This window comes from Podarcis melisellensis, assembly GCF_964234715.1.
Source record: "Podarcis melisellensis genome assembly, chromosome: 5".
In the NCBI taxonomy this organism is placed as follows: Eukaryota; Metazoa; Chordata; class Lepidosauria; order Squamata; family Lacertidae; genus Podarcis; species Podarcis melisellensis.
This window is the reverse complement of record NC_138537.1, coordinates 22,340,449-22,484,627: the sequence shown is the minus strand read 5'-3', so window position 1 is coordinate 22,484,627 and position 144,179 is coordinate 22,340,449. Positions and strand designations below refer to the sequence as shown.

Sequence of the window (144,179 nt, the reverse complement as noted above, 5' to 3'; positions counted from 1 at the left end):
TGCTTATTCAGGGTTCGTGTTTGCTTTTGGAAATAAGGCATGGCAGAGACTGTGGTGTCTTTAGGATATTTGGTTTATTTATGCATATACACAAACTGAGTCTGTGATTGAGGGGTCCACAGCATCAGCACCCAAAAGGGTCTTGCTTCTCCCCTCACCACAGCCTTGGATTCAAACCATAGCTGTCAAGTGTCCCTTATTTGAAGGGACAGTCCCTTATTCCAGCACCATGTCCCGCTGCTGTCCCTTATTGATGGATGTCCCTTAAATGTCCCTTAAATTTCAAAGGAAGCAGCTCCTCTCCCTCCCTCCCTGCCAGCCAGGGAGGAGGAAGGCTCCAACTGTGTTGCTTGGCTGTGTTGCTCACCCAATAAGAAGTCTAAGAACGACTGGGGGGTGGAGCTTGCATGCTTTATGTGTGGCTAGTTAATGCAAGCTGAGGGGTTTTTTGAATGCTTGACGCCATTTTGTTGCACGTGCTGCTGCAAACTTTGCAGTGCAAAGCCAGGCCGGGGAGCCATCTTAAGTTAAGGCTGCATAGGCCTTGTGGTGCAGGTGATTCAGATTCTATTCAGTTGAACCTCTGGTTACAAAGTTGGTAGGACAGTGTTCTCGAAGCTACCAGCATGAGTTTGACCAGACTGCAGGAGGACAGGAAGACTGGAGTGCCTGGAACAGGTGAGGCTGCAGGTCCCTTATTTTGGCTGCTGGTCCCTTATTTTCAAGGCTGCTGGTCCCTTATTTTCAAATCTGTAAGTTGACAGCTATGATTCAAACAGAAATCAAACACTGCTCCCTCCCTTTGTGTTTTCTCCCAGCTTGCTGCTTTACATCTGACCCAAATCATGGAAAACTCTAAACTCTGGACTCGTCCTTCTAACTAACTGCGAGATGGGAGAGGGGTCCCACCCACGGCCGGATTTAGGTTTGATGAGGCCCTAAGCTACTGAAGGTAATGGGGCCCTTTATATGTCCAGCTGTCCTTGTCAGCAACAAAGTGTTGCTGTTTTTGTGTTGAATATATGATATATGATAATTTATGGATCTAATAGGTCCATAAAGGTAAAGGTAACCCTGACCATTAAGTCCAGTCACGTAAGGGCTCTGTGGTTGTGCGTTCATCTCACTCTATAGGCCAAGGGCACTGGCATACAGCTTCCGGGTCATGTGGCCAGCATGACTAAGCTGCTTCTGGCGAACCAGAGCAGCGCACGGAAACGCCATTTACCTTCCCACCAGAGTGGTACCTATTTATCTACTTGCACTTTTTGACATGCTTCTGAACTGCTAGGTTGACAGGAGCAGGGACCGAGCAACGGGAGCTCACCCTGTTGTGGGGATTCGAACCGCCAACCTTCTGATCAGCAAGCCCTAGGCTCTGTGGATTAGACCACAGCGCCACCCGCCCGTACTCAACACAAAACACTGTATGTTTTATTTTATTTGTTTTTTATCTTATATTCTGGAAATGTACATCCAGGTTTTCCCCCCCTTATTTTTTTTTATGGGGGGGCCAAAAAGAGTGGACCTCTAAACTATAGCTTGTTTAGCTTATGCCTGAATCTGGCCCCACCCATTTGCCGTTTCTGCATCTTACACAGAGTCCCTTTCCTTTGTTTCCCTTAATGGCCCATCACCCAGGCTATCACCTCAACCCAGGAAGATAGCCTGTCTTATATTTTAGCACCTGCTGGATCCAGGAGTTAGAAGGGTCTCACACACAGCCTCCCCCCTCCCAAACTCATAACAATGTGTTGTTTCTGCACATCCATGTTTAGTGCAGTCTAGTGTGTGTTACTGCTTTTTATTTCGGTTCCAAATGCGTGCTTCTGAAAGAAAGAAACAGACACAGCACCACAAGGAGCCAGCTTTTTGCAACCAGATCATTAATATTAGTATATGCCAAGCCTTGCTTTGAATGTGTGGTCAGCTCATAAATATTACAGGAAGCCCTGAGATGTGCTGCTTTCTCAGTAAATAGGAATCATAGGAAATAGAAGTGTGTGTGTGTGTGTGTGTGTGTGTGTGTTATATGAGGTCCATAGAACAAAAATGTGTAATTCACCTTCTGGCTGCACTTGAAATGGGGGAAGAGGGAGCCCATAAAAGTGCCTGAACAAACGAGCCAAACTGATGTGATTCCATCATCATCTGTTTTGTTTTGTTATGTTTCCCCCTCTTTTCTCCCCAGATATTGATTGATGTTAGGATTCTAAACCTTTCTCGGGAGGTTATGGCACAAGCAATGAGCTAGAAGCCATGCACTCACTAGGCAGCCTTAGGTATGATGTTCTATGTTGAAAGCATGTTGGCTGTCATTACAGGGCTATTGTGAAATTTGAGATCATGCACAGTATTAAGACATGGGGTTGGCCGAAGAGCAGACCTGCAAACCTTTCTTCTGCCCGCTAAATATGTTTCATATCATGCTCACTCCATCCACTCACAGGTACCGTATTTTTCGCTCTATAAGACACACTTTTCCGCTCCTAAAAAGTAAGGGGAAATGTGTGTGCATCTTAAGGAGTGAATGCAGGCTGCGCAGCTATCACTGAAGCCAGGAGAGCAAGAGGGATTGGTGCGCTCTCCTGGCTTCAGGGATAGCCGCGCGAAGCCTCTTCAGGGCAACGGGAGGAATGCACGGCTATCCCAGAAGCCAGAACAGCAAGAGGGATCGCTGCTTTCGCTGCGCAGCGATCCCTCTTGCTGTTCTGACTTTGCTTAGCTGGAGAGGCGCTGAGCAGCTTTCCCTCTCTGCACAATGCCCCTCCAGCGAAGCGGCAGGAGAAACAGAGCCCCTTCCATTTCTCCTCCCCCTTTGCTGGAGAGGCGCTGTGCAGAGAGGGAGAAAATTTTTTTTCTTGTTCTCCTCTAAAACTAGGTGCGTCTTATAGAGCAAAAAAAATATGGTGCTTCTCCATCCCAAGGTGGGCACCGTTGAGGAGGGTCATGGAGAAAAGAAGCAGCAGTTAGATAACAGGTTAGAGATCCTATTCTCTTATGCTTTTCTGAGTTATCCTCGCCAAAGCTGTTCTTTCTTTCTTTCTTTCTTTCTTTCTTTCTTTCTTTCTTTCTTTCTGTTTTGGAATTCTGTGGCCTGTGTAGTGAGGCCATGGGACCCACCCTAAACATGAGGAACGGTGGGTTATAAAACAGGAAAGGGGGATAAATAAACAAAAATCTTGGGTTAATTTCTTGTGTGGAACGTGACTTAGTTTCCGTAAAGAGGGGGCAATGGTCATATTTCCAACGAAAGGAAATATTGTTAGTAGATCGCCATACTGTGGTATTGTCCTCAGGTCTTCAGATTAGAATCCTATGATAATTACACCTTTCGGAGGAAAGTAGTTACACTGCTGCTCATTAAATCTTGTGTGTGCAGCACATCATGCACCAATGCAAACCACAACATAATCAGAAAGAAGAAAATAAGGGGGAAATACAATTGCCTTCCTCCTTAAACCACTTAATTATGCAGCTGGAATTTTCCATACCGATGAGTCTAGCTCCAAATAAAATATCAACAGACAACCCTAGAATTATACCAAGTCCCAGCCCTATTCCCAGCCCTATTCCCAGCCCTACCAGTGGATGGTGGGGATAAAATCTGAAGCCTTCTACATGCAAAGCAGTTGTTCCACCATTGAGCTATAGACCTTGCCTTAAAGGGAAGAATGGAAGGTTAAAGTTGGCTTTGGAAATGCTGTTGGTTAGAGCACATTAAAAAAGCACAGATGTCAGCCTCTAATAAAGTTAGAAATACAGTATGTGTCACATGTATATATACAAAAAATTCAAACCTTTTGTCTATAGATGCAAAGGGACTAGGCAGGTACGCAGTATGTAGTTCCTACAAGAGTTCCTGAATGGGCAAGTAGTTATCTGGTAGGGGATGGATTCATTCATTCATTTAATCCAAGGTTAACGAAATAACTGAAACGTGACTTGAGGAGAAGAGCTGAAGCAGCAAAGGGGGGTGGGGTGTCGCTCTCACAAACTGAAAAGGAATTTTAAGTGCTTATTGCACTTTGGAGCAAAGGCCAGAAAAAGACATTTCCAACAGCAATACAGACAAAATACTCGGATGAGGAATCCAGCTGCAATGTTCAAAGGATAAGCTGTGATGTAAAATGATAAGGCAGTAGAATTCCTGGACAAGACTGTGAAAGGAAAAAGTCAGAGTATTTGCTACCAGTTAGCTCATTCCAATAATGACGCAAAGCATTTTTCTGCCACAAATGTTTATTATTTCCACATTTGAAGGTCCATCTCAAGTACAATTATGATATATAACAATGATCTATAATTTGGAAAAATTTTGCAACATGGAATCTAGAGCAGGGGGTAATATGACTGTTTTCCCCTTCAGCAGTGAACATTCGTGTGTGCCTATCTTATATTTTTGCTTAGGAAGAAACACCTTTCTGTTGCTGACTCCAGTCAAGCTCATACATCAAACATAACATCAGACCCAACTGTTATACCCAAATGGGTTTGTGTGGAGCCATGTGTGTGAACTGGAATTTAAGTGAATGATATATACAGCTGCCCACCTGTTCAGAGTGATGGTGGCTGGCGGGGGGTGTGAACTCATACCTTCAGAACATGAGGAGCTGTCTCAAAAACAAGAAGGCAAAGCAGGGGCCTTGAAATTGCCCATCAACAACTAGTTGCTCAACAGCAGACTGAACAGGAACACACTTCAGCTGATCAGAGTCTTCTCTGCTATGGTAAAATGTTTTGTATTTGTATTTCTACATTTGCATCAATACATATAAAATAGCTTATGGAAATCACCATGTTCTTACTGGGAGAAACATTTCCTCATTTTTGGCAAGGCTTAGGCAGCTAATAATAATAATAATAATAATAATAATAATAATTTATTATTTATACCTCGCCCATCTGGCTGAGTTTCCCCAGCCACTCTGGGCGGCTTCCAACAAAACATTAAAATACAATAGTCTATTAAATATTTAAAACTTCCCTAAACCGGGCTGCCTTCAGATGTCTTTTAAAGATAAGATAACTGCTTATTTTCTTCACATCTGAGGGGAGGGCGTTCCACAGGGCTGGCACCACTACCGAGAAGGCCCTCTGTCTGGTTCCCTGTAACCTCACTTCTCACAATGAGGGAACTGCCAGAAGGCCCTCGGTGCTGGATCTCAGTGTCTGTCCCTGCATAAGACTCTTCATTGAATAATTATCAGATTATTATTATTTATCATGCAACAGAAATGACTTATGTTTTCAGCATGCTCTGCAGACCCTGTCAGTTTAAGGCAGGATGCAAATATGGTATGGAAAAGTACCATCTGAGCACTGCTGGTGTTGTAATGGTGACAATGGTTTGAAGAAACCAAGATCGTTCCTCATCATCCCTTTGCAGGTTAATATTTCAACTGTGTAGGCATTGGTTTCCTGGTGCAGTTCAACAGAATTAATTTCCAGTTTTTCATCCATCAAAGTCTTGGTCCACAAGCGCTGGACCAGCAGCGGCAACAGAATCAAAGAGAGCAATGAGGTATTTACAAAAATGCTCAGAACGCGAGCCAAACACTTATCATGTGTTCTTGCCAGGTACATGTTCTTTTTTATGTTGATAGATAAAGTGTGAAGACAGCTTGGCCTGCAAGGAGAAAGCTGGTTACCTTATAAGTCAAAGTAAGATATAGTCCTCAGTCAAAACGTCCACATTATGGCCAAATACTTTGTCAGCCAAATACAAGCTTCACAGTCTGTACCAAACCACACAATTTTGAGAGACTTTTTGGAAAAGGCTGCAGGCACGCTGATTGCCATACAACCAAGCCGATTCAAAACAGACTTGTGTATGTAATGGAGATCAAAGCAAAATTTGCTTCCCAGAAACATTTAATTTTTTTCATTTATTTTTAAATCCTATTGCCTCTTCCCCTTCCCTTAAGGCTTGCTATTCTCCCTTTGCATTTCTTTCACAAAGTAGTATAGATTTTGTTGTCACCCTCATTCTGCAACCTCAACAGGTAAAGGTAAAGGACCCCTGGATGGTTACGTCCAGTCAAAGGCGTCTATGGGGTGCGGCACTCATCTCGCTTTTCAAGCCAAAGGGAGCCGGCGTTCGTCCACAACCTCAATAGTACAGATACACACACATACACTTTCTATTTTATTTTTAAAAAAGATATTTATTAAAGTTTCAAAGGTTATACAAAAAAAAGTAATAAAAACAAAACACAAACACAAAAAATAACAAATATAAAAAATACAAAACTAAAAACTATTTAAAAACAAGTAAAGTTTCATTCCCTTATTTTCTTATAACTTACTTCCCCGACCTCCTCCTACCTCCCCTTTTTGTATTCCAATTTCTAATTATTAATTCAGCAAATCCTCTCCCTTAGTTTTCATTTAATTTTCAACCTTTCTTTTCTTTTTACTTAATCATTACAGCTGAAAACCACTTAATTTCTAAACCAAAATCTTTCTAACATTCATTGATTTTAAAATTTCCCAAGATGGTCCTTGAATTTCTTCCAATCTTCTTCCGCCGTCTCTCTTTCCTGGTCTCGGATTCTGCCAGTCATTTCTGCCAGTCCCATATAGTCTATCACCTTCATCTGCCAACACATACACTTTCTATTCCAGCATACTAAAAGCCTTGCTGAGTTATTTGCTGAAATCACTGGGTGTGGGAATTTAAAATGGCAGTGGGAACAAAGGAAAAGGAAGGGACAAATTGAGGGTGTTGTGTCAGGGAACTGACATCTAAAGCGCCGGAGGCGCAAAGGCTCACTGAGGGTGAGAGAGCAGTAGCAGCGGAAGAGGGAACCAGTAGAGGGCGAGCAAGAACTCCAAGGGAAAGTGAGTCGGAGGGATGGCTCAGAGACGCTTCAAGCGAAACCAGTGGGGAGGTCTCAGGACCTCCTATAGGGACACCCACACCTCGACGGAAACTGTCACGCCGAGAGGCCAGACGACGTGTTTCCGTTAAGGAGCTTTTATGTTGGAAACGTTTCCGAAAGCAGCCACTTTCGGATCCTACTAGTGATTGACGCAGCCATGCTGGAGGGGCTCCGTCACAGGCAGAGGTTTGAAAGCCTGATCAAACTCTGAGGGACTTGCATTTTACGCACAAGCAGCTCATCGTCCCATCACAGCAATCCGAAAGTCTCCGAAAGCCAGCTTGTGCAGGGAGAAGCATCATGAGCAATCCAGCCGGAACCGGGGAAGCAGGAGCAGCTGGAGGAGGTCCAAGCCTGGAAGAAAGGTACAGGGCGTTGGAGATCCAGTTGGCGCTGCAAACGGCGAGGCTTGAGGAGAGGAGGGCTCAGGATGCAGAAAAGGGAAAGGAGAAAACCACCCCGCTCGCCAGAAAGGTGCCAGGATTGGTGCAGAAATTCGGGGGGGATCCCAGGAACTATCATGCCTTTAGAACAGAGATGCAATACGCTCTAAACTTGCAGTTTGATGACTTCCCCGATGAGGAATCGCGAGTGGCGTATGTGATTGGCCATCTCGAATCCGGGGCGAAAGATTGGGTTAGACCCCTGATGGCAGCGAATAATGAGATCTTAAAGGACACGAGGAAGTTTTTTCGTGCCATGGACCTGATGTTTTCCAGCGATATTGAGCAGGGGGTGGTGCGAAGGCAGTTAATGGCTTGCCAGCAAGGAAGCAGATCTGTCCGTGAGTACTGGACTGAATTTACCATGTTGATTCACAAATTGGGGTGGGACCTATCGGCGGAGCCCATCCAAATGCTTTTCGAAGAGGGGCTTTCTTCAACCGTCAAAGATGAGCTTTCCCGGGGCCCCAGGGCGGAGTCTATGGACCAGTTAACCAAATCTGCGCTGGCCATAGGAGCGCGCCAGGAGGCGAGGGCTATGGAAAAGCGGGAAGGGAAAGGAGACCGTTGGAGGGAGTTCCGCATTCCAGACATTCCAGAGCCACCTTTCCCGCCGGCAGAGCCGATGGAAGTTGGAACAGCGCGGGCGCGCGCAGTTTCAAATCCCAGTGAAGGGCGGAAAAAGGAGGGAAAGAGCGCCAAGAGATGTTATCTCTGCCAACAGCCAGGGCACTTTGCCAGAGTTTGCCCACAAAGAAAGGAATGGCAAGGGATGGCAGGAGCTGTTGGGGGAAAGGAAGAGGAAGGCAAGGAGCAAGTAAAAGCCAACGCCTGGCTGCCACCGTTGGGGCACAGCAGCCAGGCCAAAGAGCAATGAAAGTGCCCATGCCAGAACCCCCCAGACCCGCTTTAGTGATAGAGGTGTTACTAGAACTGCCAAACGGACACCCACTAAAGGTCAAGGCGCTTTTGGATTCAGGCAGCTCCTGTAATTTCATGAGTAAGGAGTTTGCAGCTGAGCACCAGATACAGACTATCCCTTTAAGTAACCCCTTGCAGGTGACTACGATTGACGGCAGAGAGCTGTTGGGGGGAGAAGTTAGCCAACAGACTGTCCCGATGATAATGAGAGTGGCAAGGCACACCGAACAGATAGCGTTTAATGTGGCCATCCTGGGAGGAGCGCCCATCATTTTGGGGATGAGCTGGCTGGTGCTACACGATCCGCTAGTGGGCTGGCATCAGAGGGTGGTCTCCTTTGGGTCAGCGCATTGCCTAGAACACTGCAAGGAGGGGAAGGTTTCGGGAGGAGACAGAGTCACCCTAGCGGGGATGGAAGTGATGGACAAAGGGAAGGTGCCCCCGCAATACGCAGATCTGAGCAACGTATTCAGCGAAAGGGAAGCAGACAAACTGCCACCGCATAGACCCTTTGACTGTCAAATCAACCTACTCCCAGGGGCCCAACTCCCAGTAGGCAAGCTGTACGCCATGTCAGACAGGGAGATGCAGGAGCTGAGGGAGTTCATTGACAAAAACTTGAAGCGAGGTTTCATCAGAGAGTCCCGAGCGGTGGGGGGCAGCCCAGTGTTTTTTGTGGACAAAAAGAACACAGACAAACCGAGACTGGTGTGTGACTTCAGGGCCCTCAATGCAGTGTCGGAGCCCCTGGCTTTCCCTATGCCCCGAATTGATGACACTTTGACCAGAGTAAGGAAGGGAAAGATTTTTACAAAACTGGACCTGCGGGGGGCGTACAATCTGATACGCATAAGGAAGGGAGATGAATGGAAGACCACCATGTTTACCCCGTTGGGAGCCTTTGAATACCTCGTTATGCCCTTCGGTCTACAAGGGGGCTCCGCGTGTTTTCAAGCTTTTATAAACCACGTTCTGGGACCTTTGCTCTACAAGAATTGTGTGGCCTTTTTAGACGACGTGTTGGTGTATTCGGAAAATGAGGAACAGCATGTGAGGGACGTTCGAGAAGTGTTGGGCAGGCTGCAAGCCAACCAGCTGTGGGTGAAACTGGAGAAGTGCCAGTTTCATACCAAGGAGGTGGAATTCCTGGGGTACCGCTTGTCAGACAAGGGATTGGCCATGGATCCAGGCAAGGTCCAAGCGGTACTGGAATGGAAGACACCGAAGACCAAGAAGGACGTGCAAAGATTCTTGGGATTTGGGAACTTTTATCGGAAGTTCATCAAGAACTTTGCCCACTTGACGGCGCCCATCACCGACTGTCTCAGCAGCAAGAAGAAATTTGTTTGGACGGCAGAGGCGGATCGAGCCTTTGAAGAACTGAAAAGGGCTTTCGCCTCGGAAGAACAACTTCTGCATGTGGATTTACGAAAACCCATGAGAGTGGAAACAGATGCATCCGACCGGGCGGTAGGGGCGGTCCTTCTTCAACCGGGGAGGAGTGCGTCGGAGTGGAGACCGTGTGCCTTCTTCTCGCGGAAGCTGAATATGTCCGAGAGGAATTACACGGTGTATGACAGGGAACTACTTGCCATTCACGAAGCATTCCGGAGGTGGAGACATTTATTAATTGGGGCACAACACAAGGTGCAAGTGTGCACCGACCACAAAAATTTAGAGTATTGGAGAACAGCTCGAGTGCTCAACCAACGACAAGTGAGATGGGCACAGGAATTCTCCAAATTTAACTTTGAGATTTGTTATGTGCCAGGCCCAGAAAACGTCAGGGCGGACGCGCTCTCACGCAAACCAGAATATTGGGAAGGGGAGGGGGTGATCGAAGAGAGACATGTCATCCCGGAGGACCGCTGGGTGTGTGGGGCGGCGATGGTGGGGCAACGAGAACTGGTGGAGGAAACGGAAAATGATGAATATGCCCAGGATAAGCTCAGAGGTCTCAGGCGGGAGGGCGAGAGCCCCGGAGGTTTTGAGGAAAGAAATGGGGCATTGTATTACAAAGGGGCACTGTATATACCCGAAGGTGAATTGAGGGGGAGAGTACTCAAGCAGTTGCATGATAGCCCCACGGCGGGACATTTTGGGCAACACAAGACCATGTGGTTGGTTACCAGGGAATTTTGGTGGCCTAAGGTGAGGGAAGATGTAAGGGAGTATGTAAGAGGGTGTGACCAATGTCAGCGAGCCAAAGGGGAAAGAAGGGCGCCGGCAGGGTTATTAGAACCTTTACCCACACCAGAACGGCCTTGGGAAGCGATATCAATAGATTTTATGACGGATCTGCCAAGGTCCAAGGGGAAAACAGCCATCATGGTAGTAGTAGACCTGTTAACTAAGATGTGCCACTTTGTAGCATGCTCACATGCAGTCACAGCGGAAGAAACGGCGAAGTTGTTTGTGGAACATATCTTTAGGTTGCACGGGGCTCCCTCGAGGGTGATCTCAGATCGAGGCAAACAATTTACTTCCAGGTTCTGGAGGAAGCTCATGAGCTTGTTACACGTGGAAGTCAATTTTTCAACTGCCCGGCACCCTGAAACCAACGGGCAGGCGGAAAGGGCAAATGGCATTCTTCAACAATATCTTAGGTGTTATGTCAATGACAGAGAGAACGATTGGGTCGAAAAGTTGGCGTTGGCAGAATTTGCCTACAATAATGCGGAGAATGTGTCCACAGGGATGAGTCCCTTTTTGGCTAATTACGGGTGTCACCCCAGGGCATTTCCAGGGGAAGGAGGGGAGAGATGGAGCGTCCCAGCGGCTGAACATTTTGTAGAAGAGATGGAAGCCATCCATCAGCAGCTCCAGCTCAACTTAGAAAGGGCTAAGGCACAATATAAGAAGCAGGCAGACAAGAACAGAAGGGAAGGTGAAACCATAAGGGTGGGGGATCAAGTGTGGTTGTCAACCCAAGGGTTGCCGTTCAAAGGGGGTTGTAAGAAACTGAGGCCCAGAAGATTGGGACCCTTTGAGGTGATTCAGCAGGTCAACCCGGTAGCTTTCAAACTCCGATTACCCAATCACATGAAATTGCACCCAGTGTTCCACAGGTCGTTACTGTCACCATACAGGGGAGGAGGTGAAGGGGAGCACGTCAGGGGACCAGCCTTGGAAGAGAGGGAACGCCGCAACCATGTAGCGGAAATCCTCGATTCCAGGTGGAAGGGAAATCAGGTGGAGTATTTAGTGGCGTGGGAAGGGGAACCGGAGTCAGAAAACACCTGGGTAAGTGCGCAGGAAGTCAATGACGAGGTTTTAACAGAAACGTTCCATCAAAGGTTCCCGAGGAAACCTCAGCCGATAGCAAGGTTTAGGAGGGAGTATTTCGGCACCACCGATGAGGAAGAGGAAATGGAAGGGTTCGCGGAGTCGGAGTTGGAAGAGGGAGTGGACTCTGATGACGAAGAGTACCTAGAGAGTAGGAACAGCAACAAGTGGAAGGAAGTGTTCGCGACGTCGGAAGATGAGGGAGGTTCTTTCAAGGGTTTTACCTCCTCACCGCCAGTAGGAGAGGAGACGGGAGGGGGTGAAGGGGGCCCTGGAGGGGAGGTGGATGTCAGGGAACTGACATCTAAAGCGCCGGAGGCGCAAAGGCTCACTGAGGGTGAGAGAGCAGTAGCAGCGGAAGAGGGAACCAGTAGAGGGCGAGCAAGAACTCCAAGGGAAAGTGAGTCGGAGGGATGGCTCAGAGACGCTTCAAGCGAAACCAGTGGGGAGGTCTCAGGACCTCCTATAGGGACACCCACACCTCGACGGAAACTGTCACGCCGAGAGGCCAGACGACGTGTTTCCGTTAAGGAGCTTTTATGTTGGAAACGTTTCCGAAAGCAGCCACTTTCGGATCCTACTAGTGATTGACGCAGCCATGCTGGAGGGGCTCCGTCACAGGCAGAGGTTTGAAAGCCTGATCAAACTCTGAGGGACTTGCATTTTACGCACAAGCAGCTCATCGTCCCATCACATGTTGTAATGAGGAAACAGTGACTTAGATCCTAAGGCAGCAATCCTATAATCACTTACCAGTCGAGTTTGCTTCTGAGTAGACATGCATAGGATTGTGCTGTGCATTTTTGCTTTCTGAATGGAAGTTCTCTCTGTTCCCAGAAGGCCAGTTCTGTTGCTGAAGAACGACAACCTCCAGCAACTTTCCCAAGTGCAATGATACTAAGGCATTCCCAAAAGATAAAAATGCTTTTGAAATAAAGTGATTCCTTCTCTGAGTCAGTCTGGATCATACTCCTATAAGATTAGTTTTAAATAAAAAGTTATTGTGCAAATCATTAGAAAGCTTTGCCACCGGTGTTGTGCAAAACTACTCAGTAATAATATAAATGACCAAAATTTGGCAAGAGCAAAACTCTTCAAAAGAATAAACTCCATCCAGTCCTCATATTGTGCTTGTTTAACCTTTGAGGAAATGAGGAAATGCAATGTGTGTCTTAAAGCATTTTCTAACTCATCCCAGTGAGAGATTTTGCCAGCTGAGTTTGACTTACGTCTACTCAATAAAACTAGGCATGGTTTTAAGGTCAGAGAGCATCAGAATCGTCAGCAACTTTTAAAGAACTATTATAATTAAGACTAGCCTCGGGCCTTAAATTTATTGCCTGGACATGTTTCAGTTGTTTGCTTTTCAATGGTTTATTTTGACATGTTCTTCTTCCTTCAAATTCCTGCGTCACCTACGGAACTTTCCTCAGAGAAACATCCTTGTAAATCTTAAGAATCGTTCTTCATGAAAAGCTGGTCTTTGAGTGTCTTACGTAACCCCACAAATGAAGGGTCCTTTTTTGCTGTTGTTAGAACAAAATGCTTCTTGCTCTATAACACTGATGCTGTGCTGGTGCTGTGAGCAGGCTCCAAACATCCCTATGGTGCATACCATTGGACAGCAACATACCCTCCAACATTTCTCCAATGAAAATAGGGAATACAATGAAATATACTCGGAGTGGAGAGTGGATTTCATGCTCTTTATTCAGCTCATAGTGGTGAGGAGGAATGGAAGTTCCCCCAGAATGTCTACTTTATATATATTATTTACACAATGGGCCCCACATGATTGGCTAATTCCAGGATTCTCCTGTAGGCCAATCAGGTTGCGGATTCACTTCCACCTGGAGCTGGATTGGGTGGTTCCTGTGGACTAATCAGACTGCTGCATTCTGGATCCTATTGTTCTAGGACCAATCAGACTGCTGCATTCTGAATCCTATTGTACTAGGACCAATCAGACTGCTGCATTCTGAATCCTATTGTTCTAGGACCAACCAGACTGCTGCATTCTGAATCCTATTGTACTAGAACCCATCAGACTGCTGCATTCTGAATCTTATTGTTCTAGGACCAATCAGACTGCTGCATTTTGGATCCTATTCAACTCAGTACATAACATACAACAACAACAACTTTATTATTTATACCACACCCACCCATCTGACTGGGTTGCCTCAATCAGATGGGCCCCTTTCAACATACAGTGGTGCCTCGCAAGACGAAATTAATTCGTTCTGCAAGTCTTTTTGTCTTGCGAGTTTTTCGTCTTGCGAAGCACGGTTTCCCATAGGAATGCATTAAAAATCAATTAATGCGTTCCTATGGAAACCGCCTTCAGACCAGGTCCGGGGACAGTCTGTCCCCCGACCTCTTCTGAAGGCTGGCGGGGGGCAAAAGTCTTTGCTCCCCCCTGCCTGCCTTCCCGGGAGAGCGGAAAACGCAACGCTGCCTTCCCGCTCTCCCGGAAAGGCAGGGAGGGGGGACAAAGACTTTTGCCCCCCGCCCGCCTTTTCTGAAGGCTGGCAGGGGGTAAAAGTCTTTGCTCCCCCCGCCTGCCTTAAAAAGCCGTCCGGGGGCTTTTAAATCGCCCCGGACAGTCCCGGGGCGATTTAAAAGCCCCCGTTAGGCAGGCAGGGGGGACAAAGATTTTTGTCCCCTGCCCGCCTTCAGAAGAGGTCCAGGACCTCTTCCGAAGGCGGGCGGGGGGCAAAAGTCTTTGCTCCCCCCTTCCTGCCTTCAAAAGCCGTCCGGGGGCTTTTAAATCGCCCTGGACAGTCCCGGGGCGATTTAAAAGCCCCCGGTTAGGCAGGCAGGGGGGACAAAGACTTTTGCCCCCCGCCCGCCTTCGGAAGAGGTCCTGGACCTCTTCTGAAGGCTGGCGGGGGCAAAAGTCTTTGCTCCCCCCCGCCTGCCTTCAAAAGCCGTCCGGGATAGCGGGAAGCGCTTCCCTGCTATCCCGGACCGCTTTTAAAATGCTGGTGGTGGGGAGCAAAGCCTTTCGCCCCCGCCGGCCTTCCTGGACCTCTTCTGAAGTCCGGGGGGGAGGCTTTGCTCCCCACCGCCAGCATTTAAAAGAGGTCCCCGGAGATTTCCCTATGGGCTTTTGTCTTGCGAAGCAAGCCCATAGGGAAAATTGTCTAGCGAAGCGTCGCAAAAACCGAAAAACCCTTTCGTCTTGCGAGTTTTTCGTCTTGCGAGGCATTCGTCTTGCGGGGCACCACTGTATATAGAAACATAATCAAACATTAATCATTTCTTTAAAAAACTTCTCTACACAGGGCTACCTTCAGATGTCTTCTAAAGGTTGTACAGTTTCTTATTTTCTTGCCTCAGGGGTTGCTAAACTCTACACCCTCCAACATTTCTCCAATGAAAATAGAGGAAAGCAAAAGCTGGACATTCTGGGATCAAATCAGAAACTGGTATGGCTCCTGCAAATCTGGAACTGTCCCAGGAAAATAGGGACACTTGGAGGGTCTGCAGCAAGCATGGTATGATGGTGAATCTCACACCAAGGAATATCTGAGCAGGGCTCCTAGATGCTGAGCAATTAGTTCCTTGAAGACCTTTTTGTGCGTGTAACAAGGGACTAATAAGTTCAAATGTTACTACTATTACTACTACTGGCAGCGATACGGCATTCACATTTCCCTTTCCTCAATTTGCAGCAGCTAGTGAAAACATAGATAGCTCAGGAACATTCCTACCTCTTCCCATAGCATATAACCTGAGTCACAATACCAGGCGTATACCTCCCGTCACCATGACATATCATAGAAGTTTAATCAACAAGGCACATCTTATCAAGCAGCCTCTTGAGAACTTCACACACTATCAGTAAGTTGCTGCTGCTGTGGTGTGGTTTTCATGTTTGTTCAGTTTTTCCATCTCCATTAAACTTATCGGGAAAAGGATGAGCATTGAAGAGATTTTACAACCTCAATCAGCTGTCCTCAGGAAGATGGCACAATATAGGAGCACATATGTTTTTATCTGTATGTCTCTGCCTCACAAAAACATCACACTCCAGGTTCTCATTTGGGAAACGAAAGACTCAGAAGTAACTATGTGGTGTCTTGTTTGCATTTTAATGAGAAACTACCTATTTTGCATGTTCTTTTCTTTTCTTTCAAAGAGTAAAATGAAACACAACTATTCTTTGAAATCCTCACTTCTCTAAATGTTGTGATGAAGTTCTCTAGCCAGAAAAATGCATACAAAAATGGATATATTGGGGCGAACTGTGCATTAAAATACATGCATTATTGAGAATAATATATATTATATTAGTGGAAAGTGCTTCCAGAAATGTGTCCGTTATTCAAAACTGCATATAAAAGTGTGTACATTAGGAGAAATTCGCACTGATGAATTTTCATGAAGATTTTTTTGAAAAAGTAAAGAAAATTGCTTTGAAAACATGGATAAGTGAATTTAACACTGGAAAAATGAGGAACCCAAACTGACAGGCTATGCCACCCCTAGAAGTCTCATCATTTCAACTTTCACAGAAAATGCTTTTTCATATCAGTTTCATACGTTAAATATTCAAGCGCAATATTAAGAACAAAGATACCCCATCTGAATTTAAAATTTAGCCCATTTCAATAGTTGCCTGCTTTCTTAAGTACACTTTAAATCTGACGGCCAATCCTTTTTCTACATCTGTGTTATCAGTTTCTGTGGTTTGGTGTTTTGCAAAAGAAAGAAAGAAAGAAAGGGGGTGAAGAAAGGGGCTTTATTGTACTTCTGCTCCAGCTTTCAGGCATCTACGCTTAAACAGTCACGGAGCCATTACAAGAATCTACTGAAAAGCACAATGGAACAGTGTTGAAGTGAAACCAAATGCTCAAGGGAGCATTTTTCTGCATTATGTTTCCTACTGAAAGGAGAAGCATCTGTACATAAAAAGAAAGAAAGAGAGAGATAGAGAAATGCAACAGGAGATTTGAAAACAATGTGTCAGGCTTGGGGTGTGCCAAATTGACTAAGCCTCAGAACCATGGACCAGTGGTAGTTCCAAAACAACTCCATACAATTAAAACACCATATCTAAGAGCTCTCACTTCATAATAAAGATGATGGACTTGCAACACAGTGCTGCAGTGTGGAATGCTCCTGTTCACTGATCCAGCCAGCCATGCCCTCATCCACAGGACTCCATTGTATCCTCTCTCCCATCACTTTTTCCATTTTCTTCTCCCAAGAGTCCTTCAACATTTAATGGCCACTGAGGACCCTCACTGAGCTGTTTTTGTGGTATCCCATTAGGCGCAGGGGTGTCCGAACTTTTTTCACAGAGGGCCAGATTTGATGAAGTGGAGGGCCATGAGGGCCAACCAAGGGGCCGACCAATGTTGTTGACTTTTTTTGGCTTGAAGTTGTTGAGCTTTGTTTACGATTTTACCCCAGGAAATAAACTGCCACAGGGCCCCCAAAATGGACTATGGACATGCTTGCTTAGGGTTTTGATTTCTTAGACTTCTGCCAGTCTTGGGGTTCCCCTCTTGACTACATAAGCAATGGCCCTCCCTCCTGAGCATCAGACATAGAGAGGATGAATATTGCACTGAAAATGGTCATGAGACTGAAGATTGTCATGAGACACAAGCTTAACAACCCACGTTTCGCTGTGCTCAGTGGAAATATCTAGTTAAAACACCATGTTTCACATCTTTTGCTGCCCCCTCCCAAAGTAAAAACAAACATGAAGGTGGAGCTCTTGATGGAATTCTTTTTGTCAAATGGAGAGTTATGTCAAAAACACACATACCTAAGGAGGTATTGTAATACAATATTCCGTATATCTTCCTTCCTTGACCCGTCAAACAAATAAGTTCCGGACTGACCTGTAATTGGAACTTGATACATAAAATAGTGTATTGAATGTGCACGACAGCTTTTATTCTGATCTTAATCTTCAATAAAGATATTGCATGACAAAGTCTCTGGCCTTATTTAGATTCTTAGCAGGCTGTTCTTTTTAAAGTGCCTGAGGCCATCACCTCACCTTACCTCATGTGTGGGCCTACCCTGATATGCGCATGTGTCAGCTTCCAGTTTTTTTAGAATGCAAGTTTGTGCATAATCGAAACTCACACAAACTCAACTCTATAATCCAGTTAGCAGAAATGAGAGGAATGGGAGACTGCAGGAAGAGAAATGGTGGCTTGGAATGTACATTGTTTCTGTTCATCGCAAAAGAATAGCATGCATGATAATGTAAAAGCGGATGGAAGGCCCCTTTTTCACATGTGGTGGCCTTGTAATAAGGTTATCGTTTACTGGGAAATGATATATAATGAATTGAAAAAGATGTTTAAGATAACATTTGTAAAACGAAAACAAAAACCCAGAAGCTTTTCTCTTGGGAATTATAGGATTAGAACTACCCAAACAGTATAGAAATTTATTTATGTATGCAACTACAGAATGCAAGAATGTTATTTGCCCAAAAGTAGAAGGATGAATAGGTCCCGACGAAAGAAGATTGGATACAGAAACTAATGGAGTATGCAGAAATGGCGAAACTTACCGGAAGAATAAGAAATCAAGACAACAAACTTTTTAGAAAGGAATGGAAGTGGTTTACTGAGTATTTACAAACAAACTGCAAACAGATCAAGACATTGGCAGGATTATTGTAAAAACCTGCAGTTTTAAATATATATATGAGAATAGATGATTGAAAGAATAAGTTAAGGCAATTTGGGGTATGCAAGAAAGGATGAAAATAAATATAAGGAACCACAGAAAGAGGGGGAAGGGAGTTGAAATTGAAAATATTAAAACTTGGTGAAATAATTGTTGCAATGTATATAAATGAAAATTATAATTTAATTTTATTTTAAAGATACTGTAAAAGCAGATGAGAAGGTTTTCTGTCAGGTTTTGGTAACTACTGGCAGGTGGGCTGCTTCACACCAGGAAAACATGGGCAAGCTGATAAGCCATTCACAAGAGGAAACTCTCAAGGTTCACCCATTACAGTCAGAGAACCATGCAGTTTCCAAGACCTAATAATAATAATAAAAGGCACATGTTCTGCTTTTGAGGTATATTCATACAACAGCTTTTTAAAAACATTTTCAGTCAGTGTATGTGTGTCTATGTGTGTGTTACCTCATGCTACGGGTAGATAACCAATTCATGTGGTCTGATCTTCACTTGGATGCTCTCGGCTACAAAGCAAAACCTTATTCTGAATAACAAGTTTTGTAATAATATCATTTGCCACACTTCATTGGCAGTGATTAAAAACTTAACTCTGCAGATTTCAGCAGGGCCCAGTTGAAATGAAAGGCACAGGATCACAATAATCTTGGCCTTATCTTTAAGATTCATGAGTCTCCCGAACCCTTTTGCTGAGCCTCCTGTGGCTTAATCATCCTTTTGGCTTAGCATAATGACGGTCTTTGGGGGAGGCTGAATGCAAGTGATAATAGTTTAGTACTCAGCCTATGCCTTTTAAGTTAATTACTTGTTTACCTTGGCTGATGCAGATGTTAAATTCATGGTGGGAGTGGGGGAAAAACAATGATCTCTTACTGACATAAACCAAGGCTTTGTGGGTGAAGCAGAAATGACTAATTCAGACCACATGAGGCGAAAGGTCACGTTAGAGCAGATTCGCTGGGTTTGATAGACTTTGCTTCTTACAGAATGTCTTATTTGTCTACAGGTTTTTTTTAAAAAATAAGTAAATACCAAATCTTAACTTGCCCTCTTTATAACACATTTATTGGAGTCTATTTCCAAAATGGATGGTTGGTTGTGTTGTACAATTTGGATTTGCTAAATGGCACATGATAAGGTGCCTTATGCTGAGTCAAGCTTAGAATTGCTATGCCAACCATTGCCAACCTGGTATGCTCCAGATGTTTCAGATTACCACTCCCATCAGCCCCAGCCAAAACTGGGATAGGAGCTGTAGTTAAAAATAACATCTAGACAATGCCAGGGCCTTTAGTCTGCACTGAAAAGAAAGGTTCTTTCCCAGCCACAACTGGAGATATCAAGGATTCACAACTACGACTTTTTTGCATACAAAACATGCGCTCTTCCACTGGTCTACAGGCTCGTCTATGAACGGCATGGGTACTAATGGCAAGTGAGAGTTATAAGGCCAGAGTCAGCTCTACCAATAGACAGAATAAGGTGGCAATGCTGGTGGTCAGGTAGAAAGTTGGGATGATGGACAACAGAACTGTATGTTTTGGGTGGTCTCTCCTGCTGTCCTCAGGTGAAGTGTGCTGAATTTGACTTACGGCTACTCAATAAAACTAGGCATGGTTTTAAGGTCAGAGAGCATCAGAATAGTCTTTTAAACTTTTAAAGAACAAATTACTATTAAGACTAGCTCCAGGCTTTAAATTTATTGCCTGGACATGTTTCAGTTGTTTGTTTTTCAATGGCTTATTTTGACATGTTCTTCTTCCTTTAAATTCCTGCGTCATCTACAGAACGTTCCTCAGAGAAATATCCTTGTAAATCTTAAGAATCGTTTTTCATGAAAAGCTGGTCTTTGTGTGTCTTACGTAACCCCACAAACGAAGGGTCCTTTTTTGTGTGTGCTGTTGTTAGAACAAAATGCTTCTTGCTAAATTTAGCAAAAAGTGACGGCATAATGCAAAATTAACGACAGTTGTTCGTTCCACGTTTTCCGGAAACAGGGACAGGCAGGCCATTTGCCACTGGGCTTGAGAATTGTGCCCAGGACTTCAAAGACAGAGAAATGGCCAATCACCTAGAAGCGCACAGCATCTGGCTGGCAGTCTGCATTTGGTGTGGAATGCAGAGACTGAGTTTGCTGGCTTCACATCCTCTGAGCCAAGGTGCTGATATACAAGAGTATAGGATAAGAGCTCTGTAACACTGGTGCTGTGCTGGTGTTGTGAGCAGGCTCCAAACATCCCTATGGTGCATACCATTGGACAGCAACATACCCTCCAACATTTCTCCAATGAAAATAGGGATGTACAACAACAACAACAACAACAACAACAATTTTATTATTTATGCCCCACTCACCCATCTCACTCTGGGCACCTTTCAACATATATAAAAGCACAATAAAACATTAATTTCCTGCTATCCTCAGGTGAAGTGAAGAACACTCTTCAGCAGCGTTGATGCAAGATTCAGCTGCCAGCCCAGTTAGCTTCTCTACATGAAATAAGGGTGTGTTTGTCTTCTTGTCTTTTGCCTCTGGCTCAGATACCTTGGGTCAGCTGTGATTAAGTACCCTTATGCATTACAGCCCTTTCTCCTAGGAGCAATGTAAGAACATACATGCGTAGCCAACAGTTGCAGAAAGAAGGCCAGACAGGCCAAAGCTCAGAATGAGTGAAGGTTTGCATAGATGATAGATACCTGGTTTCTCATTAGGGCAAGATGGGTTGAGCATATTGTACCCATCCTGGCCCAACTAATAAGCTGAAAGGTGTACAGAAGAGGGCAACCAGGATTATCAAGGGTCTAGAAACCATGCCTTATGAGGAACAGTTGAGGGAGTTGGGTAAAGAGGAAACTGAGTAGAGATATGTTAGGCATCTTCAACTATCTAAAGGGCTGTCACATGGAGGATGGAGCAAGCTTGTTTTCTCCAGCTCCAGAGGGTAGGACCTGAATCAATGGCTGCAAGTTACAAGAAAGGAGACTCTGACTAAACATCGGGAAGAACTTTCTGATGGTAAGAGATATTCAGCAGTGATGGTATTCAGCAGTGATGGTAAGAGATATTCAGCAGTGAAACAGACTCTCTCGGGAGGCTGTGGACTCTCCTTCACTGGAGGTTTTTAAGCAGAAGTTGGACGGCCATCTGTCATGGAAGCTTTAGTTGAGATTCCCGGTTTGGACCAGATGACCCCCAGAGTCCCTTCCAATTCTGACATTCCTGTTGCCATACCAGCACCATAATGAACCCCATGCCCCATCCCCTGTCAATAAGCAGCAGTGGCACTTGGCATTGGGAAGCCCGGTGTGGGATGCCAGCCAGCCTGCACATCACACTAAACACTGCGAGACAAATTCATGGAGGGTAAGTCTATCAACAGCTTTGTTCTATCTCTATTATCATAGGCAATACGACTATGAATTATACTCTCTGCGAATCACAAGTGGGGAGAATGCTGTTACACTCAGGTCCTGCTTGTGGGCTACTCATGAGAATCTGGCTGGCCACTGTAAGAACAGGATGCTGGACTAGATGGGCCTTTGGCAATTATGTTTTTTGCCTGTGCAGTTTCTCTGAGATTCAGCTCCACAGTTCACATTATTTCTTCCTTAAAAACCAATGCCCAATTCTCATTCAGCCTAATGTAGTGATATATGTTATCTAAAGCCTTCGTATGCTCATCAAGAAACCCTTAAAGAGCGATATTGGCAGACTGAAAAGAGAATACATCTCAGTGCCATGAGAAAATATTAGTAAAGTGAGATTTTTGGTATGTGGTTCTAGTTTGCTGAAAACAGAGAAATACAACCGATTTCTCAAGACCAACTCTGACACTTTTTCCATTGCTTCAAAACAGCCAGAGCGGCGGCGGCAGAGTTAATATGATTGTGGAAGCAGCCCTGGGAAAGGGAGCAGTTTCACATGGTTTTCTCACAGTAAATTATCCCTCCAATCCAAAAACTGACTTCCCCCCTAATTGCAGCTTTGGAGAGAGGAATATTCTGATATGGAGAAAGACACGGGGAAAGTAGTTAAAAACTCCTCTAGCGCAGTATCCCTTATCAAAGTATGCCTAGTTTTAAGTAAAGAAAATGACATGCACCTTTGTAGTTAAATATGAGGAGGGTAACTTCAAATTCTAACATTAATTTAACTTGGCAGTTATGCCTACTCTCAATGCTTTTTCATGATGGTACTTGCAAGTGCCACCACCTCTGCTGTTGCTGCCTATGGCAGTCTTTTATCAAGATGTACTGTCCCCCCCTTTTTTTTCTTCAACCAAAGAAGCACTACCTACCACATTTGGAAAAGCAGATTGCTAAGGTCCCCATAGCAAAATTCTTCTCTTCCAGCAGCACCTGTAACGTACAAGTTTCCAACAATGTCTGTTTTGGACCATAGACATATTTCTTCTCTTCACCGGATCACCCCATATATTCTATGTAATCATTTCCCTACATTTAGAGAGAGTTCTTACTCTAAAAAACAAATTTGCAGAATTGCATTAGAACTGTATAACAGATTTCACTTGCCAGCTCTGTGATTCACAAAAGCAAGAATAATATTTCAAAAATCTACAAAGAAAGCCATTCATTCATAACCCAAAGTGGTATATTCTGATGTTTTATTTATAGCAGCCTCTGAGAATGAATTTATTTTCACTTCAGCAAATCCATTTTTTAAAGGCCATTGTTGCAGATGACAATATATGGGTGATGCCTTGTGCAGTGTAGGGCTGCAATCTGGAGGAATTAGAAGCCTTTCTCATGCGAGGCAATTCTAGACTCATTGATCATATCTTTGAAAAGATGTTGAGCATCAATGAAAGTCACTCCCCGGAAGAGCAGCTTTCTTTCTTTTCATTTTTTTAAAGGGGCATTGGAAGAAATACCCCCTGATAAATAGAATCTCTCTCAATGCAGTTGGAACAAATTCATCTGAGCAGCTTTCATTTTCAAGGCCAGCCCTGTCTTTAGGTAGACTGGCATGGCCACTTCAGACAGCTGTTTTGGGGTGTCAGGAAATGACCTTAAATTATTAGTCATTTGATTCATTGATGTTGTGATTCTTAATGCCAGAGAAAGGGAGAAGCACTTGGAAGGCTGAGTTTCTGCCTGAGGTGCATTTGGATAGTTGAGAACCCTTTTAAATATTTCTTTTACTTTCTCTCTTAAGTTCTGTCTATTGTAAACATATCTTACAAAATTGTCATCCTTTCTATGGAAATTTAAACATTTGGTAGGGGAAATCTCACTTCATTTTATCATTTAATTAATATGTTTTCAGTCCATTTTTCCTTCAGGAAAGCCAGGCAGGTGTGTCAGCTTGACCCCATTACACTGATTGGCTGGTGTTGTGGGTGCCATGCAGCATACATGGCCCTGGAACTGAAATTTGTGGGTGTCTGGCCCCTTCATGGAGAATTCTGTAGGCGCTCGGGCACCCAGGGACCCAGGGAGTTGGCACCTAAAAAGTCAGGATAGAATACCTGCCATCTCACCTACCTCCCCTTGCTCCCAGCAACATTCCTGGGTCATTCCATATCAAGTGATCCAACTTTTTTTTACCTCATAAACTCATAACTTTAACCTCATAACCCAGCTCTCATAACTCAAAAACAGGATGAGATGAAAAATTTAAATTTTTAGATTTAAACGTAGTTTTGATCACTCAACAAGTGTACAAAATATGAAGAAATTTGGATGCCACGAGGTAAAAAAGTTGGATCACTTGATATGGAATGACCCTCCTGCAAGGTGTTGGCTTTGAGATAGTGACCCACCCAATGTAAGGTGCCTGTTTCTTATGCTATTCACCCTATAACAAGACACAAGGCAGAGGGAGCCAACATTTTAGATTACAGTTTAGGTATGTAAGACCCGTCTATTTCAATGAGAGAGAACCCAATTTCAGTGGTCTAAGAATAAAAAACATCCTGTGTGTGTCTACAGATGTGGGGGGGAGGAGAAATTCAGTTTGCTCCACATTTTAATGCAACCCTATCCAATTCACACTTCCCTAGGTTATATGCAAGCCAAATCACAAGTTTCCTTACAGATTTTTCATCAGATTTCTCTAGTCAAAGAATGTGGGTAAAATGCATTTATGCTAGAGGAAAGTGTGCATAAAAGCACAAATATCAATGGCAATATCATACAAAAATGCATTTTGTTAGGAAAAAATACTTGCAAAAAGTTCTGTGTTGGGCAAAAATTCATATTAAAAGAAAGGAATGCTAAAATGCTGGTGACTTTTCTTGATGGCTTTTTAAAACAACAACAACACGCAAACCAGTGTGGAAAACGGAGCTTCAGATTATAAAACCGAGATACTGGGAGAAACTAAAATTGAGAGATTTGTCCATCCCTAATGTAAGTTTGGGATGCGGGTGGCGCTGTGGGTTAAACCACAGAGCCTAGGAGTAGCCGATCAGAAGGTCGGTGGTTCAAATCCCCGCAACGGGGTGAGCTCCCATTGCTTGGTCCCTGCTCCTGGCAACCTAGCAGTTTGAAAGCATATCAAAGTGCAAGTAGATGAATAGGCGGGAAGGTAAACGGCATTTCCGTGCACTGCTCTGGTTCGCCAGAAGCGGCTTAGTCATGCTGGCCACATGACCCGGAAGCTGTACGCCAGCTCCCTCGGCCAATAAAGCGAGATGAGCACCGCAACCCCAGAGTCGGTCACGACTGGACCTAATGGTCAGGGGTCCCTTTACTGTAAGTTCAGCTGCATTAACTGGACTCACATATAGGGGCATGGGATTGCAACTTTCTACCGGCTTAGTCTGCCTAGGATTGTGTGGTTATTTTCCCATTGCCCCAAAGTTGCAAATGCAGCATGTGTGTGTTATGTTTTCTCTCCCTGCAAGAGTTGAGGGAGCTGTGAAATTTCAACATGGCATGCCACACTGATTTGGGGACAAAATGAAATAGGATGCTTTAAGAAAGCCAGGCTTTCCTTCCTTCACTTCCTCCAGACTTGCCTGCTGCTCTTATTCCTCCCCTTTCTCCACAATGGGATGTCAGATTGTTTTGGCTGGGAGTTGAAGTTGAACAGTTGGTACCACCTGTTGCAGATTCTTTGGTCCCTGTTATCTCAGCAGCAGCCAGCAGCCCTTGGCCTTTCAAAAGCCAATTCACTGAGGAAAGATGGAAGGGGGAGTGTGCACTTGATGTTCAAACGGAATTTAGAAACTCTTCCGATTCATAGTTGGAAACTACGTAGGAGATTTCTCAGCGAGATGCAATCATTTGCTACTGGTGTTAGAAATATAATATCGGTCCAATTTTGCTTTCTGTTATGGCTAAGATTACAATAATGAAATTCGGCAGGCGGGCAGGCGGGTGGGAGGAAAACAGCCTCCTTGGATTAGCCAAGTCTGTGTTATAATGAAAATGTTGGAAATCTCTAAGTATGGGGAAAACTGTCAACACTCACAGAGGGTGGGAGAATTTGAAAATAAGTAGAAACTATGTGAGTTCTGCAACTTATATAGATTAAAGAAGTGAGATATATATATATATATAATTTTAACTTTGGTTTAAGTAATATTCCCTGTAGATCTGCTTTTTAAACTATCATTAAAAACAAAGATGAAATAAAAAAACAAAAAAAAATCTAGGTAACTAAATTGTATGTCTGGGCAGGCCTGAGAAACAAAAAAAGTTTTCAGGTGGTTTCTAAAAGAAGATAGCCTGCCGAATGTCAATCAACAGGGAGTTTTAAAGGTGCTGATGCAGTAAAAGATAAACCGGGCATTATGTGGCACTTATAAAAATGTGAGTTCTGCAGATCAAAGTGATCAAATAGGCATGTATTGGGCAATAAAATGCCTTATGCCAGTGGTTTTCAGTCAGTGTGCCCTGGCACCCTGGGGTGCCTTGAATGATGGTCAGCGGTGCTGTGGACAACACTGGTCTCTCTCCCTTTTTCCTTCCCTCCCTCCTCTGATGCCCTCTCAAGTCTCTGCCTCCCAAAGGCTTGCATAGCTGTTTGTTGCCGCAGCCTTGCCTACAAGCTCCCCAGGCAAATGGTGCCTTTGGGGCTGGCCATGGGGTGCTGGTTGCCAGGAGTTGAGGTGAGCAAGTAAGCAAGCGGGTGAGGGAGCCCAGCCAGCCAGTCCACCAGCTCTTGCTGTTGGGAATGGACAGACAAGTCCCAGGCCCCTGTGGGACAGTGTGAGCAGGCACCTCTCTTTGGGGTGGGGTGGGGGCAGTTCGGAGACCAGGGTTGGCAGCAGTGGTTGCCCAGAGGACTCTCAAGGAGAGGGGAGAAGAGAGGAGGCTGAGGGAACACTTCACAAGGGAGGGTGTTCGTAAAAGGGGTGAGAGGCTGCCAGCTCTGCAGGCAAGTGGTGACATAACTGGGCTCCTGAGTCCCACAGAGGTTCTGCACAAAGAATGTAGTTAGTCATGGGAGCCGTGGACTCAGAAAGGTTGAAAACCTCTGCCATAAGTAAACGGCTCCCATTAAGATCTTTATATATTTTCAACAGAAAGCATTTTGCTTATTCATTTAATATTGATCCTGTTTTTCGGTCTGCAGCTAAGTCTGCCAGAGCCCAGTTAATACTCTCAGCCTGAACATGCAAGGGCAAAAATGTGTAGGGGGCATGGCGTGCACATCTGCCCCACCCTAAATATATCCATGGGTGCTAAGTTTACTTATTCCGCCCTTGAACTTCCCATGTTGAGAGGGAGGGTCTGAAGGAGGCATCTATTAGGGTGTGGCTGAACCTGACTGGAAGCTCTGCTCAGCACTCCTGATAACACAGGACTCCCAGTTCAGGGGAACATACTTAGAAGTTTTAGAGCACTTTTGGAAGGAAGATACATCTTTAGCTGCTCCACACCTGACATCGGGCGTATGGAACCTTTCTGGTTTCTCAGGCCAGATACTTCTCAGAATCCACCTCTCAGGCCAAATTTGACAGATGGGTGAGGCTGCTCACCTGTCAATCATTTTGCAACATTATGGCATCACATGATTGACAGGTGGGCTAGGTGCCCATTTGTCAAAATAATTTTTGCTTAAAAAGAAAATAGGAGGAGGAGGCTTCCAAAAGCCTTTTTGAATCTCCTCGACTTTCAGAACAGAGGGTTTTGCAAGCCTCCCCTAATTTTCCTTTTATTATTATTGTTATAAGTCACTTTGGATGGGTGTTTGCCCAGAAAAGTGACCTGACTTTATTTAGACCATATACCAGTCAATTAAATCACATTGGTCTATTCCTCTCCTTCTGTTCTGAATTCTGCATTTAGGACACTTTCTGCACTCTTCTATTATATTCAAGATAATTTCTAAGTAATAATAATAAAAAAATCATTTCATGTTTTCTACACTGCTAAGGTCCATCCATCTCTTTCAGCTTCTTAATCTTTCTGATTTTGACTTTCTGATTGACAGTCCCCATTATTGACTGCATTCTTTGATTTTATCTCAGTTGGATTATTATAAATCCTTAGTCAACTTGCCCTTATCTCATCTTAGGTCACCCATTCAGTCTTTCATTCTTCGCCTTGTCTTACTTGTTTGCCTGCACATTTCATTATGTCACTCCTTGTTTGTTGTCTTATCATTGGGAAACTCATCCCTTCTGCATTCCATTCAATATTGTGTTTGTTCTAAAAGGCATGCCTCTCTGTGCGAGGCACGAGAGCAGGGGTGCGACATGGTCACTCCTATGTAGGGATGGCTCCACCTGACCATTTGGGTTGCTCTCAGTTTCTCTCATATATATATATATATATATATGCAGGTTTTGGTGTCCTCGGGTGTCTTCCCGTGTAAAAGTTGGGGTGTCTATGCGACGTTTCGACGAGGTCTCACTCGTCATCTTCAGGCTGGTGCTTTCGGCTTCTTGTTACTGGAACAGAGCAGGATCTCAGTGTTTTAGTTCCTATAAATACTGTTGAGGGGGTGTGGTGTATAGCCTCCAATGTTCTGGGCAGAGAGGAAGTTCCCAGGCTAGTGTGCCTTTTCTTCTTTTGTTCCTTAATTACTTGAGGGATATACGTGCATTTATTCGTCTGTTTGTTTGTCCAGCCACGTACATTGGACAAACAAACAGACGAATAAATGCACGTATCGCAGAACACAAGAATGCCGTCAAAAAAGAAAAAACTTCCTCTCTTTTCCAACACATGAAAGAAACAGGACACGAAATTAATTTTGCAGATTCCAAATTGCTCTTTAACATGGAACATCACCACAAGAGAATAATCATGGAAGCCATCGAGATAGAGAAACACCCTCACAACATGAACAAGCGTGACGACACATCCCGCTTGCCAGACATCTGGAAATTAGCCCTCCCCACAAAAACTGACACCAGATCCAGAGGCACACAGAACGCCATCACCAATCAACCACACCAGACCCAAACCCAGACCCTCTCCACAGATAAATTACAGACACCATCCAGTAGCCAAACCATGGTGGCACCTCCGGATGCTGCACCCCCCTGCAATCCCTACACAGATCTGGCTGACACAGGCCACAAAACCACAGCTCGCCCCTATACACGAAGCCAAGCCAGAGCACAACTAAGTGCAGTACAGCCATCTTCTCAGAAAAACTCTTCACAAAGTTCAAGAGGTCAAGACACAAAGACTTTAGCAACTAATCCACACCTAATGACCCACCTAAGTGGTACTCAGGATATCACTCAAGAAATCACTCAAGATATCCCTCAAGTAATTAAGGAACAAAAGAAGAAAAGGCACACTAGCCTGGGAACTTCCTCTCTGCCCAGAACATTGGAGGCTATACACCACACCCCCTCAACAGTATTTATAGGAACTAAAACACTGAGATCCTGCTCTGTTCCAGTAACAAGAAGCCGAAAGCACCAGCCTGAAGATGACGAGTGAGACCTCGTCGAAACGTCGCATAGACACCCCAACTTTTACACGGGAAGACACCCGAGGACACCAAAACCTGCATTCCTGTACCCGTGAAAATCTACGAAAGCATATATATATATATATATATATATATATATATATATATATATATATATATATATAATTTTTTACCAACCACCAAAACACAAACAGTGAAACCCCCCAAGCAGCTGATACATTGGGTATACAATATTCAATAATATACATATTCAATAATATTCAATAATAACATATTCAAATTAACCATATATACACTTCTATACAGTGGTACCTCGGGTTAAGTACTTAATTCGTTCTGGAGGTCCGTTCTTAACCTGAAACTGTTCTTAACCTGAAGCACCACTTTAGCTAATGGGGCCTCCTGCTGCCGCCGTGCCGCCAGAGCACAATTTCTTTTCTCATCCTGAAGCAAAGTTCTTAACCTGAAGCACTATTTCTGGGTTAGCGGAGTATGTAACCTGAAGTGAATGTAACCTGAAGCATATGTAACCTGAGGTACCACTGTATACCTTAACACTCCTCCTTCCACAAGGTTTATTTAAGTTTTAACATTTTCATTGCCCCAAATTGTTCAAACCTACTCAACCTGACCATTTGGGTTGCTCTCGGTTTCTCATTCTTCCAAACTTTAAAATGAGTTCTCCATATTTTCATAGCAGTTTGCAATATTGTGTGTGTGTGTGTATATATATATATATATTATAATATAATATATATGTATATATGTATATATATGTATGTATATATAAACCCACAAGAAATTCAACTGCACTGGCTCTGCTTTAAATAGCACCTTGCCCCCAATTGTTTCAAACAACACTAGATGGGAAAGGAATGGCATATCATGGAAATCAACAGTCTGTTAGCAGAGAAACAGTGGGGAACATGTTACAGGTCTGGTCACTGTTCCAGTCAAACTGCTTCATCACCCTACCCACAAATCTAACCAGACAGGTATTGATCTCCTTGAACTCTTTCTGACATTTATTATGAAATTTGCAAGCTGCCAAAGGAACCTAGGGTGGCATTTGTATATTTTACTTCAGCTTTGCTTTTAAGTCTTGATTTGTTTGCTTCCACGCAAGTACTTGAAAGGTGACAGGAAAAGAATGTGTTTGCATGTACAGTGGTGTTATGGGGGGAGGGGAGCAGCAACCAAAAAATGGAAAACGAGTGAGGTCCCAACTGAAGAAGAATGGCAACTTAAACTCATGGAATATGCGCAGTTTACAGACTTAACATATAGAATAAGAGAACAAGAGCAACATACATTTAAAGAAGTTTGCAAAATGTTTATTGAATATATGGGGGGAATTGTGTACACTTGAAAATGTTGGCAGCATTAAGATAAATTCAACGGTGTAAATATGTTTTGACGGATGTAATAATGGAATACTGAATGGTTTCGTTTACGTAAAGGATTTATGGTATGCAAAATTAAGCACAGAAAGAGAAGAAGGGAAGTCATTGATACTTTAAGGTTGTTTAAATGAATGTTCCAAAATGCAAAACAGAAATTTAATTTAAAATTATACAAAGAAATGGGTGTTGGGGGAAAGGTGTTGTGGGAGGCAAGCTCTAGGTCTGTGGCGGTGACCCTACAGGTGTGTGTGGCACCTTCAGGACTGCTGCCAGCAAGCTAAAATTCCCTGGACCTCACCACTACCTCCGCCCTTGCCCTATCCCCATTCTGGCAAATACAGTGTGACCACCATTGTGAGTGGACCATTGCCCCATGCCTCCCTCATGTGCCACTATTGTGTGTCTCTAAGTATGTTTGTGTAAGGTAGCAGAGATTCAGCAGGCACCCTTTCTTCTTACTTACAGGCATCTCTTGAAGACCCTGGCCTTTGTAGCTGTATGGTTATCATACCCCACCCATCTGGCTGGGTTTCCCCAGCCACTCTGGGTTGCTTCCAGCAAAATATTAAAATATTAAAATACAATAGTCTATTAAACATTAAAAGCTTCCCTAAACAGGGCTGCCTTGCTGCCTTCAGGTGTCTTCTAAATGTCAGATAATTGTTTATTTCTTTGACATCTGATGGGAGGGCGTTCCACAGGGCGGGTGCCACTACCAAAAAGGCCCTCTGCCTGGTTCCCTGTAGCTTTGCTTCTCACTGCGAGGGAACTGCCAGAAAGCCCTCGGCACTGGACCTCAGTGTCCGGGCAGAAGAATGGGGATGGACACGCTCCTTCAGGTATTCTGGACCGAGGCCATTTAGGACTTAAAGGGTCAGCACCAACACTTTGAATTGTGCTCGGAAACATTCTGGGAGCGTTTTTATTAGCCAGTCACATTAATGATTATCTATATTGTTTTAAATGGTGTTTGATGTTTTAATGCCGTACACATGATGAGATATTTTATGATGCAGTGGTATAGAAATACTTGAATGAATAAACAAACAACAAACTCTGCCTCCTCTCCTTTCTTTTTAATACCACCCCTTTTCTTGATTATCTTTTTTACATTGCTGTTTTTGAGAAACTGCTGTAGATTAAAAGTATCTAGAAGCTTTCCATTAAAATAAAAAGAAAAACCTGAGGCTCAAACCTGAGCAACTAGAAAACATAAAGCATCTTAGCATCAGTATATATGTATGTCTTCATTTAATGTCCTGCTCCCTTCCAGCATCTGACAAATTTGATTTCCTACCAATCCTCTCTTTTAACTCTTACGTTGGAAGCAATGAAAGCTCCTTACAGTTTTGTGCCCTTACAGCAGAAATTGAGGGAAAGTGGAGAGGTTTTGAAAAGAATTCCTTCAAAGGTAAAACCAGATTCACTTTATTTATTTATTTTAACAAGAGAAAAATATTGGGTTAAATTGCCTGACTTTTCTGTATGATGTGCAGTAGTACCTCAGGTTACATTCGCTTCAGGTTACATATGCTTCAGGTTACAGACTCCGCTAACCCAGAAATAGTGCTTCAGGAACTCTGCTTCAGGATGAGAACAAAAATCAGGCTCCGGCAGTGTGGTGGCAGCAGGAGGCCCCATTAGCTAAAGTGGTGCTTCAGGTTAAGAACAATTTCAGGTTAAGAACAGACCTCTGGAACGAATTAAGTACTTAACCTGAGGTACAACTGTACAAAGGAGGCAGCAATGCTGCTGAATGCCAGTCACTAGAAACCGCAAGAAGGGTTTCCCAAAGGCATCTGTTGTTGGAAGTACAACAGGGATTATTAAGAGTTAATTCTGTTATTGGTCCAGCAGACACCAGACTGATTCTAGCTGGCAGTTCTAGTCAGTTGAGAGTTAGCTGTCAGCAGGGGGGCCAACTTGAATAAAACATTGGTTGTTGTTTTCTGTGTTGCCGCATCCCCTCCTAGAAATCAATTGTTAAAATTAAAAACTCCAAATGTGCAGGCTTTCTTGCCCAAACCTCCTATTGCAACAAAGTCCCCCTGGATGTTGATTTGAGCTCCTTAGATGTGAACTATGCTTATTCACTGCACTGGCACTTTGCATGGGTTCCCAGGCATCCTCTGTATGAATACTGCATGCCTTCTAGATTCGACTGGGTTCTGGCACAGCTTCAGTTCCTTCCTCTTTTATCCTGGCTATTCTTTTGTCGAAAGGTTTGTTTCTTCTCTGTTCAGCTAATAATCAGTGTGAGCTGTGCTTATGGAGGATATGAGGTCAGCGAGAGACACACCTCACTTAAGTGCAATGTATAAGCTTTAGCTATTTAACGGAAAAGAATAGTTAAGCCTTTAATGGAAAACAGGTCCATTTTGTTGCCTGTTGTTTTAAGAAAAACAAGCTATAGAAAGGCTGTTTCGTCTTAATTAATATGCACCACTCCCCCCCCCCAAAAAAACCGTATTTGAAGCATGATTTATTACTTGGAAGGACATCAACCAGCAATTTCTAATCACAAAGAAAGACAAGACTTAAGCATGAGTTGTAATGAAATCCTGATGTTCCTTGCATGTACAGGTGCACCAGTTATTGTTATTGTTGTTGACCTTCATTGGCATAAGAAGTGCACCAGTGCTTAGGTGGAATTTCCTTCCATGATGGGGGCTAAAGCTCCACAGCTGCATTCTCAGCATGGAGACCTCCTAACACTAACAAGACTGTGCAAACGTCATTATTAGCAAAGCAAGTATGGCGCTTCGAATCTGGGGCATGGTGTTCCAATGTTCCTTTTCAAAATGGCAGACGCTCAGCATTTCAGCAGACAGATCCCAGCACCTCGCGTTAATTGCGTAATTTTAATATGTCACACCGGAGCAATCAGGCACAATACTAAGCACAATCTCTGGTTGTGGAGCAGGACATAAGGTGGTAATATAGAAGCCAAGTCAACCACAGCACAATAACAAGGGAACAAATGCGTTCTTACCATGCCAAACATAATAAAATAACCGTATCGGGACCATCTGTAACTCTACATTGTCACAAAGCACACAAGCGCTGGCAACCAGAGAGATTTGGGGAGACAGACAGTCCTGGAATAGGACTATAAAAGATAGCATCATGAGGATAAATAAATTAAAAGATGCTCTTTAATGTAAGGAAATAAATTGCGATTAAGGTGGCGCCCCAGTAAAATACATGAGGAGAATTCAAATGGAAGAGCAGACTCCAGCTATTTTTAGTGTGGCTTCTGCATATTACAGTGTGATGCTGCGAGTATAAATAATGTTGTGGTAGCCCCAGGCTAGCGCTGAAGTACAGAAGACACCAAAAAAATCCCACCTAACAAAACAGAAAGAAAAAAAGATGCTGGAAATCTCTGCCAAATGTAAACCACATATTATGCAAGTGATAGACTCGCTCGGCAGCCAGACCAAGCAAACATTTCCTAACCTATCTTCTTTAAGCAGCAGAAAGAGAGAGAGAAAATAACAATTCTTTGTAAAGTGCTGGTTCACTGTTTGCAACCCTTCAGAGCTAGTTGAGAAAGCTTGCCCCGGGTCCTGCAAGTTCACCCGAACCACAAACTCCAACTGCCACTTGCTGACTCACACCCTAAACCACAGGCTTGGAAAACTGATAGGGACATGAGTAGAGATTGCAGTGAGAGCCAGAGAACTATCTGTCACTCTGACAAAGGGCTGCTGATTTTACCCCTAGAGAACATGCCCTGATGAGAAGCATCCAGCAAAAGTCAGCAGCAACCCTGCTGAAGAACTGGTTGGACCTGAGTGTCAAACGATCCACTGAAAGAAAGGAGGTTCTAGGCAACCCCACCTCCTGTATAAGGATCTGCAGAACACACTTTCAAGGCATAAGCTGGGATCAGCTTACTGCTTTCAGTCAAACTGTTCTCCGGGGTGCTTGTCCTGAAGACGCAGGGTGTACATCTGCCCACATCCTAGGACTTCACTTCTAGCCCAGAAGCACCAGAGCTAGCCCAGCTGTAACAAGACCCTAATGAGAAGCAGGTAAGTAAGTGAGTGGGCACCATGTCTTTCACTGAGAGTATTTGGGTGAAAATCTCTTCCTTAAGGGGGTCTGGGTGGTCCTTGTTTGTTACAGTTGGTCAACAGCAGAAGTTCACAGACAGAAAAGAAGCTCTTCAGCTGTGACATACTGTATATATCTCAGCTTATTTCAGTTTAAAGCTAGAAATGTAGCATGTGGATGTAACCAATATGAGCTGTATCCAGCTTTCTCGTTCCATCAGTGCAAGGATTTCCATTTGCACAATGGAACTTTTCCACCTCCTCCATCCGTGGCCCTCCAGAAACTGTTCTGGAGGTTCTGCCAATAGGAAAGAGTAAAGGATGTGTGCAAGGAGATGGAGGGGGGGGGAGAGTACCATTGCACAAACAGAAATCCTTGTACTGAAAGATGTTACTTGGATACCACCCTAAGTTTATAATACACATATTGTACGTTTGGATTAAGTGTTGTTTCAGGACTGTTCCATTATTATTATTTTACACATTTCACAATGGCTAAATAGGCTAAATAGGCTCCCAAGCAATGGGGATTGTTATGATCTCAAGCTAGGTGGTCACAGGGTTTGAGTATGTTTCTCTCAATTATGCCCCAAGAGTCATGAGCAGCTATTCCGGAGACTCAGAAACTACAGAACAAATTGGTGCTGTCATGGTGGCCAAAAATGACATCATAAATGTTGTGTAGAACAAAGTTGATGTATTTTTCTCCCCAGATCTGTGCAGCTCCACTGAGCACAGAAGCACATTCGTTTTTTAAAAAATCACAAAATATCTCTCATGCATGCAATTCAGAGATGTTTTTAAACCACATTTTATAATCACAATGTAAAAATAACAGGTGGTGCTTAAAGTTCTCCTTACCCAACAGGTAGCTAATACTGTCACTCTTGACAATTCAAATAACCTTGATAGAAAATGTCAGGAATCAGCCCTGCTTCTCTGACATATGAATGTCACAAGTCATTTATTAGCACAGGGGTAGCCAACATGGTGCCACCCTGATGTTACAGGACTACAGTTCCCATCATCCTTAGCAACTGGCCATGCTTTCTGGGGCTGATGGGATATGGAATCCATCAACATCTGGAAGGCACTACATTGCATTAGTACCTTCCACAATAGTGCCTGCACAACCAGAATTATAAATGTGACAGCAAACAGGAAAGCAGTTCTGTTTTTCACCATAGCAATCTGCTTTGGGGGATAGCATCTATATAAACTTTGTTATGAAAGCATCCTCTTTTTAGGAGCATAGTAAGCAGCAGAATTAAGATGACAGCAGCAATTATTGCTGAGTAACAAAAATCATCAATGAACTTCAAGAGCCATTCTAAAGAAAGAAAGAAGCCCATTTACCTAGTAACTAAAAGCATGCAAAGGTGGAGGACTGCTTTGGAACAGAGTGGCACAGCACTGGTGGCACTGTGTTGAGAAAGTATGGTACTGCACAGCCACCCCGTGTTCGTCAGACAATGCGGGGCACATAAAGGAAACCCTCCGAGAATGATTCCAATGCATCAGTAAGTTCATATGGGAGAAAACAACATGTAATGTGCTCTAGCATTTAAGTTGCCCAGATTCTCTGATGTGACAAACTGTATTCTGATATAACTCAGCAGCTCCTTTTAGAGTGCCTGCAATCTGGAAACTCTTTGGGGAGCTCTCAACAGTTAGACAACTTGCCTTTCTTCTCCAATAAACATTCTGAGGCTAAATCTTATTTAATGCAGTGGTACCTTGGTTTTAGAACAGCTTAGTTTATGAACAACTTGGAAATAGAACGCTGCAAACCCAGAAGTAGATGTTCCGGTTTGTGAACTTTGCCTTGGAAGCTGAACATGTTCCTCTTCCTGTTGAGTGTGTTCTGTTTGTAAATTGAGTCCCCAGCTGCTAATCAGAGACTTCCTGTTGAGTCTGTCAGCTGTTGAGTCCCGAGCACCCACACAACACAGAGGGGATATTTGGAGCTTTTGTTTTTGCTATTTTTTGGGGTTTTGTTTGTGTGGCTTTTTCGGTTTTTTGACTGTGACTTGTTCTTCTTTTAATGGGACTGACTTGTGACTGTGAGTTGTGACTTCGTTTTTGTGACTGTGGCTTGTGACTGTGTGGAACCCAGTTCAGCTACTGATTGATAGATTGTGTGACTGTAGAAATGGATACCCCCCCATCTAAATAATGACTATCATCACTGCACATAAACATTATTATTTTTTTAAAAATATCATCTACAATACTGTCTTCTTTATTTTATAGTACAGTACATTGATTATTGCTTTCATTTTATGGATCAATGGTCTTCTTAGTTAGTAAAATTCATGTTAAATTGCTGTTTTAGAGGTTGTTTTTAAAAGCCTGGAACAGATTAATTCATTTTGCATTACTTTCTATGGGAAAGCATGCCTTGGTTTTAGAACGCTTTGGTTTTGGAACAGACTTCTGAAACGGAATGGATTAAGTTTGGGAACCAAGGTACCACTATAATACCTGAACTAGTCAGATGTCTTGGTCCCTGAACCCAGTCCCATAAACTACCCTGAGGGAGATACAAGTGAGGTGGAATTAGGTTGCCTCACTCAAGAGGAAACATTTAGTACCCCCCCCCCCCACTGGCTCTCTCAAACTGAGAATGCAGCTCTCCTGCCTTCCTCAGACTTGGGGGACAAATTCCTTCCAAATTGTGAAAGAAAACACCTGGAAAAAAGGTCAACACAGATAGCTCCTCAAGAAGGTGGGTCCAACAGCAATATAAGCCTTGCCAGGCCTCTGTAAGGCCTGAGATGGCCTGAATGCTTTGCTGAGACAACATATTCTAAGGCTTAGCAAAGGGAATCACTGGGAGCTACCCAGGGTGCTGACCTGCCTTTGACATAACTGCCTTCAGCTTTTGCCCAGACTAGAATTGACCTGTTTCTTCCTTCCACTTCCTTTGTGACAGCAGAATGGAATATAAGAACTGGCTAGCTCTTTTTAAAAGTGCAGAATCGTGGGTATGGATGTGGCCTCTGAGCAAAATTCTGATTCGCCGCACCACTGATTTCAGAAGTGGAGCATATCTCACCTGCTGGACAAACTATACGAAATGCCAGCTTTTATTTATTTCAGATATCCATAAAAATGAGATTTCCACAGACTTGGTCGCTTAGGAACTAGCCAGCCAGGTAACTATTCTCCTTTCACACTCAATTTGTACCTTCCTCGCCCTCCCCACGAATAAATAAATAAATCCAGTTTCTTTCACCCCTCCGGCCTGGTTCTTTTATAGTACATTCCTTCCTCATCTTCGTTCCCAGTTGACTTTTCATGATAATAATGTAAATGAGTGTTTTATCTCTCAAATTTCCTTCAGCACCTCCTCTGGCCCTTCCCCCTCACATGAGGGGTGCCTCACCCCTCTGGGTTTGTCTAGCTCATGGATACATTTATTCAGCATGCAATGAGTTGCTGGCGCTGGCATTAGTCTAACCAAATGGCGACAGCATGGTTTAGGGGGCTGGGCAGGCAAGTGATGAAGCCCAGGGCAAGTCATGCCACTAAAGTGGCCCAAGACCTACTAGGTGTGGGTGGGGATCCTGGCTCACAGTTTGAGAAACCCTACCCTAAGGACTATTAGGAATTATGGAACTGCTCCCCCCACCCGTTCCACAATTAAAACTAAATACTGCCATATTCATTATCTCTGTACATTACCTCTATTCTTAGTTTTGCTTACAATTGGGCTCTGCAAATAAATGTGACCAAATTACAGCTGTCCTTTGCATGACATGACCTGCTAATCGAAGTCATCCCTTTACGGCTTTGTCAAAGTGGGCTATTGTCAACAGAAACTCATTTCGCCCATGGTGTGTTTGTGAGGCTCTAAGGTGCCACAAGGGCTCTCAGCTGTTTTTACTGCGATTATGTTACCCATGATTATACACTGTGGTTGGAATAAGGCTCTTGATGTCATTCTCATTTTGCCCCTCTGATGTAATGAAGAGCAAGAGTATTCATAATTTGCCATTATTTAAAGTGGATGATAACTGTAAAAAAAAACAAAACAAAAAACCAGCACACCAAAGCAACCCTCAGACACTATGTGCATTGCTGTTCTTAAGTTCACCTTAAGTTCACAAGCATTCAGTGATGGAAAATGATGTCATAAAAAGCAAACTTGCAGCTCCAAAACAGAGGATGAAGACAGATGCTGTGCCAGAGCTATGTTCATGTATGAACACACAATGTTTAAAATAAGAGCAAGCAAGAACAACCAGAAAGGTTTTTTAGAACTCTGGTCTTCATTACGTTCTGGAATGACATATAAAGGGCAATATTCAACCATATAATGTCTTTGCTCTGCTATAATATTGCAGTGTGTGTGCGCGCGCTTGTATAAGGTTTTTAAAAAACAAAAGTGGGGATAGAAGTATGCACAGAAGTCCTGCTCTAAGCATCCCTGGTGTAAAAGTAAAAAAAGGTAAAGGATCCCTGGACGGTTAAGTCCAGTCAAAGGTGACTAGAGGTTTGCTGCGCTCATCTCACTTTCAGGCCAAGGGAGCCGGCGTTTGTCCACAGACAGCTTTCCAGGTTATGTGACCAGCATGACTATACCGCTTCTGGCGCAACAGAACACCATGACAGAAATCAGAGCACATGGAAACACCCTTTACCTTCCTGCCACAGTGGGACCTATTTATCTCCTTGCACTGGTGTGCTTTTGAACTGCTAGGTTGGCAGGAGCTGGGACAGAGCAACGGGAGCTCAGCCTGTTGCCTGGATTCAAACCACTGACCTTCTGAATGGCAAGCCCAAGAAGCTCAGTGGTTTAGACCACAGCACCACCTGTGTCCACTATTCTATGCATAGGTCCCAACCTTCCTGTGTTGAGCAGAAAGGTGTCCTTGGTTGCATGGAAAGACCTTCTTGCATTCAAGTGAATGCAAATAAAATCTGCCTACAGACTCTCCCCATGGGCAGGAAAACCCCAAAGGGGCTCACCTACAGAAGAAAGAAACCACCTGAGATCATTTTCCCCAGGGCCACTTTAAACCCTGGGTGGTGATGGTGAGGTATCCCCTGAAGCATGAGTAGGCAAACTAAGGCCCGAGGGCCGGATCCTGCCCAATCGCCTTCTAACTCTGGCCCGCGGATAGTCCGGGAATCAGCGTGTTTTTTTACATGAGTAGGATGTGTGCTTTTATTTAAAATGCATCTCTGGGTTATTTGTGGGGCATAGGAATTCGTTCGTTTCCCCCCCCCCAAAAAAAAATATAGTCCGGCCCCCCACAAGATCTGAGGGACAGTGGACCGACCCCCTGCTGAAAAAGTTTGCTGACCTCTGCACCTGAAGCAATAGTTTTATAGATAATATAGTTTCTTCTTAGACTTGCTTGTCTCCCCTGTTTTTCTCTATGGTTTTCAGATTTCATAATTCCAAGTGTTCTTTATGTACTGCTTTCACATGGACCAACCCCTGATGGAATGACTACTTCTGTGAGTTGGTATCTTTATCATCAGTCCCTTGGGAATATCTACTGTTCTTTCTACCCATTCCCTCTGTAGGAAGTACCTGGAACCTGGATGGATTATGACAAACTGAAAAATCCTGCAATATATGTCTCCAAGCATCCGCAATAAATCATACCTTTTTGGGGTGGGGTGGGGGTGTTAATTTTAATCAGTCAGCATGTAAATATTAAATTACTTCTTCCGTAAGTGTTTTATTTCCCCCTTTTTAAAGAAGAAAAAATGGCTTGCTTTTCCCTTTTACCCAAGAATATTAGAAAGTCTCTAATATTGCCACAATTGTGTGTGTGGTTATTTGTTATTGTTGAGTGAAAGGGGGTGAGGTTGAAATATACCATTATTCTGCTTATCAATGGATATTGTTAATACTTGGTGGATGGTTCATACTTCTTCCTTCACATCACAGGGTTAAACTGCACATGTGTATTAAGAACCTATTTTAAAAGCATTTAGTTACAATAATTTAAAAGCATTTGTGCACACATGCCTACTATGAACATGATGGGTTTTTTAAAAAAAGAAAAAGAAAAAAAATTCTGAAGGCAGAATCAATTCCTACCCTCCCCTTACTCCATGCATGGATAATTCCAATTATACACTATACAGATTTTCAATGACCTTCTTTCCCCCATTACATTCTTGTGTACAGGCAGTACTATTTATTATATGACAGGTGTGGAGTTTTTAAATCATTCCCCCCCCAAAATCTCTACTAATTTCAAAAGACTCTCTCTCTCTCTCTCTCTCTCCCACACACACACACACACACACACACACACACACAGAACCAATATACATAAATTTGGAAATCAGTGCAAACAACACAATTATCTGAAAGAGTTAATTTGTAACACTGTGGGGACAGAATCAGTCATCTACGTCTGCAAACCAAGAGTCAGGAAAGAGTGCTGGGTGCCTTTAAAGTTTTTTTTGTTTTTGTTTTTAAAGAAAAACAGAATATCTGTAACTTCTTTACTTTGGGGAGAAATTGGATGGCATTTTCATGCCTGGGAACCTCTCCTGAAGGGATTCATCCTGCCAAATTTCAGAAGGAAGGCTGCAGTGATTTCCCCACAAACTAGGGTAGCCCTGTGTCCGGATTTTTCCAGACATTATTAGGATTTCAAAGGGGGAATTGACATCTGGTAGAATGTCCAAAAGTGGTGGTTTGTGCTGGATCTCAGGCAAGTCAATTGAAAACAAGTTTGGGGTTTGTTTGTGTGTGTTTTTTTCAAAAAGCTCAACAACGTTTGGGATGTCTTGTTTTTAATTTTTGAAACATCGCAAACGCTGCTTCTACAATTTCAGCGTAAGTAAAAAGGTTTCACTTAATCTCCCCTTGTTTTTCCCCAGTCAATTAGCCTGGAAATAGCTGACATCGGGGAGATGCTCCTAGGTAAGAAATTTACCAGAGAAATTAGTCTGGTTGTTTTCCTGCTAGGCAACTTTAAAGTAGATGTGGTTGGGGAGAGAAGGAAAAGAAGATTCACTGTCCGTTCCCAAAAACACCGGGATTGGAGAGTCTGAGTAAATCATTCCTTCTGATTACAAGTTTGACTAATCAGCTTTCCTCCTCCCTCTCTCCACCTGGGTTTTGCTCTACCTCACCCCCACAACCCCTCTTGCTGGCTTAGGGATGTTAGTTGTGCTTTTAGCAGAGTTGTCTCTAGTTGCTTTTAGCAGAGTTGTCTCAGAGTTGTCTTTTAGCAGAGTTGTCTGTAGTGTTTGTTACGGATGTTCAGGTTGCCAAGGCACCATGAAGTGCTTCAGGAAACCTGTTTCAGTTGTGAGTGACAGATTCCCAGTTCACTTTAAACAAGCCCTGAATCCTTCCCAAGGACCTTGCTTCAGAATCACCCGAACAGAAACAAAAGCCACATAGCCACTGGTTGGAAACAGTCATATACAGAGCAGCAGTTATGGCAGAGATGAAGAGGACAAATTCATCTGCTCATAGGTGCTTTGGCTTTTAAGGAAACCTTTCTTCTTTTACTACTCTATTTCTCATGGCACACTAGCAGTTGAAAACGGTTGCCTTGGGTATATAGCGGAGAAACAATGCGCCTAAATAAGTGAACTAACGGGAACCTGGCATTTAAAGCACAACCCAGGGACTGAAATCCATGGATAAAAGTACTGAGCAGTGGAATTCAGGTCCAATTATTTCAATATGTCTTAGGCAATCTTTCATACATTGACTTGGGAGTAAGCTCCATCAACCTCACTTGGTCTTACTTCCAGGTAAAGGTAAAGGTAAAGGTAAAGGGACCCCTGACCATTAGGTCCAGTCGTGACCGACTCTGGGGTTGCGGCGCTCATCTTGCTTTATTGGCCGAGGGAGCCAGCGTACAGCTTCCGGGTCATGTGGCCAGCATGACTAAGCCGCTTCTGGTGAACCAGAGCTGCGCACAGAAACACCGTTTACCTTCCCGCCGGAGTGGTACCTATTTATCTACTTGCATTTTGAGGTGCTTTCAAACTGCTAGGTTGGCAGGAGCAGGGACCGAGCAATGGGAGCTCACCCCATTGCAGGGATTCGAACCGCTGACCTTCTGATCGGCAAGTCCTAGGCTCTGTGGTTTAAGACACAGCACCACCTGTGTCCCTACTTCCAGGTAAACATGCTTGCAATTGCACTGCTGGGCATGTCACATTTCTGAATCGAATTCATTCAGCACCCTCTTCTGCACGTCAACTCAAAAGGGACTCGCATCTATGTTCCAAGGGGTTTACAGCCACAATTCCATCCTTGAAGCCCATTCCTTACTCTGCGATGGATTTTCAATGTGACTTTTTACAAATCAAGAACTATAAAGGGCATTCCTTTAAAGTTATTGGATTGATAATGATTCGGGACCCTCCCCCACCCAAAGAAAATCAATAGTATTAGGGACAAATTAGATGTGCTGCTAAGTACTTTGTTAGCAATGGTGTCTAGGACTTTTTATTTAATAATAGGTGGCAGGAAGGACAATTTTAATTGAGGCTGCAATATGTGGGGAGGGGAAGCGTAACTCTTTATCCCAAGCTGTGATCCTTAGAAAAATTGCCTCCTGTGTTGCTGTTACAGATAATTCCTCTATTTTCGTGATACGTATGTAGGCACCTCAGGACAGGAGGAAGTGATGTTTGGAGAGTAAAAATAATTTCCTGGCAGGGTGCCTGTTTTAAAGTCGGTCTTGGTGAAGACTTTATTATTATTTATTAAATTTCTTTATTGCCCTTCATCTGAGGATCAGAGGGCAGTTTACAATATAAAGCCTCCCTTGGCATAGGAAAGAAGAGGAGGCAGCCCCTGTTGATATTCTACATATGAGGCCACTGTTAAATAATATTTTTTATTATTTTAATGTAAACTGTTTAGGGATCTTTATTACTTTAACCATTAAATGAAAAATAAAAATAAAATGAGAGGTCACCACCTCTCTCCCCCTCCCTCTCTCTCTCTTTTCTAGTCATATTCTCAGATAGATTTCCATTTCCCTCTTAAATCTATGCTGGATTTCAAAACTAAGTTTTTATAAATGGGAAACTTTTTGGCCTATGTACAGACCAAAATGGTTTTCTGGCCATTAAACTTTTTCCCCTCACTGTGTATAAATGAGAAAGCTGAGAGTGATAATGGGGGTAGGGCCTGGGGTTGGTTTTTGAAGCTGCATTAAAAAGGACATTAAGATGGGCCTTTTAAGTAGATGGGTTGCTGTAATAAGTGAAGTGGCAGTGCTTGAAAGAACCATGGTGGAATGTGTGTGTGTGTGTGTGTGTGTTTAAATTGAGATGTCTTGATTAATTTGGGGGCCATTTCTCCCTCTCCTTTTGGAAGGCAGGGTATCGTGATTGTTGTCGGCATTTATAGCTTTATTAGCAGAGAATGAGATATCAGCTCTCATCTTCTTAATGGAGACATTTCGACACACTGTGGGATGTTTTTATTCCTTGCTGTTCGGTATATGAAAACGTTTTGTCACTTTTCGCACCATCCTTTTTCAGGAAGTGCCATATCAGGCTTCTTGACTTAATTGCTGTCTATCCATCTTCATTTCACTGATGTCCATTCTGGGTCATTTGCTCATCATATCAGGGATGAATCCAGAGCACCCCCACCCCATTTGCATTTCTGAAAAAGCAAATAATGGAATTTGCTACGCTATATACTTGCACTAGTGATGGACTCGTATGGTTCCTTTGTCTTTTTCATTGGGATAAGGGACACTACCATGGCTTGCGTGGCAATGCTGACCTCTGACTCTGGCCCTGAGCCTCACACAGATGGGGTCCTTGATTGTGTCACTGTGGATAAAAGGATAATTGCCCCCATGATTGAGGGAGTCAGCACTATGCAACCTGCTGATGTGTCACACATGTGCACGAGTGGCATGAGCACATTGTGTGGCATGCACACACATTGAGGGGGATATTGAAGGGGGCCTGGTCCCCTCCTTGAAAATTTGGGGGAGGCTTCTTGGCCCCCACTAGATGGTGCCCCTGATAGTCCTTGCCATGCCCATCGCCCTTCAGCATCTTGGAAGGACCTGAGAAAAGTCTATCTGGATGATTATTTATTTATTTATTTATTTATTTATTTATTTATTTATTTATACCCCGCCAATCTAGCTGGGTTTCTCCAGCCACTCTGGGAGGCTTCCAACAGAATATTAAAATACGATAATCTATTAAACATTAAAAGCTTCCCTAAACAGGGCTGCCTTCAGATGTCTTCTAAAAGTCTAGTAGTTGTTTTTCTCTTTGACATCTGGTGGGAGGGCGTTCCACAGGGCAGGTGCCACTACCAAGAAGGCCCTCTGCCTGGTTCCCTGTAACTTGGTTTCTCGCAGTGAGGGAACTGTTAGAAGGCCCTTGGCGCTGGACCTCAGTGCCCGGGTAGAACGATGGGGGTGGAGACGCTCCTTCAGGTATACAGGATCGAGACCTCTTAGGGCTTTAAAGGTCAACACCAACAGCCCAATAGTCCAGAATCCTGTTCTCATTGTGGTCAAACAGATGTCCATGCAAGCAGGGCATGGGCGCAGCAATGCCATTTGTAACTCACAGTAATTGGTGTTCAGAGGCATGCTGCCTCCAAGAGTAAAAACAGAACACAGCCATCATGCCTAGTAGTCATTGATAGGCTTACAGTCCATGGAATTTCCCAATTCTCTTTTAAAGCCATCAGTAACTACATCTTGTGGAAATGAATTCTGTAACCATCCATTGCATGAAGAAGGAATTTCTTTTGCCTGTCCTGAATCTTCCAATGTTCAGCTTCGTTGGATGGCCCTGGGTTCTAGTGTTCTGAAAGAGGGAGAAAAATGTCTCCCTGTCCATTTCTTCCATTCCATGTAGCTAGTTTAAGGTCTGGGTGTGTATCTACACCTGCCTGATAATGTTGTGAGTGGGCATATACCGTCACTGCCATCATCACTTCCTCCATCATTCACCTAGACCATGTACAAAGAGGGAAAGGCATGAATAACCTAAGCAAGGGAAGGAATTTCAAATGCATATCAAGTAACCAAGCCCACTCTTGTGGATGGCCAGTTCTAGAATAAATATCGATTGAAAGCAGCATGTTGAGGGAAAGCAATAATAATAATAATAATAATAATAATAATAATAATAATAATAATAATAAAATTATTTATATCCCACCCTCCCTGGCCAAAGCCAGGCTCAGAGCGGCTAACATCATACAAATAAGACAATGCATAAAAACAAGTGATCAATAAATTAAGATACATCCCACAATTAATTCAAACAAATTAAAATTAAAATGGGACAAGTGGCAATCTTCAAGTTAAAATTGAAGGCAGTTACCAACTGTTTCCACTGATATTATAAGCACCTGTGAGCGGGCTCGGAACCTCCTTCATGTTTGTTCTTATACAAGGAGAAAATGAGTCAGACTGAACCCTGACCAAAGGCCTGGCGGAACAGCTCCATCTTGCAGGCCTTGCGGAAAGATGTCAAGTCCCGGAGGGTCCTAGAATCTTGTGAGAGAGTGTTCCACCAGTCCGGGGCCATGGCCAAAAAGGCCCTGGCTCTGGTCGAGGCCAGTCTGATCTCCCTGGGGCCCAGAATCTTTAGGATGTTGTTATTTGCAGACCTTAAGGTCCTCCATGGGGCATACCCATAGGTACGAGGGTCCTAGGCCATATAGGGCTTTAAAGGTTAAAACTGGGAAAAGCTACATGCAAATGAGTTAACAATTAGTGTTTACCCAGCCTCAACAGCTTTGTTCTACCTCCACTGTCAGAGGCGTTGTGTCTCAGAATATCAGTGAATCACAGGCAGGCAGAGTGCTATTGCCTTCATGCTCAGCTTGCAGGTTTCCCACATGTTGGCCACTGTGAGTACAGGATGCTGGTCTTAAATGGACCATTGGCCTGATCAAAGCATTGTGTGCTCAATGGGAGTTGACGCTGTAGGATTTATGTGGAAGGAAGCCTCATTATCCTCAGATGAACCTATTGGAGGGTGTTTCAGAGGGTCAGTGGCACTGCAAAAGTGGTCCAGTTATCCATCGACACTTGATGGCAATCTGCCAGCTGTGGAATTACCAACAAGGCCATCTACCTGTAGTTACAGAGAGAGATCAATAGCATAGCTGTCAACCTTCCCTTATTTTGCGTGAAATTCCCTTATTCCAGCACCATTTCCAGCTGCTATCCCGGATTGTTAAATATCCCGTAGACTGTCCCCAGGGCAGGTGAGGCTGCTGATCCCTTATTTTCGAGGCTGCTGATCCCTTATTTTCAAATCTGAAAGGTGACAGCTATGATCAACAGAGATATGTAGGGAGAAAATGTTAACAGTGGGGCAGAAATACCATGAAACGCAATAAATTCAATCTGTGGCAAATAAATTTCACAGATGTGCACAAAATGCATGGAAACTTATACCACAATAATGAATCATAAGAAAGGGAAATTAGTGTGTGCCCATAAGAAGAAGAAAAACCATCCAAAATCCAGTTATAACCAAGTGAAAGATCACCATCACTTCACCTTGACCTTGGGTTCACTGTAGTCCTTCATAGTGGTTTGGTGGGCTAACATTTGGCCACACCATATTTCACCTACCCGTGATAGATCTGGTGGAGCCTTTGAGGAAGATCCTTTGTGAGTTAGCCAACTCAGCACAACCAACCCAATTCTTAAAAAAAATAAAATAGGACAGTTGTTTTTAAACTACTCTTTCCCAAAAAGTGGACTTCAAGCAGGCTCCCAGAAGAGCTCTCCCCCTTTGCATCAGAAGCATGGTGGAGAGGCCTCATACCATTGGTCCACCTAGTAAGTGTACTGTCTACATTCACTGATGGAACCTCTCCATGACTTCAAATGTGGTCCTCTCCCAGCCCTACCTGGAGTGGCTGAGGATTAGTCCTTGAACCAGGGGTGCTACACCACTGAGCTATCGTCCTTCACCCCATATGTATGGACAAAGTCTTGCCTGCCTGTTAACGTGAGGGCATCTCCCATTCTTCACAGGCCATGGGACCAAAGCCAAACTGGAGTTCGGACTACCTGTGGCAGGGGTGCCAACTTCAATAAAATATTTTTGGGGGGGTTACAGGTAAGCTCCATCCTAAATAATCGATCACATCATGTGGTGTGTGGCAATGCCTATCAACTGGGGGGGAGGGTGCGACCTGCTCATATATTTTATGGGAGTGGGGTGAAGACCTCTTGGCCCCTAGGAGTTGGTTTCTATGACCCGTTGGGTCCCTCTTTTTCTTGGAGGGCCTGGCTAATCTTGTGGGGATAGGAACCAAAGCTTCCCTCCTGGCCTCATCTGGGTTTCCCCAAAGACACAGAGAGAGAGAGATGATGAGGAGGAGGAGTTGTGCGTTTTTCCTGCCCCCAGCTCAGTCTCTGCTTAGAAATCAGGATAAGAGGCAAGACCTTTTGAAAGTCCCCAGGAACAGCGGAGAGGCTGGATCGCAACCAGCCAGCGCAGCTCGCTCGCCCCTGCCTGCCTCCCCCCCCTCTCTCTCTCTCCTGAAAGGGAAGAGTAAAACCCACTCGCTCTCTCTCTCTGATCCGCGGCTGCCTCGGCTGGCTTGGCAATGCCTGGGTGGCTCTTCGCACGACCCGCCGCCTGAGTCCAGGGGGAGCGCCGGGAGCGCAGCGCCTGCCGCCGCCCCCTCTCCGCCTCTCCATCCCGTCTCGCGGACCTGAGCGCCGCCGCTTCCCTGGAGGCTCCTGCCGGCTGACTTCTTCTCTTCTTCCTCCTCCTCCTCCTCCTTCCTGGGTCTTCCCACGGCGGCGACTCTCTCTCTCTCTTCCCCCCTCCGCTTGCGCTTTCTTCTCTCCATCGGTCGGTGATGTGTCTATTTACATCAGCCCCGAACTTCTCCCAGGAACAGCTCGGTAAGTCTAGAGAGACCGGAGAGGTAGAGTTGGCGAGCCGTGGAACAGGGGAGTGGGTGGGTACAGATGGTGAAACCCAGAAGCGGGGTCCTGACTAGAGAAAGGCGAGGGGGTAGAGAGGGATGGAAAGGAGGGCAGTCCCAGCATGAAGAGCGGGGCATCACTTCTCCAGTAAATCTGAGCGCAGCTTCCCTGCAGAGGAAGGAAAGCAGGAGAGGAGCCGGGCAGGTATTGGGCTTCATTCGAGCCAATCTCAGCCCTTTCGTCACTGTGCAGTGCCAAGAATGGAGAAGGGTACCTCTGAGCATGTGTTGAGTGCCCCATATATTTCCCCCTCTTTCTCCCTGGGCTGCATCTTTGCAGTCACAATCAACCCTCACGCCCTCTGGGATTTGAGAGCAGAAAAGGGGTCTCTTCGTAGCACACTGGAGCCTCTGCGTTTCTCTCTTTTGGGGGTGGGGTGCAGAGAAAAGGCATTGCTTCCGCCAACTTATGTAGCTTCTCAAAGCACCCCATGTTTTCCTCCGGCTGTTTAGTACCGACCTGATTCTGATTAAGTTCAGCATGCATGTTGCCTCAGAGGTAGACTCACAGCATCTAGCTTACCTTCCAAACTTGGTTTCCGTGTATTTTTAATAGCGTGCTTTTCATCCCGAGCCTTAAGAGCAAGCAGAGTACTAAATTTAAGGCTTTCATTTCATTGATACCTTCTTTTTTTTACATTTTCCCAACAGCATCAGTAAATTAACTGCAATGTACACGTTTTAAACTTCATTGTGTTTCAGAGCCAGTTAAGATAAGCTCTAAAACGCTCTATGCGGGGAGAGAACAGCACTGTTTGCTTTGTACATTGTTATATTTCTGTAAGCATGAAACTTTGGCTGTTCAGACTCTATTGTCCTACGGCTGCAAGTTGTTGGGAGAGTTTTGGAAGAGTGTGATTGCTCTGTTTGTCCCAGAGAGTAGGATGAGCTCTCTCACCTTGCTGTGTGCAGTTGCTCATAGGAGTAAAAGTACATATTCACTTCTCTTCCGAAGCAGGTTTGTGTGGGTTCAAACTCAAGTTTGGTTAAAATGCAGCAAAAGGTTAGATTTACACGTACAATTCCAGTGGCTATTTTATGTACAAAGTGGAACTTCTCATATGTCATGCTGATATTTACTGCAGAACGCCAAGCTGATAGATTCTTGGTTAACCTAGAATCAACAGGCACTGTCCTGTAAGTGTGACATAAGAATCTGAACCAGCGGCAGATCCTGGAATTATTTATAATCATGAAGTTACTCTTCATCAATTAAAAATGAAACTTTGTTTTTCATACTTTTATTGTTTAACCGTTGCCAATTTTTAAAAGCAGTCATGTACTACTTAGAAAATAAGCATTACTAATTTTTTAAAAATTGCTTCATTAACTCAGTACTAAATCTTTTTATAACAGCAACAACATATGGGCTGTTTAACATAACTTTTTCAAATCTCCCCCCACCCACAAACATTTCACTGCTTGTTGCATCACTTATTTGAATCCTATTCTTTGAAGCATTTAAAAGAATTGCAATTGCAACCTTTACTGTGGCTTTTAAGGAAATATGAAACGTGCTCAGTCACACAGCTATTTACAAAGAGAACAATAGATTGTTGTGTTTCTTGAAATATCTGATCACCAGAGTTTACTAGTGTGTGTTTAGAATACTTTATCCATCTCCCTTACCCTTGATGTTTAAATTTGCCCTGGCAGAACCCCACAAGCCAATGTTTTAATTTCCCCACCAAGAAACTTCTCGCTCTCTTTCTTATTTTTGCAGTTTATTGCCTTGCCATTTATATTGCTCTTGTTGGGTATCCTATCTGAATGCATGGATGATGTTACTGAAACAGTAGTAATTAGCCCCCAGAAGTCTTGACATCTTTTTACCCAGTCTTGTTAGTGGTTCACTCTGCAGATAAGCATTCAGGAGAATGCTGAAATGAATAAAATCTGAAATCCAGGAACAGGGAAGTGTTTCAGTGAATGCATTATCTGTTTTTATCAGTAACAAATTCAAATATGTCCTCTAGCAAACTCTATGGGAACTGGAGGTGTATGCAATTATCTTTGCTTCTTTGAAAAGTTGCCACATAACTTTCTATCAAGGGATGGTGTTTTATTTCAGAAAGTCGCTGGCCTGTTTTACTAAATCTTCATTCCCCCTCCCCCCCCATTTATGAGTAACACCAGGAAACCAAACCAAAAATGCCTCTTATTTTCAGATACCAATGTATTTGCTGAATGAGAACACTCCAAACTAATTGTGTCTCCTAAGGTGTCACAGTTCACAGGTCTTCTCTCAGAAGTTGTTACATTCAGTCAATGTTTGCACCTTAGATGCAGGAAGACTTGCTTCCATGCATTTAAATTGAAAGGTGAGAACCACCTTACATTCCTGTTTGACAAGTCAATTGATGACCAAGGACTGCAATCTGAATCTGTCACCATTTCAACTCTCCCAGTAGGCATACCGTTTCTCAAGGGAAGGAGTTTTTTCCAACTTTTTTTTGTAACAATTCATGCCATGACCTTAATTGTCTTAGAAAGTTTCCGTTTTGGTTAGATACCATTGTATGCCAATTTCATGTCAATTTCACCTTGAGACACCACTTTCCTGCAAAAACGTTTTCTCTGAAATGAAACCCACACACCTATCTGCTATGTATGTCTTCAATATATGTCAATATGTGGCCAGAATAAATGCATATTCATAAACTCTGAAATGTATGAATGCATATCCCAGGTACACTTTTGTATACACAAGCTACTCAAACAAATGGGATTTTCCCAGAAACATATTGCACTGTTTATGCTACCTTTAAATGTTTGACCTAAGCTTGAAACTTGAAATAAGTTTTATGTATGCAAAAACATTGTACATGGATTTCCGCTTATTTGGGTAATAAACACAAGGCTGCAATTGCTTCCCACTTGCAGCCAGACATGATTCTTGGCATCTTATAATGGAGAGTGTCCTGCTGGCAGCGATGACTAAACAACAATAGGGAGCAGAGAAGGACATACAGTGGTACCTTGGTTCTCAAACTTAATCCGTTTCGGAAGTCTGTTCCAAAACCAAAGCGTTCCAAAACCAAGGCGCTCTTTCCCTTAGATAGTAGTGCGAAATGGATTCATCCATTCCAGACTTTTAAAAACAACCCCTAAAACAGCCATTTAACATGAATTTTACTATCTAATGAGACCACTGAGCCATAAAATGAAAGCAATAAACAATGTACTGCAGTCACACAATCAATCAATCAGTAGCTGAACTGGGTTCCACATAGTCAGAAAAACAAAACAAAAAGAGCCGCAAAAACAAAAACGCAAGATAAATAGCAAAAACAGACAGACCTCAGCATAACACTCAAAACAGAAGTGTGGCACTCAAAATGGAAGGGTAGCACTCAAATTTGAAGCATAACACTAAAAATGTAGCACATTCAGCTTCCGAAAAGAATTCACAAACCAGAACACTTACTTCCGGGTTTGCAGTGTTTGGGTTCCAAGTTGTTTGAATATCAAGGCGTTTGAAAACCAAGGGACCACTTTACTTTCTTCTGGATGGTTCCACATGCCTTGATTGAGTTTGTTGGCATCCATCTGCCTCAAGAGACAATGGAGTACACCTCCGTGAGTGAAATCAAATTGCTGTGTTAGCAGCACCCAAGTGACCTTCTAAGGGAGCAAGCTATCATATATGGAGGCCCTGGGCTGCCCAGACAACAAGGCCCCACGGATGTGTCCCAAAGGAAAGTAGAGCAATACGTTTGGCACCATCTTAGCTGCAGAAGTTGCCAGAAGGAGGCATACAAGGTGCCATCCAACCATCTTAAGGACTCCATCCCGGATTTGTATAGGGTTAACTTCTTAGCCTCCCCCCCCAAAAAAAAGATATCCCACAAGGCACCAGGACTGAGTAAGGAACTAGGAAGCAGGAGCCAACTTCAGCCTCAACTGTAAATGCAGTGTTTGGAATTATCCATTGCTAAGGAAATGCATTTCTAAACGAATTAACCAAAAGGAATAAACCCCAGCAAGTCCATATCACCCGGTCTGGCATATTTCAAAGAAGAACATGTAGGCCGCTCCAAGAAATCAGATTGAAGCAGGTGGACTGAAAATGAAAACTGAAGCTCAGATTGTTAATTTCCATTGCTGCCAAACATAATAATTGCAGCTGCCTGTTTTGTCTACACTTTTGAGGGCAACTGGGGGAGGATCATTGAAGCCCTAGGAGAAATAGAACAGAACTCTAATACCTAAGCTCCTGTCTGCTTTAATTATGCCCAGGTCTTGGTGGTATAAATGAATGATCACACAAATAGACCTTTGCTAGGTGGCCTATAGTGTTCGCTTGTTTTCTTAAAAAGCTGTAGGTAAGAACAAATCAGTGGGATGCCTTTAAATAATGGAAACACTCCAGCAGTAGTATAATAAAGACTATCTCCCTTGGGGAAGTTATGCTGTCTTCACAAAGCACATTTGCATGTCAAAGCGGGTGATTCTTGGTGTGCTAATAAATTGCAATTTAGGAACATTAAAGCACTCACCAAACTAAGAAGCTGAGGCATTTTCTAATTTTGACTTCATGCACTTACAAAGTTTAAGGACTACAAGGACTACAAAGTTTAAGATCGAACTTTGTGCTTGACTGGTGTATGATAAGGACAGGTTCGGCCGTCTTGCAACGCAATCCTCTACATGTGTGCTCAGATTTACGAGTTCTTGAGTTCAGTGGGGCTTACTCCCAGGTGAGTATGCATACACAAGAACCATTTTAAGCCTTAAAAATTCATGCCTTAACTGGGAGATCAGTTGCCTAAAGTTTCAGCTACTTTGTCAGTGAAGAGATTTTAAAAGTGAACATCTGATCTGTTGGGTTGAGATTCAAGGGCACACTTGATTACCTTTTGAAGCAATTTTATGGTTATGGCTTATCATAATTGAGAAATAAGAAAATGTAAAAGGTGTTGCATCCTTCTAACCACATGGGCTACCTTTTAAAAACTGAATTGTCAGTGATCTTGTAAGTGATCCCCACATCTGCCTTGATGGCAAACTTATCTGAGGTTATGTGATTACATAATTTACCCATCACACTTTGAATTTATGTCAGCTTCCTCCAATCTGGTGCCTTCCAGACATATTGGACCACAATCACCATCAGCTCCAGCTAGCGGCCAGCAATGATTGGATCTGCAACCCAAAACTAAGAGGGCACCAGCATAGAGAAGGCTGATTTATGCAGTTGTTTGGGGTGTGCAAAGTGCTTCACATACATTCAGTAATTCATGACAGCAACTGCTGTAAAGCAGGTTGCTATGATTATCCGAGAGCCAGTGTGGTGTAGTGGTTAAGAGTGGTGGACTCGTAATCTGGTGAACTGGGTTCGATTCCCCGCCCCTCCACATGCAGCTGCTGGGTGACCTTGGGCCAGTCACACTTCTCTGAAGTCTCTCAGCCCCACTCACCTCACAGAGTGTTTGTTGTGGGGGAGGAAGGGAAAGGAGATTGTTAGCCGCTTTGAGACTCCTTCGGGTAGTGATAAAGCGGGATATCAAATCCAAACTCCTCCTCTTCTTCTTCTTCTTCTTCTTCTTCTTCTTCTTCTTCTTCTTCTTCTTCTTCTTCTTCTTCTTCTTCTTCCATACATTGCAAATTAGGGTGGCCCAACTTTGACTCAGATACTGTATGTTCCAATTCAACTTCTTAGAGATTATGTGGTCACTAGAATCTGGGTATTTAGAATCCCATCACATTCCTGCTTTCTATCACCAGTTAAAGTGTGTGTATGTGTGTCTAATAAAGTCACTCTGTAAGCTCATGGATTTCCACCTGTGCAATGGGACTTGACTTCTTCTCCCCACATGCCTCTGGTGCCCTCTCCCCTGTCCAACTCTCTGGAGCAGATTTGAGGGGGTGCAGGGGATACATGCAGAGAGGAGAAGGAGTCGCATTGTGCTGATGGGATGACTTCATTGGATTCACCTCTTCTGATTCATCCAAGTTCCTTAGCTAAACAGCGGCTGCACTAAATGAACACTGTTTATGAGAATTCTGTAGACTTAACTAAGTTATACACTTCCCTGGGGGGGTCACAAGACAGTACTTCAGACTGTGAAATTTTAGATGCATGGTGCTCAATGCTCATGTGCGTAAAGATACATTTACCATGCTTAACGAGGTCGTTTTGGTCCTGGAATAATTGAGGCTGAATTCATGTGACTAGATCACACTGGACAAAATTGGGCCTAAGTTAAAAAATTCTCATGCCCAGTAGAAGACAGTCTGGCGGGGTGTGTGTGCTCATCTCAGCAAGGCAGGACTCTGACACAGTGGCAGAATTATCATTTACTGGGATGGGGCAGGGCATGGGAGTGATGAGATTGGGTCTGTGCAGGCACACTGGAGGGAGAATCTGATTGGCTCTGCCAGGGCAGCCTCCACTCACACTCACCCCTGCCCTATCCCATCGCCACACCATCTCAGTGAGCAGCAGAGATGCTGATGTTGGGAGGTGAGTGATGCATTGCTGCTCAACTGCACTCCCCCCTCCTTCTTTCACAGAATGGGAGCCGGTGCACATAGACCTCTGAAAGCCGCTGTCGCTCATTGGGACCCCTCAGAGCGCCGGCAATTATTATATTTTCGACATGTGAGCTTTCGTGATCCATTCAGGTGGCTGGAATATTTCACACACAATGAAAAGGCTCATAAAAATCACCGTATGGTTAGACAGAAATGCCAGCTTTTAAATGCTGCCATGCAACATTAAAGCAGCAGTCAGGGCATGGACAAGTTATGAAGAGAGGAAAAGCTGGAGGTGCTGTAGCATTGGGTGGGCTGGACTGGTGCATGAAATGATGTTTTTTCAGAAACGTTAGGTACGTTAGGATAATGGCAGGGGCAGCAATGAGATGAGCAGAAAATGATATGAGAGTCCTTATGTTTTCCCTCACATGGCAAAAAAAAAAAAGCAGTTTGGGAGTGGAGGAGGATTGATTTTGAATGCCTCTGGCAACAACCCAACCAACAAAAACTTGCCCGACATTAATCTCCCTCTTCTCTCCCCGCTCTCCTCAGTTATCAGTGGGCCCTTCACTCAAGACTGCAGCCTCTGCAGCTTATTTTGGATAAGTACAAAACCCAAAGGGGGGAAACATACCCAGCTGAGCACCATGAGAAGTTCAGAGATCTTTTCTGTTTCTTCCAAGCAATCATAGTCCCACTTACCCCACTGAATTCAACAGGATTTACCTTGGGGTAGTGCTGGACTGTGCAGTTCTTGCTGTATTCAGCTGTTGCTGATTTTGAAGTGATGTTTTTGATACCGGTTTTATTGCTTTTAATTTTCTTCTCCCTTATTTTTCGCACATTCATCATTTTCACTGTGCTTGTGTGTGTGTGTGTAGTGTTGTACGCCACCCCAATCTCCAAGTGCTACGAGATTTCAGGGGTTCAAGGCGCTTACCCCAAGTTCATGTTTCCTTTGGGAATGAGGGCACAGCGAAGACTGTGGTGTCTTTATGATATATTTTTTATTTACACATATAGACAACCTGAGCATGGAGGGGTTCACAGCGTTATCACCCCAAGAGGGGCTTGTTTCACCCATAGCCACAGCTTTGGAGTCAAACAGAAATCAAACAATGTTCTCTCTCCAATTTGCTGCATATCTTCTGGCGCACCTCACTACAACTCTCAATTTTTGCCTTTGCCTTTTTCTAACTACAGTGGTACCTCTGGTTAAGAACTTAATTTGTTCTGGAGGTCCATTTTTAACCTGAAACTGTTCCTAACCTGAGGTACCACTTTAGCTAATGGGGCCTCCTGCTGCCGTGCTGCCGCCATGCGATTTCTGTTCTCATCCTGAAGTAAAGTTCTTAACCTGAGGTACTACAAGGAGGTACTGACACGGAGCAATGGATCCAAACTACAAGAAAGAAGATTCCACCTAAACATTAGGAAGAACTTCCTGACAGTAAGAGCTGTTCGACAGTGGAATTTGCTGCCAAGGAGTCTGGTGGAGTCTCCTTCTTTGGAGGTCTTTAAGCAGAGGCTTGACAACCATATGTCAGGAGTGCTCTGATGGTGTTTCCTGCTTGGCAGGGGGTTGGACTCGATGGCCCTTGTGGTCTCTTCCAACTCTATGATTCTATGATTCTATGACTACTTCCGGGTTAGCGGAGTCTGTAACCTGAAGCTTTGTAACCCAAGGTAACACTGTATCAGGCTACCCTCCCATTTGCCATTTCCCACAGATTCACTTCCTTTGTTCCCTTAATGGCTCATCACCCAGGTGATCACCTCAACAGGAAGCTTTGTTGTTGTTTAGCCGTTTAGTTGTGTCTGACTCTTCGTGACCCCATGAACCAGAGCACACCAGGCACTCCTGTCTTCCACTGCCTCCTGCTGCTTAGTAGCAACAGGAAGCTTATATTGTAACACTTGCTAGATCTGGGGGGTTAGGAGGTTCTCTGTGTACAGCCTATTTCCCCCCACCCTAAACTCATATATAATATAGATGCATTTATTGCTTTGTCCATTCAAAAGTTTACAATGCAACTGACCTCAACAGTAACAAGGAACACTGGAGTGTTGGCTGTTCTACATATTCAGATGAATCTGCTGTGAGGCCTGCCTAGTCATTCTTCCTCATGAGTGCACATCGCCCTAGTGAAGCCTGTGTTTTTGTGATGGCATCAGTGGAGGCATTGCTTTAGCAACGTGTCGAATGAAGGGTGTCCATATGACAGCAGATTTGGGGGTTCTCTGCTGCATACCCTCCAACATTCCTGAAATGAATTCACTCATCAACTGACCCCCCCCCCATTTTTGCACACTGTCAGGCGTCAGGAAATCTGATACCCCCAGGGCAGGTGGCCAGGAACAGACAGACAAAGAAGCTCTGACCAATATACAGTATTTTATTCAATATTCACGGAGAGAGGCTGAGAAATGCTGCCTCTTGGAGTAATGGTGTTGCTCTGAGTAAATCACCAACACCATCCACCTTACAGTGGCCGCTCAGGGCCATTTGCCTACAAGCCCTTTGCTCTCCTACTTTCAATGCCCGCCAGATTCTGGGAGAAGAGGGGACTGGAATGCTTTCTAGTGATAACAGCTGCTCAGGCTCTGCTCCCCTCACTTCCTTTCCAATTATTTCCCAACTCTGCTCTTTGTCTGCCTCTGAGCCATGACCTTCCTCAAACCACTTCTGTAAATCTATACTGCTTTCCTCTTCTCTGGAAGGTTCAGGAGGGGGAGGTGGTCTCCACCATTTACCACTTCACCAGTGGGACACAGCACACCCACCCTCCACCGTCCTGAGAAAACCCCTCAGTCCCAATCTTATCTTATTCTTTGATAGAGTTACAAAAAGTAAAACACACACCAATAAATAAATGTGCTGGGCCCGGGGGTAACCTGTGAAATGCAGCCCAGGACCGGTCCAGAATCCGAAGGTTCTGCTAGGAGTCAGTCTGACAGGGCCAAGGCAGGACACGAGGCAGAAAACCAGGCAAGGACAGGTACAGGATCTCAGGCAGGATCTAGCATACAGCAATGTCACTCCCGCAACCTGGGGCAGGGTCTGACAGCCTTTTATCTTTGACGGGGTAAGAACCGGTCCTGATCCCTGGTGACTCACCTCCCTGTTTCACCCAAAGGTGAGCACTCCTCCTGCGAGTACTCAGGTCTCTCCTTCTCTCAGACCTTAGTCTCTGCAGTTTGAGAGATGTCAATGGGTTACTAGACCCAGAGGCCGCCTCAGCCTCCCCTGAACAAACCGGTAGTGGAGCAGCTGTAAGTGATGGCCCAGCTGAAGGCAACGAGGTAATCCCCGCATCTGGAGCCAGGGCATGTTCAGGCCCCTGACTCGGCCCAGCTGGTGTTGCAGGGGAACCTGTGCAGACTGGGACTCTTCAGGATCAGGCCCCAGACTTGGTTCAGATGATGCCTGAGGCAAAGGATCCAGTGCAGACTGAGTCTCCTCTGGTTCTGAGTCTGTGCCCGAGTCCCAGGCCATCACAAAATGTTGGAAATGGGCAAGATTAGACATGGACGCACAAAGCAAAAAATCAAGTCTCCTTATGCTCTCCTCTGCTCCCGTTTTCTTCCCTGGCCAGGGTGGCTCAGCACTTTCCCTGCCCCTCAGAGCCAGTGTGCCGCACGGAGCTGAGTCGCAGTAGCTGCAGCCTCTCCTCCTCCTTGCCCACTCTCCAGAAGCCACTGTGAGATGCCCAAAGGGAGGAGGCCAGCAGCAGCAACCATGGAGAGACAACGGGATGCTTCCTTGCTATTGCTGCTACTCAGGGCAAACACTAGTTCGGCCTCCTCCCAGCAACACCAGCAGGGGAAATGGGGACACTCTAGGATTAAATCAGAAGCCGGGATGGTTTCATAATTCCAGGACTGTCCCTGGAATATCAGGACACTTGGAGGGTATGCTGCTGGCCCTGCAGTGTTGGACGTTCGCTCCCACTCACCGATACAATGCCATTTGCCAGACTTGAGTTCAGAGGGAAGAAGATGTTCCCTCCCTCAGCTACTTTAGGAGTTATAAATTCTTCAGTCATTAATTGTTGAAATGACTTGAGAAATGCCAGAGAGGCAAAATGGAACACTTTTGATCATTGGCAAAGGAACAAAGATTGAAAGGTTAGGTTAATTTTTACTCAATGAGTAAGGGCTGCATTTCGCTTGCCTGTGAACTCTTGTGGCAGAGGAGTGCAATTAAAGTAGATATGTTAGCAATAAAACCAAGTGTTCCTTTGTTTTCATTCCCTTTTTTAGCTGTTCTTCATGTGTGTAAGGACGACATTGTTCTGTGGATTGTAAGTGGCAAAATGTCAATTGGACTGTCATTTTTTTTGCCGTTGTGACTAACAGATGTATTTTAACTTTTCTAAAAAAACACCAATACTTCCTCTTCCCTACTGGAACAAAAAAAGGGTCTTAGGTAAAAGGAACTTGGAAGTTTCCATGCTTTAAGCATTTCAGTCACTGCTCTTTGTTCTCTTTCTTTGTCCCAGACTCTAGGTTATGGGCAAGTCAGAAAGTCAGATGGATATAACTGAAATGAACCTTGCAAAAGAAAAGAAAAAACTGCGATGGAGTGCTCTGGAAATCGGGCTTGCCGTTGTCGTTGCTCTCCTTGCTATCGTAGCTATCACCATGATCATTCTGTATGCAACCTATGACGGTGAGTAGAAGTGAATCAAGCTACTACTTTCGTGGTAAAAGTTCTTTTAAGAACCTGAAGTTTGGGGGGGGGCAAAAACCACAAACACAAAATTTCATTGCCTTGAAAAGGGGTTGATTAAAATACCCTGGTAAGATGCTTTTAAGTGCATCTGAACTTGTTAGCTGGGATGTTGCTGGATGTTTTAGCTTCTGTATTTAGAAGGAGCCAGTGTCCTTTTTTGGGGAAGCAAGTTGACTTTAAAAAGCTGTGTTGTGCTTTTTGTGTAATAACTATATGCCTAAAATGGTTCAACAAACCTTTGTTTGGGACTGGCTTCTCTGAGATCGTTTCAGAAGCCTAAAATGTAGAAAACGAATTTGCTGACTTACATGCTTGTCCTATTTTTCCAAGCACTGATAAGCTTCCTTCGGAAGGAGTCACTGGAGGCTTATGCCAGATTGTAACGGGTATTCATGTTGTATTTGTATATTTGCAAATATACCAGTTGATCATAGATGGTGGCCCTCTCTTTATGCATTCCATCAGGAAAACTCATTGCCCAATATCAGAGAGACAGTACACACAAACAGTATGTCCCAGAGCATGGGATGTTCTTGCCTCTCTCTCTTTCTCTGGTTTCTCACTCAAAAGCATTCCCCTGTGATGCAGTTAACTAGAAGGTTGCTGGTTCGAGCCCACCCACTGTGAGCAAGATTGCAGAGCCCTCAGGGTCTCATCCAACTCTAACATTATATGATTCTTTGAAGCTCTGCCTGGTCTCTGTTGCTTTCCACTCACACCTCGATTGCCACTTCCTCATAGATAGAGGGAGAGTGGAATAAGGATGACTCATCTTCTCCAATCACCTCCTAGCCTCCCATGGCCATTTAGCTGTAATTTCCCTAACAGAAGGCATGTCTGGCAACTTTGTCACTGGCTACTAAGGAACATGTCCAGGGACATTCTCACCCCAATGGACCTTACCTGTCCATCCCAAACACTCCAAACTCTCCATCCTGCACACAGAGCTGTTTAAAAAAAGAACAGCAGCTCTTCCGGTGAAAGCCATAAACGATCATCAAAAATGTACACAATTAGTAAAACCAAAGCTCAGTCTTACTTGATCATTTCTGCTTTTACTACTGCATATGTCAAAGTGATTCCCTTTTTGCAGTTTCTATTCAAATCTCAATTTATAATCCACAAGACCAGATGGAATCAGCAGCAGAATTCATTCAGGTTTCCATCTCTCTCTTTTTCTCACACCAAAAATAAATCAACAATTTACCATAACTTAGGAAATGTTCAAGGTTATGCCAAGCAAAATGAAGCTCAAGACTTTGGGACACCCGAGCTACATTTTCCTAAGATGTTTTCCGTTCCTGTTCTTTGTAAATTGCTTGTCCCAAATGCACAAACTGTTTTAATACTGTTATTTTAAAATTGTTGTGACCTGTACTGGGACCTTATGGTGAAGGGGAGTTAGTTAATGTGTTGTTGTTGTTGTTACTATTACTATTATTGTTATTGGCATTGGTTTATTAACTGCCTTCTAAATCACCATCTATGAAGGCAGTTGCCCTCCCAAGGTGGAGCTGGCGTCCGTCTGTCTCCAGAGACAATAGAGGAGTGTGCCTTTGGGGGTGAGGTCAAACTGTTGGAAGGTTGCAGTGCCTGCTGTGGCTGTAGAAGCCAATGCAGGAGAGACATGTTTTGTTGCAGCTGGGGCAAATGAAGGCGTTCGGTTGTGCTGCTGCAGATGCACCATGGCGTTTCTTCTCTCTGTGCTCCTCCCAGTGGTCATTTCTCCTCTGGTCACTGCTATGGATACACAACCTGACTGCCTGTCCCTGGGCACTCCATGGCACCCCCAGAAGAGAAAACCATAAAACTGGGGGGGGGGGAATACAACAGTACTTTTAAACATACAAGATGTTAAAATACTAAAACAGATAAAAATTCGTACCAGCATTTCTAAGCATCTGGGTAGGCTTGTCTAATCTAGAACGTCTCTAGCAGGCACTGAAAATAATACAGTCTGGTTGATATCAATAAGCTGGGAGTTGCCAAAGTGCAGGTGCTGCTACACTACACAATCAGGTTCTTACAAACAGGTATTCTGTGGCACGAATTCTGCCAATCCAAGCACCAATCAAATTGGCAGTACAGTGGTACCTCAGGTTAAGTACTTAATTCGTTCCGGAGGTCCGTACTTAACCTGAAACTGTTCTTAACCTGAAGCACCACTTTAGCTAATGGGGCCTCCTGCTGCTGCCGTGCCGCCGGAGCACGATTTCTGTTCTCATCCTGAAGCAAAGTTCTTAACCTGAAGCACTATTTCTGTGTTAGCGGAGTCTGTAACCTGAAGCGTATGTAACCTGAGGTACCACTGTAGTGCCAACTCTGCCAATTGAAGCGGTCAAATGGCCAAGTATGGGGTAAGGCGATCTGTTGGGTGGACTGGTCCCAAGTTGTTAAGAGGTTTTTCAAGTTTATTAAGGGTTTTAATAACAATATAAATGTGTTTATCTCCGCCCCCCCCCCCCACAGATGGTGTTTGCAAAACTTCAGATTGTATAAAATCAGGTAAGATTTACAAAGCTTTTTTCTTTTTACTGTAACATTTCAACTTGTTTTCCTGAACGTAATGTATCTTGGGGATATGAATAAAATGGGCTCTGGGTTTGCATTTCTTGAATGATTGCCTTCCCCACCTTCCACTCCCATTCAATATAGCAAACTGCTTTTAAAACTGAGATATGGTTTGTTTATTTATTTAGAATGTTTCTAGGCTGTGAAAACCCTTCTCAAGCTGCCATACAGTAGAGTGCAGCATAATACATCTATAAGATCTTATTTAGTTGAGGAGGCACATAAAGAAGGACCTAAGAGGATGATCTGAGGGTCTGGGTTGGTTCATATGGGAAGAGGCAATCATACTGGAGATAATGGATTGCTCGGAGCTAACAGGGTGGAGATTTTTCTAAATCAGGAGTTGGTGCTTTCTTCACACACAAAAAGTAGATGGATTAGTTTGGTGTGGCTTGAGAAACATCAGGTTAGCACAGGGTAGAGGGTCACAAATTGAGTACCATACATACAGCTATGTCTTCAGATCATTTGTTCATTTTATTAATTGGTGCCAATGAGGACTATCTCTAAAGCTGTGGGTTTGGGAAGATTTTTTTTTGTGTGTGTGGAATTTGTCTGGGAAAGAGATAAAACTCTCCTCCTTGCTTGCTGTGTTCACTTGAAGAAGCTGGAGCCCATTCTCCCACTCTTTGCACCTGTAATTTATTAAAGAAAATTCAAAACGCTACACATTTTGCATAATATGGATGGGGACGGCACATACTCTGAACAGACTTCAGCAAATACAAAACCTTGTGATGAGATGTCACTAGAAACACAAAACTCCAAGCAGAGCTGATAATGTTGCCAAATGTAGCTGATGTCCATTTTTATACCACACAGAAGTTTTATATCCATGATAATAAATAATAAATTTTTATTTATACCCCCCCTTCCTGGTTCAGAAAACTGGGCTCAGGGCGGCTAACAACAAATTTAAAACACTTAATTGATGCTACAAAAAACCAGCATAAAATACGGTATAAAACGTGAATAACAATAAAATAAAAAATCAGTTTAGGGGGGAAATCCATCCAATAAACATTAGATGATCACCAGGGCTAGCTGGCTAAATTAGTCCTATTTGGGCCAGTGAGGAGACCAGGGGAGAATTAGCTATGGGATCCCAGAACGGGTTATCTTCATAAAAAGGGGAGGGAAGTAAGGGGAATAAAAGATCAGACTAAGCTCATATTGAAAGCCAGTTGGAATAGTTCTGTCTTACAGGCCCTCTGGAAGGAAGTTAAATCCTGCAGGGCCCTGGTCTCATGGGACACAGCATTCCACCAGGTTGGAGCCATCACTGAGAAGGCCCTGACCCTGGTGGAGGATAATCTAATTTCCTTAGGGCCCGGGACCTCTAAACTATGATTATTCATGGACCTTAAGGTTCTCTGCGGGGCATACCAGGAGAGGCGGTCCTGTAAATACTAGAGCCCTAGGCCACAAAGGGCTTTAAAGGTCAAAACCAGCACCTTAAACCTGACCCGATACTCCACCGGGAGCCAGTGCAACTGGTAAAGCACTGGGTGAATATGCTCCCATGGCAGGGACCCTGTGAGGAGCCTCACTGCAGCATTCTGCACCCGCTGGAGTTTCTGGGACAGTTTGAAGGGCAGCCCCGCATAGAGCGAATTGCAGTAGTCAGATGGGTCTACATGGGATCAAAAGAACCACTGATGATTAATACATTTTAATCTGAATTGCGACAGCAAAGCTGGATCTTGACTATCCAAGGTCACACTATCAGGTTTCCAGGAGTCAATGGGACATAGTTGATGCTGGTATTATGATTATTTTGCTTATTAGGGGAGCTAATCTATCTGATAAACTAGGCTACTGTTTAACCTAAATTAATCTCTATCAGGGATACAAACTATTTGAACCTTTTCAGCTGTGTAAACAACTGATCAATAGGTAAATGATTGCAAACGTTTCTTTAGGACAGGGGTCAGCAAACTTTTTCAGCAGGGGGCCAGTCCACTGTCCCTCAGAGCTTGTGGGGGGCCGGACTATATTTTGGGGGAGAAATGAACGGATTCCTATGCCCCACAAATAACCCAGAGATGCATTTTAAATAAAAGGGCACATTCTACTCATGTAAAAACATGCTGATTCCCAGACCGTGTGCGGGCCGGATTTAGAAGGCGATTGGGCTGGATCTGGCCCATGGCCTTAGTTTGCCTACCCATGCTTCGCAGCCACTCTGTGCTTCCTCATCTGAAAATTCCTCATGGGAGGAGATGTCTCTCCTGATGTGTCTTGCTCAGGGTTTTCAATTAAAGTGTGGCACCACGGAAGGCTGCCGAGTTCAGACCACTGGGGAGATACTTTGTAGGGTGAAATAAAGGAAACTCATCACAAACTCCCTTCAGCTGCCTAAAAAAAGCAAGGAAAGGGAAACAAATAGCCTGAACCCCAGTCACGAGAACTTTGCCAACATTTTTTCTCCCCTTTAATAATGTTGCACGCCACTGCAACCCCAGTCTCTGAGTGGTGCAAGAGTCTAGGGGTTCAAGGCACTCACCCAGGGTTCATGGAAAAGGGACACCATGGAAACTGTGGTGTCTTTATGATATATGGTTTGTTTACACATACAGTGATACCTCAGGTTAAGTACTTAATTCGTTCCGGAGGTCCGTACTTAACCTGAAACTGTACTTAACCTGAAGCACCACTTTAGCTAATGGGGCCTCCTGCTGCAGCCATGCCGCCGGAGCACGATTTCTGTTCTCATCCTGAAGCAAAGTTCTTAACCCGAGGTAATATTTCTGGGTTAGCGGAGTCTGTAACCTGAAGCATATGTGTCACGGCCACCCAGGACGGGTCCCAGCTCACCAGAGACCTCACTCCGTTGCAGTTTATTTACAGGAAAAGTTTATTGAAGATTTCTGCTTCTCGTACAGTTCAGCATCGTGGCCGTACGTCTGTCACGTTAGACCGCTGAAGTCCCCTCTGACTCCTCCCCTCTTCCACACCAACTTAATAGCCTGGCTCTAGACCACCTCTTCCTCTCCTTTCTTTTCCGCAGGGTCTTCCTGCCCCCCTGGGTTCCCTCTCTCCGTGACTCGCCTGAGGCTGAATCCTCTGCCGCCTCTTCCCCCCTCCTTCTGGCTTTAGGGCCGGGCTCCTCCCCTGAGCTCTCTCCACTTCCGCGCGCCTCTACGTTTGAACTTGGCGCGCGTACGTTGCTGCTGACCTTTCTTTCGACCGCTACACCACCCCTTGTTCTGCTCTCCACCCTTTCCGGCTGAACACCTTGCTCCAACCCCCTTTCTCTGTTCTCTCCTAATCCTGCTCCCTCCGAGAGGCTGACGACTCCACCCCCTTTACTCCGTTCCGGCTGAGACGCCTCTTGCTGCGTCTGTCTTCCACTGGGCTCCTCTCCGCTTCTCCCTTCTCCTCCCTTTTGCTTGATTAAGGTAACCCACTTTTGAGAATCCTCTGACTCGCTGCTCAGACTCGTGGATTCCCTCAGAATTCCGTCATCTTCTTCCTCATCCTTCTGCCCCTCCTCCCACTCGCTCTCCGTCTCCTCTGTCATCTCCTCCTCTCTCCCAGAAACCCTGACATCCATCCCCCCCTCGAAGCCCCCCCTTCCCCCCTCCCGCTCGCCGGGTGCAGGTTGAGGAAAACGTGGTTCTTCCGGGGTCGGTTCAGGATACAAGTTGTCCACTTCAACGTTCTCCTCTGTCATCTCCGTATATGTGTGTTCGAACTCGGGTTCCCCACCCACAGACCTCACAGTCTCTCCCTCCTTCACTGCTTCTCCTGGCGCTGCCTGCCAAGGACCTACCATCCATCTCTGACTCCATGCCTCCCTTGGCTGATCCACCCACCAACAAGGGCCTGTCTCCTCCTCCCCCAGTCTCGGATCCCTGGCCGGGCTTGTTTCGGGCGTATGGCCCTCGGGTGAGGAGAAACCCTCGAACGTGCTGTCTGACAAAGTGGGCGTGAAAAGCCAATCATCAAAATACTCCTCGGGCATGGGCTTGTGCGGAAAAAGTGCATGGAACTCCTCCTTCAACAGGGGTTCGTCCAACGCGTAACCCGGCACCCAGCTATTGGCAGAGGCCGGAGTGCCTTCCCTGGCTAGAAAATATTCAACTCCCTCCTCCCCCCATCTCGAGTCCAGTATCTCTGTGACCTCGTTAAGAGGTTCTGGTCTTGGCGATTTCCCCCCCTCAGGCGCCCTCCTACGTGGCTCTGGGGGTGCTCCTGACTCTTGAAACCTGTGTGGGGTTTTGTAGGGAGTGAGCACCGACCTATGAAAGACCGGGTGCACCCTGGAACCCTCCGGAAGGGCTAGACGAAAAGCCACCGGATTGATCTTAGCCTCAACTTGATATGGCCCTAGCTGCCTGTGTCCTAACTTCTTCTTGGCCAATGACCTGGCCGGCATCGCGTGGGCTGCTAACCACACCCAGTCCCCAACCTGGATGTCCTCTCCCGCCCTCCTGTGCTTATCGGCCTGCACCTTATACGCCTGTTTTGCCAGCTCCAAATGTCTCCGCAGCTCCTCGTGCACCTCTTGCAACTCCGCTGCAAACTGGTCGGCATCTTGAGGCCCCCCCCCTCCTGGTGCCGCAAATCTCGGGAAGGTTCTGGGATGACGGCCATTGTTCGCGAAGAAAGGCGTCACCCCGGTGGATGCGTGTTTCGTGTTGTTGTAGGCGAATTCAGCCATCGGCAGATAGTCCACCCACGCCGCAGGTCGCTGGTTGGCGTAGCACCGCAGGTACTGCTGCATGATCGCGTTGACCCTCTCCGCTTGACCGTTGGTTTGTGGATGTCTCGCCGATGTCAGGTTGATCTTGACGTGCAAGATGCCCAGAAGCTTTCGCCAGAAAGTGGAAACAAACTGGCGCCCCCTGTCGGACAAGACGGACTGCGGAAGTCCATGCACTCTGAAGACGTGATCGATGAAGAGCTTTGCGGTCTGTTCTGCCGTCGCCACCTTGGCACAAGGGATGAAATGCGCCATCTTGGTGAACAAGTCCACCACCACTAACACCGCCGTCTTACCTCTGGAGCTGGGCAGGTCCGTAACAAAGTCCAACGCTACCCTCTCCCACGGTTGCTGCGGTGTCTCCAGCGGTTCTAGCAATCCCGCCTGCTTCTGGTGCACTGGTTTGGACCTCTGGCAGATATCACACCTGGCGACGTAGTCCGCCACCTCTCCTCTCATCTGGGGCCACCAAAAGTCTCTAGCCACCAACTCCATCGTCTTCTCTTTGCCGAAATGGCCTGCACTAGGGGCGTCATGCAATTGTTGCAGAACCTTGGCTCGAAGATCGTCGGTGGGCACGTAAAGGGCACCCTTACGAGTCAAAAGTCCATCTTGCAATTGGAACTCATCGTTGTCTCGCGACCCTCCGCGTAGCTCCTCCATCTTGGACTGTGCAAACTGATCCCTTTGCAACGCGCGTCGCACCGCGTCCAGGTCGACTGCGATGGTAGCGCACGTCCACGCCTGCGGTGCGAAAATGTGCTTTGCTGCGATTGGAGCTGCTTCCTCCAAGTATTGCGGCTTTCGGGACAGCGCGTCTGCAATAACATTGGAGTCTCCTGGGATGTATTCTATTTTGAAGTCGAAATCCGCAAAGAACTCCGCCCAGCGCATGTGTCGCTGGGTCTGTAACTTAGCCGTCCACCAATACTCTAAGTTCTTGTGATCCGTGCGGACTTGCACCGTGTGCTTGGCTCCTATTAAGAAGTGTCGCCACGCTTTGAAAGCTGCATGAATGGCCAACAACTCCCTGTCCCATATGGTATAATTGCGCTCCGTCTTGCTGAGCTTCCGGGAGTAGAACGCACCCGGTCTCCAGTTGCCTTGCGAATCCTCTTGCAAAAGAACGGCCCCAACCGCTCTGTCTGACGCATCGGTCTCTACCCGCATGGGTCTGCCGGGATTCACGTGGAGCAGCTGCTCTTCGGAGGCGAAAAGACCTTTAAGCGTCCGGAAGGACCGCTCCGCTTGTTCGGTCCAGACGAACTTCTTCTTCTTGGAACTGAGGGTGTCAGTGATAGCCGCCGTCGCGTTCGCAAAACCTTTAATAAACTTGCGGTAAAAATTGGCAAAGCCGATGAACCTCTGGACCTCTTTCCGATTTCGAGGGCTTTTCCAGTCCAACAGCGCTTGAACCTTAGCCCTGTCCATGGCCAGTCCCTCGTCGGACAACTTGTAGCCAAGGAAATCAACCTCTCTGACATCAAACTGGCATTTTTCCAACTTGGCGTACAGCCTGTGGTCCTTCAGCCTCTGCAGGACCTCCCTCACGTCCTTATCGTGATCCTCCGGCGATTCCGAGAAAATCAGGATATCGTCGAGAAAGCAGACACACTTCTTGTAGAGGAGACCTGCTAGCACGTGGTGCATAAATGCTTGAAAAACGTGGCTGCCATTTTGGAGACCGAAAGGCATGACTCTGTATTCGTATGTGCCCAGAGGGGTGAACATGGCGGTCTTCCACTCATCTCCTTTCCGGATGCGGATGAGATTGTAAGCTCCACGTAGGTCCAGCTTGGTGAAAATCTTGCCCCTCCTGACGGTCGCTAAAAGGTCGTCAATTTTGGGCATGGGGAAAGCTTTGGGCTTAGTCAAGCTGTTTATGAACCTGTAATCCACTATAAGCCTTTTTTGGGGCGTGTTTTTCTTCTTCACAAAGAACACAGGGCTGCCACCCGCTGCTTTAGATTCCTGGATGAAACCTCGCTTGAGGTTATGGTCTATGAACTCCCGAAGCTCTTGCATCTCGTCTTCCGACATGGAGTACAGCTTGGCAGCAGGCAGTTGCGCCCCTGGCACTAAATCAATCGCGCAGTCGTAAGGTCTGTGAGGCGGCAACTTGTCAGCTTCCTTCTCACAGAAAACCTCCAAGAAGTCCTGGTACTTGTGAGGCACTGTTTGCACCATACCCAGATGCAACTGCTGCTCGGCTTCTCCTCCCTGATCGGTCTGAAAGCAATGCTGAGCACAATACGATGAACAAAAGGTGATCTGCCGCTGGTACCACGCAACCGCGGGACTGTGCCTCTCCAGCCAACTCATGCCTAACACGATGGGTGTGTCCGATAAGTGGGTGACATTGAAACTAATAAGTTCTCGATGGTTGCCAATCTGCATCATCATGGGAGGGGTTTGCTGCACCACTTGCCCCCCCAGCAACTTCCTGCCGTCTACCGTGACCACGTTCAGAGGCGTCGTTGCAGGCAGGAGCGCCATGTTGTGCTGCTTAACGAACTGCAGTCCCACGAAGTCGGCGTTGCTTCCCGAATCGATCGTTATTGGAACCTCGAGGAGTCTCCCATCAGGCAACTGGAGTGTTGCTGTGAGCAGAACTGCCGGTCTGGGAGGCAAAGGGTCCACGCTCTGCAGTGATGCTGGGGGCTTGTCTACAGATCCGCCTGGCTGAGCCCCAGTAGCTCTGCTTCCAGCCAGGCACTGTCGTTTCCCTGAAGCTGCTCCCCTGGTTGCACCTCTGCTGTTACAGTTGCCAGTGCTGCAGTGTGCTTCTGGAGCCTCTGGGGGCACTCTTTCGCCATATGGTGCGCACTGTCACAGATGTAACACTTCCTGGTTCCTCTAGGAGGCTTCGCTTTGGCTGCACCAGGGACAGGGCTCTGGGATGGCTTCTGAGCCCTAGCACCACCAATCTCCATTGGCTCCTCGCTGTCCTTCCCCATTGGCGAGGGGTGCGCACGGCTGAAATCCCTGTGCACAAAAGGGAGAGTCCTCGCTTGCGCACGCGCTTGGGACCCGTCCTCCTCGTGCCACGGACGTCCCTCATGTCGAATTCCAATAGCTAAAGCCCGTTGCACCACGTCTTCTAGGGTCTGGGGTCTGTCCCCCCTAGCGATCTCATCCTTGATGGGGGGGCTCAATCCCTCCCAAAAAAGATCTCTGACCGGCTTACTGTCCTTTGGCCAATCTAAGGCGGTGAGCAATGCAAAAAATTTAGAGTGGTATTGGCGCACAGTCGCTTTCCCCTGCCTCAGCCCGTGCATTTGACGGCGCGCAATGTCCACATCCACAGAGGATTGAAAACAAGAATCCATCGCTTTGATGAACGCAGTTGAATTGCGACGGGCCGGTCCATCTTCGCGCCACAGATTGCGTAGCCAAGCCCTGGCCTCCCCATGCAGGTGCGAAACAATGAACCCCACTTTCTCCTCCTCATCTTTAAAATCGTGACGGAGTAAATGCAGTGCATATACGACGTCCGCTCTGAAATTGGGATAGTCTTGCAAGTTGCCATTAAAATGCGGAACCAGGGCACCCCCCCTCCGTCCAAGCGCAATGCCCTCCGCTCTGGAACCTGGGGCCCCCGCCCTGTCCGCGTGTTCCCACCTTGCTTGCAAATCCTGGCACGTCTTCTCCAAGTCGTCATTCTTCTTCTGCGAAGCAATGACTGCCGATGTGAGAGCGGTAACCTGATCCCGCAGTGCAACCAGCTGCTCCTCAGCGCTCATGGCTGCTCCCGTTCGTGAGCTTCGCAAAAAAAATTTTTTGCTTTCGGAGAGGGGACTTACTGTCACGGCCACCCAGGACGGGTCCCAGCTCACCAGAGACCTCACTCCGTTGCAGTTTATTTACAGGAAAAGTTTATTGAAGATTTCTGCTTCTCGTACAGTTCAGCATCGTGGCCGTACGTCTGTCACGTTAGACCGCTGAAGTCCCCTCTGACTCCTCCCCTCTTCCACACCAACTTAATAGCCTGGCTCTAGACCACCTCTTCCTCTCCTTTCTTTTCCGCAGGGTCTTCCTGCCCCCCTGGGTTCCCTCTCTCCGTGACTCGCCTGAGGCTGAATCCTCTGCCGCCTCTTCCCCCCTCCTTCTGGCTTTAGGGCCGGGCTCCTCCCCTGAGCTCTCTCCACTTCCGCGCGCCTCTACGTTTGAACTTGGCGCGCGTACGTTGCTGCTGACCTTTCTTTCGACCGCTACACCACCCCTTGTTCTGCTCTCCACCCTTTCCGGCTGAACACCTTGCTCCAACCCCCTTTCTCTGTTCTCTCCTAATCCTGCTCCCTCCGAGAGGCTGACGACTCCACCCCCTTTACTCCGTTCCGGCTGAGACGCCTCTTGCTGCGTCTGTCTTCCACTGGGCTCCTCTCCGCTTCTCCCTTCTCCTCCCTTTTGCTTGATTAAGGTAACCCCCTTTTGAGAATCCTCTGACTCGCTGCTCAGACTCGTGGATTCCCTCAGAATTCCGTCATCTTCTTCCTCATCCTTCTGCCCCTCCTCCCACTCGCTCTCCGTCTCCTCTGTCATCTCCTCCTCTCTCCCAGAAACCCTGACAATATGTAACCCGAGGTACCACTGTATATGCAACCCGAGCCTACAATGGAGGGGTTCCCACCATTATACCCCAAGTTGGTCTTGCCTCCTCCATAAGCCCAGCACTGGATTCCAACAGAAATCAAACATTGCTCTCAAAAGTTTCTCTGACTCTCTCTCCAACTTGCTTCTTTACTTCTAGGGTCACTGTCACTGAATCTCAGCTCTAAACTCTGCCTCATCGCTCTGCCTTGTCCCTTCCTTTGTTTCCCTTAATGGCCCATCACCCAGGCTATCGCCTCAACACAGGAAGCTAGCCTGGCTTATACTTGCAGAATCCAGGGGTTAGAAGGAGCTCGCATACAGCCCTCTTCCACCACCACCCTCTCCCAAATTCATAACAATAATTTTTGAATGCAATTTCTTCTCTCATTAATTGATGGTGGGTTTTGTTTTGTTTTTTGTTTTAAAAGACATTTCCAGCACAGTACTCCATTAAACTGGTTACAGCTTGCAACGATAATCTAGAGGCATTCAGCAAGCTCATATCACAGATTCCATTTTCCTGGAACCAGTGCAAAGTGAAGCAATCTACAAAGAATTGGATAAATTCAATGTTGTGAAGAACCACAGCATTTGCTAAGTAATATATGAAAAACCCGACAATGGCGAATAATACCAGGATTTCAGATTGTGATCCATGTTCTTCTCCTTCTGCAATTATGGGGGTTTAAATTGGATTTTTTTTTTAAAAAAAAAAAACAGCTTACTTTTCTAATAGCCTCTTTGAATACTATCGGGCTGCAGATGGGAGTGACTGTTCCACTGGTTAAGATTCATGTATTTCTTTTCAACAGCAAACTCAAGTGCTTTTCAGTCCGGAAGTGAAGCTAGGCAACTAAAAAAAAAAAAAAGGAGTGGTACTTAGGGGGTTCCTAGGGATGCAGAAATACATACATTAGGAGCTCAGCAGCATGCGGGTGCAGCACTAGGTGCAACAGATTGCCTGCACTACTATGCAATTGGCTGCAATGCATGGCAGTGGTGGAGCTTCATACTCCAGCACCGGGGGGCGGAGAGCAAGTGGGCGCAGGGCTGGCGCTCGTCCTGGGGGCGCGGACCACATCCTGGGCGTGTGGCGTGCTGCCTGCAGGGGCAGGGCGCCCAGCATGGGCGGGGGAACAGCCTCAATGGCACCCTGCCGGGATAATAATAATAATAATAATAATAATAATAATAATAATAATAATAAATTATATTTATATCCCGCCCTCCCCAGCCGAAGCTAGGCTCAGGGCGGCCAACAACAATAAAATAATACAACATTCTAGAATCATTTCATTAAAATTAATTCAACTCAAATTGATGGCAACCATTAGGCTAAAGTTCTGTGAAGATTGCCAAAGGAGGGAGTCAGGCTGTGCCCTGACCAAAGGCCTGGTGGAACAGCTCTGTCTTGCAGGCCCTGCAGAAAGATGTCAAGTCCCGCAGGGCCCTAGTCTCTTGTGACAGAGTGTTCCACCAGATTGGAGCCACAGCCAAAAAAGCCCTGGCTCTAGTTGAGGCCAGCCTAACCTCCCTGTGGCCTGGGACTTCAGGATGTTTTTGTTTGAAGTTCCTCTGTAGGACATACCAGGAGAGGTGGTCCCGTAGGTACGAGGGTCCTAGGATCATGCTGCCGGGGGCAGTGCGCTCCCCCCACATTCCTCTTTCTCCGCCAGTGATGCATGGTGTCTGTGCAGCCTTCTGGGACGCTACTAATCACAGCCAAGCTAAATTCATAAGACTTATTTGTTCCCACCACGGGCTGTTTTTCTTTCCTTCCTAGGAGAAAAAGGCGGGGGTGGCACTAAAATAATGAGAAGAGAAACAGTGAGAACGGATTGATTAAATGTGTTGCTTAAGCTGTTAGGGGCTGATTTCCTTTCTGTCCTCAATTTTCCTTCTCCCATCACCCCACACTTATTGCCATGTGCCTCAGCTGGACTTTGGGAGTGTCTCAGGACCACTCTATTTGTGGCTGTCATTCTTGGAACCAATTCTCCTGGAAGGAAGCTCTATAACACAGGAATTGTGTGATTTACCCCCCCCCCTTTCTGTTTACTATTTTAAAATAAGCCCAAGCCATATGCCGTAGAGGGATTGGACAATGTTGTTCTGTGCTGAGTAATCGAAAAATGAGAAAGAGATATTTGAAGCCCTTGAGTAGTTTATCGAGAAGTATGACAGTTAGTAGAGATAAATTAGAACGTTATTGGAGAGGCCTGCTTCTCTCTGTCTGTCTGTCTGTCTGTCTGTCTGTCTGTCTCTCTCTCTCTCTCTCACACACACACACACCACATCCTCCTGTTTTTTGTTTTGTCCTGATGTCAATTTTTTTTGGGGGGGTGAAATAAAGAGGTTCTACACCTGTGGGTTAAAGCCTCAGCGCCTAGGACTTGCCGATCGAAAGGTTGGTGGTTCGAATCCCTGCGGCGGGGTGCGCTCCCGCTGCTCGGTCCCAGCGCCTGCCAACCTAGCAGTTCGAAAGCACCTCCGGGTGCAAGTAGATAAATAGGGACCGCTTACCAGCGGGAAGGTAAACGGCGTTTCCGTGTGCAGCTCTGGCTCGTCAGAGCAGCGATGTCACGCTGGCCACGTGACCCGGAAGTGTCTCCGGACAGCGCTGGCCCCTGGCCTCTTAAGTGAGATGGGCGCACAACCCCAGAGTCTGGCAAGACTGGCCCGTACGGGCAGGGGTACCTTTACCTTTACCTTACACCTCTGACATAGGCAGCTTGCCTTCTCTGCACCTCAGCAAGGCTGCCAGGACCCTGCTTAAAGAACTCAGGGCTTAAGCCAATGGCACACATTTTCATAGATTTTTCATATGATAATTTATACGTATAGATGCAAATGCAGGCAAAATTTCAGAGGGAAAGCCACCCTTGCGTGCAAAGGATAACCTGTTTGCCTGCTCAGTCTGCTGTCCAGCTGCTAACTGCTGGAGAGTGTCCACCTCATAGAGCTACAATTCCCAGCACCCTTAACCAGCTGGGAGAAATAATGTGCTTTAAATGTACGGCATGCATGCAGGCATATCTGCAGAGTTACGTTTTGACCTCCAGTTGTTGCCTTGACCATTTCTGATTGGATGTTCTGTGATTGAAACTGTGTCCGCCCACTTCCTACTCCTCAGATCTGAACGTCTTTTCACAGACATCTTTCTTCTCACCTTTGACATTGCCAAGCATATCTTCCTTTGACTCCCACCCTTATATCTTATTTGGGAGGAATCCATGTTCGTCATGGAAGAAGAAGTGGGGGGAAAACCACCCAAAAAACCATGCCTGCCTTAAAATACCTCCCTCAGTGTTATTTGTTGTGGTTTCACAGAATTAACATCTTGGCAGCGTCAACCATAAAGCTCATAAGCCATCTGTCTGCAGCTGTCTCATCTACAGAACCCTCCACCACAGGTTTTTCTGTTGTTGTACTTAAGAGAGAAGTCTTTGTAACTTGGATGAAAGACATAGCTATTAGCTAACCAAATGTAGATGCTAGATAGTTTTAAGACTGAAAGTGCTTGATCCACTACTTAAATTGCCTAATAGGTGGTCTGCAAAGTCTACCCAGCAGTGACTCATTTTCTGTATTGGGACATTTGCTTTGTAGACTCCATGATTATGAGAGAGACTTGCGTAGATCTAGCCTGTGTACGCACGTAACTCCTTTGTAGCGCTAAGAAGTAGCAGAATCCAACATGCTGCTTTCAATCTAGATTGATTCTAGATTCTACCGTCCACAAGCCTGGGTTTGCTTACAGACACCCCATCCCTTGATTAGGTTATCCATGTCTTTTCCTCTCTGCACATGCTCCAGCTGAATGAAAAAGGAAGTGGTCACTACAATATTGGTACATGCCTATCCACAACACCACTGGACAGGTGTGGATGCACAGCAGCCTACATTGCCAGGACCGGACCTCACCTTATATGTGCATTTAGATAGGAAAAGGAGAGAGTAGGAATGTCTCCATTTGTTTGATGGTCCTAACAGGCTAGCCACTATTCTAGCAGGTATTTCTAATACCTTATCTGTTCCGTGCACTACACCTGTGATGGCGTAGGTAGGTAGGTAGGGGGGTGGGTGGCGCTGTGGTCTAAACCACAGAGCCTCTTGGGCTTGCCAATCAGAAGGTTGACAGTTCAAATCCCTGTGACAGAGTGAACTCCTGATGCTCTGCCCCAGCTCCTGTCAACCCAGCAGTTTGAAAGCAGAACAGTGCAAGTAGATAAAAGAGTTACTGCTGCAGTGGGAAGGTAAACAGCATTTCCATGCACTCTCGTTTCCATCACAGTGTTCCACTGCAGTGGTTTAGTCCTGCTGGCCACATGACCTGGAAAGCTGTCTGTGGACAAACGCTGGCTCCATCATACTGAAGTAAGATGAGCGCCACAACCCCATAGCCTTTGACTGGACTTAACCATCCAGAGGTCCTTTACCTTTACCTTTACCTACCTAGGTAGGAGCTGAGAAGTATTTTAGTGGCCCACTATATTCAAAGTTGGGACACGGGTGGCACTGTGGTGTAAACCACTGAGCCATGGACTTGCTGATCAGGAGGTCAGCGATGGGGTGAGCTCCCGTTGTTCGGTCCCAGCTCCTGCCAACCCAGCAGTTCAAAAGCACATCAAAGTGCAAGTAGATAAATAGGTACCACTCCGGTGGGAAGGTAAACGGCGTTTCCGTGCACTGCTCTGGTTTCGCCAGAAGCAGCTTAGTCATGCTGGCCACATGACTTAGAAAAACCTCTGCAGACAAATGCCGGCTCCCTCGGCCAGTAAAGCCAGATGAGCGCCGAAACTCCAGAGTCGTTCGCGACTGAACTTAATTGTCAGGGGTCCCTTTACCTTTACCTTTTTTATATTCAGAGTTGAGATGTGAACCCATCTGTTGCAGTTTTTAATTCAGTGGGCTAGCCACTGGAAAAATACCCCCTTTCAAAGTTATTGCCCTCCTTCCAACATGAATTGGGAGTGCACTGGCCTGAGAACACATGGTGGTACCAATGGGACTTCACATGCTAGCATTACTCATGATGCCTCCTTCTTCACTGGCTGTAGCTTTCCTGTGTTGAGCATGAAGGGTTCATCAGGACATGTATAGAATGTTGCACATGACTGGAAACCCTGCATGATCAGAGTTCCCAAACCTACAGAAAATTCTAAACACTTTCTGTGAAATTCTCAGAGAGTCCCCCTTTCAATCTTTCCAATTCAATGCATGAAAGTCAGAGCTGGAGCCATCAAGGATGGGGATTTTGGAGATGGACCAAGTTCCTGCAGCTCTAGTCTCCTCCTTCCATGCATTCTGAGAATGTACAGAGGTGAACACCTGAACCAAGGCTAAGATCCTTTGCGGAGAGAGAGGGCCAGCCAGGCAAACTTTTAATTTGCTATTTTAAAGCAAATCCCTAGTATTCTAGCTCTTCAAATAGACATCCATGGGTAGTAAGGCTCATTACGCTCTCTTCAGATGCATTCTGAAATACCTTTCCATCTCCCGAGAGAAAATCACAAAATAATTCAAGTCACATTGCACTCCATGAAAGAAGAGAGTCCTTAACTATAATTTAAAAGGAAGAACCTCATCTTGACAATCTGAGTGTAGAGAATAGAATAAAATAAATTAGTTTTCTACAGGCAATGCTGTGCAGCAACCCAGAGGTGCAAGAGTGACAGACCCCTTGCCTAGTATGCTTCTAGGATTTCCCAAGCATTAATAAATGGGTAAACTAGGAAACCATAAAAACTGTTCAGTGTATAATTTCAAACAGGTTCATATGTAAAACAGCAAGGCAATTAAGAAAAAAAAGTGCAAAACCAAGTAGCAAAATAAAACCTGTAAGATTTCCTACAGTTTAAATGACCTGAGAGAAAGCAAGAATCTTTGTCCGGTACCAGAAGAGATGCAAGAGGAGGGCTGTGTACACACCATACATTTAAAGCACATTCCCTCTCTCCCCCCCTCAAAAAAAATCCTGGAAACTGTAGTTTACCCCCACAGAGCTGCAACTTGTAGCATCCCTTTAAAACTACAGTTCCCAGGGTTCTTTTTGGGTGTGTGGGGGGGGGGAACGTGTGCTTTAAAGTATGGCGTGTATGCACCCAATGTACAAGATAAACCTGGAGATTTTGTTTCCATGGCTGGAGTGAGCAGTTTGTTTGTTTGTTTGTTTGTTTAATTTCTATACCACCCTTCACCCAAAGATGACAGAGTGCTTTACTATATAAATGGTTTCTCCTTCAGGTGCACACTACTGAAGGCCAGCCAAGGTTTGCTTGTTTTTTGATAATATTTCCCTTGTAGTAAAAATACAACAGTAATAAATTAAGCAAGTAACAATTTGCTGCCCTTTCACAACACTCGAAAATCATCCGCCTGAGGCAGCTGCCTCACTCTGCCTAATGGTATGGTTGGCACACTGTTCTACAACCATTACTTAACCTCTGGAGACTGATTCTGAATATAATCTTGGTCTATGGGCAAGTTTATGCGGGAAGTCTAACTTCTGTATGAAACAATTCAAGTCACTGGCGGAATTCAGAATCAAGCATACATTTCCTGGAGCTTCCAATTGCTTGGTCTTTTGAGCACCTCTACAAACTCGCAATGTTGACTCCTGTTATCGTGGTGCTCAAGCATTGCTTTTGTGAAGAGGGCACTTCATTAACAAAGGTTTTCTTTATAATTACAAGTATATGCAGGTTACTCATTACCTGCATCCCCAGCTAGAATCCTCCAGACCAGGCTTCCTCAACCTCGGCCTTCCAGATGTTTTTGGCCTACAACTCCCATGATCCCTAGCTAGCAGGACCAGTGGTCAAGGATGCTGGGAATTGTAGTCTCAAAAACATCTGGAGGGCCGAGGTTGAGGAAGCCTGCTCCAGACTGTTTGTGGAACAAATTCAATCATATACAGTCCAGTCATACCTCGTGTTGCGGCCGCTTCATGTTGCATCTTTTTGCGTTATGTCCCACGCAACCTGAAAGTACTGGAATGGGTTACTTCTGGGTTTCGCTGCTCGCGCATGTGCAGAAGTGCTAAATTGTGCTTCGTGCATGCACAGAAGTAACAAATCGCGCTTCACGCCTGCACAGATGCAGCGCTTCGAGTTGCGGGCATTTCTGTAACACGAGGTACTACTGTACTGAAACGTCCATAAGTAAAGTGGATTAAAGCATTCTGTTGCCCCAAAACAGCAAATCCACTTATTTCAATTAAGGAAACATCGTTTTCCAGTTTGGAGAGTGACAAAGCAATGGACTGAAAAGTGTGGGATGAATGAATGATTAACAGAAAGACATGTAAATGTCCTGCAAACAATGAAGGATGAACTATCATTGTGATATAAGCAAATCAGAATGTTTGTTTGCTATAGATCAAACTCTAAGCTTTGTGCAATCAAATCAGGATGAATGAAGGAATGAATGAGCAGATTGTCTGGAAGAGCCCTCACTTTGGCAACCTCTCCTCAACCACCAGATGACTAACCTATTCTTATTTAGAGCTCTCAGCGAACTCCAAAAATTTAAAACAGGGATGGGGAACTTGCTGCCATCCAGATGTTGTTGGACTACAACTCCCATCAGCCCCAGCCAGCATGGTCAATGGTCATGGATGATGGGAACTGTGGTGCAGCAACATTTGGAGGGCTGTAGGTTCTCCATCTGTGCTCTGAAGATATACTATCATCATAGCTTCATTTGAAAGACCGTATTCCCTGCTCTGAACTGTAACCATGCAGTGTGCTGAGTGTTCTGCCTGCTGCTTCAAAGTAATTTTGAAGTACCCTCTTCATGTGTTATACAACTGAAAGGTAGGAGCCAGTCAAATTCCTGATCCCAGGCAGAACTGGGATGATTTAAGCAAATTTCAGTTCTAGCTGGATTGCATTGAGGCAGTCCCAGATTACTGCCGATCAGGTTGGAGTTATCCAGGGCAGTTTGGCTGTTTGTGTGTGTGTTCCCCTCTGGCAACAGGCACATAGAGGCAAAGTACAGGGCAGGGCTAAAGTAAAGGGACCCCTGACCATTAGCTCTAGTCGTGACCAACTCTGGGGTTGCAGCGCTCATCTCGCTTTATTGGCTGAGGGAGCCGCCGTCCAGCTTCTGGGTCATGTGGCCAGCATGACTAAGCCGCTTCTGGCGAACCAGAGCAGCGCACGGAAATGCCGTTTACCTTCCTGCCGGAGAGGTACCTATTTATCTACTTGCACATTGACGTGCTTTCGAACTGCTAGGTTGGCAGGAGCAGGGACTGAACAATGGGAGCTCACCCCGTCGCAGGGATTCGAACCACCGACCTTCTGATTGGCAAGTCCTAGGCTCTGTGGTTTAACCCACAGCGGCAGGGCAGGGCTATTGAAAGCTTTATTGCAAACAGCCCCATTCAGCCTTTTGCAAAGCCTGTCACCTACCTCCCTTTCTTCCCCTCCCCGGAATCTCTTGACACTTCCAAATTGCTCTGAGTGAGCTGACCCAACCGGGGGCAACCAGGGGCTGTCTCAACCTGATTCAGCCAGATCCATCTGAACTGACCTGGTTTGGTTTGTGATGTGGGCATCAGCCAAATCTGGTGCCACTACTTGTCATCTTTTAAAGTGCTCCAAGTTCGGAATCACATCAATCAGCTGTAAAGTTCCCCTCTCTGTCCGCAACCTTTTTCTCAGGGTAGAATGGAAGAAATTTCGTAACTCTGTAACTGAGTAGGTTCATTGTGTTAATCATGAAAGCTATTCCCCAGTGTAGGTACAAACCAATGAATCAATCTCTGCTTGGAAGTATGCTCCACTAATTCTCAACAAAGCGTGTAGTCGCAAGGCTCCCAAGATCTATAGAAAAACTTTACAAAAATGCAACTACATTTCATCCCTTTTGTATTAGTAATTCAAACGTTGTCTTGTTTTTCTTCCATAAAAACCCTCATTTTTATTTTTTATAATTTCCTTGGTGTCTGTTCCTTGTGTCAGCTGCCCGAATCATCGACAACATGGATGCTACTTCAGAGCCTTGCAAAGACTTTTACCAGTATGCCTGTGGAGGATGGCTAAAGAAGAACATCATTCCAGAGACGAGTTCCCGTTATAGTAACTTTGACATTTTGAGAGATGAACTCGAAGTTGTTTTGAAAGGTCAGTGGGATATAAATTTGTGGACGAAACATTTGGAAACATTCGGTCTTCTCTTCTCTTCCACTCCTCCAAACTATGTGTCGGGAGGCCATGTGTTTTATAGAAGTTCTTCCATACTCCAGACTGCCTAAAATCACCCTAGTCTGTTTTCCTGTTGTGTGGATGCAAGCTTAGGAATTGTTCTGTTGTGTCTGGCAAAAGCAAACAGTGACCATTTCAGACTCGGGTGAATTTCGGTCCTAGTCTGAAGGAAGAGCACAGCATTGCATTCTGACTCTTTGAACAGCTGAATCCACTGTCCTCGTGACCCTGAAAGAGTGGGCAGCTGTCCTAGGTGTGAGAAGTAGGTGGGGTTTTTTCAGGCCAACTCAGCCGGGAACGATGCTAAATTTACTGGCAGCAAATGTTGGCCCACCTTATATCCTGCATTTAGGTACAGTAATCTAGGCATTTTCTAAACATAAGCATATGACAACTCTATCAAGATATGTATCTTTTCAAAACATAAAAAGGGAGGAAAGTAAATTCTGGCTTAGAAGCAAACCCTGTATTGGTTTGTGTCTCAACTTCTCTTAGAACAGTGCTTTCCCATTTTTTTCCAGGCCACCCACCACCTGCCTAGATCCATAAACTCAACTCCAGTACCTGCTATTGAAAGAATTGTTCAGAATGCTGAACATGCATGCAATGTAATCAATAAAGGGAAAAGTCTCTAGGATTTGTAGGAAGGAAGTTTCCATTATATACAGTTTCTGAAACAGGTAGCACGTTCATAGTTAGTTGCATATGTTGAAAGAAGCCGCTAAAGACCAAAACAACTGTTGCAGAGAAGAGAGCTCAAGAAGGAGACTCTAGCAAGTTACTTTGTATGTTACGCAGTGTAATTTGACCTTGTAGCAACACTGGCAGTGTTTGTAAATGTTGTATAGGCACATAAATATGATGTTTCTAGTGCATCAGGTTACATGCATAATTTTTTTTAAAAAAGAAGAGCAACCTGCATTCCAAATTAGATAAAATAGTTCTAGGAACACTTTCAGTGTTACTTATAGCTGTGACATCCAGTGAGGCTGAGAAGAGAGGCGAGATAAGAATGCGAAGTGGACCTTAGAACATTTGCAAACTTAAGAGGCTTCAAATTGCGCTCTTTGGTCGAAGTTGTCTGTTATTGTTACTGAAGCTGCAGTGTGAACCGATGCCTGCAGAACGGAACTGAAATATACTCAGAGTTGAGTGTGGATTTCATGCTCTTTATTCAGCTCATAGTATTGAGGAATGGAAGTTCCCCCAAAACGTCTGCTTTATATACATTATTTACACAATGGGCCACGTGATTGGCTAATTCCGGGATTCTCTTGTAGGCCAATCAGGTTGCAGATTCATTTCCACCTGGAGCTGGATTGGGTGGCTCCTGCGGACCAATCAGACTGCTGCATTCTGGATCCTATTGTTCTAGGACCAATCAGACTGCTGCATTTTGGATCCTATTCAACTCAGTACATAACAGGAACAATTTAAATTACATTATATCAGGAGCGGGGAACCTTTTGAAGCCCAAGGGCCACATTGTCTTCTCGACAGCCTCCCAGGGGCCACATGCCAGCAGTGAGCAGGGCTAGAGACAAAAGTGATCAGAACAACACATGGGAATTTGGCCTTGGACTGTAGGATAGTTTCTGTGCACACCCCACTTTATCCTCTGCCCCAGCAAAACACGATGTATGGTCCAAATTCCAAGATACATTTCAACCAGGCAAAGACACCTAGAAGGGTGCAGAGCAAGGCAGGTGAGGAGTATAGCTGGGGAGAGTATGTGTGGCAGAGGAAGGGGTGTGGGGAGCAGTCATGAGGACACATGGAGACACCTGGGGAGGCTGCATTTGGCCTCTGGGCCTGAGTGTTCTCCAATTTTAATTTACAACATTTGATTCCCCCTTCTTTTCAGACGCCCTCAACAAGGCAAAGAGTGATGATATAGAAGCTGTCAAGAAAGCAAAAACGCTCTACAGGTCTTGTGTAAACGAAAGTAAGTTCCTTTGCAAATTGCCACATGGGAGAGACACAGGCCATCCAAGGGCCCCTGTTTCCCATGGGCAGCCCTGCAGAGCGAAGTTTTTAGATAATGTTTTGTTATGTTTTTATATATATGTTGGAAGCCGCTCAGAGTGGCTGGGGTGTAAATAATAAAATGATTATGATGGAATAGGACATCCCTCTTTCCATCGAAGAAATGTTGGAGGGTATGGAGCTCTGTTCTGTGTTCTTGCAGCTCCCAGATAACACCACTCTATAGCAAAAAAAATATTCCATTTGGCTCTGTGGCACCCCGGTAGGATCAATATAAAGACATGTTTATATTGATCCTACAGATCCTACAGACCCTGCAGATGTGAAGGAAATAAGCAGCTATCCTATCTTTAAAAGACATCTGAAGGCAGCCCTGTTCGGGGAAGTTTTTAATATTTAATGCTGTACTGTTTTTAACACTTGATTGGGAGCCGCCCAGAGTTGCTGGGGAAACTCAGCCAGATGGGCGGGGTATAAATAATAAATTATTATTATTATTACTATGTATGAACTGTGAGGGGAGAGAGACTTTCTGTTCCTCATGAGGCAACGGCTTTTCCACCTGCCTTGCCTCAGACTATGGCTTTGAGAACAACAACAGCTACTGTGAAGAGAGGAATTCTGGGATATATATTTTTTTAAGTTTTATAAGTTGTGCTTCTTTGTTTCTCAATTTGATCCTTTTACATGGTTTTGTATGTTTTGTGGTATTTTATGCATTGTGACTTGCTGTCACTTTTATTGATTATAGATTGGTAGTTCTTTATTGTGGTTGAACTGATTAATTATTATTTGCTGATGTTTAATTTTACTTTTTACTATTAGGTTCTGATTGATTGTTGAATGTTGCTTTGTTTGATATAAGCTGTTTATTTTAAAGTTATTGCAACTTTTATATTGGATCAGATTGTTACTATTAATGTTTGATGTTTTATTATGTTTTTATGTCTTGGAAGCACCCCAGAGTGGCTTGGGAAACCCAGCCATCATCATCATCATTATTATTATTATTATTATTATGGTTGGTTGCATTTATACACCGGCTTTCTGCCAAGGCACCCAAGAAATGCTAGAATTTAAAATATTAACAGGAACAAGTGGTGCAAAGTTTGATCAGACCGACTTCAGGAGCTGATGAAAAGAGAGGTGTCCCTGCAGTCCTGTGGCTGTTGATGGTCCCTGGGTTTTTCCGTACAATATGATCAGTGCAGTACAGTAGAACCTATTTTAAACTAATATTAACAAAAGGATTGGCTTATCTTATTCTCTCCATGCTTCTTTATTTTATTTTATTTATTTATATACTTTAATTTCCACATATTTTATTATTAAAAAAACCTTTAAAAACCCATTCCTATAGAATATTATGATATGTAAATATATTGATTGCAAATTTCAATATATCCTAGCAATATTTAGGGGATATTTGAAGAGACCAATAGAAATTCTTAAAATAGCTCTGGCATCTCACTGTTTTGTGGTGGGTTTCAATCACATACCAGCAAATTCTGGTTGTACATTTGAAACCCTTGCACAGCAAACCCACTTTCCCCACAGGTCAAACTTATTGAGGAAAAAAGAAACTGATAGGAAAGTGTGGAATACAGCTTGCTTTGATGCAACACCATCTAACCTCCATGCAAACAAACCAGAATGAATGCTCACTAAATAGCCAACTTTGTCTAATTTCCCTGAAAACATTTTCCCCCTCAAAGAATTCTGGGCACTGCAGTTTGTTCAGGAATGCTGGGAGTTGTAACTCTGAGATGGGTAAACTACAGTACCCATAATTCTATGCAGAAAAAGTGTGTGCTTTCAATATGCTTTAAAGGTATAGTGTGTACACAGCCTTAGTTGATGGGTTTCTCATGCAAGTAGCTAGCAGGTTCTCTTAGGAGGGTCCTGCCAACACCTGAAAATGCATTCTTGTAGGAATCCACTCAAAACACGTGGAAACAAGCCACAATAGAAAAGAAGGGACTGCAACAAGTTAGCAGATATATCCATCCAGAATGAGAGGAGAGGAAACAGTAGGGGATAAATTCATATGAAAATTAACGTAAGACTTAATTCTTAAATGGGTTTAGAATGGATACAATTGAAAGGAAGTGCTAAAAAAACACCATATATTCTGTCATATTTTAACTGCTAGATATCATTTCCCTTTTTGCTTACCAATTTCCTCACCCCAGCCCCAAGAACTTTGGTCTCAAATAAATTTTGCCAGGGGATAGAAGGCCTCCGAAGAAGAAGTGTGTGTGTGTGTGTGTGTGTGTATTTAGGCTTATTTCCATATGTCAGTGTCATGTGCTTTTAAGACAAGTAACTCATGGAAGTTTTTCCCTCCACCCACAAGCCGCTATTGATAGCAGAGGAGGCAAACCACTCATTGACATCTTGCCAACTTTTTCTGATTGGCCTGTGGCATCAGACTCCTGGGACGTCGATTATGGTAGGACTATTCTTCTCCAGTTCCATTTTCAAATACTGCATATTCATGAGGGGTAGGGTTGCATGTGTCAAAATGCTGAGTGTGAGCGTGTTTTTGCTGTTTTAGGTGCCTCGTGGAACGCAGAGAAGTCTATCGCAGAATTAAACTCTAAGTATGGAAAGAAGGTCATCATTAGCCTGTTTGTTGGTACAGATGATAAAAACTCCACGCAACATGTAATCCATGTGAGTTGTTCATGCTTAGAAAGGCCTTGCAGCTTCACACAACCACAAGGAGGTGTGTGTTCAGCAGTGGCCATCTATCCTTCACCTACAGACAGTTGTGTGGCAGTCACTGAAGGAGTGCCATGCATATATACAACTAGCTCATGCTCTGGGAGCACATAGGCACAGCCAACATCTTGCTCTGCAGATGTTGACTCCAGCTCCCATCAGCCCCAGTCAGTGTGGCCTGTGATCAGATATGATGGAAGTTGTAGTCCACTGTGGAGTGCACTGTGTTAGCTACACTTAGTATTTTTGTTCATTTTTCTTGTTTAGCCATATTTTATTATTAAGGGAAACCTGTTTCAATCAATCATTTCATTTCAGGTTTCACGTAATGTCAGACTCTCATTTTCCCTGCAATGTACGGAATATGCTTAGTCAGGCTAAGTCAAGATGACATGATCTTCTCTGAGAATGCTGTTCAAATTCTCTAACAGCAACACCAATACTCTCACACTGTGAGAGTTGACTTTTAGGTGAACAGAATGTGTGTTGCCTACAATGTGTTTGTTGTTGGGGGGCATATAAATACTAAAAAGGTATGTGGGTCAATGCCACCTCCTCTGTATTTCCTTTCCCCCATGTTTTAGGATGGGGATATGGAACCTGAGGTCCACCATGTGCTGTTGGACTCCATCAACCCAACCCCAGCCAGCATGGCCAATGGTTAGAGATGGTATCTGTAGTTCAACAACATCTGGAGTACCGCAGGCTCCACATCTCTGGTTTAGGTTCTATATTGCCTCCTTCCCCACTCCCAGTGGTAGTCCACAAAAGAGTGTGCCATGGAAGCACACACCTTGGGGATGACAATCACAGCCCTGTGAAGACTTGGGATTCATGTCTTGGGACCCTACATGATGCTGCCTCCTATCATTGATGATGTCTCAAAACATAGCCCAAGGTGGCCATGAACAGAGGTGGCTGATAGGGAGAGGAAGGGCATCACCTCACATCCGGCCTCCCATCAACTGCATCACATTGCTTACTTGGCAGGAGACAGTCAAGGAGCAGGAAGGTCAGTGCAGGGCTGGTGCTATGCTTGCACCAGGATGACTCTGCCCTTGCACAACAACTCATCCCTTCCCCTCCCAGTAAGCACAGCAATATATTTGATGGGATGACAGGTTTGTGACACCAGTGCTTCCCAGCAGCCATCTCTGTGGGAGAAGTAGGTGCCGTGGTCCCCAAACATTTATCTGCCCATGGATTGCCATTCTTTCTGTAGCCTGTGAACATCTTTTAAAATTGGTTTTATAGATCGATCAGCCTGGACTTGGACTCCCTTCCCGCGATTACTATGACTGCGCTGGAGTATACAAAGAGGTATGCTGGGACAAGGATCTCCTACAGCTCTCTCTTGAAAAGAGAGGCTCCAAAAACTGCTCGCTTCCTAACTAATTCCGAAGCCTCACTAAGGCTAATATGCCTGTAGTGTCCTAGTTTCTTTATATCTTAATTCCTTCTGTTGTTCCACCACATCTTGAAATTCTTTATGTTCATATGTTCATATGGTCACATCAAGTTATGCCCTTTTGATACCTGGCACAGGAAATTCAATTCATTCACATGGGCCCCATTGTGCAGGAACCTACCCTGCATATGGATGAGAAGTGAGCCTGCATATGAGCCAGCACCCAGTGTGGTGGAATTGGTTGTGCTGACCTAAATCTGCCTCTCTTCTGCTAGTCAGTGTAGATAATGCTGAGCTAGATTGGCCAATGGTCTGACTCAACAGAAGGCAGTTTCCTATGCTCACTTTGAGAGTAGAATCTTTGATAAGAAGCAGAACATCCATCACAGGCACTGCTAGCCCAAGTCATTCTGATGCCTGAGTCCAAGGGCAAGATAGCACCCTTTAATTTCACATGTAGAATCCAACTGGACCCACAGTTCAGTTGTACGTCAGCACTGGTGATGGGACAGCACCTCCCATCCCATCATTCTGCCTCATGGTAGGGCCGGCTCCGATCACAGAACTTCCTACAGATACCTGAAGAAGATACACTGGTTATTTGACTACACAGGAATCATTGTTCCTATAATGAGTATATGATATCAGCTCATCCGCTTGATGCGCAGTCTAGAAACCACAGTTTCAGAAACTCTAATTAAGTAAGCTGCTTAGGAAATCTGCAATTTATGCAGTAGGTTTTAAGTACACATTAGGAAATATGTAATTATGCTCATAAGGAAGGACTGGTACAGCATTGTGAGTGGTCTTAATTAGAGACATATAACCATTTGCCAGTTGGGTTTGTTATTATTGTTAACATTATTTTGACATGGATTGTTGTGAGTCCCTACCACCCACACCCTGAGCTAACTATTCATTTTCCTTTTCAATAATAGTAATTTAACAAAGCTGTGACTGTTTAAAAAGATAATGCAGAAGGGCAAATAAAACAGGGTGCATGTAAAAGAAATTATTGTTCAGGGAAAGGGTAAAATAAAGTACAATGGAACAGAACACTGAGAGTCAAACCAGATGTCATGTTAATCCTGCCATGGGAAGTTGGACTTCCCATTCACTCAGATGGGAGTTTTTTCTCTCCTGCAAATTGAATGCACAAGAGGCCTGATTCGACTCAGGATCACAGTAGGGGACAAACGGCTAAAGTCCCTTAGGCCAGGATCCTGATCCATATTGTGCCCCCTTTCACTGGCTATTTCTACAAGAAAAACCCTGGACTTAAGAACAAATGTCATGATTAGCATCACATCTAATTCAGTCCTCAATGCAGACTTGTGGAGAAAGCAACATCCCTAGAACACATTCTCTCCTCCCCATTGTATGTAAGTTCACTTACCCACAAATGGGACATCACCAGATTGTGCATTTCCCCATCCTATTTAATTAAATGAATGTAAACTGCTGGTGGTTAATTTGGGCACATGGTGTTCTTGCGCCTTTAGTCTCATACTTGTCTTTTAATGGTAGAATCACAGAACCTTAGAGTTTGAATGAACCGCAAGAGTCATCTAGTCCAACACCATGCAATGCGGAAATCTCAGCTAAAGCATCCATGAGAGATGACCATCCAGCTGCTGCTTAAAAACCTCCAAGGAAGGAGAGTCCACCACCTCTCGTGGGAGCCTGTTCCACTGCTGAACAGCTCTTACGATCAGAAAGCTTTTTCCAAATGTTTAGTCGGACTTTCATTTCTTGCAACATGATCTGCACTGAGCTAGGTTGGATAGATTGTTATTTTTTATGCTTGTTTTTTGTATTTTGCAGAGCACTTTAAAAAAAAGTTGGAGAGTATTGGGACTGGAGAGAAAAAAATGTGGTGGGGTGTTTTGTTTTGTTTTTTGCACAACAGCTGCCACTGTTGCAAACAAAGGGAGGGGAAACCATATCATGGAATTCAACACAATTCATGGGAAATGTGGAGAATCCAATACAGGCATGCTGGTTTGGGGGGCAGCCCCATGCCAAGTTTATTTCTGCCCTAAGCTGCAAGAAAAAGACAGTGCCTACATTGTGCAAGTATCAACTTGGCTGTTCTGCATAACATCCAACATGCATTTGCAAAGGTGTTTTGTTTTTTTTCCTTTCTCCCTTCCTCCCAACCTCCTCTTCCCCTTCACAGGCATGTTCAGCCTATGTTGAGTTCATGATTTCCGTAGCAAAGCTGATCCGCCAGGAAAGAGGTCTTACGATCGACGAGAACCAAATTTCCACAGAAATGAACAAAGTTATGGATCTGGAGAAGGAGATTGCAAATGTAAATAAGCTCTTCTGTTTTCATGCACACAATTAACTGTTTTCATGCACACAATTAACTGTTTTCATGCACAATTAACTGTTTTCATGCACACAAAATGTTTAGTGTGGGGATCTTAAGCTGTTCTTGGAGGGTCACCCAACCCACTGGAACTGATTTTCAAGGAGAAGGCGAGATTGGTCAAAAACCCTCCCCACTTTTTTTGCTAGTGGAGTTGATGAAAAGCCCTTCTTTAATGGAAGGACACAATTAGATTCAGCCCTTTTCCTTCTCCTCCTACAAACGGATACAATCAGTGGTGCACACTATGGATCTAATGGTCTTATGTGGGGTTGGGTGGCTCCTTCTTTAGATGATAACATGTATTGGTTCACTCATTTCAAACTGAAAACCCAACCCTGCTGATTCTGTTGCATGGGCATTTTGACTTCTGGCCCAAAGTCATGCCTTGATGACACCTCTGTGTGGGGTGTGAAACACAGAACAGTCAAATACAACATTCCTAGAGTGGACATGTGTAGACATGAAGAGGGATGTTTGTCCAGCCAGTAGATAAACTTCCTGTTTCCTCCTGTGCTGGGACAAATTTCCTCTACATGTGACCAGAGATGGGTGTGACCTAACCTGTGCAGGTAACAAATGCACAGGACTGGCCACCACATCTCTCTCGTCTCCATTTTACTTTAATCAAAGAAGCACCAGCCTGAGATGCTTCCGGCCAAGAGAGGACATAAGAACTATCTCCCTATGGGATAGATTCCAAGTGTATATATTTTGTAACTTAAGTCTGACTTCTGGGATCCATCTGAGTACAGAACGTGCGAGTAAACTCTTTTATACTTTTATATAAGACTGTGTTGTGTCTATTCCTTTTAGGAGGGAATAAAGGGGAATTACCAGGAAACTTATTTTAGAGGCTTAAGCAAGCCTGGCAAAACATTATCTGCTGTGTAAGTTTAAAAAAGGAGGGTGTTACTCTGCTAAATTGTAGAACTTGTTAACACAAGTTGGGAAGGATATAATTAAACAATATATCCTCTCCTGCCTCCCTGAACATTCCCACTCGAAGAAGAAGAAGAAGAAGAAGAAGAAGAAGAAGAAGAAGAAGAAGAAGAAGAAGAAGAAGAAGAAGAAGAATTGTATACTTGCTTTAGTAGACTGAAGATGCTCACAGCTACCACATGGGATGGGAGGGCAGAACAGGTGGCTAAGTGGGGGAGAAGATAATTTCCTTGCTGCGATTGTCTCTCTGGGCTTCTGGAGACAGCATCCTCCTATGTTCTCAGGGATGTAGCTTACAACTGAGAGAATAGTTAAACAGATCAAGGGGGAAAGAGGCAGATAACTTTTCAGGATATCTATTTTTCAACAACACCATTTGACTGATAGAATTAGCTAGCTATGTGATTTGTGATTTCTGCCATATTTTAACAAGACAGCTTAAGCACCTTCAGTTATATGACTTTAGAGATCTTGGTGCCTATTTGTTTGATGCTTCTCTGTGTCTCTGTTTTTGCTGCTGCTTCCTCAAAGAATCTCCTATGTCTCCTGCTAATTTGTTTTTCTAGGCTACAACCAAAACTGATGACAGAAACGACCCTCTCCTGCTGTACAATAAAATGACACTCGCCAATGTCCAGAAGAACTTCACTTTTGAAGTTAATAACCAGGTAAAAGATCAATAACAGGTTTTTTCACCTTCAGTGACTGGCTGTAATCAATGCAGTAGTGTGACATGAACTCATCTTTTGAACTGAAAATGATGACCTAAATTTGTCAGCCTGTTGTATTCTGCCGTGAAAGCAAGAAAAAAGACAACAAAGGTCCTGATCCAATGGTGTGCATGGGGTGCCCTTTGAAACAATTGATGATCGTGCCAAATAGTCAGAAGTGGCTTCTCCAGCAAGGCGGGGCTGCAGTGCTGGTTTCCCAGCTGCAGCATGGCTGCTTCTTCCTAGAAATGATGTGGTGCTGAGGTTAAGCCTGTGCAGAGCCAGTCCAGTGATTTCAATGGCACACTCATGCAGCCCCAACCTTGCCACAGCATCATATCTCTGGAAAGTGGGAGCAGGTTTCTTTACTGGAACTTATGGGATCTAAAACATACAAGCATCAAGCCAGATTAAGAATGGCTGAAGCCTTGGAACTATGCTAATTAATGCGGCTCTTTCGGCATGTATATCTTGCTGTGTAGATCAGGATCCACAGAAAATATATCAAGTGTTTCATGCTGGTTGACAGCTAGACAAAGTTTACTGGTAGGGATTGCCAAAATCTATCAAAAATGGTTGAAGTCTAACATATATTTATATTTTTAAACCACAGAGCCTAGGGCTTGCTGATCTGAAGGTTGGCGGTTCGAATCCCCGCGACGGGGTGAGCTCCCGTTGCTCGGTCCCCGCTCCTGCCAACCTAGCAGTTCGAAAGCACGTCAAAGTGCAAGTAGATAAATAGGTACCACTCCGGCGGGAAGGTAAACAGCGTTTCCGTGCACTGATCTGGTTCGCCAGAAGCAGCTTAGTCATGCTGGCCGCGGAAGCTGTACACTGGCTCGCTCGGCCAGTAAAGCAAGATGAGCGCCACAACCCCAGAGTCAGTCACGACTGGACCTAATGGTCAGGGGTCCCTTTACCTTTACCTTTTTCCGTTTATCTAATATGCATTAAGGAAAGATGATTAATGTGACACTTTCTGTAAGTCCAAAGGCTGAGGTCCTTGGCCTTTGTGATCTATTTATAAGCCTGTCAGTTGATTAAGGGACTTTTGTGTCGGCAAACTTGCCTTTCAACCTATTAATGGTTTGGTTTGGTTTGTTATGTGTTTATATGCAAGGGGAGGGAGAGACATTTAATCAAAAATAGAGAAAATATAAAACAAAACTAATATTTCATGGGTCTTGGGCATATTACAATACTACCTGCCGGTACAACTGTGTGGCCCCAACTTTGCTGCCACTCCATTCTGGCCACATCAAGGAAACCAACAGTGACTTTGGGGAAGGGAGGGTGGCAAGCTAAGCAGATTCATCAGATCAGGTTTGGAACTGAAATGAATTCTTATCCCTCAAAAACATCAATATTCCACATCAGCAACAGTTAGTATCTAATAGCTGAAGAGCAATCTGTATTTGGCAGTATACACAGCTATCATGTAGTAGTCAACATTGGACATGACATTTGCAATAATGTTCAGTAAATTTCATCACTTCTTTTACCATTTGGAGGGGAAATTGTAAACATGTTAACAGTCAAATATGAATTTTTTGTGCCAAATTCCAGTTCTCAAATTCAAATATCAAATGCTAAAAGAAAAAAAAGAAATATAAAATTGCATCCAATGTTGATTTAAATAATAATAATAATAATAATTGGTTTGAATCAGGGTGCCAAAATCAACTATGGTTGGATCATGTCCAGCAAGTCCCTTTGATTATCAAGAAAGTTATCACAACATAAGGGCACTTAGGATTGTTTTACAGCTCATTAACCTTAATTGAAATGAATTCAGCTTAGTTTATTGCCTGTTGACCAAGAGATTTCTAGACACATTACTGGACAGAGGTCTGTTGTTATCTACCAAATGGGCTCCCCCCCCCCCCGTTATCTATGAGGAATTTGTTTACAGCAGCAGTCTGGCTGTGGAGAGCCAAAAGGCAACAGGCAAAAGTGAATGGCACTTTTCATAAATGATGAGGACAGTTTTAATGGGTCAGCAGTGTTTCCTTTTAAAAATTGTTGCTTTTTCTAAATTTCAATTTTTATATAATATACTTCTGATTTTCACTAGATTCCCCACCCCAATATATAATATTAGCTTGCTATTATAGTTGTGGCAAGCTATTTTTGCTTGTGAGCCATCCTAGGTGAGGTTGGCAAGATGTAAATCCAATATATAATTAAGGAATACAGAACACAACAGACATATGCATGTCTACTTAGATAAAAAAGGCTCAATGTGTTCAATGATACTTACTTCCAAATGAGTGTACAGTGGTACCTCATACCTTATGCTTTTGTTCACATGTCATAAGTTGAACCTACTTAAAATGCATGCATTTTTCTTCCAGCAATTCAACTGGTTAACATTCATAAACCATATCATGTCAACTGTGCAAATTAATATTGGCGAAACTGAAGATGTGGTTGTTTATGCTCCAGACTATCTCAACAAGCTAAAAGCTATCCTTAATAAATACTCTCCCAGGTATGTATGCAAGATACAGTTTAAAGTTTTGCTTTTTACATTGCTAATACGTTCCACTGTTTAAAAAGAAAAGTCACCAGATTCTACTTCTTGTTTTATCATTTAGAGAAATTCAGAACTACATGAGCTGGCGATACATAATGGATATGGTAAACACTCTGAGTCGTAACTACAGGGACACAAGGAATAATTTCCGTAAGGTGCAGAAATTCATATTTTGTTTTATATTTAACATTTAAGATTTGCAGTGTCTAAACCATGGGTAGACAAACAGTACTTCTGTCTTGTCAGGATTCAGCCTCAATCTGTTAGCTGCCATGCATCCTCCAACCGCCTCCAGACACTCACACAGGACCTTCACTGCCTTCACTGGTTCTGATTTGAAAGAGAGGTAGAGCCAGGTATCATTCACATACTGATGAACACCCAGCCCAAACCCCCTGATGATCTCTCCCACCGACTGAATGTAGATGTTGAAAAACATGGGGGAGAAGACAGAACCCTGAGGCACCCCACAAGTGAGAGCCCAGGGGTCTGAATACTTATCCCCTCCCCCCACTTTCTGAACATGGCCCAGGAAAAAGGAGTGGAGCCACTGTATAACAGTGCCCCCAGCTCCCAGCCCCTCTAGACGGTCCAGAAGGATGTTATGGTTGATGGTGTCAAATGCCACTGAGAGATCCAGCAGAACTAGGAAACAGCTCTCACCTTTGTCCCTAGCCCACAGGAGATCATCGACCTGTGCGACCAAGGCAGTTTCAGTCCCATGACGAGGCCTGAATCCTGACTGGAAGGGATCCAAATGGTCCACTTCTTCCAGGCGTGCCTGGAGTTGTTCAGCAACCGCTCGCTCAATCACCTTGCCCAAGAATGGAAAATTTGAGACTTGGCGATAGTTGGCCATATTGGCCGCATCTAAATATGTTTTTTTAAGAAGTAGTCTTCACTTAAGGATATCAGAAATGCCTCTGCCCAAGACCCTGAAGAGCCAGTGTCAGTGTAGACAATGCCAAGCTAGATGATTCAGTAAGAGGGCGTTGTAGGTGTTCATAAAGTGTATTGCTGGCATAAACAAGCATCTGCATTCATACCACTTGCTGGTAATGCAACCAGGTCTATGCACATCAAACCTAATATAAATGACACCATTGGCTGTCTTGTTTCCTTTTGGCCTTCAATGCACACTGCAGCTATTTGTCTTTAAAGCCTAAATGGCTTGGGTCCCAAATACCTGAAGGGAGCACCTGTCCTCATGTAAATGCACGTTTTTGAAAAAACAAAACAAAACCTCACATCCCTACCTATGCTCTGGCACATATAAATCTGAGCACAACAAAAACTGCATTGGGACAGGCATGTGGAATTGATACGGGTGAGCCAATATTTAGAAAACAGATTTTAAAATGTTCTCTGAAATCCCAAGGATTTCAGAGGTGTCCTCCTGATCACCTAAACGGCTCTTGCAAATCACTCCAGGGAAAAAGCAGGCAATTGTTTGTTTACCTTGCCTTTTCTCCAAGAAGCTCAAGAGGCATGAGGTTTATATAAGTCCAACTTGTCCTCTTCTTGAACTGGATAAACAGGTTTCAGAATCAATAGAGGTGAAAGTACATGTGGTTGTTGGGGGTGCCCAGACATTGGCTAGATGGGGACGGGCAAAAGCTGAGCTGTGGAAATGTCATTGTGATTAGGAGTCATGGAGTTCAGCCAGCACATCTCTAGAAGGAAAGAAAGGTCAGTATAGCTGGATAAACAAAGGCAGAGCCAGAAAACTCATATGCAATTTCTCTTCTGAAAAATGCACTGTCATTGGATTGGGACCATGCATGTTTTCAGACAGTGTATACAGAGCGGTAAATGTTACCTCTAATACAGCCTTCCCCAACTTCTTGCCCCAGGTTGAAGAAAGTTGCTCCACTCGTTCTTTGTCCAGCAAACTGGAGTTTATTTTGTTCTTCTTTAAACAGGAGATTGCACCCATAGGAGAATTGTGCATGGTGTGTCTGTGTCCACTGTAGTCTGTGTTTTCAATGGCCACTAGTGAATTGACCATAGCAGATGGGTGCTGCTTATATTATGCATTCGATTTCTAGCTTGCTACTCCATCTTTAAGAAAAAGTGCCCAAGGAAGTTAATGAAACAGAAATACCAAATCCATCATCACTATATGCTGTATTGTGTTACAAACACAGGGCACAATCCAACCAAAGTTAAGTCCCATTGATTTCAGCGGGGAAGCGTACATGAGCCGAGTTGTCCTCTTGAAATAAGTAGGCCAAAAGGAGCTTAACTTTGGCTGGATTGCAGCCCATGTTGTCCTTATTTCGGGATCTGAGTTGTCTATATGAGTGTTTGTAGGGGTGAAACAAATTAGAAGTCGAAAGATGGCCCCACTCTGTTCAGATATTCCTTTGCAGTGCTAAATCACAGGCCCGTTGAAAAGAAAAGGGGGGGAGTTCTGAAACAATGCAGTCTGCAAGGGAGTTAGACTAGAGGCAGGCTGTTCTTTTCTTCCAGTTTTACTGATAACGCCTCCTCTCTGCCTTGTTCTTTATGCACTTATTAGGATCGAAAACAACCTATTTTCCCCCAGCGCCTTTAATTTCGTCCAAAGGGTGGAATTCATAAATGATTACTTAGAACTTCAGACACAAGGTCAAGTGAACTGGCAACTGTGGAGAAAGATACAGAAATAACTATTTCAGTAGTGAGGGGAAACGACATCATTTTTGCATCCTTGCTAGCTTAATTCACTGTCCACACACTAAGCTGTAAGCCAGGCATGGGCAATGACCAATTGCTGTTAGACTGCAGCTCCCATCATCGCAGGCCGTTGGCCATGCCAAATGGGGTGAACAGTTTTCTCAGCACAGGCCATGTTACCCCCATATAGCACTGGATATATTCATATGGAAAGATTCTACCGTGATCCATGAAATGCACAGGTTGTTGGCAACATGTGTGGCTGATAAATAGGCTCCCCAACACACACTTTTGGTGCTGTGCTATGGGTGGTAGTGGCAGCAGAATGAACGCTAATGCCTCCAATTGTGGGCGCCCTTTGCGGGACCGCGCACAGCACCCCTGAGCCACATGAGACTTACCAGCTGGTTGTGCTGGCCTGCCTTCCTGACGTCGCAGTCATTGGGGGTTCCCACCAAACCCCGGTTCAAATAATCCAATCAGTGGCTTTGGTGAAGGCGGGGCCAGCCGAGCGGACCGCAAGTGAGCAGGCTTCAGAATCACTCTGTATCCAAGCAGAAATAAGCAATAGAATGCCAAGAGTTCCCTCATACACTGTTTCAAGGTCTTGTGGAGAAACCGGACCCCAAAGAATGTTTTTTCTTTTGACAGCACACTGATGTGGTAGGAGATAATGGGACCTTAAGAGTTATTGTGGGCTACAGTTGAAAACAAAGCCATGAATGGATTCACGTTTGTTTGTCTTAAAATTAAAAACTGGTGAATAAAAACTGCATTCCAGAACGTAACCATGAAATCTTCTACACTGCTATCACCCCAAAGCCAGGGTCTTTCTGAAGTCAGAATAACTTTGAACTGACCCTTCCGTAATAATATACTTGTTTTCAAAATGTAAAGCAAGAAAACCACTGTGGTGGGCCGTGGAACGAAGAACTCAGCTTGCCAGAAGATTGCTTTGATGCTTACTAACACGACTGTCTCAGATTTCTCTACCATAGCATAGTTCTTAAGCCTCAGCTTCTTCTCACCTAGTGCAGCAAGGTCACTGAAGGTAGAATCTGCACAGCCCAAGGATACTGCTTTCTTTGCAGGCAATAGAAGGCACATGAAACAGTAGTAAGTTTCACTGAAGCTGCAAAGTTTCATCTAGCTCTAATGGTCTGCATGCAGAGCTGTGTAATTGACTGGGAGCTCTTTCTGCAGGGGAGAGATATGACAGTAATCTGTATGGCACTTGCAAACCGGTTCTTCAGGAAATTCCTCAGCCCACCTGTTGCTGGAGTTTTGAATTTGAGACTGAGTTCTGCCCTGCCAGCTTTCTCACAGGAACATATAAACAGATGAAGCTGCCTTATAACGAGACAGGTCATTGGGTCATCTAGCTGTTGTCATGGCACACTCTCCATGACTATGACTCCCATCATCTCCAACCATTTGCCATGCAGGCTACAGTAGAGTTGGAATCCAGCCATGTTTGGAGGGCACCACATTGAATACTCCTGGTCTACAATGACTGGTAGTGGCTCTCTAGGGTTTCAGACAGAGGACCTCTCCAGCCCTACGTGGAGATGTTGGGGGTTGAACCTTGGACCTTCTGCATGCAAAACCACTGCTCTTCCACTGAACTACCTGCCCCCAGCATCCTTAAAGGACACCAAAAAGAAAGGAAGGAACTCCTGATGTATCAAAAAGTAGTACGCAACGAACACGGGCAAAGCCAGCAGTTCTGCAGCAGTCTAGTTCACTTTGATTTTCATAGGGCTCATTCCCCATAGGATGCAGCCTTGAATGAATGGTGTCTCCACACTGGGCCCTCCATATTACCCAGAAAGTGGGTTTATATCCAGAAGAGGCTCACTGGTTGGGGCAGAGCCATTGCTTTAGCTTTCCCGCAGGTGGGTCACTGTCACTTACTGAGAAGAGGAGGAGGAGGAAGAGGAGGTGGTGGCCAAGTGGGAGGTGCAGTGCTAATGCAATGGCAGGAGCAGCAGATGGGTGGGAGAACATTTCAGAGCTGCAAACATGAAGACACAGAGAGAGTTGCGTGGGCTCACTTAACCTTTGTTCCTGTTTAACTATCACTTAATGTCTATTAACACCAAGCCCTCGAGATTAATTGAAAGCACCTAGTGATGCTACAAAGTCTCTCCTCTTGCTTGTCACTAATTTCTCAAATGCTTATGCTTAACAGGTGCTTTACGGCACAACCTCGGATGCTGCTGTCTGGCGCCGTTGCGCAAACTATGTCAACGGCAACATGGAGAATGCTGTGGGAAGGCTGTATGTACAAGAAGCATTTGCTGGAGACAGTAAACACGTGGTAACACTCTTAGATCATTAACTGATTATTTATTTACTGGGTATTTAAACAGACATTCGCTTTGGATTATTGGTGGGAATGGCAAAAGCAGTGATGTTGTTGCAGCACAAAATACTTCAAGCCACTTTCCCCCCCTAGTGCAGTGGTGAATGAGGGTGAAGTCATAAGAGATCACTCTCTCTGTTTGGCACTCAGTAGGATAGAATTCTGGTGCCAAAAGCAGAGATGAAACTTTACATCTCGCACACTGAGGGGTTTTTTTGGTTTTTTTTTTTTTAAAGTAGGCTTAAGAAGCTGGAAGAGACATCTTTTGGCAGACAGGCTGATGATGGGATTATGTGTCTCTTCCTGGACTGTAAGCCAAGTTATTAGCTAATGATGCAGATTAGAAGTCCTTGCATGTTGTAGAGTGAAGGTGCTAAAGAACAGTAGATTACAGGAAAGAAAATTCAGTTTAATGCACTTTGCTGAAATTGGAGAGGGGTGTGTTAATTGATTCCCCCCCCCATCTTAGAATAGATTTCCAAATACCATTTTATTTTTATTTTGTCTAATGCTTCAAAAGAAACCATTGGGGTTTGCAGCCTTCTCCTCAGGAGCAGTGGCCAAAACATGCCAATAAGAAAAATGTATCCCAAGCTAATCATGAGTCCTCATATAATCACAATTGCCCTGGATCTGTGTATCCACGAAATAAATGGTGATCTACAGAGCTCTGTCATCTTCCTGCTGAACAGATGGTCAATGGAAGATGGGAAGTTTACTCCCACAACTGGGGGTGGGGGTGTCTCCATAAGCAGAGCAGCAGGTATTGCCATCTGGCATTGTACCTATGAGTTTGTGGCTGGAAGGATTATATTGATTATATCGGCTTCCTGATGCAGGCAGTTACCCCTCCACCCATCTTATGGTGGGTGAATCGCCTGCATTCAGAGTATTCCTTGCTGGACTGGAGTTTGGTGAATGTGTTCCATCTTCACAAATTTCAGCAACCAGTTAAATGACTTGCCAAAGACTGGAATCTATACAACGGGCATACATACACCTAGAGAAAGGCAAGCCACAAAGGTGATTAAAAAACACCTTTGTATACATGCGTGCAGGACCGGATTTGGGTTTGATGAGGCCCTAAGCTACTGAAGGTAATGGGGCCCTTTATATGTCCAGCTGTCCTTTTGTCAGCAACAAATTGTCGCTGCTTTTTGGGGTTGAATATATGCTATATGGTAATTTGTGGACCTAATAGGTATCTAAAGCCATTAGCACATAACAAAATATGAGTTTTATCAAAGTAATGGTTGAACTAAAATACAATTAAGAAGTATATTAATAGTGATTGTGGTATTTTAGGGAACAGGCTAGCAGGTGGGGCCCATTACTTACATCATAGGAGCTTGCACAACACAAAACACTGTTGCTGTATGTAGGTTTTATTTTATTGGTTTTTTATCTCATATTTTGAAAATTTACATCCAGTGTCTTTTTTCTTTAATTTTTTTTGGGGGCCCCCTGAGAGAGTGGGGCCCTAAGCTATAGCTTGTTTAGCTTATACGTAAATCTGGCACTGCATGCATGTGTGCCCCAAAGCACACATGTGTGGCTGATAAAGGCGGCTCCACACAAACACACTTTTGGTGCTGTGCCAGGGTATACATGTCTCATTATTAGTCTGTTGCAGAGTGAGGTGTCCCCGGGTTTACCATATGAATAAGATGGAAGCAGCTCAAGAAGGACTGGTGATTATATTTTCATAAAGGAGGCTTGGAGGGTCACTTAGGACCAAACTAGATGTAACTCCAATCCTGAGAATGCATATATTGTTGCATTAATAGCAGCTGTGGGGAAGCCTAAGCAGCTTTGCAAATAGTGTCAATGGGGTATTTCTCTTTACATGAAGATGAGAACACAGGAAGATGACTTATATTGAGACAGATAATTGATCCAACCAGCTCAGTGTTGCCCAGTAGTTGTCTGTGTGGTGTCCTGCAAACTCCCATCATCCCTGACCTTTGGCCATGCTGGATCAGGTTAATAGGAGGTGGAACCATAGATATGCACTGCTTTGCACTAACTGGCAGCAGCTCTCTAGGGTTTCAGACACAGAACATTCCCAGTCTACCCAAAGGCACCAGGAAGTGAACCTTCTGCATGCAAAACAGATGCTCTACCATTGAGTTACTGCCCTTCCTAAATACAAATTGTAGCATCGGAATGGTGATTCTAGTCAGGACCACAGCAGGAAGAGAAAGAATTAAGGATCCTCTGCCCGCCCGCCATCACAGTTATGAGGCTCTTCAAGCTTCCCAGCTTGGCTCCTGTTTACATAACCAAAATGTGCACATTATGGGCTTTCATGCGAGTCACATCTAGTTTGGCTCTAAACTACAAGCTGCTACAGGTTTAATAGTATTCACTTCTCACTAAGGGATACTAGCATCTATGGGACACGGGTAGCACCGTGGCCTAAACCACGGAGCCTCTTGGGCTTGCCGATCGGAAGGTTGGAAGTTCGAATCCACACAATGGGTTGAGCTCCCTTTGTTCTGTCCCAGCTCCTGCCAACCTAGCAGTTTGAAAGCACACCAGTGCAAGTAGATAAATAGATACCGCTGCTGCAGAAAGGTAAACAGCAGTTCTGTGCACTCTGGCACTTGTTACAGTCCTCCATGAGCCAGTAGCGGTTTAGTCATGCTGGCCACATGACCTGGAAAGCTGTCTGTGAAAAACACCAGCTCCCTTGGCCTGGAAAGCGAGATGAGTGCTGCACCCCATAGTTACCTTTGACTGGACTTAACCATTGCAAGTCCTTTACCTTTTTTGTTACTAGCATCAGTGGTTCTGTTAGGAGGAGGCTAGGACCACAAATTCTCAGCAACCTCACCAAACTCCCCTTTCCAGGAATCTTTATTGGAAGCCATGGCAGATGAACTAGTATTTAAACCAATATAAGTCTGCAGCATAGATATGCCACTATATTTTCATTTGAAGGCATAGAAATGTTTTAAGTAACAAAGGTGTTTTTTCCCCTTTTGCAATAACTCCACTCCTTGGTAACTTTGGCTTTGCCGTAATTTGACCTTGAAAAATAAAAATAGTCGTCGTTGGTCTATTTTGAAAAACAAGAGCCAATGCTTCCATCAGTGGCAACTGGGATGCAACATGCCAGAATGTCACCCATGTATGATAAAAATTGAACGGTTTAATCTTGTTGTACTGTACATCCTCAGGTGCAAGAGATGATCACTCAGATTCGTGAGGTTTTTATACAAACACTTGATGAGCTTGATTGGATGGATGCAGAAACCAAAAAGAAAGCAGAAGAAAAGGCAAGTTTTTAATTTTTATATACATTAAAAAAAATAGAATTTGAAATTTGGAGGCCAATGAAAGCCTGTTACTTTCTTTATCCAAAAGAGAAGATCAGAAATAATTCATTGCAAAGAGTGGAACAGGCAGAACATTCTTCATGTAACACAGGGTTTCCCAAATTTGGGTCTCTAGCTGTTGTTGGACCAACTCCCACCATCCCTAGCTAGTAGGTCCAGTGGTCAGGGCTGATGGGAATTGTAGTTCAAAAACAGCTGGAGACCCAAGTTGTGGAAGCCCTGATGTGACTTATGGGCTTATTTCATTGTCATAACAACATAGGAAGCTTCTTCATGCTGGTGCAACTAGATCAGTATTGTCTGTGTTGACTGCCAATGACTTCCTTGGGTTTCAGGCAAATTGCTCTCCCAGCCCTTCTTGGGTGGTGATATTATTATTATTACCTGCTCTTCACTAACAGGTCCCAGGGCAGGTTTGTTTAGTCGTTTAGTCGTGTCCGACTCTTCGTGACCCCATGGACCAGAGCACACCAGGCACTCCTGTCTTCCACTGCCTCCCGCAGTTTGATCAGACTCATGTTTGTAGCTTCGAGAACACTGTCCAACCATCTTGTCCTCTGTCGTCCCCTTCTTCTTGTGCCCTCCATCTTTCCCAACATCAGAGTCTTTTCCAGGGAGTCTTCTCTTCTCATGAGGTGGCCAAAGTATTGGAACCTCAGCTTCAGGATCTGTCCTTCCAGTGAGCACTCAGGGCTGATTTCCTTAAGAATGGATACATTTGATCTTCTTGCAGTCCACGGGACTCTCAAGGGTCTCCTCCAGCACCATAATTCAAAAGCATCAATTCTTTGGCGATCAGCCTTCTTTATGGTCCAGCTCTCACTTCCATACATCACTACTGGGAAAACCATGGCTTTAACTATACAGAGGGCAGGTTACAGCCATCTAAAATTCAACATGAAAAACAGTTAAAATATATCACAGTCCCAAGAACAGAGCCATCAAAATACATATCTCATGTGTCTGAGGCCATGGCAAAGAAGAGCATCTTCAGCATACAACAAGGACAAGGAAGACTTGACTTTCCCATCGCTTCCAAAACCACTTTGGGAACTAGTATCATAAACAAAGTAGCAGTTGCCCAGACCACCACTCATTGACTGGGTCTGGTTTGCAAAATCTAGAAGAGCAAATTGAAAAGCCTGTAGATGACTTCTCGCCATCCCTATGATGTCTGAATATACAACTTGATTCCAGTTCACCAGTGACCATGGTTTATTTTTTAGGCCATAGCAATCAAAGAAAGGATTGGCTACCCTGATGAGATTCTGACGGATACTAATAAGCTGAATGCGGAATACAAAGATGTAAGTACATATGAAAAACTATTTTAGACAGCAGAGAGTGTTTAAGATTTAATAGTAGCAGGTACCAAGTGTCTACCTTGGAGGTATAAGCGAAAAGCCTTATGCCAGTGTGGTGTGGTGGTTAAGAATGGTAGACTCGTAATCTGGTGAACCGGGTTCGCGTCTCCGCTCCTCCACATGCAGCTGCTGGGTGACCTTGGGCCAGTCACACTTCTTTGAAGTCTCTCAGCCCCACTCACCTCACAGAGTGTTTGTTGTGGGGGAGGAAGGGAAAAGAGAATGTTAGCCGCTTTGAGACTCCTTCGGATAGTGATAAAGCAGGATATCAAATCCAAACTATTATTATTATTATTATTATTATTATTATTATACAGTCCACGCAGCAGTTCCTCTATTCCAGCTGATGGGAGCCATAGTCCAAAACATATGGGGGTGCGAAGTTGGGGAAGAATACTACTCGAGCAACAGTGCTCCTCTAGTTTTTCCCTACCCTCCAGCAAATAACACGAGCATTTCTCTCTCTTTCTTGTAAGCTGCACTACAAAGAAGAAGAATATTTTGAGAACATTATTCAGAACTTAAACTTTAGCCAGAAGGAAAGGCTGAAGAAGCTTAGAGAAAAAGTGGACAAGGAAGAGTACGTATTTAAATGGTTTACACTGTGAATGCAGTGCTTAAAAAATAATAATCATCTGGTTCTGGCTATTTGGAAAAGTGGCACCTGTTGGCAGTCAGAAGGGTTCACGTTAACTTCATGTTAAAGGAGATATTCTTGCCTTTGCACCAGGTCTCATGATTTTAAAACAAAAATGTTGAATTCTATTCCTAGTATCACAGCAATCAGGAATTGAAATACTGTACCTCGTAATTTCTTTGTGTGCACTGTTCTTACTAGGGGACTGGAATGGAAAGCTCTTGTGTGGAGGGCAATGCACACATATTCTCAGGATCAATTCCCCTAAACTGTCCCCCATTGAGCTTAACTGCGGTTCAGTGGTATGTCAGCACCAATGTTAGCTGTGATTAATGCTAACTCAGGTTCCCACTAAACCAGAGCTCCTTGCAAAGGTTCCAGTAGGAGTAAAACTGAGAGCATGTGCTAGGGAGCAGCCTCTGTCATGATCTATGGGCATTCATTAGCATGTCGATAGGGAGCCTCCATGGGTGCAGGGGCCTTCAGTCATGCTGCCCACCCATTTGCCCAGCTGAGCTGACAGGCAAACAAGCATACCAGGGAACTGAATGCTGAATCAGGCTTTCAGTCTTCTAACAGTATGCTATAGTGTATTCCTCCATGGCACACATTCATTTCAATGAGACTTAAAATTCATGAGAACATGCCAGTGGGATTTTGCCTCCTGTGACACATTGTGTCAGTGTATCCAGCTGTTAACCAGAAGGTTGGTGGTTCGAGCCCACCCAGGACCCCTGCATTGTAGGGGGTTGGGCTAGATGACCCTCAGGATCCCTTCCAACTCTACAATTTTATGGTTCTACTTTACTGGGTATTTTCTAAAATGAAATTCAGATTTAGAGAGATTCAATGCCTTTCAGTTTTCTCCTCTTGCTGATGCCATCCAGTGCCGGATTTACATATATTGTAAGCTGAGCAAGCTATAGCTTAGGGCCCCACTCTCTTGGGGGCCCAAAAAAATTAAAGGGGAAAAAACCCTGGATGTACACTTCCAAAATATAAGATACAAAAAAAAAACCTACATACAGCAACAGTGTTTTGTGTTGTGTAGGCTCCTATTTGTTATAGGCAAATGGCTTTAGATACCTATGAGGTCCATAAATTACCATGTAGCATATATTCAACACACACAAAAACCAGTGACAATTTGTTGTTGACAAAGGACAGCTGGACATATAAAGGGCCCCATTACCTTCAGTAGCTTAGGGCCTCATCAAACCTAAATCCGGCCCTGATGCCATCCGTCATCAACCTGTCTCTTCAATTTTTCATAGGTGGATAAGTGGCGCAGCTGTCGTCAATGCCTTTTATTCAGCAAGCAGGAATCAAATTGGTAAGCTGAGTCTCTCTTAGAAACACTTTCTGGCCATGTGGTGAGAAACGGGTTATTTCTTGTCCCCTGTCTCAGCTCAGATCAGGTCAGAAAGTGGACTTTTTCACTTGTTGATCTCTCTGGCTTTTTCAACATGGTAGTTTATTCTGCTTTCCCGATGTTTCCCTAACTTTTGATTTCTGCACTCTGTTTGAGCTTTCACAGAATGTAAAAGCCACTTCCAGAAATATAGCAGAGTACACCATATGTTTAGTATCCATTTCTGTGTTATATGCTTCTGGAAAAAAATATTTTCCTTTACAATATGTGAAAGCTCAAATATAATGCGGAAATTAACAGTTAGGGAACTACCAGGGAAATGCAATAAATTGCTGTAGGAACACAGTGTCCATCTCTCTACCGGCTCAGCAGATTTATGCTGTACTGTAGTATACAATAACATCAGGGACTCCAGCTCCCATCAGCCCCAGCCAGCAAGTCCAGTGGTCTGGGATGATGGAAACTGTAGTCCAACCACATCTAGAGGACGTTGCTACACCATGCCATACTATAATTTTGGTGTTGTGTGTCCTTGACCTGCAGCAGGCAGTCTTGTTATCCAAAATGCTGTCCTACTATAGACGTTCAAAAACATGTTCTGCTTCATGGTTTCTTTGGTTTCTGGTCCTATTGACATTGGCCAGATGCTTTAAAGATGAGCTGCTTTAGCAAAGGAAGCATCTTTTTCATTCTTGCTTCCTTTGGAAAATATGAGAGTATCGACTTGACACACTCAACAAAGCACAAATCAAGTTGGAGGGGGATAATTTCAAAGCATTTTACTGGAGCGTGTGCTTTTGCTGAATTAATGTATTGCTTATTTATTTTGTATTCATTATACTGATGTAGTCACTACCGCCAACTCTTTGGAAGAATGGGGGAAGCCTGCAGCCTGATTCAGTGCTGGACTAAACTTGCCTTTCCGTTTTATTTGCCTCATTCTTCCATTGAAAAAAAGGGGGGGAGATTTCTGTTCATTTCTTTGGATAAGGGAAAATTACAAGTGTGGGAGGCTGGCTTCCTTACTTACAAACAAGATGACAGGGCTGGGGTTCCCCTGCTCCTCCCCAATGCTTGGAAAGAAAGCATCAAAGCTCTCTATCCCTCTGCAATATGTTTTCTCCACAGACCACTAGTCTGTAATATTTTAGCATAGCCCTCTCTACCTGAAGTGCTTGTGAATCCAGAAGTCAGCCATGTATTTATTATTTACTAGTCAGTTTTATTTGTGAGATATAGCTTTACTTTGTTTTAATATTGCATTTAGTTTTTATCTAGTTTTGAGGGAATTTTCTTGAATGTCATTGTTGCATTTTTATCTAAAACACTTAGATTTTATTATTATATTTAACAGTATAAAATTAGGATAGACAGCCGGACAGACGGGCGGACAGACAGACAGACAGACAGACAGACATAGAAGAAAAGCTTGACTTGTGACCCTGCAGTCCCTGCCCAGTAAAAGTGGAATTCTTTAATGAATTTTTCTGGCTTTAAGCTAAGCATTCAGCCAGGTTCAAACCAGATTGCAAGTCTTGCATGCTGAACTTTCATAGCAGGGGTGTAAAAAGAACGATGTCAGTTTTTGTGTGAGATGACCTTGCCAGCAGTAATGCTGAAATGAAAGTGATGGTTTGCAACTATTCTGGGACCATATTTTCACACTTTATTAACACGACAGAAAGTGGAATTTACCCTGAACAAGGACATCTGAGTTCACTGTGATGGACTTCTTCTTTTTCTTTGGCAATTACTCGTAGCCGAGTATGTTTGTCTTCCATGAGCAAGGTTTTAACAGTAAGTCTGTGGAGGCCAATTCTGCATCCACACGTCCTTCCACAGTGGGGATATAGGTTTCTGGGTGGGAGTTGAGCATGGTGAGAGTTTGCCAAACACACCTTCCTCTTAGCACGTTTCTCCCTTTCGTCCTGAGTTGAGTGTCTTCAAAGTCTATGATACGTTTGGTAAAGGCTGTTCTCCAGCTAAAACACTTGCAGGCCAGTGTTTCCTAATTTTCTTATACTTGCCTTGAGAGAGTCTTTAGACCTATTTTGTTGACCATCAGCGTTACACTTTCCATTTTTAAGTTCAGAATAGAGTAGTTGCTTTGGAAGACGATAATTAGGCATCCGAACAACATCTTCAAAAAAATCCTACACTGATTCTTCTATGTATCAAATCTAGCTGCATTGGAGTCAGTGAAATTACTTATGAATGGAGACAGAATCAAGAAAGTAAGAGTCTAGACCAAGGATGGGGCAGAAATTCAGTTCAGTTCCCACTGAAAGGTGAATCTACCTAATTTGCACTTCCTGAAACAAGTGAACCAAAATGAAGCGATCCTTTAAAATTCACAGTTCTCAGAATTTTTCAATGCAGTTCTGCAGTCAAGGATTAACTGGGACAGGAAGTCCTCTTATTCTCCTTCCTGTCCTGAAGGACACAATAGACATTATGGGTGGACAGACTCTATCTAGGACCTGAAGGTACTTCTCCTTGGAAGCTGCCACCTGCAATTCAGGGGCAGACCATATGAAGGAGCTGAGCCCAGATCCCAATGCTTCTTCACACACCAGTTTTAGGCCTCTGGTGTCATAGGCCTAGAACTGTTTTATTTCTGAAGAAGAACAAGCAGAATATCTTGCTTGAAATCATGGCTAAGTGAGGACAACTTTGACACAGCTGTGGGAAATTCATCCTCGTCACAGTTGGTGTGAAATTTGATGGACACTGAGGAAGAGAGCTTGGCCCTGTTGGAATAAGCTGAAATAGGTTGCAATATACTTTAGGTCAAAATGAAGCCACAAAACTTTAGGCAGCCATGAAGGGTTCTAGTGCAGCTCAGCAAAATGCCGTGCTATGCAGAAGCAAGACAGAACGGAGCAGCACATTAGCATCCATTAACAAAAAGAGTTAGTTCCACTGTGCTCACATTCAGTGCATAAACATATTATGGCCAAAGTCTCTGTGGACATACTCAAGTTACAAGAATTTAGGAAATTTGGCATCTATTCCTGGCAGTCTTTAAATGGGCAGCCGGGAAAAGAATTGCAATTCCCTCTTCACAGCTATATGGCTCGTGGATATGGGCAAATTTTTTACTAGTTAGGAAGGGGGAGCCTCGTAGGAATAATTCTCATCTCTCTGGCATTGCTTGAGATTGCTCAAGTTTTGCAAATGTTATAAGCAAGCATTGGTTTGCTATGAAGTAGCTTAGAATAAACATCTCATCCATTAGAGTTGCATTTCTCTAACTGAGTTAATAGCAGAACGTTTTGACAATTTCAAGGGCTGCAATGCAAAGTGAAGCAGTTCATAAAATTGGGAAGGAAAAACAATAAGCCTATGTGTAGGGAATGGTGTGTTTATTTTTGTGTGTACTTTTACCCTAAACCAATGTGTGGTGGAGGTAGTATGGGATTTAACCTCAAGTCAATATAATTTTATTCCCTGAGGCAATGGTCACCTTCTGTTTCTCCTTGGTAAACTGGGTTGTGCTTGCCAATCACAGCTTACAATTTGTACAAACCGTGGGAAATGGAATGCCTCCATGGTGTATTGTCACAAGTTGGAATCAGCTCCCTTTCCTATCTAAACAACCAACGGTGGCAATACCCTAATTTTTGGAAGGCCACAAGACAACAGATGGTTAGCGTGACCTTAGCAAAGGGGTGGACAAGCCAACAGTTGCTGGCTGCAACATCTGGACCAGTTCCTCTGAGAGTTGGGTGATTACGGAAGAAACATAATAGGTCCTGTTAATCAGATCCTGGAATTTCAGCTTGAAGCATTGGAGGAAAACTTATGCGAGCTATGGGACAGGAGAACTGCAATTTTGGAAAGCAGGATAGTTGGAAACAAAATACAAAACAAAAGAGTAGGCAATAGGCTGAGAAGTGGGGTTGGAATCTAGGAAGTGGAGGAAACTGAAAGGAAGGGGTGGGATGGAAAACTCACGTTGTTGAGGGAAAACAGAGGGAAAACAACACCCATGGGTTAGGGACAGGAGAGCCATTGCGCTCTAGGCAAGAAAGGAGTGGGTGGGCTTTGGAAACTCATGTGGCCTGAACCTGAAGGCCCAGAAAATAGCAACTGTTTCAGCATCATGCTGAAGGGCACATCCATAAATAATATGACCTTGTGGTCAGTGCAGATCATGTAGGTAAAAGATAGTATTGGACACCTAGCATGACCATAGACATTATCAGCTAGCATGGCCATAGACAGGGATAATGGGAACTGTAGTCAGTAACATCTGGGGGGGGGCACAAATTCCCCAGCCCTGCCCTGGTATGTCTCTCTCATTTTCGTAGGAAAGACTTAGGGAGGTATGCAGCTACCATGTCCCATCAGAGCAAGGATTTCCTCTTGTACAGGGGGTGTTCCCACTCTTCCCCATGCATGTGTCCCACATGCTCCCCATATGTACTCCAGAGAGTTGAATTGGGGAACTCCTAGGGCAGGTTTAAGAGGCAGGTGAGGAGAGGAGAGGGACAGAAAAATCCTTGCACTAAGTGTGACATTCAATTACATCCTCGCACCATTGACCCAACCTGCAGGGGTCACATTATTCACAGCTGCCCCCCTCCAGCCTTGGATGGCATCATGCTATTGGATCCTGTACAGTTGAGCATGCATTTGAAGGGCACCTGGTGATCAAAGAGCAAGACGAATTGGGTGGAAGGGGAAGGAGAGGTAGTTTGAATTAATCAGCCACACCGTTGGCTAAAATTTCCAGGATGTTTATTTAATTGAGCTTGTGTTTTTGCAAATAGTTTGAGCTGGTAAAAAAGATTAACTTGTCATCTATGGCGTCATATCTCTTTCTGCAGTCTTTCCTGCTGGCATTTTGCAACCACCTTTCTTCAGTGCAGCTCAGCCTAAGTCCTTGAATTATGGTGGCATTGGCATGGTCATTGGGCATGAAATCACTCATGGCTTTGACGATAACGGTAAGAAAGAGAACTCATGTTTCACCATTGGTATTACTTTACCTAATCTGTATGGTGCGTGAAGAGAGGCAATCCTGATTTAATTTAATCAAGCCCTATTTCTGCTTTGCACCAGAAAAAAAATCTCTATTATTTGTTTCCCAGGGGCTAAGGGTGGCTTTACATATTACCAGAAGCCCTAATTATTATTATCTTGTAAACAGCAAGTGTGCAAGGCCCTCTCTCCTGTGCTCCTTGGCATTATTTGCATTACATGATACAACCCATAAAAAACAGGGATGGGAACCAGTGGTCCCTATATGTTGTTGAACTCCAATTCCCATCAGCCACAGACAGCATGGCCAATGACCAGGGATGAGGGAAGTTGTGATCTAGCAACCTCTAGAGGGCCACAGCTTCCCCACCCTTATCATAAAGAAAGAACCAAAGATTTATGCCAGCAACATAACATTTCCTCATTCACAACCAGCACCTTATTAACGAAGCAGCTGAATGAAACATCAGTCACGCCATGATGCCAAATATTCCTCTTTTCCCATCCCCCTGCATCTTTCCAAGAGGGATGATCTTCTGGTCCTGGCCAGCCACTGAACCCATTCCAAAGGAATGGTGAATGTGCAAATGGCAGCTTCCTGCCTACCACTGGATGAGCACATCATTGCCTACATTGGGAAACATGCTTGGTGAATGTTAAGGAACCCGGGTTCCTGAATCAAGCAGAGCACCTGGCTGGAATCAGATTAATCCATCAGAAAAGTCAAAGACCTTCATATTTTGTCTGATGTCACCATGCATGATGATAGAACATTATACAAAATGGATTGCCGATAGTGCTGAAAGTGAGTGGTGCTGGAGTCAAGCACTGCATATTCTACTGATGTTGGCTTGGAAGTGTGTGCTCATGGTGCAAACTCTTGTTGCTAGGCAGAAGATTATCACTCAGTAGCAGATCCCCATATCTGATACTGGCCATGCATGCTGGGCTGCTTGGTATTGGAGTTCAGCAACATCTGGAGGGCAAAAGGTTCCTCAACCTGGTGTGTATGATCCTAGATTCGATCCTTGGGACTTTAGCCTGAGGTCATGGAGAGCCTTTCTGAGTAGGCAATATTGTTTCATGGACCACTAGTCAGCTACAGCACACGACAATTTCATATTTTCAGTGTCTTCAAGACTATCATTGCAAATTTCTTATGCGTATATGTTATTTCAGGTAGAAATTTTAATGAGAATGGGGACCTTGTGGACTGGTGGAGTCAAACATCGGCAACAAATTTTAAGAAGCAGTCTGAGTGCATGATAAACCAGTATGGAAACTTCAAATGGGATCTGGCTGGTGGACAAAATGTATGTCCCTCCTTTCTTATTGAAATGCTTACATTTGAATGCACATTCTTTTATTTTATTAGATGAAACATATTCCACATGGTAATGGAGGGAGATGTTGAGAGACTGAATAGCTTCAAAAGGAAATTTAACCATGTGAACAAACCTACTGGAGGCCAAATTTAGTTTCTATTACTATTTGTATGTTTCTTTCCTTTATGAATTCCTCCCAATGAGGCGTCTCAAAGCAATTTACAATATAATGACATATATAAAACAGTTATGTAAAGGCAATTGCATATAAAAACAATTAACAATTATAAATCTAAGACCAGGTTAAAACAATAGGTCCGGTCCAGGACAGATTCTTTGAGATATCTTTGAGATAAGCATTTTTGAAGACTTGTTGAAAGAGGAACACTTTTAGCAGGTGCCAAAAGCCAATAGAGAAGGCAGCTGTCTGTTATAGAATGGAAATTCCCAACGGCAGGTACCAGCACACTCAAGGTCCAATTCCAACATCCTGCTGATTGGACATCCTGATAGGATGGTACCTGCAGGGTGCCCTTTCCTGCAAAAAGCTTGGTTGGGGTGAAACAATTTTTTTAGGTATCCTGGTCCCAAGCTCTGTAGGGGTTTGCAAACCAGTGCCAGTGCTTTGAACATAGCCCAGTAGCTAATTGGCAGCCGGTGCAATTCATTTAGTAATGGCATGTTGTGACAGTAGTTGAGCCACCACATTTTGCACTTCCATAGAAGAAAAACATGTACATAGGTACAAATAACCCCTTCCATTTAGATGATTTGTATTCCTAGAGGTGCCTTTGCCAAGGTTCACAGATAAAGTTGAAGAAAAAATGCTGCGGTTCAGATATATCATTAAATCATGGTCTAGTGTTATGTCTGTGAGCTTTTGGTTGCACATTAAGCCCTCTCATCTCATCTTTCTGTAAAGCAAGGATAAAGAGATTGGCAGCACCCACCAGGCAAACCTCTCTGGGTTATTCCATCACTGAGAAGATCCTCTTCCTATTGGTCACCCCTAGAAGTATAGGGTGACCACTAGGAAGAGGGTCTTCTCGGTGATGGAATAACCCAGAGAGGTTTGAACAAGGCACTTGGAGCAGGATCCCTCTAAAGGATAGGTTTCAAGTAGGTATATGCAGGAGAAGGCAATCTCACAAGTAACCTAATCTCAAGCAATTAAGGCTTTTGGTGGCGCTGTGGGTTAAACCACAGAGTCTAGGACTTGCCGATCAGGAGGTCGGCGGTTCGAATCCCCGCGATGGAGTGAGCTCCCGTTGCTTGGTCCCTGCTTCTGCCAACCTAGCAGTTCAAAAGCGCATCAAAGTGCAAGTAGATAAATAGTTACCACTCCGGCGGGAAGGTAAACGGCGTTTCCGTGTGCTGCTCTGGTTCTCCAGAAGTGGCTTAGTCATGCTGGCCACATGACCTGGAAGCTGTATGCCGGCTCCCTCGGCCAATAAAGTGAGATGAGCGCCGCAACCCCAGAGTCGGTCACGACTGGACCTAATGGTCAGGGGTCCCTTTACCCTTTACCTTTAAAGTTAAAGCCAGCAGTTTAAATTGTACCCAGAAATGAACTGGGGAGCATCAGGTGTGATATAGTTGAAACACCCAGTCCCAGTCAATATATTCCTGGCCGTATTCTGGACCAATTTCAGTTCCTAGACTATTTTAAGGCCAACACACACAGCAATAGTCTGAACAGGAGGTTTCCAGAAAGTGTGGCCAGCTCATTTCTATCCAGTTATGTTGGTTCCTGGTGTATCAGCCAAAGCGAATTAATTTAGAACGGGAAGCAAAAGCTTTCAATCTCCTCCTCATGGCCTCTCTGAAGGGAGGGAGGGGAGGGGAACGTGCACGAGTCAATGGCTCACTGATAAAGCTGAGGCTAACTGCTGCTTGGGCACGTAGCAGTAAACAATGGTTCAGTGTTGCATTCAAAGACAGCCAATTTGTGTCTAATGGGACGTGTGGATCCAGAATTGGCCTCCACAGTCACTCACAGACTCACTGGTAAGACTGTGTTCAGCTCCAAGTGATCACCAAAGAAGACAACGACTCAAAATAGAAAACGGCAAAGAATCAGTAATTAAGCAAATCCTGTTTTGCTAAGGCTGGGGGCGATTGGAGGAAGTGGTAGCAGATCTCCAATGAAACCAAGACTCTTCCATAAAGGTCATGTCATGTAAAGTCTCAGTGAGCAGGGTCACATCAAGATAAAAGACAGGTTCAGGTTAAAGTAGCTGGACTTGGCAAGATGCAACCAGATACAGTCAGGCCTTAACAGCACCATGGAGAGCTCCCACTGAGCTCTGCTGGTTGTAGCTCTCCCCCTGTTGACAGTCATAGCCCTCTGGATGTTGCCTTGTAGACTTCATATTCTACATTCCACATCTAGATGGTTGGGAATAATCCATTTTCTGACCTTCAAACCATGACTCATTGTTCTTCCAAGAATTTCATTCTGCACTCAGGCAAAAAAAAAAAGTATGTAGCATTTTCATTTCTTCCTTTTTCTCTGCAGCTCAGCGGAATCAATACCCTTGGTGAAAACATTGCCGATAATGGTGGCATCAGACAAGCATACAGGGTAAGAAATGCCCATTTTCTCTTACTTCATGTGGTTGTTAGTTGGTGCAGATTTGTTAAAATGTTGGGTTGTTTGGAGTATTATAATATTATATATAATATAATATATTATAATATTATATATAATTTTATATTATATTTTATATATATATATATATATAAAATGCCACACAAGCTGCTTTATTAAACCCCTGAAGTTTAGTTGCCTGGTCTTCAGGGCCTAATCTGTACTCATTAGAACATAAGGAATGGATCATCTTGTCCAGCATCTTGTTTTCACAGTGGCCAAACCAGATGCCTATGGGAAACCCTCAAGCAGCACTTCAGTACAACTGAAGTCTCCCTCCTTATGCATGTTTCTTCCCTTCAAGACAACAACCCCCATTTTCTGCTTCATCCCCAGTCTCCCTCTCCTCTCCCTGTCCTTTATTCTCCCTCTTCGATAGGAAAACTTTAGAAAGAGAGTTAGGGAAAGAGAGTTAGGGAATTGTAAACCACTCTGTGATCCTCAAATCAAAGGTAGTATCCAAATTTAATAAACATCTATTTATTCATTTATTGCATGTGCCACAATTCACCTGTTTTCCTGGGAGGAAGGTCCAGTGGCTGGACAGGAAAGGAAGGCAGGGAATGGGAACCTGTGACCCTCCAGACATTGCTGGACTAAAACTCCCATAATTCCTAACCATTGGCCATGCTGGGTGGTGCTGATGGCACTTGTGAGTCCAAAAATATCTGAACCAGATTCTCCATCCCTGATCTAGATGGTCCAGCAATTGGGGTAAGTAAAAGGTAGATGGGAATCTACTGGTGGACCTCTGGGTGATCTGCAATAGATCAACAAGTGTTTTTGACCACCAGTTGATAACAATAGCAACAACAAAATGACCCCTAAAAACCCCCACTGTTGAACACAAGAAAACTTGAGGTGATAACCCAGAGTAGAGTTTTGTGTTGAAGAACAGTGAGTTCTGTTGAGTTCTGGTACTAAAATAAAAGATGCCGCCAGGTTCCTGGCCTCACAATTCTTTAATTCTAAGTGTGTAGGTTTGTGCTTTTGCATCAAGCTCTGGTTCAAGCTTCTGGGAGAAAGGAAGTAGCTCCTGTAAGCCTTCAGTCTGCCCAGCCCTGATTCAAAGCAAGGGTGAGCAGCACAGTGCCCAGGTGGCTTGTTACAATACTGAAAATCCTAGGTGTCTAAAAAAAAATTGTACAGTTGGTTGCATTTGTAAATTTGCAAATGCAACATAAATCATGAAGGGAGAAAGGGGGGCATGAGTTATGCTCCTCTTTCCCCATTGCCTCAGAATTTCCACATCCATTTATTGGCAACTCATTCATACCATGCCTCACACTTTCTGTCCTTCTAAGCTACAATTATGCTTCTTTTGTGGGATTTGGAATGCCATAAAACAAAATTACCAAACCTAATTTTGATGAGTCAAATCAACAGGGTCCCCACCAAAGCTATATACCAAGAACTTTCCAACTTTCCACAGTTGTCCAAAAATGAGGACTATAAGAGCCAACTTCTTCTTCTACTTCTTCATCATCATCTTCTCCTCCTCCTCCTCCTCTACCTCCTCCTCCTCTACCTCCTCCTCTCATTATCATCATCATCATCATCATCATTGCTATGTTTGTGGAAGTTGCTTTTAGGCTATGCTAATTAAATTCCAATTCCATGCAGACTTGCTGAGACCCTTCAGAGCAGACTTCCTCAAGCTTGGCTCTCCATATGTTTTTAGAGTATAATTCCCATCATCTCGGACCACTGGTCCTGATAGCTAGGGATCATGGGAGTTGTAGGCCAAAAATATCTGGAGGGCCGAGGTTGAGGAAGCCTGTTCCAGAGTATTAAATATCTAAACAGCAAAATTGTGTGGGTTTCTCAGAAAGAAATTAGTTATGACATTTCCATAAACTAAACTACATGCACACAACTCAAATTTGACATGAACAAGAAACAGGGTGGTATTCAGCTAAGTTTTATTCAGAGTAGACCCCCTTAGCATGAATGGACCTAACTTAGTTGTGTGTCTTGGGAAGAATGTTTCTTAATGAGGTAGGAACTTGGACTTTCACTGTGGCGTTAAGCAAGAATTAGGCAAATGTTGTGGTAGGTAAATAAATAGTGCTAAAAAATAAGGAAAGCAAATTCTCTCTGTGAAATACAGTTCCGATGTGAAACTTTCTCAAGGGCAGCCATGGAAAAAACAGTTCCTCCCTTCTATTCTTGTTATCTTAATTAAGAGTACAGAACACACAGTAATTATTAGCCCAATGTCCAGGACAAAGTGCATTCTAGTAAGAACCACACTGTCATTCTTTGCTTGTACTGAAATTATGGCCCTTTTATCTTTCGTTTACGTTTTTCAGAAGTTTTCCCAAGTGCGTAGTCACAGTAAAGCAAGATGAACTATCCCAACATAAGAGACATAAAAGCCATCTTCCTTCCATGTGGTTTTTATACTAGTATAATGTGATTCCACAGCATACAGGAAACCATTTTTACTAATGGGTCCCAGTGCGTTGTGAGTCATGCGATATCTCCCGCAAGGGAAAACTGACTTGCTTTTAAATTTCTCTTTATAATGTGCTGGAGGAGTTGTGTGGCATCCACATATATTCTGAAGGTGGCACTGTGCCATCTTTATGCTCACGTTGTGATCCCTGCACTCTGAAGAAGCACCCAGCAGGGATGAAGTTTCTGCTCATCAGCTGATGAACACAGCTGTTTTGGAATGGTCATATTGCTTTCTTTCTGTATGTTCTGTAACTTCCTGCTGAAATCCCATAACCTTTTCATACCATGTTGTCTCTGTCTTTGTCCTGCTTTCTTTGTGCTATATCCCACCCCCCACTGGCCCACAAAAAGGTGGCAGCTTTGGAGAAGAATTGTAGGGCAACTAATAACGCATAATAATAATAATAATAATAATAATAATAATAATAATAATAATGGTAAAGTGACCCCTGACCTTTAGGTCCAGTCGTGACCGACTCTGGGGTTGTGGTGCTCATCTCACTTTACTGGCCAAGGGAGCCGGCATACAGCTTCCGGGTCATGTGGCCAGCAAGCCGCTTCTGGTGAACGAGAACAGTGCATGGAAACGCCATTTACCTTCCCACCGGAGCGGTACCTATTTATCTACTTGCTCTTGACATGCTTTCGAACTGCTAGGTTGACAGGAGCAGGGACCGAGCAACAGGAGCTCACCCCGTCGCGGGGATTCTAACCGCCAACCTTCTGATTGGCAAGTCCTAGGCTCTGTGGTTTAACCCACAGCACCACCTGTGTCCCTCAAATAATAATAATAACCACTAATTCACTATTATTGGATCAAGAACACGTTGGCATAATGTTCCTGGAGGTGCCCAAAGACAAGGACACGAAGTGGCAGCAACCAGAAATCTTACGATTTATCTTTCCCTAGTTTTGCGCTTGATTCTCATTGCAGTTTGAGCTGGTTGGATTTCACGGTGGCCATCATCCTTCTTCCCTTCCTCTTCCTTTGGCAGGCCTATGAAAAGTTTGTAGAGAAGAACGGAGAGGAGAAGCTGCTCCCCGGACTCGACTTCAACCATAAGCAGCTGTTCTTTCTGAACTTTGCACAGGTATTATACTCTGCTTGATTGAAAGCTTTGGAAATTATTTTGAGTTGCAATTTCACAGTTAAGTTGGAAACAGCAGGCTGGCTTTTCTCCTTTTAATGTGAACTGGCAGAATTGCTAAATCGAGCAGCCTTCATGGCAGCAGGGCCGAGAGGAGAGTGGCCTGTCAGATTAAGTTAATCGCAGCTAAGTGCATGGAGGCATCCAGGAGGTGAGTCTGTAAAGCGCAGTTAACGTGTGGTCATGTACTAGTGCCAAGATGGAACCTGCTCTCTGATTTCCTGAAAGTTTCCTTCCCCAGAGAAAAATGGTTCTGTTTCTCTTCCTCATTCTGGGGGGCTCTTTAGAATGTCTTTATGATTTCCATAGGCGCTGAGCTTCCCTTTCCACTGTGAGGTGGCTAAGGGTGGTGGGTGGGTGTTTTTCTTTCCAATAAACGTTTATCCCAGTGCTTGAACTGTTACCTCATGACATATTCCTCTGGGCTTTAATTGAAGTGCAAGAATCTACATAGAATCATAGAATTGTAGAGTTGGAAGGAATCCTGAGGACCATCTAGTCCAACCCCCAACAATGCAGGAATATGTAGCTGCCCCGTACGGGAATCGAACTTGCAACCTTGGTGATATCAGCACCATGCTCTAACCAACTGTGCTATCCATTGCTAGATAACAGAGGCTGCCTACTGAACCCAAGTAGTTGATGCACTTGCTGGTTTTGCTTCTCTAAGCTAAATAATTCCTTTTAATTTTTTAAAAAATATGTACAGATATATATATATGACTTCGCTTTAAAAAAACAATTAGAAGAAGAAGAAAAACTGCATGGGACACAGCCTCACATCCCCACTACAGGAAAATACAGCTGAAGCTTATGCCACAATACGTTTTGTTAGTCTTTAAACCCTGTGGCAGTTAATGTGTTACAATTGCAACATGACCAATGCTCTGGAAATCAAAACTAGCATGCCACTGCTTTTAAATAATCATTTCTGCAATATTTTGTCTCTCTGTGTGTTCTTTTAAAGGTATGGTGTGGTTCATACAGGCCGGAATATGCTGTCAACTCTATTAAAACAGACGCCCACAGCCCAGGCCAATTCAGGTTAGTATTTTAAATCATCCATTTTCTTAAACAGTGGTTTAAAAAAAAAACAACAACACATGCATATATACACACACACACACAAAATGCACACCTTTCTCACAAAAGTCAACAGCATAGTTAAACATGTTAATCTTTAAGACTCTTTGTCATACAGTACCATATTTTTCCATGTATAAGACTAGGTTTTCCCCCTAAAAAACAATGTCAAAAATTAGGGGGTGTCTTATACTCTGGGCCATCTCCCCCCCCCATTTTCTTAAATCTGAGTCCCCCAAAATATACATGGTGGCGTCTTATAGACGGAAAAATACAGTAATTGTTAACTGCCTACAAGAGGGCTTGGGAAAGGAGATGCGAGGGCTCTGGCGGGGTCACAGAATCCTCTCCCTTCCTTCCCAAAGCCTAGTTAGCACTTTCCCACCTTTGGGAAGGAGATACGAAGGCTCTAGGACCCTGCCAGAACCCTGTGCCTCCTTTTCAAAGCCAGTCACCTTCTGACCCACCTTTGGGAAGGCAGCACAAGGGCGGGGGGGGGGGGGAGTGGATTTTGGCCTCGCACATGGCACCATATTACCCAGGTCCACCACTGACACATTCCCTGCATTCTAAGATGCTTGTTTCTAGGGCAGAAGACGTGGGTTCAAATGGCTTCCACCACGTTTTTTAATGTCTGCTTCCTGGAACAATTTGTGTTTCATCATAGTGTGGGAGAACAACAACTGTCTCCACCCTTTGAACAGTACACAACAGTACTACTACCACCCAAACAGCAAATGTAGTAGTACTGTAGTAGTAATGTAGTAGTACAGTAGTAGTACAGTTATACTGTAGTAGTAATGTAGTAGTACAGTAGTAGTACTGTGTGGAGAACCACACAAAAATTTGGCCTTAGAAATGTGTTCATCGTACCTGAACGGTTTTTTAAAAAATCCAGTTTGCAAAGTATACATTGATTACCCGTCATAAGGCATCGGTTTCTCCATCCTGTTCTGAGTTCCCAGGATGGTCCAGATAAATATCATTTGAGAAATGCAATGTTCTATTAAATCAAAGTGGATTAATAATGGAAAATATAAAGATATTGTGATAGATGAGTGAATGCCTTTGTGCTGCTATTATACAATTCTGAGCCTGTGCTTTTAACTACCTGGTATATTTCTCGTCAGTATTCCCTTTTCCCCGTTTTTGCAAATGCTCACTTTATCAGTATACCCTGCATAACCAAACATTTATTGAATGCATCAACTGTTCCTGAAGCTGGCCTCAGAATGGTATTTTCATGTGGGTGTGCTCTCAAGGCTTTGTTGTTGTTTTTCCAGGAAATCTGCGACTTTCTCCCTGATGCAATTATATTCCAAAATCCTACACTCAGCTGAATTTCTCAGCTACAGTGTTTCCTTTGGATGGGGCAGTTCCCAGGACATTTGCCTGGTGTGCCTTTTATCCACTTGCATTGCTGATTCATTCTTTGAGATCATTGTATATATTTTGTTTGGACACGGTTTAGCGTTCCGTAACAAGCGCTGCATTTCATTACTGACGAGACAGCTGTAAATATATACACTCCACTTTGGACAACTCATTCAGCCAATAGTAACTGTTGCAACCACTGGGTAGTCATTCCTAGTGGTGAGTGGGAGGGCATCATCACTTAAGCATTGTGGGATAGCAGCGTTCATTTCCTTCTTCCTTGGTAATCTATGCAAGGGAAAGAATGCACAGGTCTCCTGGCCTGCCTTTATGCTATATGTTCCAGCTCTCAGTTCCTAGTTGCCTTTCTGCAAAGAAAATGCCCCGTGCACAGTAAGAACCAGCTCTGGGGGGAGTGGTTTTGCAATGACAACCACATTGCAAAGATGATGGTTGCTTTTTAAAAATGTGTATTTCATGGAACTGCTGCATACCAAGTCAAACAACTGGTCCATGTAGCTCAATAGTGACTGGCAATAGCTCTCCAGTTTTTCAGATTCATCTCTCCCAGCCTAGGACCCACGTACCTACGGGACCGCCTCTCCCGGTATGCCCCATGGAGGTCCTTAAGGTCCACAAATAACAACACTTTGGAGGTCCCGAGCCTCAAGGTGGTTAGATTGCTTTCAACTAGGGCCAGGGCCTTTTCAGCACTGGCCCCAGCATGGTAGAACGCTCTGTCACAAGAAACTAGGGCCCTGAGGGACTTGACATCTTTCCACAGGGCCTGCAAGATGGAGCTGTTCCTCCTGGCCTTTGGACTCAGTCTGACCCTTATGTTGCCCTCCCCTTATGGTCTTGATTTATCAGCTATTTTAAAATGAGGCTGCATTTGAAATTGCATTTTAACCTGTATTTTAAATTGGGCCCCCCCTCTTTTCCCCCTATTATGTTTTTACTGTGATTTTTATTGGTGTTAGCTGCGCTAAGCCCGGCTCTGGTCGGGAAGGGTGGGGTATAAATATTATTATTATTATTATTATTATTATTATTATTATTATTATTATTACCTGAAGGTGCTGAGGACTGAAACTAGGATCTTCTTCACACAGTGCTAAGATGCCATAGTCATCTCCCTATAAACTGTATGCTTCCTGAGCAAGAAGCAGAAGTTGCTGCCCTGGGTGTAGTTATTTATGAAGCAGAACTAACATATTCTCATCTTGTTTTAAAGGGTCCTAGGAACACTGCAGAACACAGCAGAGTTTTCTGAAGCCTTTAAGTGTACCAATGCGGAATACATGGACCCCGTGAAAAAGTGCCGCGTTTGGTGATGAAGCTACATAGAGTGGACTCGAAGGAGCAGAAGCTTTCCAGAAATTGAGAATGTTTTGAGGATGGCCGTAGTGGATTTGTCACAAAAAAGGAACGATAACAGAGACATACCAAGCGATGCATTTTCTAGAAAGGGAGGAGGAGGAGGACAAAACATCGCTAAGGCAGCGACTGCCAACAATTACTCTGGCGAAACTCGGGAAATGATAAATCACTGCATACTTAAGGGTTCTTCATTTCTTTCCCCACAATGATCTTACCATTTTAATCCTGCTTTCCATTTAGCCTGCAGATTCTATTTCATGTTTTACCCTTTCCATCGCCACGTTTTTCTATGAAAGTGAGTCCCACCGATTCCAGTGAAACTTGTTTCCAGGAAAGCGCATTCAGCCTTAATGACCTGCCGTCCCGTGAAGGTGTTCCGATATTTATAAATCAGACGAAAGGAGGGAGCACCAAGTCACACGTTAGCTTGGACATGTGTCAAGTGAGTCAAAAGCCTACGATGTGGTTTCTCACACATCTCCTATTACGGCTGGCGTGCTTCACCAAATGCTTGTGTCTCCCAATGTGGCCTTGGGAACTGCAGGGCCTGGAGGAAAAAAGAACCCTATAAGGGACCCTAGCAATTTGCCATTTGTAAATGCTCAAAACTCAGTGCACCCTTTAAAAAAAAAAAGTGATTTGCATCTAGACAACACCAATGGCCCCAGCCATAGTGGCAGAAAGCTTGTCACACGTAAGGAATTTCTGTATTTACAACAAAAGACGTGCACAATCAGCAGGGAACAGGTGAGCGTTACAATACAGGTGAGATGCGGAACCATCTGTGAGATGGCAGTGCTTGCCTGCAAACACCTGCTTATGGGCGCTGTTTCTTGAGAGGTTTTGGTTGGCACTGTCCTGTGCTCTATTTTGACATCCACAATCACTGGATGAAGGCAAAGCCACCGAATAGATCTTCTCCTTCCTCACTACTGTTTTCATCCTCATGGGAGGCAGGTAGTGGTGCAAAGTGCTTCTGACTTACATATTACATATGGCACCCTTGCCCATACAAGACGTCTTCACCCCGTGGACTCGTCTCCAAGCTTTCTTCTGTTCCTTTTCCTTTTCTTTTTTCTTTTCTTTTTCCTTTTTGTGTGAAGCCATCTTCATGAGAACAACCCAAAGACGAAAGTGTAATCTACTTAAGGGATTAACTGTTGACCAAATTTATTGTTTGCTGCTTTCCAGCCAAAACCTATACTGTAGATAATTTATGAAATTTTTTTAGCGTATGTTGTAATCACTGCAGTTGTAATCAAAAACTCCTTCATGTTTTTTCTAAGATTTTCCTGCTTTTTCTCAAAACTTTGTCTTTTTTTTCCAAAGAAGAGGATGAAAAAGTATTTGTAGTAATATATATGACCATACTTTTTATATTTAATTCTGAATTATACCGGACATGAATCGTTCTATATTATTACAATGGGTGTATTTTGTTAGAGTGTCGAGGTACAAACCATTCAACAGATGATTAAGTCTCAACACAGAGATCTCTACTAATAAGATATACAGACTGACTGACTGGTTTTGAGAAGAACTTCTAGAAGCTGGTTCTACAAATGTTAGGACTTTGAAATGTAGCACAAAAGTTGCTTGTGATTCCTTTGAACCAACAGGACATTTTGCTTCAGTAATAATGGTGCATACGTAGGCATTTACATTATGTGGACCCTTACTAGTGATAAGTCTTTTAAATCTGCTACAATAGTTTTCAAATGCCCTCCTGCAGGTGGCCAAGGAACCTACTGCTTCTGGCACTGAAACACACAGATCTTTCCAAATAAATTACTACTTGATACCTCAGATGACTCGAATGGGTCCATTTCTGAGCATTTGAGGACTGCCTGTGCAAATTCTTTTCTTTTCAAGTTTGTCATCTGATAAAGCATTGTGATAATTAAATTTAAGCCACGTGTCCCTTATTGCCTGTACTGTTGCAGTACATCTTTGCTTGGCGTGGAAAGGTGTCACACACACCACACACACACACACACACACATTTGACACTATTAAGTTGGAGGAAAGTGGCTCTTGGAGTGTGCACTGTACATGGGATTACACAGCTTTCTTTGGCAGAAGAACGATCAGATTCACTGCCATGATGTCTGAGATTCAGAAGCTGAAATTCCACATGCCATCATAAATCTCTTCAATGCGCCTTGAGTGATGATTTGGAAAATTTTGACTTCTGCTTGCAGTGAAGGTGTCTGGTGACCTGCTTCTATGGCTGCCCTTTTCTTTCATTTTCTTTTTCAGGCTCCACAGCCATCTCATTTTGTCAAATTGGCATGTTACACCTCTCCAGCAATACTTAGTGTGGGGTGCATCCTTAGGTCTGAACTTTTCTAATCTCCAAGGAGTACCAGTGTCACCTTAGTATTGTTTTGTTTGATCCTCATGCCTGTGGACAGAAACCTTCTGAGATCGAAGGCAAAGGATCCACCTTGCAGACCAGAATGGTCACTGGGGTTGATGTGTTTCAGTAATCTGCTTTAGCAGAAGTTCAGTCCAATCCAAAACAAGTTAAATAGCATTTATAAATGGGCAGAGGAACTTCCCACTAATAGCACCTCTGTCTGGCATGCAATGACCTTCAGGTTACTGAGTTGACACAGGGAACCAGGTGCATATCTTAAGAACGCCCACCTCCCTCCAAGTTTCAGACCAACTCCTCATGAGTAATTATATTTCAAGCCAACTCTATTTTAACACACTTGTGACTGAATGTCTGATGATTACATTGCTATAGTAACCATCAGGTAAAACATGTCCTTGAAACTCACTGTATTGTTCCAATTCAACCTAATAAGACCTAAAAAAATTATTTATTGGATTAGTTCTAGAAATTATATTTATTAGATTCAGTTCAATCCAAGAAAGAACTCAGGTCACCTTCAGCCTCTCAGTATTTTGTGGGCTGAAAATTGTACATCTGCACAATTGCACAAGTCCGTTATTTGTGTCAGCTTGGCACAGAAAATCCATTAAAAAAACAAACAAACCCAGAACTTTTGTGGTTAGGAAAGTAATAGTGAAATACACTGAAAAGTGTGGGAGGAACAAATGATTAATGAGAGATCATATACATATTCCTTGATCACTAGTCAGGGCAGAATAATTGGCTCGAAGATAAATGAATCTGTCAAATTAGGTTTCCCTCAGTTTCTCATTTTTCCCATCTTAAATTCAGTTCTTCACATTTCCACATCATTAAAAAACAACAACCAGTGCTTATGAAAACTCAGCAACGTTTTAGGGTGAATTTCTCCCTCACATACACATTTTTGTATGCAATTCTGCCCAGTAGGCACAATTATTCAAGCCATTTCCCATATATATTGCATTTTTGTATGCTATTTTCATGAATATATGTGTTTCTATGCACACTTTATCCTAGTATATGCACTGTTGTATGCACTGCTAGCCTGGAGACCTGCACTGCAAAATTCAGAGAAGTGTGAATTTTGAAGGATGGCTCTGTTGTGGTTTGCACCCTGTATCAGGAAGCACAAATGACATAGGTTCACATTTAAATAAGAACCAAACTAAATTCCACAGGGTGCTCATTAATTCTGGAGAAAAAGTAGCAAGTGGGGTGCTGCAGGATTCTGACCTGAGCCCATTGTTGTTCCAACATCATTACAGTATAAATGACTTGGATGAAGGAATTGGGTGGGTGCTCATGAAATTTGCAAATGACACCAAACTGGGAGGGGTAGCTAATGCCACAGAAGACAGATTCAGAATCCAAAATGACAGACCGGAACGTGTGCAGAGGAGGACAACCAAGATGATCAAGGGTCTGGAAGCCAAGGCTTATGAGGAATGTTTGAGAGGGTTGAGTACGCTTAGCCTGGAAGAGAGGAGACAGGGATGAGACATTCTAGCTACCTTCAAATATCTAAAGGACTGTCACACACAAGATGGAGCAAGCTTGTTTTCTCCTGCTCCAGTGGCTTCAAGTTACAAGAGATTCCAACCAAACGCCAGGAATAACTTTCTGGCAGTAAGGTCCCTTCCATCTCTACAATTCTATGTTTCTCCTCTATCCCTAGACACGATGGACCTCAGAGGGAATGTTGTTCAGAGTGCCTTTGAGTACTTTGTTCACACTTTCTAAAATAGAGGTCCAAAAAGTTCCTATCAGGACAAGCAACCTGCTGAGGGAAAACACGGAAGGAACACATGAGCCTTGCTTCATGGCCTGGGCCTTTCAGCTGCTCTGTTTCAACTGACCCTCAGAGCCCAAGGTGGAGGACTTGAATGAAGAGCCGGTTCATAGACTTCAGCATGCTTATTTTCTCCACATGATCTCATACACAGAATCACAGATGCCATTTGCAGCAACGCTGGTGTGAAGCAGGTGGACCACCACACACAAACACTCAGCCAGCAGCTGCTTCTGAAATTGCCACTATATTTTCCCCAAGCCATAAAGACAGAATTGGCTGTGCAATTAAATCCACTTAGTGTCATCAACACTTTTCTCCACATTGTTGGTTATCTGCGTGCAAAACAGCATGAAAAAAATGTGTGCATATATGAACTAGACTGGATCTCGACACATAAAAAAAGTTTCGGGAAAACGCATTGTAAACCTCATAAAGGGAAATCACCTTGCCAAAAAATGGAACTCCACAGCACCATCTGGTGTCAGTGTTAAAGGTACCCCTGCCCATACGGGCCAGTCGTGACCGACTCTATGGCTGCGCACTCATCTCGCGCAAGAGGCCAGGAGCCGGCGCCATCCGAAGACACTTCCGGGTCACGTGGCCAGTGTGACTAAGCTGCACTGGCGAGCCAGCACCACTGCCGCACACGGAAATGCCGTTTACCTTCCCGCTATAAAGTGGTACCTATTTATCTACTTGCACTTAGGGGTGCTTTCGAACTGCTAGGTGGGCAGAAGCTGGGACCGAACGGCGGGAGCTCACCCCGCCGCGGGGATTCGAACCGCCGACCTTACGATCAGCAAGTCCTAGGCACTGAGGTCTTACCCACAGCGCCACCCGCATCCCGGTGTCAGTGTTATAACGCGTTTAAAACACTTTTTCTTTACTAATGCAGCTGAGTCCCTAGATGTAAATGCCACCAACATATGGAAACTAAAGAACCATTCTGCTCTGAAGTGCAGATGCCAGGTTTATTGGATTTTCATGATTTGGTGAACTTTTGTGCAAATGAAAACAGTGCTGCATCAAGACAGAAGGAAAAGCTGAGAAATCAACCTTGGGACTGAGGAACTCAGACCTCAGACAAAACTTAAGGAAGTAGGGAAGTACTTGTAGTATCAGGCTAAGGGTCCATTGACTCCAGCACTCTGTTTTCACAGTAATGGGAAGCAGGCACTCTAGGGAGCATTTCCCACAGCAGCGTGGGGATCTGTGTGGATCCCAGTTCAGCTACTGATTGATTGATTGATTGATTGATTGTGTGACTGAGGAAATGGATAAAAGCCCCCCCCCCATCCAAACAATGACTATCATCAGTGCAGGTAAGAAATTATTTTACTTTTTATTTTTATTACCTACAACACTGTTTTATTTATTTTATAGTACAGTACATTTATTATTGCTTTCGTTTTACGGATCAATTGTCTTGTTAGATAGTAAAATTCATGTTAAATTGCTGATTTAGGGGTTGTTTTTAAAAGTCTGGAACGGATTAATCCATTTTGCACTGCTTTCTATGGGAAAGCACACCTTGGTTTAAGAACGCTTTGGTTTAAGAACGATTCTATGGGAAAGCACACCTTGGTTTAAGAATGCTTTGGTTTAAGAACGGACTTCCGAAATGGATTAAGTTCATGAACCAAGATACCACTGTACATTGAATTACTTAACAGTCCGTGCCATGTTTAGAATTAGCTGAAGGAAAGGCTATGGCTGCAATGTTAATTTCAGTACAACAAATAAGCCTATCAAGAAAAGCAGTTGTAGTCAAATTCAGAGTTTGTAACTGGGCAGTAGGTCCCAGAGGCGCCGGGTTTTCCCCAAGATTGGCGGGGCCGGCACACATTGCGTGCTGGTGAGAGCATATGCGCTACACGCAACATCGCACACATCTCCTGACAGTGTTTAGGCTGGCACAGCCTTCCGCTAAGTCACACTGGTCCCAGCAGAATCGAGAGATGCTGTGCAGGTCGGTGTGACCTCGCACCAGGCCTTGCCTTGGTGTCTCCCATGGTGCAGCCTTCTGCGATGGGCCCCTCAACACAGGGGCCGGGGTATCTGGGCCCCCTTCAAACAAATACTGAGGGGACTGAAGACACCTCCGCTCCCTCAAGTTGGCCCACCTGGTAGGTACAAACATAGGAGACAAGTGACTGAATCCTGAGACAAGGCAATCATTGCCTCTCCAACCAATTCCCACTCCCCTTCTCCTTTTAAGCTCACCCCCTGCTTGCCGCTCTGGACTACACTATATATATATTTATTTATACATACATACATACATACATACATACATACATACATACATACCCCGCCCATCTGGCGGAGTTTCCCCAGCCACTCTGGGCGGCTCCCAATCAAGTGTTAAAAACAATACAGCATTAAATACTAAAAACTTCCCTAAACAGGGCTGCCTTCAGATGTCTTTTAGAAATAAGATAGCTGCTCACATTTAATGGGAGGGTGTTCCACAGGGTGGGTGCCACTACCAAGAAGGCCCTCTGCCTGGTTCCCTGTAACCTTACTTCTCGCAATGAGGGAACCGCCGGAAGGTCCTCGGAGCTGGACCTAAGTGGCTAAAAGATGGGGGTGGAGATGCTCCTTCAGGTATACTGGACCGAGGCCATTTAGGGCTTAAAAGGTCAGCACCAACACTTTGAATTGTGCTTGGAAACATACTGGGAGCCAATGCAGATCTCTCAGGACCGATGTCCTGCTCACCATAGAGGGAAGGCGTGGTGTGGACTAATGGTCTGTCAGGAGATACTACAGCTTCCTTGTCTCATGATCAACAACACATTTAAAGGGATGGGTACCTTTGGTGCCCAAATAATGTGCCCATGACTGGGTGGGGGGAGGCGAGCATTAGTATATTAGTATGTTGCCACAATTGGTACAGGACCTAATTTGCAATTTAGTTTGCAATTCAACATTTGTAATTGGTATTTGGCTCACGCCCTTTGGAGCAAGCAAGGTCACTGCTAATTAATGTATTTTGTAGGCCAATGCATGGCAGGCTAATTGCTAGAAGCGTCTCTTACAACAACAGGAAGCGGGGAGTGCAATTTTGTGCCCCAATAGAGAGGCACGCCACAGCGTGGGATGACCCCCAGATCTTCAGTGTTCTGCACACACATTTGGAAACACTTCTAGGAAAACACAGCTGCTTCGGCTGATCGGTTACTGTATCAGGCTACACACTCAATTCTCAGTTTTGACATTTGATTCATGCCACCAGAGCTGCCCAAACAAGCCGAGACCTTTGGAAAGCAGCCAAAAGTCACAGACTTTTGTCCCATTCAGGTCTATGAGACAGAGAAGGCCTAATACTTTTCCCATGACAGGACCCAGTAATAAACACAGGGGAAACACAAACAATAGGCTGAACAAGGGACACGTTTTATTAATAATAAGGGAAATAAGTGCAGGAAGCTAATTTAAAACTCAACCTTGAATGAGCCAAACCCTGCCCATTCCAAGGGGCATGACAAAGTATAGCCTCAAAGCCTGTGGCCCACTTTATGGTGAGTAGGAGGCCTTCTTGCCCCATGCATTCCTGGAACCCCACAACATGTGAGCCTCATGCCCTATATTCAGGTTAAAGGCCCCACAGCCTTTATTATTATTATTATTATTATTATTATTATTATTATTAACCTGCCCTTTATCCCAAGGTCCCAAGGCAGGTCACAACAATTTAGAACAACTTACAATCACAGAAGGAGCATGGGCTCTAAAAATATACATCTCAAGTATCGAAAGCAAATGGCTTCCCTCCTCCCAAAGAATCCTGGGAACTGTACTCAGAGAGATACAATTCCCAGAAAGCTACAGCTCCCATGATTCTTGGGGGAATCCCTGTGCTTTAAATTTATGGTATGGATGTAGCCTTACATGTTACAACTCCCAAGCGAAAACTGCTTTCAGATCACTCGGTGCAATAGCTATTATCCCATGGTGAGCTACAACTACTAGTAGCATGCAAAAAAGAAAAGTCCACAACTGCTGGTAGCCCTCGTTGCATGGAACTATTTAAACAGTCTGTACGTGATGTCTGGGCATATAAATTTACGCCTAGCCCAAAGCGCAAGAGACAGGAGATCTAAAAGGATCAACAAGGGAAGCATCAACGCTTGAAATACTCTTTGGAAAGGAGCCTGGCTCTTCAACAGAATCTATAAATAGAGACCAACTACAGCCCATCATCAGTTCCAAACATCCAAATGAGCCTCTTTAGCATAGTCTATAGATCACTCTGGCTTAGTACTGAAATCCATTCTGTGGGGTGGTCACTCTTATTCCGTTGTCCTGCTCCCCAGATCTCCCTTCAATGTGCCTTGAGGAGACTTATTCAAGGTGAGTCCCCCTCCCTCTATTTCATTCACCTCGCAATTTCTTTGCGACAATGACAAATTGCCTGGGAAAACGCAGAGCAACAAAACGATTCTGATAGCAGATCATTTTTCAACATTAAGAGCAAGTTATTTAACATTTGCCTTATGTTAGAAAGTCTGGAAAGGAACCACAGAGAAGCCTTACAATGAGTTATCCATGCCCTCAGGACATGCCCTGAGTACCGTACTGAACTAACATGTTCATGAGTGCAGCATAGCACCATTTAATGCTTATTATGGGCCATTCTTGTGTTCATGTTATCATATTTTGGCACCTCTTCTCACCCTCCCTGGCAATAAAAGCACACCAGTGACAAATTAAATATCTAAAAATTTGCTGCCCTTTCATGAAGCCCAACATTGGTTGAATTATCCAGAAGTGGCCTCACTCTGCCTAATCGTAGAGGTGGCCCAATTTGGGATTTTCTAAGAGGAAAGACGGACTATAAATGAATATATAATGTGCAGGCCTGGCCCAAGACTTTTTGCTGCCTGAGACCATGGCCAAGTAGACATGCAGAAGCTGACTGGGATGACAGTTGAATGTATCTTGGTGGCAGGGAATTGTCCCCCATCCTATCTGAGGGCAGCAGTTGTGGTAGATGACCCTTGCTCCAAAAAGTGTGGTCAAAATTGAAGGGTTCAGGATCTCAGACCAGACCAAGTTTCATAAAATCATACACAGACTTTACTAAAACAACACTCTACAAGAGAGGGAAAACGCCAAATGATTACACAGATTAAAATAGAAGGTAAGAAAACACCAAACACAGACTTATCCAGTTAATTAACATAAACACTTACACTTAAACCTTAGTAGGCTGAGCAACGGGACAAGATGCTGTTGAAAGCCCAAATAGACACTTGACTGGCTGGCTGACAAGAGCTCCCACCAATCCAGGTTTTTATGGGAACTAAGACCATGGGCGTTCACCTCTTCCACCTTGTGACATTGACCTTGAAGCCTTAACGGGAGACAGCTGTATGTAAGCTCATTATTTCTGAGGTTCTAGCCCATTTCCATAAACCAGTCTAAAAAGGGTGATATCACACCAGCAGTCTAGCTTAAGGAGCAAGCAGCAAGCTAGGGAGCTCTGTCCTCTAACACTTCATTGCCACCGCTTATCCTTCCAGCGTCCACCACTCAAAATGGCCACCTCATTCTTCCTAATGTTAGGGGCAGCCCTGATAGTGGTCCCCAGAGGCCTGCCATTTGGGCTGCATAATGATACACAAGCTGACTATTTAGTACGGTGAACAATGAGTGCATTGTTATAATTCTAGATGGATTTTTTTTAAAAAAAAATTACATTGTAAGCTACCTTAAATCTCTACCACTTATACCAGGCTGGCGGGATGTGTGGATTAAGTGGTGGTATTCCATCAGTGGTTGAACATGCAGGTGAGCAGGAATGTTCTCGGCGGTCTGCCTACAGATGCTAATCAGTAGAAGGCCCCCAAGTGGGATGTTCTGAGGCCAAGGATGAGATAGCCAGGGATCTGCTGGATCCCAAGCTGTTCTCATATCGTCACACAGAAGGATCAGGCCCAATCAGGCCCAGTTGTTTTCCCCACTACCATCCTAGCCCACTCTATTGTGGTGAGGCAAAGCAGGAATAGCCATAAACTCCTTGGAAGAGGGCAATTTGTCAGTTCCTGTGCCGTTACTTCACACAAATCTGTGAGGGGACAAAACAGCATTGAAGGAGGGAAAGATGGGCTGCTCACCTGTGCAAACTGGCCTTAAGATGTGAGAAAGAAGCTTGCAGGGTTGTTTTCCTGCTTAGAGAGGTCAAATCTTGAACATTAAAAAAGAAGTTTTTGTTTACAATTGAGGGTGCTCAACATCATGAATCAATTTTCATCACTTTTCAGGACGAAAGCAGGCAAGGCTCTGCTTTTGTTAAAATTGCTAGCCAAGTTCCTTTTGGGATTTGGTGGTACAGAATCAGGATGCTGAATGAGAATTGCAACATAACTATGTCTTTCGTTATGGGCATTAGGAAATCAACATGGCCTTGGAGGAGGTGGGTAGCAGGATTCATACACAGATGGAGGCTGGAAAGCTAGTGCCAGTGCAGACAGAGCAGGAGGGCAGAATAAAGGACTGTTAAAGCAAGGTCAGGCTTCTACAGACTTCAGAAGTGGAAGCACCATAAAGAACACAAGATGAACCTGCTGGATCCTGGTATGCCCCGCAGAGGACCTTAAGGTCCACAAATAACAACACTTTGGAGGTCCCAAGCCTCAAGGAGGTTAGATTGGTTTTAACTAGGGCCAGGGCCTTTTCAGCACTGGCCCCGATGTGGTGGAACACTCTGTCAGAAGAGACTAGGGCCCTGCGGGACTTGACATCTTTCCACAGGGCCTGCAAGACAGAGCTGTTCTTCCTGGCCCTTGGTTTGGACTCGGTCTGACCCTTATGCTTCCCTTCCCTTACGGTCTTGATTTATCGGCTACTTTAAAATGAGGCTGCATTTTAACTTGTATTTCAAATTGGGTGTCCCCCCCCTTATGTTTTTACTGTGATTTTATTGGTGTTAGCCGCCCTGAGCCCGGCTCTGGCCAGGGAGGGCGGGGTATAAATAATAATAATTATTATTATTATTAGTCCAGCATTCTGTTCTCACCGTGGCCAGCCTGACACTTGTGGGAAGCCTGCAATCTGGGCATGAGCACAGCAGCATTCTGCCCACTACCTGGGATTCTCAACAACTGAGACATTCAGAGACATAACACTGTTGTTCTGCTATGAATAAGGAATCTTATGTAGGCTTTTCTGAGAATGGAGCCGGCACAACAAGGACTGACTGTGAAAAAGTCGCTCAGCAGGCAGGTTAGTGGGCGGCAGAATAGGAAGGGCATGTGTTGTAGAAATAGCTATGGTCCCCACCTGATGCAAAGAAAATTGAAATGACTTTTTTTAAAAAAAGAAAAGCCACCGGTCTTCCATGCCATTTACTGGTAGGGCAGAAAACAGGAGGACCACAGTAGGTGAGGCTAGAACCAATGCCAGGCAGAGCCAACTCATCCTAGTTTGTCCTCATCTACCTCACTGCTGAGGGACGTGGGTGGCACTGTGGGTTATACCACAGAGCCTACGACTTGCCGATCAGAAGGTCGGCGGTTCGAATCCCTGTGATGGGGTGAGCTCCTGTTGCTCGGTCCCTGCTCCTGCCAACCTAGCAGTTCGAAAGCACGTCAAAGTGCAAGTAGAAAAATAGGTACCGCTCAGGTGGGAGGGTAAACAGCGTTTCCGTGTGCTGCTCTGGTTCTCCAGAAGCGGCTTAGTCATGCTGGCCACATGACCCGGAAGCTGTACACCGGCTCCCTCGGCCAATAAAGTGAGATGAGTGCCGCAACCCCAGAGTAGGTCACGACTGGACCTAATGGTCAGGGGTCCCTTTACCTTTACCTCTCTGCTGAATGCTTCTCTCAGGTAACACTGAGATTAAGGAGGAGGAAGATGACACCCAGTTCCACCCCCTGGACAGGTTGTAAGGAAGATGGCAGGAAAGTAGGTGCTGGCTGGGGCAGAGTGAAGTTGGGAGGGAAGTTCCCCATTTACCCCAAATGGACCAGCATCCATGAGATTGCAGTATAAAGACAAGATCCTGCAAATTTAGTATCTGCTCACTCCTGGATTAGGGACCTCTATATCGTACCCATGAAGTGTAATCCTAAATTGTCAGGAATATATAGCTTGGGGTGAGAGGAGAAAGAGGAAGAAGTGATCTGAGGGATATAATGGCATAAAACAAAATACTGACAGTGTGACCATTAACAAGATGGTTTTGGTGATATACATTATGGAAGTTCCAGGTGGGTGAAGAGAGTTATCGAAATGCATGGTAAGGGTTAACATACTGTCAGGGGTTCAGGAGCAGAGGCACAGGGGAAAGAGGAAGCGGAGAGCGAAGGAGAACAATCCGAGGGCAGCGTAGGTGAGGATGACAGTGGGGGAAGAGATTCCATGAGCCTGTCCAGTGATTCGGAAGATTCCCAGAAGGGAGCACCGATAGCCAGAGCAAGGGGGGTCCCGGGAGGGACGCACCAGAAGCAAGGGACCAGCGGTGACTCCCAAAGCAGCAGCTGGAGATCGGGACCAGTTTCCCCACCAGAGCGTAGCGGGGGGTAAGAGTCCCATGTGTCAGGACCCGCTTCCCCTCCAGGGGAAAGAGAGGATGAGTCAGGGCTGACCACGCCCCTATCGCTGAGTGAGGGAACAGAGGGGAAGTCAGATCCAGCGAGCCCCCCCCCCCCCCGAAGGGGGAAGCAGTGACAGAAGCAGCGTAACGATCAGGAGGAAGGTTGCCGGCTGGGCGCGCGCGCCAAGTTCAAATGCACAGGCGCGCGGGACAGCTGGGAGCGAGGATTGGGAGCCGGGGACTCTTCAGCATCAGAAGAGTCCAGAAAGGGCAACACCCCGGCGGGCAGACGGACCCAGAGGAGAAAGGAGCAAAGGAGGAGGTGGAGCAAGGCTAGGGTCTTGAACTGGTGTCTGGGGGGAGGAGATTCAGACGGAGCTTCAGCGGTCTAGGGTTGAGACGTAGAGCTGCACGCCGCGGCTTTGGAATCAAAACTGAACATTAATAAAGACTTTTGTATATAACAAGAACTGGCGTTAGTCCTCTGTGAGCTGGGACCTTGGGCAGCTCTGACACATACGTTTGAGATTGTGGAGTTGCCTTTTGAACACTTCCTTGTTGTGGTTTTATTAGTGTGTGTGTGTGTGTCTTTCAAAATTTATCTGTTTCCCCTCCTGCGTTTAGCAGCGCATAAGCGAAAAGCAAAACATTTTCACATCAACAAAATATTTTCTCTCTTTTCCTCACACTTCAGTTTCAGTTTATGGGGTTTTAATTATAGCCTCCAGAGTCCATAAATAAAACAGAGAGAAATGAAACGCCTCCTTGCGTTTTGCTAATTGTTGCACAGCAGCCGTTGAATGCAAAGGCGGCGCCATCTACTGGTTTTTATGCACCAGATGCATTGCTCCAAAAAGTGATACAGTATTAGAAACACGCAGCCCCACCATGTGGCAGACAGTGGCCAATACGATTACTATACCAGTCATTCAAATGGGGAAAAGGCTGCAATGTAGTGTCGTGTTGATCTTGTCTTTCATGAAACACCATGCAAAATGGTTTGGCGTGTACAATTTCTTCTATAAATGCCTTATATGTTGCATGAGTCGGAATTCATACTGTTCAAACTGATATCATACAATGTGCAGGTAAAAGGTAAAGGTAAAGGTACCCCTGACTATTAGGGTCCAGTCGCAGATGACTCTGGGGTTGCGGCGCTCATCTCGCTCTATAGGCCGAGGGAGCCAGTGTTTGTCCTCAGACAGCTTCTGAGTCATGTGGCCAGCATGACTAAGCCGCTTCTGGTGAACCAGAGCAGTGCATGGAAATGCTGTTTACCTTTCTGCCAGAGTGGTACCTATTTATCTACTTGCACTTTGACGTGCTTTCAAACTGCTATTCCTGACAATTTAGGATTACCAATTGGCCTGCAGGAAAAGACCAATCAGGCTCCAGGAGGGAAGCAGAATCAGCCAATCAGACGGGACACATTGTGTAAATAATGTATATAAAAGCCTGAAGTTTGGGAGGGCAATTCAATCACTGTTTTACAAGTTGCAATAAAGAGCATGAAATCACTACAGGACTCCGACTTCAGATTGCATTTTACACAGAGGGCTATTGAAACAAAAGGAAAGGAAAACAATGAGATGGAACAAGTGATTAGGCTGGCATGAAAAGCCTCTCTTCGTGATTATTCCACTCCATGCACTGCAACACAGCAGGTGGGCAGCACTCCTCAAAAACACCAGATAGTGGGAGTCCTGTTGGGAGAAAAATAGTCTTCCTGGGCAATGAGCCTAAATTTTAAGAGCAAGGGGTTTCTGTGGGGTGGAGTCATGACTATTGATTGGAAGTCTTGTCCTGTCCATGGCATTAGTGTGGGTGTGTTTAAGGATTTCCCAGTCTACACCATAGGAATATGGTAGAAGTTCAATTGAAATAAAGGGCACTGGGAATTAGCTCTTACCAATCTACCTAAAATTCATTATTCTGGTTAGCCTTTAATTCACAAAAACCAAATCTAGTTAAATGTATTCCAAATTATATTACCCTTCCCACCTAGTCATGCACACCTATGCCCCCAGAATCCTCTGTCATATTTTAAAGATCAGGCTTCTGCACTTTAAAAACCTCTGTTTCCTAGAACTATGTTTGAACACAACTAAAGTGTCCAGAAACCTGTGGCCTTCCAGATATTGTTTGACTCCAATTCCATTAACCTCAGCCAGGAAAGCCAACAGTGAGGGCGTTGTAGCTGAGAAACATCTGGAGGACCACAGGTTCCCCATCTGCACCAGAAGCAAATCTTAGGATACAGAATCAGAATCATAGAACAGCTGGAAGGGACCACAAGGGTCAACTGGTCCAACCTCCCACAATACAGGAATCATTCACCCCATGTGGGGCTCAAACTCCCGATCGTGAGATTGTTGTGTAGAATAACTGAAAATAAATTATCAATGATAGTCTGACTAGTTGTTCAGAGGTATAGAGCACAAACACTTAACCCCATTTTTCCAACCATAACCAGGGCAAAGTAGGAATTTTTATATTGCCTTTGAAATGCTTGTTTCCATGGATGAGAAAAATGAAGTTGGTAGCAAGAGATTAACGAACAGCATTCTAACCCTAAACATCCAATTCAGTTTTAATACAAAAGTTTCTTAAAGGCTACAAAATTGCTTGGTTATTAGTTCTGCATTAAGCACTTTGCAGACAGAGAGTATATGTCATGTCTTCATTGTAACATACAATGGTTTGCACGGTATATTTAAACAATAAATAGGCATTTCTTCCTCGAATTCCCGAAGTTCTTTTGCAAAGCCTTCTTTCCTGCAGAACAGAAACAGAAGTTAATAAATTATTGCGATGACATGAAAACACTTCTCTGCTACACACGTGGGAGGACATACTTACCCTCTTTTAAGAGAAGACAAACCAAACCATTAATACACACCCTGCAAGCCATCCAAGCAAGAGGAGGGCAGGTACAACATAAGTGGAATACGGGATTGGCTCTGAAGAAAGAAAATAAAGGTTTTATTCACATTGTGGTTGGAGACATAACGTATGAAGGTCTTTAAGAGGAATATTTTGATTCCAGAGACTAGGAACCCATCAAAGGTTTAGAAAAGGATACCTCTCCCAGCCAGGCAGCCCAGTCAGTCAGTTCAGGAACTGTCCAAAGGTCCCAGAGTCTCACTGTGTGGCTCAACCCTGCTGTGCCGCCAATCACTGCTCTCTGCCTTAGCAGGCAGAAGTACCACATTGGGAGCCAAGCATTCATCCCATCCACCATGATGGTTAAGGCATCTGAACTGCAATGCCCTGCCATACACTGTATTTTTCACTCCATAAGACACACTTTTTTCTTCCTAAAAAGTAAGGGGAAATGTCTGTTCGTCTTATGGAGCAAATGTGTGGTCCCTGGAGCTGAATTGCCCAGGGGCAAAAAGCAGATCATGCTTTTTTAAAAAAAAAACAAAGCTGCTGATCATTTGCTGATCCAGGAGAGAGATAAGGGACACTAGAGATAAAGGAGGCTGCCTGGGAGGGGGGGAGGTAAAAGCCCATGGATCCTCAGGATTTTTACATTGGGTCACCCCAAATTCACAATCAGATCACATAGCATGTCCATGGCTACAGCCTGCACCAAAAAAATCACGTATCCACTTTTTCCTGGGGCTGCAATGGTGCACAAATGTGGTTACAAAGCACGTATCCACATGGATCCTCAGGATTTTTGCATTGGGTCACCCAAAATTCACCATCAGATCACATATCTTTGGCCATAGCATGAACCACAAAAATCATACATCCACTGTTTCATTCGGAATATTTTTTTTCTTGTTTTCCTCCTCTAAAAACTATGTGTGTCTTATGGCCAGGTCATCTTATGGAGCGAAAAATACGGTAGATCCATGAAAGCTGTTGATTCCATTGACCTATAGTCCGTGGACTTTCATTTGGGTTAAGTTAAGGCGCTGCCATTGCAAAAGGGAGCTAACCTTGGCTCACATTCAGAAGTGGCGTCACCACCTGCCCATTGCTAAAATGACTACCTTGGGGTCTGGCAGGGAGGAGTTTTTCAAGGAAACCATGGCAAGAGCAGGAGGGGCAGGGGAAGAATGCCGCACAACTTCATTGGGTGAGCATCAGCAGTCTGGCGCTGGCTCTGATCCAAGTCCCCACAAACCTAAACACTTTATGATCCACTCAGTTTCCTAACACGGAGGAAGCACTTGCTTATATTTCTCCTACTGAAACCAAAAGGATCTACTTACTTATTGTTACAAATACTTATAACCTCTCCTTCGCTGTATGGTCCCAGGGTGGGACATGTAAACACACACATACCAATATAACAAATTAAAACAGCATATAAGCAGCATATATAGATATGTGGAATGGTGATGAATGTTGTTTTTGGTTTACTGCTGATCTTAATCTTCTAAACGGTTGTATTTAACCATTTTCACCTACAATTTTACTTCTGTAAACCGCTTTGATGGGTTGTTGTTGTTGTTGTTTTGCAATTCAGCAGTGTATAAATTTTACAAAGTAAATATATGAACCTCAATTAAAGCCACACTTTTAAAACCACCTCACAACTAACAATTAAAAATAATGAGCTCGGGGACTATATAATCACCTGTTGACGCCATTTTTGTACCGGACATGTTGCTTGCTAATAGTGGGCAAACCGGCAGCTTAGTTTGGTTGCTAAAAGAGGAGGGTGATATAAGCCATAGTCATTACTATGTACAGTGAAGAGATTTCACTTTTTGCTCACTGAAAGGACTGCCAATTTATTTATTTATTTATTCGTTGTGAATGTAGGAGCAAATACCCAACAATTATAGTTCTCCCCTGTTCCCCACCCATAACAGCCCTAACTACGTCTAGCTGTATAAGCAATAATAAAATAAAACATCAATTCAATCGCTGCCGATTTAAAAAGTCTCACTCCATAGGTCTCCTTGTGTATTTATTAGTGTATTACACATCTATCCCATCCACCCCCGTGAGTTCAAGATGATGTCCTTTTTTTCCTTTCTGCTTTATCCTTGCGATAACCCTGTAGGTTAGGCTGAGAGACAGTGCTTTTCAGCACTGCAGCTGAAATTGATTTCCTCTGGCATGAGGTCACCACAGACTTATTGGTACTGTGTTATTTGCCTGGAATTTTCACATATCCAGTCCGAATGGCACTGCTGCCCTGTCAGGTGTCTCAGGTGGCTGCCCAGCTCCTTTAGAAAGCCTCCATCTCTGATTATTATTTTTTAATCAAACTTACACAGTTGAATGTCTGTGTGCCACAAAGCTGTTAAAGGTACAAGGGTCCCGTCAACCCTAAACCATGCAAAGAACTCAAGGTTAATGTTATCAGGTCTTGCCTCAGACTAAGCTTCATCTGGCAGTACCACATTGTTTGAATCTAGAGAAAAATTAGAGTCACAAGTAGCAAGGAAAGCCCCAAAAGAGCTTCAAAATCAACTGGGAAATCCATTCTCTGTTATTTGGAGAAGGGAATTCCAGAAGCAATCATAACTCTGGTTAAATACAACGAAAGAAGGGAACAGACTAATATTGCAGAAAGCAATTGCTCTGAATGTTGCCTGACCATGTTGTTTCATAACTTTCATTCTACGAGGGCTTGATATTTATTTTAAAAAGGAAGGAAGGAAGGAAGGAAGGAAGGAAGGAAGGAAGGAAGGAAGGAAGGAAGGAAGGAAGGAAGGAAGGAAGGAAGGAAAGAAGCAAGCAAGCAAGCTCTGGGACTAGTACAGCAGTACTCCCTCTTGGCAGTCTTGTGTTCTTCATTAAGCAAACAATTTCATCACAAGAATGCATGACACAGTGTAATGGTACTATTTTGGACACTGTTGCAACACAGGCTAAACTTGGGTTACCTGTGAATCATTGGAAAGGATCCTACTGCTTGAGGGTGCACAGAGCACCCAGAAATGCAATGCACTTCACAGACATTTTTGCAATATGCAAACCTTACATACACGACTCATCACCATAGCATTAATTTGTGTATATATATATATATATATATATATATATATATATATACACACACACACATAATAAAAAGTTATTAACTTAATATTCCTTAACAGGGTGGTGGAAAACTGCAGAATAATGATAACAAAAATAACAATAACAATAATTTATTATTTATACCCCGCCGGGCCTCCCCAGCCACTCTGGGGTGGCTTCCAACAAAATATTAAAATACAGTAATGCATCAGACATTAAAAGCTTCCCTAAACAGGGCTGCCTTCAGAAACGTTCTAAGAGAGCAAAGCCATAAAACATGCTCTTTAACCGAGATCCAATTTAGCTGAAAGAAGACAATGAAAGGGGAAGAGTCAGAGACATTGAAACACCCACCATATGTCATGAGGCAATGAGCAGCTGGCTGGGAGAGATACTGTTTCAGGGGAATCATTAAAGGCATGAAGGCCTGCCAATGGCACACAAATAAATGGGGCAGACATCAGTGCAGGTTGCCAGAATAAATATCCCCAGAAGCCACTCCCTCTGGGGTAATACATAAAATGAGTTCATTGGTTTCTTCATTCCAGAGATGACATTTGTGCATTCTCTCTCTCAGTTAAGAAAACTTCAGTACAAAAACATAATAATTAAAACGGTCATAAAAACTACCAATTTACAGTGCACGCCTATACATGCCCATTTGGAAGTAAGCCCATTGAAACTGGTGGCACTTACTCCCAGGAGGTATGATTGCAACAAAACCTAAAGCTTTCCTTTTAGGAATCCTAGGTGCCAAAATCCCAAGTGGAGATGCTCCTTCAGGTATACAGCAGTGTTTCCCAACCTTGGGCCTCCAGATGTTTTTGGCCTACAACTCCCATCATCCCTAGCTAGCAAGACCAGTGGTCAGGGATGATGGGAATTGTAGTTCAAAAACAGCTGGAGGCCCAAGGTTGGGAAACACTGGTATACAGGACCGAGGCCATTTAGGGCTTTAAGGTCAGCACCAACACTTTGAATTGTGCTCAGAAACGTACTGGGAGCCAATGAAGATCTTTCAGGACCGGTATTATATGGTCTCGGCAGCCACTCCCAGTCCCATACCAGATGAAGCTGGTAAACAGCTGCCCTGGACACAGAATTGGCCTGTGCCTCCATGGACAGCTGTGAGTCCAAAATGACTCCCAGGCTGCACACCTGGTTCTTCAGAGGCACAGTTACACCATTCAGGGTCAGGGAGCCCTCCACACCAGCCCGCCCCCTGTCCCCCAAGAACAGTACTACTGCCTTGTCAGGATTCAACCTCAATCCGTTAGCTACCATCCATTCTCCAACTGCCTCCAGACACTCACACAGGACCTTTACTGCCTTCACTGGTTCTGATTTAAAAGAAAGGTAGAGCTGGGTATCGTCCGCAAACTGATGAACACCCAGCCCAAACCTCCTGATGATCTCTCCCAGTGGCTGCATGTAGATGTTAAAAAGCATGGGGGAGCAGACGGGACCCTGAGGCACCCCACAAGTGAGAGCCCAGGGGTCTGAACACTCATCCCCCAACACCACTTTCTGGACATGGCCCAGGAGAAAGGAGCGGAACCACTCTGTTCATAGTTTCAAGTTCTATTATTAATCGATAATCAAAAGCAATGTAAAACAGAATTTTGATGCTCAGTTCTCCTTAAAAGTACACACTGTACTGTGCTTACATTGGCTACATTTTCAAACTTATTTTTTACAGCATGGTAGCTACATTTAAATCACAGTACCATTTAAGATTACATGCATTGGGTTCATCTGTAGAGCTAGTAACTTTAGCTTTCTGTTGAGAAAGGAAAAGTATTCAGCTTCTCACTCCTACTAAAGGATGCTTGCAGAATTACCAAACAATCAAAGTAATGCAGAAGAAAGAAAAAGCACTTTTTAAATAATCCAATGAAAAACAAGACTAGGTTGCTAATAAATGAAATTGCAGTACCCTAAAAATAAAAGAGCCCAACCACAAACTTAAAGAGGAAGGACTAAGCTCTTATCCATGACTTTTGCATACAGGTGATCAACAATTCTAAAACATTTTGGCTTTTCACCATACCTGATTTTTCCATTCCTCTCTTGTGTGTCTAAGCAGAACTGATTTAACGTTCGACTCTGCTGTTACATCTCTGAAGCTTCTGGAGCTTTAAATAGAGCAAAATCTGGAATGCATTGCACCTGCTTCTTTCACTAGTGTAAGCTGCACGTTATTTGCATTCAGTGGTTGGAAAAGACAGGAATTTGGGCCCTTACACTTTACAGGCCATTCTGTCCATTATTAGTGTAGAGCAGTGCTTTGAGAATTCTCACGTGGTGTTTTCGCCGGTCAGTCAAGCAAATTCTGATACCTTTTTTATAATGACTCTAATAAAGCTAAGGCAGAGGTAGTCAAAATGGTGCCTTTCAGATGTTCTTGGATGACAACTCAGTCCCAGCCAGCATGGTCAAGCATGATAGGAGTTGTAGTTTGTTTGTTTTTCCCCAATATAATCTTTATTAGTTTTCCAAATTTCACACTTTAAATACATATTATATTACATTTTGCATTTGTAATTTGCTCCTATGAGCTGACTTCCCTCTTCTGGCTTCTTTTTGTCACTTCCAAATTTTTCGCAATGTCTTTTATCCCATTGCATGGGAGTTGTAGTTCAATGACCTCTAGAAGACACAGCATTGACTATCCCTGAGCTACGGAACATGTCATGATGCAGTTCATCCCTGCACGGATATAATCACAAACTTGATGCTTTTTCTCACTGGGATTAGGCATTAAATGAAGCTTTGCTTAAAACTTTGCTCCAAAGTGGAGGACTTATATTTGACTCTTTCATCTTGAGTGTCATTTCACTTTTATCACCAGGCCAAAACAGAATAAACTTTAGCTGGACCAAAAGGAGAATGGGGATTATGGGAAAAAGGAATCACAAAACTCTGGATGCCGTAAGCTTCTGTTCCTATTTTAGGAGGTATTCTCTATTCTGGTGTAATGCTAATGACCGCACCAGGTTCCCTTGAGATATTTTGGACTTCAGCTCCCATCATGCCCCAGCCAGCATGGCAATGGTCAGGGATGATGGGAGTTGTAATCCAAAATACCTGGATGATATCAGGTTGGGAAAGGCTGACTTGAATTTATAAGATATAACCAAGTCTGATATGAATGTATTTTCCACACGTTAAATTGCATAGGATTTAGATTATGGTGCAGAACTCAACATTATATAATAATATAATATTAATTTATTATTTATACCCCGCCCATCTGGCTGGGCTTCCCCAGCCACTCTGGGAGGCTTCCAACAGAATATTAAAATACAATAACCTATTAAACATTAAAAGCTTCTCTAAACAGGGCTGCCTTCAGATGTATTCTAAAAGTCTGGTAGTTGTTTTTCTCTTTGACATCTGGTGGGAGGGTGTTCCACAGGACGGGTGCCACTACCGAGAAGGCCCTCTGCCTGGTTCCCTGTAACTTAGCTTCTCGCAGCGAGGGAACCACCAGAAGGCCCTCGGTGCTGGACCTCAGTGTCCAGGCAGAACGATGGAGGTGGAGACTCTCCTTCAGGTATACTGGCCCGAGGCCGTTTAGGGCTTTAAAGGTCAGCACCAACCCTTTGAATTGTGCTCGGAAACATACTGGGAGCCAGTGTAGGTCTTTCAAGACCAGTATTATATGGTCTCAGCGGCCGCCCCCAGTCACCAGTCTAGCTGCCGCATTCTGGATTAGTTGTAGTTTCAGTTTGAGCACTTATGTGGGCCAGCCCTACCCTTAGGCAAAGTGAGATGGCCATTTCAGGCAGCTGAGTTTGGGTACCATGAAAAGCAACCAGATTGTTAGTCATATAGTTTATTGTTACTGTAT

The 144,179-nt window shown here is 44.2% G+C and overlaps 1 protein-coding gene across 2 annotated transcripts; it reads left to right on the top strand.

Moving 5' to 3' along the window:
• Window positions 1-59,181: 59,181 nt before the first annotated feature.
• Window positions 59,182-123,543, top strand: MME (membrane metalloendopeptidase). 2 transcript variants are annotated; one of them, XM_081910968.1, is made up of 23 exons: window positions 59,182-59,280; window positions 59,479-59,648; window positions 62,181-62,216; window positions 80,553-80,714; window positions 82,660-82,740; window positions 85,138-85,233; window positions 85,339-85,457; window positions 86,760-86,825; window positions 89,093-89,227; window positions 90,796-90,897; window positions 93,294-93,430; window positions 93,537-93,630; window positions 98,325-98,453; window positions 101,681-101,779; window positions 103,066-103,146; window positions 103,680-103,783; window positions 105,115-105,173; window positions 110,045-110,164; window positions 111,378-111,511; window positions 114,042-114,107; window positions 117,629-117,724; window positions 118,749-118,825; window positions 121,473-123,543. In XM_081910968.1, exons 2-23 carry the CDS (start codon window positions 59,489-59,491, stop codon window positions 121,570-121,572), a joined length of 2,253 nt encoding a protein of 750 aa, XP_081767094.1. In that variant the 5' UTR covers window positions 59,182-59,280; window positions 59,479-59,488; the 3' UTR covers window positions 121,573-123,543. The 2 variants fall into 2 exon arrangements, with proteins under 2 accessions (XP_081767094.1, XP_081767095.1); XM_081910969.1 differs by lacking the exon at window positions 118,749-118,825.
• Window positions 123,544-144,179: the final 20,636 nt, after the last annotated feature.

What these genes read in the sequence shown, in the direction of transcription:
- MME (XM_081910968.1), top strand. Translation starts at nt 59,489, where the DNA reads ATGGGCAAGTCAGAAAGTCAGATGGATATAACTGAAATGAACCTTGCA. An exon ending in AGCAAGCAGGAATCAAATTG is followed by an intron (nt 105,174 to 110,044) that starts GTAAGCTGAGTC and finishes CTCTTTCTGCAG; the next exon opens with TCTTTCCTGCTGGCATTTTG. An exon ending in ATCTGGCTGGTGGACAAAAT is followed by an intron (nt 111,512 to 114,041) that starts GTATGTCCCTCC and finishes TTTTCTCTGCAG; the next exon opens with CTCAGCGGAATCAATACCCT.